This window comes from Musa acuminata, chromosome BXJ3-4 (genome assembly GCF_036884655.1).
Source record: "Musa acuminata AAA Group cultivar baxijiao chromosome BXJ3-4, Cavendish_Baxijiao_AAA, whole genome shotgun sequence".
In the NCBI taxonomy this organism is placed as follows: domain Eukaryota; kingdom Viridiplantae; phylum Streptophyta; class Magnoliopsida; order Zingiberales; family Musaceae; genus Musa; species Musa acuminata.
The window spans coordinates 6,215,880-6,352,152 of record NC_088352.1 but is presented as its reverse complement, the minus strand read 5'-3'; the positions used below and the strand labels follow the sequence as shown (position 1 = coordinate 6,352,152).

The window sequence follows — 136,273 nt, the reverse complement described above, 5'->3', positions numbered from 1 at the left end:
AAGAACCAATCTACACAATCTTCTATCAGACAATAGATGTCAATAGAGAGACGCAGCACCATTATCAAAGCACAGCGAAGCCAACGAAGGCCACAAACAACAATGAGAAAGTTAGCAGCAGGCAACGAAGAAGAAGAAGAAGAAGAGGAATTCTGCTACAATCGATCAAAGGAGGAACTGCGTCTTAATGAGTTATCTAACAGCGCAGGCAACCGCATGAGCCCATGACTTGAGGTGCTGCTTCATGGCCAGGCCATCAGCAAGAGGAGGCATACCGCAACGACGAAGCCTGACATTCCCATCACAGTGCGCGAATCCACCGCAGCTCCGGCTCGCCGTAAGCACTCCACCATTCGACCTCAGTCCACGCAACCACACTTCCAGCTCTTCCAAATCCTTGACCTGCTCCTTCTCCTTGCAGCAAAATCTCTGATTTCTTCTCTTCTTCCCCTGCTTCCTCCTGTGTTCCGTGGTGTTGTAGGCTCCTGCTTCGCTGGTCCCTGCTTGTCCGGTAGTTCCTGCTTCTGATTCTTGGCATTTATCTGCTGCGGGAGTACAGTCTTTCTCTTGCTGCACACATGGGTAAGATATATCTGCGCTCTTGGGAACGGGAGAGGGAGGCGAAAGCATGTTGGCGAAGAACCAAAGAGAGTCCCAGGTGTGGAAGACCGCCTCGTCACCCTCGACCATGGTGGAGTCTCCACAGGAAGCTGCGGCAACGACGAGGAGATGAAGGACCCGAGGAGGGAGGCGGAGGCCACCCGCGGTTTGAATCGAGCGACTGCTTCTTCTTCGAAGCCACAACGGTTCAATTGCCACGTGACTCCAACCACAAAGTAAAGGTCGCATTATGTTTCGTGTACTCAGAATCTCTCCCCAAAACCTTATGATCCCATGTGGCCCCCGCAGTAGGTTACGTGTGAGCCACAAGTAACAGGAAGTTATTCGGGTAGAGTTCGGAGTAGATGTTTTTTGGACTCCGAAAGGTCGGTCCTACGCTCTGCTCTGTAGCCATCGCATTATTTGAATATAACAAGGAAAAATAACGACCGACATATGTATCGAATGTTAACTGTTATAATGTATGGATAGAAATACTCGCGTAGATGAGATATAATGACAAAATTAAAATAATAATTCGTTCCTTTTATTTCATGCGTAGCACAAGTTGAGCAACTTGGAAACGTGTATAGTTATTTTCCGGCGTTGCATACTTTGAATGACTTGTAACAACATGTTTTCTAACCCATCCGATGGGTTTTAGTCAATCCATGCGTGCATGAGAAATCTCGAGCAAGTCAATCTATGGGTGTCGACATCGGAACGGTAGAGAGCGACCAATTGAGGAAAATATTAACGAGAAGAACATTGGATCGACGTAGAATAGACTTGTGGGGTCTCCAGTATTTGCCCTTTTCCTTCTCGGAAAAGTAGAAGCATGACGACGACGAAACGTGTTTAACGCGACGAGGCGGCCATTTGGTAGAGATTGCTATCGCGCGTGTGGGATGCTCCTCATCTCGTGTCGGCCCAATGAAGTGGGAATTAGGATATGCGTGTACGATTAAAGCCATGTTTGGGTAGGATTTACTTTCCAAGGTATTGGCGGAAACCACCTCAAAAAGTGGAAGTGATACGATTAGACTTGACGACCGATCAGAGAGATTGAGGTCATACGGTGCCTTCCATCAGCCATCGATCTGATTCTTCCCACTCATTGAATAGAATCTAAGTGGCTCTTTAGCACCGGCGGTTGCGTTGACTTTCCGCTTGACAATACCAAATGTCGCTTTTGTCAAATAGATACAGCGCTGGCCACGTTGGCATAATAATAATAATAATAATAATAATAATAATAATAATAATAATAATAATAATAATAATAATAATAATAATAATACGGCCGGGAGCGGGAATGAGCCGCTTGATTTATAATTAAACCCATCGCTGACGTGAAGAAGAAAGAAAAAAAAGGCCAAGTTTCTTATGCACCAAGGCAAATGGCAAGGAAGATTTGCGTACCTGTGTGAGCTCAGACAGGGTCCAGACTCCAGGCTTTCTAGATGAAGGTGACTCGAGGGCGATGGATTCACCGGGTCCCACGGCATCCCGACTCACCAATAGCAGATGGGGAACTTATCCTCAAGACGAAATAGCTGTGAAAAGAGAAGATGATTAGCAAAAGCAAGTTGCCATCGTGAAGCTCGCCTCCCTCATGTTCCGGATCTCATCGCTTCAATAATAGAAGGGCATGGCTGGGGCTGCTACCACTAATATATTGGCATGATGGTGGGGACGGGCCTCTTGCAGTAGTTTAGGTGGAGTTATGTGCCCCCACATCGCTTCATCCTCTTCCTCTCCCCGTGCAGTCATGGCGAGCAACTCGTAGACAAAGTCTAGCCCAGGCGACCCGGCCATTATGTGCTTTTTTAATAGCTTGGATGTGCGCCTGCGATGACTACTAGAACTGCATCCTGTCCCCATCTGCTCCTCCACCCAACACCCTTCACCTCTCCCCGTTTCTCTTCTTCCTCTATCCATTCCCCAAGAAAGCTCTTTTGTGCCATGTTGGTGCAAAGCTCTCTTGTCCGGTTCGAGCAAAGTGAGTGATTGAGTGCTTGCCTTGGAGGATCAGCTGCGGAGCATATAGTTGGTACAGCTTTAATTATTTTGCTTCTTCGTGGATCGTAATGACCGGGAGCTGCAGCAACGAGCCCGGCGCATCCGAGGCGGACGAGGTCGGGGACGCATCCGAGGCCAACGATGGGAGGCCGGTGTCAGCTGGATCGACCGACGACTCGCAGCCCGTCCGGTCTTCGGCTCCATGTCCCAAGAGATGGTGGATCCTTCTTCTCCTTCGACAGCTATTCGATTCTTGTTCCGTGCCCTTCTTAGTGTTCTTGATTTACTGGCATTAAACTGGGATCGTGGATGAACAGCCGGCGGGCGGTGCAGAAGCGGGTGGTGACGATGCCGATCAGCGAGGCGAAGGGCGGCGGCGAGGGGGCTCCGCCACCGGATTCGTGGACCTGGAGGAAGTACGGCCAGAAGCCTATTAAAGGTTCACCTTATCCCAGGTTTGTACGTATTTTTTATTTTTTTATTTTACAGCTATATGGCACTAGAAAGAAGCACAAGGGAGATGGAGAAGAAGATGAAACCGATCTGGTGATTTTGATGGGACGTGCAGGGGTTACTACAGGTGCAGCAGCTCCAAGGGGTGCCCGGCGAGGAAGCAGGTGGAGCGGAGCCGCGTCGACCCAGCCGTGATCGTGGTTACCTACTCCTTCGAGCACAACCACACCTGGCCGGTCCCCAGGAACCACCACCACAAGCACGCCGCGGCACGACCCGAGGAGCAGCTGGGCCAATCCGGCACGCCGGACTCCGCGGAGCGCGACGAGAAATTCTCCGATCCGATCGCAGAGGAGGAGTCGGCGCTCACGGTCGACGCGCGTGGCGGCTTCCCGTGGTTTGCCGACGTCTGCTTCACGCCCTCGGCCTCCCCCTCCGTCGATAACTCCCACGAGCTGCTCTACGGGTCGGTCATCTTCGCCGGGGCCGCGGCCGCGCTGCCCGAGGAACTGGAGGAGCAGGCCGCGGGGGGAGGCGGGGGGGGCGAGGAGGACTCGCTGTTCGCCGGGCTCGGAGAACTGCCGGAGTATTCGGTGGTGCTCCGCCGGGGGCTGGTGCCGGCGTCGTGGCTGGGGACCACCGGGTGACGGTCACCCCCGCCGTCGATCCGATCGAGAAGAGCAGCCGTGCGGCGTACGATTGGCGGATCTTCCTTCCTTTGTAGTTGACGTACATAGATCGTCCTCTTCTTGATTTCTTTTCCCCTTTTCCGGCTTCTTCCCTCTTTATCTTTTTTACCTACACGTTGTTGGCTCCAATAATGAATTCCTGTTATACATATGCTTATTTTGGAATCGTCCATGGGAAAGGTGATGTATAAAAATAATAGAAAATTAATTAGAGAAGAAGGAAATAATTGAACATTTGGACCCATCAATCTACGAGTGTTAGGATCAACCTTTCAGGTTTCAGTAGCCACTGCGTGGAGACCCTTTTTGCTCTCCCATTATAATTGTTTGCTTGTTCACAAGCACTTCCTTATCCACTGCTACAGTCAGGAGCACTCGGACTTTTCCCATGGGCGGCAACGAACATCTCGAAGCTGAGCTGTATGATTCCCTGAGCCTAATCAAACCATCAAGGTTCAGCTGGAAAAGGTGTCACCATGGGCGTCAGCATAGGATAGATTATTGATGAAAGCTGGTAGAACAACACTTGTTTATGCTAACGAGGTCATCCATGTGCTTATACTAAATAATAATGGGATGTAGCTTGAGGCGCAGGGCAAAGGCATGACGATTCAAAAGCAAACAAATGAAGCACGTACAGTGACAGGAGGTGAGAAGATAACACCAAAGAAATGGTACCCGATTAGATAAACATCCTTGTCTCCGTCACTTCAGCTGCATTTGTGAGATGCATTCTTGGACAGCGGACGCAAGGTGGATGCTGCCATCTCACCATCCCAACTTAAATCACGTGGGGCCCTGCATGGTGCCCTAACGCGTGGGCAGTGCTGATGTGGTGCGACCTCATTGGGTTTCCTGTGAGAGCCCAACAAGCAATATAATATTTTGCTGCACGACATAAAATCTCACTTTCCTATCCAATAATTAAACTCTGCTTGAACTCAAACTTCTGGAAAAAACTGAGGTACCTGAAATCGACTTTAAGTCTATCTGTCTGCCATTCTTCTGTACTAGATGAACTCCGTAGAAGCAGGAGCAGATGAAATCTCTTCCCTAAGAGAGGCAGCAGCCTTGTAGGAAGGGGAGGAAACAAAAGCTACCGGAAGAAGACAAAGAGTGTCTCCACTAAGGACCATTTAATTTCCTCCAGCTGCTACGAAAGGACAAATGTGGAGTGCCATTCCATCCTTGACAAAGAGTGGGCATCTCCCAGCTCAGACTCCATTCAAACGCTGCTACTAGTCTCATCTCCGTTCAAGTTTCATGCTCAGGCCTAATGTAAATCTGGATGTTCAGCATGTCTTGATCTTAAGGGCATAGTCGTAGTCATTACCTTCCGGTGATGGTAATTTTCCTGCCTGTTCTTCAAATCAACCATGACCAAACCTCAACAATCACGACCGAGTCTGAACAAACTTATTTTTGCCATATCCATGTCAACCAATATCACGAGAAAGCACACTTTGACATAAAGAATCCAGCCAAGGAAAATTCTGTATCACCAAACGGATCCAGAAATGGCTAATGAACAGGTTGTTGATATTTTCATGACGATTCCTTGGCTCATCAGGTCTTTATCATGAGCGAGATGCTGCTCCATGGTAGGGCTCTTTGCCAAATAGCTCTGAAAACATAAACATGATAACATTTTGCACCTGCAAAACTACCCCATCATGTTTCAATCAGAACCACATTTTGAAAGGGCAAGAATTCAACTCCCACTCTCATCAAACAAAAGAATTTATTTTTCAAAGGAACAAATATGAAACATCAAATACCAAATTCACCTGTAACAGTATCCTATATTGAGAATTTTCTAATGAAAAATCTTGCTAGATGATCTGATACTTGGTTCCATTTCTGCCCCTAATTTATACATTTTTGAGATTTTGACCTCATGGTACTGCTATAATCTACAGCATATACAAGACAGGTGATTGTACAGGAAACAAAGCATATTTCGATAAAAAGAATCCTTACAGCATGTAGATTCTAGCTGATAATACAACAAAAAAGTTGAAAGTTAATGAACAATCAATCCAGATTTTAAATTCAATCTATGGACAGCTTATGCATAAAGATCACTAGTCTCGTTGATTTTTCATAGTTTGTTTTTATAGAGTGACTTTTGTGGAAAATGAATGATACAGACTTACAAATCAGCAATTCGTTCTTCACTGCACAAAACATTCCAATGCTACTCCATGGACCATAAGTTCATGCTTGTGATTTTTAGCATTCTATGACAGCCTATTTGTTAAAATTTACATAAAAATTGATCTCTTTCCTAATAGCTTAACCTAAATCAAGTAAAAGTTTATCATGATATTAGTGCAGAAGGTAGTATGTCTGTCTCCAAGCCATGCAACACAATATCTTTCCTATTTAATTCAAGTTCTACATGTTAGGCTTGGCCTAATGTTTCCAAAACTGTTATGTCTATAAATCAGAACATCCTGCCTCATCTACTAAGTTGAGCTTGCACCATTAACTTACACTTGGGTTTACATGTTAAGCCTAATCTGGCTTGCATATCAGCATGGATGTTAAATTTTAAATATAAAATGGTCTATCTTCTAACAGCTTAAGCTTTTGTAAGCCTTAAATCAATAGATCCTGTCTCATTTGTTTACTTTAACTTGCACTTGGATCAACGCATCAACCTAATCCAGCTTGCACATGAGAGAGGATGATGTGGCTTAAACATAAATCGGTCTCGTACCCAACTGCATAGTTGGAAAGCCAACTAAAGATTTATCATTATTTTCTTACAGAATACTTTGTTAGCCCTTGCCACCATATTGAAAGAAAAACTTCAGATTTAAATAGCAAAAATGCATAATTACGGAATGATCGATAGTATCCAACTTCTACGATATCTCAAGATCTATATAAGAAAACATTTTCAGTTTTTATGATCTAGTGTTGATATGCACTTTGCGCAAATTCAACCTCAAATCCACCCAACAATTTCATCACTACTGCAAAATACTGTGTTCAGCACTTCTAACTGCAATATTCACATATCCCACCAAAGTCCTTAAGAGAAACACTGAGAGAAATTGTTATGTATAGCACAAATTAATGCACTACAGCTTACCATCTAATGTCATGTAACTTCGTGTTCACAAATGACACTAATTAGTGTTGTCAAATCCATGATTTCCAAGAAGCTACAATGAGAAACCATATGTTTAGCAAATTTGCAAAGTATTGTAAGTTCCTTAGTTTATCATGAACTATATACAACATGCTAAGTTAGCGACTTTAGCTGGAATTGTCAGGGAAAGGATTTGATGTTGATTTTCAATAAAAGGTATTAAGGTAATTCAAAATAAAGAGTTTAAATAAAAGAAACAAAGGCATTCTAGTGTTGTATGGAAAAGTGCACAGGCATCAAAAGCACAACTTAAGCAATCACAATTAACCATCACCTAACTTGAGCAGCAGCCAACTTATTTTACCGGAGAAACATCATGTTTCACTTTTATCCTCTCTCCTTTACTAGGATTGCAGATGATGCATCATCACATGCCTTAACTGCCTTCTTGCTCACACAATATGGTAAATTTGAGTCCAAGCCTCTGAAATGCATTATGCACATTCATTTCTTCTGGTGCAGAAGTTTCCATGAAACGCAAAGATTCCCTCTCTGAATAAGCCATGTCATTTTCAGTAGAAAAGAAACAAGGTGATGGAACTATGACTTGTTTGTGATGAGCATCACAACTATATTTGGATCTGTGCCTAAGTCAGCTCAATGTTTCCAAGTGTAGCACATCTTGTTACATCATAGACTAGCAATGCACCTACAGCTAAGCGCAGGTGAGTGGTGACAGCACGATACCTGCAATTACATGTAGGATTATGCACAGATTAGCATTTTACACTCTGTCCAACTTGTGCTGGACAGTTGCATGTTTCATGGTAATGTTGTGAGCTGAAGAGGAACTGAACAAGGGTAAAAATGAGGACCTTGCTGCATGGTCTCAAAACATATAGGCACTAGAAAAATTATGCATTACTTCCCTCATGGGCACTTTGTGTTACCTATTGCTCTATCAAAGACTATGTTGTAGGTCAACACCATTATGTGGTTCTGTATCAACAGAAATTTCTGTAAGTCACCATCACATGATACCATGATGTGGGTCCAAATCCAATACGCCAATCTATTTGTTTATTCCAGAAAAATGATGAACATTCTAAATTTTTAAAATGTAATGTCTACATGAGATTTAAACATAATTCACACACAACTTTCTCTAATTTTCTCCCATGTATTCATCCTAAAGCAATAACAAGTATTAAAAGAATACCAAATTATTAAGCAACTGACCTGCTGAAAGGACGAGGACAAATAATATAGAACTAAAGAGTTCTCATCAATGGACTCACATTTAAGCTAAGATCAGACAACAATTTTCAGAAGAAAGCAGATCAATAGTAAGAACCTTGATTGAAGTGAAAAACTAGACCTACGACTGGCAAATGAATCATGTATATTCTTGCCCCTGCACAACCCTCTCACTGCATCCAAATGGATCCAAATTTGAAACTAAAATAATTTAGGGAAAGATAAACAAGATATGCCATTTGAGTTAAAATGTACTCTCGTGAAGGAGCCTCAGCATTATAGATACAGGTTGTGCTACAGCCTTATATTAAACAAGTATAGGAAGTAAACAATAGTCATCACATTTTCAAAGATTAGACAGATCATAAGGACCTTCACATGTAAAAAACCAGTGCACAAATGGCAAACAAAAGATATTATTTTCATCCATGTAAGCAACCCATTTACAAACTCACTGGTTCTACATTAGTCCAAATTCAAGTATACATATATTGATTGGATAAAATTTTACAAATTTAAGTTAAAAACTATTTTCTTGAGGTAACCCACAATATTCTACTCTATAGAAGGATCACATTAGTTACATTGTCTAAACAAGGCAAGGAAATAACAAAAAGAAATGGGAGTACAGGATTTCGATGTCCAAGAAATGCTAAAAAATAGTGTGTCAACTGAAATGAAGAAGATTGAACCTTAGGCCAGTTCCTTCATATGGGAGTAGACTTTGCTAGCATCGGGAGATTCCATACAGTCATTTCTATATTATGTGCGCATCTTATAGTTATAAAAATTTCATACCAACCATAAGTGAAGGTTTTCAGTTCCTCTCCTCAAGTGGGTGCATCTTCGGTGAGCCTTAGAAGTTCTGCGACTTGTTCTCCAGGAACTGATGCAGCATGATGACTGATATCTAGCCTTAAAAGCCTTCCCCAACTTTAAATCCATCCACTTCCTTGAGAAGAAAAATCAAGCACGACAGCCTGACATCCGCAGATACAATCATGCATCAGCGTCGCACTAACCTTGTATTCCACATTTGCTAGTTCCATACGACGCAAAGAACAGGTTAGAATCAGAAGTCAGTGATAGCAGGAACGTGTTTCTTCGATGTCCCTCGCAAGTCAAAAAGAGAAGGAGAAACTAGACCCACGGAATCTGATCATGCTCCCTTCTGTGGCATCGGTCGCATGTCCGACGCTACGATTTAAATCTAACAAGAGTTCTCCTAATTTGACCGAATGACGAGATGTGAGCACCACATCGGCGCCCATACTTGGAAGATTTGCGTGAAATCTTACTTCAAGCACGAAAAAATCCCATCTAAGAGCCCGGAAACCCTACCTAAAAGCAGAACGGAAATCAGGTAAACAGACCTCAACGATGGAGAGGAAGTGAAGGATAGAGGACCTCTCCTGGCCAGCGGTGTCCCGAATCCGGGCCTTGATGACCTTGAGACACCGACGAACAAGCTGCGGTGACGGGCGAGCAGGTTAGCATTGCGCACTCCGAGAGTCGCCGACGAGGCGGACATAGTTGAAGACGCTCTCTGGCGCGGGCCAGTGATTTTTTTGGCGCTGCGTTTTGGTGAGAATATTTATTTATTTATTTAAACAGGGAATTGAAATGGATTATAAAATAAAATAAGACTTTATAATAATTTTAAATAGGTTTTACACTAATATTTTTATTATGATGGTCAAAATACTATAATGAGCAAGAAACTTTTTGATGGATAATCTGAATATTTTTTTGAGCTGGGAGAGCTATTTTCAGAAAAATAAAAATTATTATTATTATTATTATTATTATATATATATATATATATATATAATAATAATAAGCTATTAGTATACTACTCCTACTCCTTTATCCTATAAAATTAAAATTAAATTAAGTACTTATTAATACCCAGAGCTAGCTTGAATTAAAAATATATAGCACAAATATTTGACATATTAAAAGTCAAGAATAAAATATATGAATATGATCAAATCGGCTTTTGACATCTGTTCTGCATAATCGCTATCTACTAATTAACATCAATTTATTCTAATCAAATATTAGAGACTACCATAGGAGGATTCCGATATACTACTATACAAATATATTACCATAATACGAATATATGGCTATTCGATGTACTATTTACATGTAAAAGAGTTAAATATTTTATTTATATGATAACCTTTCAACGATCCGTTGTAGTCTAGTTGGTTAGGATACTCGGCTCTCACCCGAGAGACCCGGGTTCGAGTCCCGGCAACGGAATTCTCTTTTATGGTTTTATTCGTGTTTTTGTGGTTTGTTATTTCTTTTCGTGCAACATCCAACCTTTTTTGTTTCAGTTTTTTATTTAACTTTTCATTTATCTGTGTTTTGTTTTCCGCTATCTGTTTTTTTTTGTAATGAACATTTTTTTATTTTATCCCCGATTATTTTTTTTAAATATATTTTTTTATTATTTTCTATTTTATCTATTCGTGGTATGTTAGGGAAAAAAAAAAAATTGATGATGTCTAAGTTACGATGATGTCTAAATTAGCTGCACGTGATTTGGATATGTACGTATGAAGCGTTTGTCTTCGAACGGTCACTTATATAATCACATGTCCAGCAATCATTGTTAGGTCATGTATAATTAAATATGTTAAATCATTATTTTGATTAGTCAAAATTAAAATGATATAATTAAAATAAAATTATTTTGCTAAAAGGAGGAAGAGATTTTCGGACGAGTATAAATTAGTGGATATTTATTTAAGGATGATTTTTGAGAAAATATTAGTATTTCTCAATCGACACCTTTATTTTTTTTATATAAATAGGACTCTTAATTTAAAATAAATACCTAAATTGTTTCTCAAAAACTTTTCTACTTATTATGGTGTCCTGAATTGTTATAATATTTTTGACGCATTACAATATTTAAGTCACAACAATAAAAACACTGTAAAATATATTTAAAAATATTATAAATAATTTAAATATATTTTTAACCTCAATTAGATGAATTAAAAGCTTAAAAAATATGATATTGTAATTATCTATGAGCAATGACAATAAAAAAGGTAAGTCATTTATAATATTTTTGTAATAATATTTATAATATTTTAGCATAATAATAAAATATTATAAATATTATTGAAAAATATTATAAATGAGTCAAATAAAAATAGTGTAACGGTTGAAAATTGATTTTAAAATAGATACAAAAATTTGAGGGGTACTTTGGGTTTTCCAAATTAATGGTATTGTTAAAAAAAAAGAGGAATATGAGAAATACTCAAAATATTAGTATTTTCTAAAAAATAACTTTTATTTAACTAATTAATATGGAAAGGGGAGAAAAGTTAGAAGAAAAAAAGAGGCAATAGATGGATATTTATTGAATTATTTAGTGATTAAAAATTTTATTTTAGTTTGAAGGACGATCTACGTGTTTAATTAATCTTATATTTAAATATAATTATATTTTTTGTTAATTATTATAAAATAATTATACGAAGTGTTGTCATAAAATTGATATGCGGCACTGGTCATATACGAATATGCATCAACATTTGTTCTTTCATGTAAACATCATTATTTTGACACTATAACTCCTTACAACGTATAGACGTTGTCATAATATCTCAATAAAACTATGCTTATATTTATATAGACCATAAGGCTCCATCATTGATGAAATTATTTTCACTATAGATTAATTTTATAATTATAATAAATATAAAATTAAATCTTTGTTGAGAGATCTAAAATAATGCATGCTATTACGAGCTACATCTAATATTAGTATCATAGTTACTTTAATTTATCGATTATTATAGTCACTTATGTATAATAATCTGGCATTCATTCCTAAAAGGAGTCTTGAGTTTCTTTTTCTCCCATCCTCCTCTTCGAGGGGATTGTTTGATCAATCCCTCACACACCAATTTTTTATATTTGTCTCGTGCCTCGATCTTTAAGAATCAAACGTATGATCTAAATTTCTCCAACATCAACATATGTGACTAAATCAATGGGATCATAAAAGCATAAAGGTTAATCATATTGAATATGATTCGGAGGATTCCATTTATAGAGAAAGTCTATTCGAAAATAAATTAAGAAAAAAATATTAAATAGGATTAGTTAAAACTATCAATATTATTAATGTGATAGCATTATAAGCATACCACATGCCATCAAGATTGTGAAATGAGCTGATGCTCTGTCCCGATGAGGCCTACCATTTATGGACGTGTCGAGGAGCGGAGTTGAAGGGCACAACCGGTCTCTTTCTGGGCTCCAAATCCCGCGCCTAGTCCGAGGCGCCAACCAGGGAGTATCATCTTCCCGAATGGCCAAGCTACGGGGCCCACGGTCTCTACCAATGGAAAGGACGAGGTCTTGGATCGAAGCCGCCCACCCCCCCGTGAGCGTGGCCTGCCGTGGCGGTTCATCCGCAATTATTGGGCAGCTGCGGGCCTGCGGCTGCCGCCTCTTCGTCGTCGTCACCGGTTATATAGCCTTCTCCGCTTCCCCTCCTCCTCTTGTGATACTATGGATGCCCTGGGAAACGGGGGAGGATTCTGGTGGTGGCAGTTTTCCCCGCGCGACCGCAAGCACCGTCCCCGGAGGAGGCCCAATTCCTCCTCCTCTTCCTCGGAGTCGATCGATCTCGGCGAGCGTGGGTGGTTTCTCGCCGACTTCCCCCTCAAGCAAGCTTCCATCGCCGCCTCCCTCACCCTCACCGGTGACACCGTGGCACAGCTGAGGGACCGCTTCCTCGTCCACGCCCGCCGCCCGTCCGATTCCGATGACAAGGTCAGCTCCCGGCACTGATGATGAATGTTTAATTAGGTATGGTCTAGAAACCCTAGTTTCCTCCTCTTGTTTACTGTCAGTTTCTTGCGCTTGCTACGTGGTGCGGGTAGCATTCGATGAAATGGCTGTCTTTGGTATCTAGGTATATTTGCTGCTTACGCTACGTGTTCTGGACCTCCTTTCAAGCAGAATGTAAATTGAGTGTATTTGTCATCCATCAAATGCCCATTTGGGGCGACTTAAATATCAGACGACGAGGGCTGTATTGGCTTTCCGAGGCCCCCGCTCGTTTTGTGGCTTGTATGAAAGGATTTGCACCACAGATCCTGTTGTTACCTTAGTAGATCAATACCTTTTTATGCACTATGAATGTTCTCCTGCAGCAGTCTCCGTAAACTAAACTTTGTGATGCACATAAGTTTGTTGATGAAATGTCCATTGGACTTAAAATTCGTATGCTTCCGAACTTCACCTATAAATGCAAGCATACACCAATTTTCTTCAGTTGAGATGAAAGGCTTGGGTAACAACTTTTGTTTATCTCGTTAAAATTCATTTCTTATAATACCATTTCTAGACACATTTTTGTGTGCATATGGAGAGCTCTATTATTTTTATATCTTTGTTTTTTTACCTCTTTGATACTCTAAAGTTCATGGATTACTATAACTCATTGCCAATTTTGACGATTCTTCAATTTTAGTTCTCCTTCATCCATGTCTTCCTTGGTCCTTCAAGCAACTCCTTGCCTTGAAGGTTTATTTTTGAAGTGTTCCTGTAGAGTTGTTCAGTTGAATCGCTCTATAATGCAGCCTTTGGTTGCTCATCAGGTTCTCTTGGATTGTACATCTTTGAAAAAGTTTGTGTAGCTTCTATTATCTCTGAATTAGGTGGGATTTTGATCCTCTCAATCTTCTTTGTTTTGTTACAAGATCAGGATTCAATAATAGTGGCATATATTCTTTATATATTGCAAGTGAAACCTATTCAGATAAATCATATCGCCCTTAGCATGATGATCCATTTATTCTCCTGCTTTCTCTGAATCTGATCCACTAAATATTTAGCTAGCTCCTCATGGTGATACAAGTTAATATAAATAGCAGTTATTACTAGAAAATTCTATATGCATATGCATGGACACTAGCTGGTGATCAATGTTCCTTTCTTTAATAGTATAAGACCTATGAATGCTTGGAGATTGATACTTATTGGGGTGTATGCCTTGTACTTCTTCAGTTGTCCCCAGTTAGTGATTTATTAGTGATTTATTAGTGATTTCTCTTCCACTGAATTTGCTCAATATATGCATATTTTTTGTAGAAAGGGCAAACATCCTTACCTCTGGAATTGAGACATTTACAGGGAGTTGCTTTATTAGCTGCTGCACCACTGCATGCCACTGAATCTGCAGCACCATTCCCTTCATGACAAATATGCATGCAGTGCAGATGAATCCTCCTACAACATCATAGATGAATAGAAAGACAATAATCTCCTTTCATAATCATTGATTCAACAAACTTCTCTGTATATTGAAATGATGATTCATATGGTGCCATGCCTTGTATATCATAAAATTTTTCAGACAGTGCTATGCAACTGCGCTTTAATATGCCTGTTTGTGATGAATATTTTTCTTAATTGAATATTATATTCTTGGTTATTTGTTTGAATTTACATTATTTATATCTTAGAACTGACACATAATTTGTTTTTATAATATAATATCAGCACTTTTCTTGTAGGAAATAGTTTCAGCACTTTTTTCAAATCATGATTGGCTTCGTGCACTGCGCATGGCTTCCTACGGGTTTCTTCTTTATGGTCCAGGTTCTTATGCTTGGTATCAGTTTCTTGATCATTGTATGCCCAAGCCAACTTTTGTGAACCTGTCAATGAAGGTAACTTTTTGTTTGACTATTGAACGAGTAACATCACGGTCAACTTTCTAGATCACTTGATTTTTAAGTGGATTTTCATTTAGTTGCTTCATCCTGTGTTAGGTCATATTGAACCAGATTGTACTTGGTCCATGTGTTATTGCTGTGATTTTTGCTTGGAACAATTTGTGGCTTGGGAAATTAGCAGAGTTACCATCCAAGTATCAAAAAGATGCCCTTCCTACACTTCTCTATGGTGATTGTCTTCTTCCAATTTTTTTGAATTGCTCCTTGTTTCTATTGGCAGATATATCATGATAACTCAACTAATTTAATGTTTATGTTATCTCAATGCAGGTTTTAGGTTTTGGATTCCTGTCACTATAGTTAATTTCACGTGAGTTACGTTGCCTATTGCTCGAGAATATCTTCTACAGTAGAAATCATGGTGCTTATCTGTATATGTTAAAAGTTGGTTTACAAAATTTTAATGTTTTATCAAATAAATGCACTAATAATTGAGTCCATACAGCTCTTCTTTTTGCTTACTGTGGAAAGTCATGCAAAAATTTGGATAAACTTGCTTGTATTATTAGAGCAGCCATCTTACGCTCTTCACTTGATTTAAAACCGTATAATTTACCTTGGTCAGATTGAACATCCTTGTCACAATGACCACAGCATGTATAATGTGGTGTTGAGCCTTGCCATGTCGTGAAGAAGATTAGAAGTTATGCAATCTTGTCACTACTTCACCTGAATATGTATGTATTCCAACATAATATTCATGTTGACAAGGGTTGCCTTTGTTTAAACCATTACTTGTTAAAGCCTCTAATGCCAATGAAAACTGCATATTGCTTTTGTTTAACCTTCAATTTGTTCATGATGCCTGCAAGTTCTTTTTTGGCTTAAGGAAGTCCATTTGCTCGATAGAATCGTTATCTGCATCGGTTCGGTCATTGATAATCATAGTAACTATAACACCATGCTTTATTTTTCAGGGCCATCCCTCTATCCGCCCGTGTTGCATTCATGTCTACATGCTCCATATTCTGGAACTTCTATTTGTCAACAACCATGAGCAAGTAATCGGATAAAGCCCTTGGGCAGCAAATGGCGATGCTTGCTTCCGTAATTCGTGGAGTTAAATGGCTTCTGTGTACTGCATCTCCAGCTTTTGGTTGAGCTTCGTTTCTGAGTTGCACAAGGGTTGTCATGCATCACACCTTCAGAATTTCCAGACAACTATGAAGAGTTTCGAGGTTATTCTAATCCGTTATCGTAGTTTCATCAAGAACAAAGAACATTCTTTTTCTGATGTTCATTTCTTTCTGGTAATTTGGGGAGTTTTAGTTTGTAGTTCTCAGTTTTCGGACAATAGCGTTATGTATCTCGCTGTCTATCAGTTCCTTTGTCCTTGTAAGCTCACACCTCCTTAATCGTGTCCGTGTTCGTTTGTTTTATAAATATAGCCAGTATTGATTGCATAGTGTAGACATCAGACCAATAAATTACTAAAGAATAAGGTATGAATTGATACATCAGACCAATAAAATTCGAGAATGCTGCATAGACAAGCTTTGAAATATAGTTTCTTCTTTTATTAATTGCATGCCGAAGAGACGCGGTGACCAGAGACGAGGCATTTCACGTTCTCTTCGCCAAGCTGCCACGTCGACCCCTTTGCCCTTTCCTCACCGGACACAGTTTCCGCTTCCCCCCTTCTCATACGTTAGTTGACCCTAACAGCAAAAGGGCCGACCACTTTCTTCTCCATTTACCCTTAACCCTAACGATCCACCTGCCGTAGCGAACGATCTCGCGGTCACCCTCACCCCTTCTCTGCCACCGCCGTCATGAACGCCTTCCGGTTCGCCGGCGACATGTCCCACCTCTTAAGCGTCCTCCTCCTCCTCCTCAAGATCTATGCCACCAAGTCTTGCTCAGGTTATCCCCCGGCCTCGAATCTCCTCTAAGTCGTTCCTGTGAGAAAAACTCCCATCTTTGGCCGTTTTGGTGCTAGGGATCTCGCTGAGGACGCAGGAGCTGTACGCGCTGGTGTTCTTGACCCGCTACCTGGATCTCTTCACATACGTCGTGTCGGTGTACAACACGTTGATGAAGATCGTCTTCATTTCTAGCTCCATCGCCATCGTCTGGTGCATGACGTTTCACCCCGTGGTGCGGCGGACATACGACAAGGAGCAGGACACATTTCGGCATTACCTCCTCGTTGGTGTCAGTTTGGTCCTCGCGCTGCTTTTCCACGAACGATTCACGATCCGCGAGGTGCGTCTACGTGATCCCTTCTTCGATTCAGTTCATGTTATATTTCTGTTCCCAAGCTTCAATATTTTGGAAACGGCACCGCCTTATATTGATATCCCAATAGTCAATTAGAGGTAATTTACCACATAACTTGGGATGATGGCGGACTAGTGTGGAACACAACTATTCATCGTTATTCTTAATAATGGAGCTTTTGAGATGGCTTGAATGATGACTATATTAGCAATGGCCAATTACCGCAACAAAGAAATGAGATGTTCACAAAAATACATGTCTAGACATTCTGAATTGGTGCAAAGAGCAATATTTCAGGGGTGTATGAATCTTGGTGGGCTCTGTTTAGGAGATTTATAATTTGCACTTGGGATGTAATCAAGGTATCTCATGGAGACTACATGAAATTCTTGCTAAATAATACGATAAGCAATTCATCATGTGCCATTTAGTGGTTTGTTTTTAAAAAGCACATAGAAGAATAGAAGAGAAGACAAGAGACAGGAGAATTAAAGAACAGAGGGCAAAGATGAGGAAATCTGGATGAGGAAATTAGACCTGCAGAATGTTCAAACTGAAAACCTTTATTTTCTTAATTCTCCAACTAAATGTATTATAGCACAATTCCCCTAAGCAAACGGTCATTTCATTATCATCTTGTCACCACCCTTTACTTGACTTGTACTCGTATTAGGTGTGGCCTGCATAAATTAATTAGTCAATGCCATTGACAGCCTCTTTCCCACTTGTTCTAGTTGCATTGACACCTAAGACATTTTGAGTAGGTATAAGACTCCATCATGTGATAACTAAAATCAACTGGATTGGGAGAAAGATAAGAATAGCTGACCATGTACCTTTCCTTTTTTGGATTCTTTCTAGTGCAGTTGACATTTTCAGATTAAGAGCAGAAACTGAATTCTATTGAATTGTAATCAGATGATGTGAAAAAGAATATATACGACTGAGTAGAAGCAGCTCAAATGGAACTATACCATAAAGTGATTAAAGTTGAGACTTAAACCTGATGGATCTGTTGGGCATCTAATTTTCCTTGACAGATCTGAACTGGCCTTCTACTTTTTGCCTTATTTGACTGCATGATTCAACTTGCCAGCTCCTTATCTGCACATCCAATTTTATTATTGAACAAGAAGATTGGCAATTCTTGAACTTTTAGATGCTAGTTAGGTCGTTTTGTCTATTCTTAACTTAGTACTTACCTCAATTTCTGAATCCTAATCCTTCCTTTTTATCCTAAAATGATATACATAGTCTATCTCCATGACTGTATTGCCATGACGTTGGACATGCCATTACCTTGGTTAACTTACAAAACTCTGCTTTGTATTATTGCAACTAGACCAAGTTGGTTTATGTAAGAGCCTGTTTAATGCCAGCTGATCACTCACTTATCAAGTATTAGAACTCTTTCCTTGGACAAATATAATCATGGCAAGAGGGCTATTCTTCGTCTCGGATGAGTTGTATATTTCTGCTGCATTAGTTCTTGAATAATAGTCCAGATAATGGCCACTTTGGATAGATATAATAACAACATTGATGGTTTTATTTTTCACTTGTCATCAATTATTACATTGCCTTTTGGGTGTACATAAAGCCTAGGAGAAATGCCTTAAGGACTTGGTAATCAATTTTTAAAAACATATAACTTAACATGCTTATGTAAAATTTCTCTTAAGTGATAGTATGACCTTGTTTTATTAGATGACATTCTTCAGTGGAGTAGTCAAATGTACATTTGGTTGCATAGGAAGTTTGTGGAAAATTGTTTAATCTCATTTTTCTTTTTTGATGCTTGTTTAATAGAAAATAAAATATTTGGATAATTGACTTCCAGATTTCCGATAGTTGATTATTTATTTTCCAGATTTTGTTTGATAGAAAACGAGAAGTTCTTCAAAATACTGCTAGTTGTTAGTCAACTATTTTCCCTAAAGATACTAGTATTCTTTTTTCTATGCTCCAACTACAATTGAGGGTAAACAGAAACCATTTTTTTTCCCTTTCTTCAGTTCAAGCAATCTTTTTATGTTCCTTCTGGGGAAATGAATTGATCTTCAAACTTTAGGCCCTGTAATGCTTGTTTACTTGTTTTCTGATGGCTCTTGTTTCTGCCTAATTTCCATGTATAACATTATTACTCTTTTAATTCTTTTACTGGTCCATTTGTAGGTATTTTGGGTGTTTTCCATATTTTTAGAAGCGGTTGCAATTCTTCCTCAATTGATTTTGCTTCAAAGAAGCAGAAATGTGGATAATTTGACTAGCCAATATGTCTTATTCCTGGGGTACTAATACTTATCTTCATCGATACTTATTCAAGTTCCACTGTTCTCATAATCTTTCTTTGTTTAGTGAAAAAGTTATGTGTTTGACTCTTCTCAGTCTTTTCCTGTTCTTTCCTGACTAGCTTGCAACTTAATACCTGTTACCTACTTACGTGTTTCCTTAGATTTTGTTCCTTTTCCTCAGGGCTTATCGTGCATTTTATATTCTCAACTGGATTTATCGCTATGTCACAGAAGACGATTACAGTGCCTGGATTGGTATAGTTACATCATGGATATTTGATATGGATTTGTCGTTAAAAGTATATTTCTCTCTCTGAATCCATTGCTTTTTGCAGCTTGGATTGCTGGTGTTGTCCAGACAGGTCTCTATGCCGATTTCTTCTACTATTATTTCATAAGGTAGAGATATGATTGAATGTTAAAATTATGTGCACCATATTATCAAAGCATTCATGAAATCAGTCACTTATTGGTATTGTGTTGGATTCGCAGCTGGAAAAACAATGCGAAGCTTCAACTCCCTGCTTGAACCCGGTGCGGAAGCAGATTATACAATCTTCAACATAGTAAATATTTTAGATCTGAGTTTACTTACAAAATACTTGAAGCTTGAAGATCTGCCATCAGACGTCGAAAATTTTGGACCATGGTCCATTATCAAACTGTCATACTGATGCCACTAGAGATTGTAAAGCTCTTGTTATTTTACTGTTTTTGTCATTTGTCGAAGCATAGTGCTCAAAAGCTAACAGATCACTGATTGATATGCCTAGTTCAGTGATTTCTGTACCTATGGCTGTTGTCATCAGAAAGAGTTACGACAGCAGATTCTAATACAAATTAGCATGGTATGATCACTTCTGTTCTTCTGAATCTAGTTTTTGATGATGCAAAGTGTTATAAATGGACCTTCAGATGATTAAACCAAGTGTTCTGAGAACTTTCATGACTTATATTTATGTGCTGCCTTTCAACTCTCAAACTGCTAAATGCAGAATACGCAATGGTCAAACCTGTGGAGCAGATATTAATGCGACTTGGTGTGTGTGCTGTCGACCGATTCGAGCAATCAAAATGATCGAGGAAAGTTCATCTTGGAATTCAATCTGCTGAGTTATATCCCAAACAATAATAACATGCAACACTGTTATGAATAATTGATGCAAGCATGAAATGTTGGAAGCAAGAAGAAATATATTTTGATTGGCAACAAAGCGATAATTACATATTATCCTTGTAATTAGTTATTTTTAATATATTTAATATTTTAATATTTTATATTTTTAAAAATTATATTAAAATTTTTATATTTATGAAAGTAAATTATTTAATTTAATTTTTTTTACATCGTCAATTCTGTTAACGAAAATACCATACATATCGGTGATAAATCAAATTGAGGTAAAATTAATAAATATTATGATATTTTTGTTAATAGAGTCGACAATAATAAGAAGTGAAAAAAATATTAAATATATAAAAATTCAAATACTAAAGACGTAACCAAGGTCGATGTGAATAAATTATGCAGAGAGAACTATTCTTTGAATGTGTGAAAATATGCATGAAATTGTTGACACGTGAATTAATACTACTATTATCATTAGTTGCCGTCGTAAGAGTCACTGTGATTAACTTCCATCTACTTATATCTATCGAACCCCAACATCGCCTCTTCTCCGTTCGACTTGCCTTTGGATCCTTCTGGAGGAGTCCATGGAGAGAGTGATGGAGCTCCGCAAGACTTCGCCTGGCACTCTTCTCCTTGTGGGCGTCTTAATGGGGCTGATGGCCTCATCTGGGGCTTACGATTTCTACGTTGGTGGAAGAGATGGCTGGGTTTCCAACCCTTCCGAGAGCTACGACAAATGGGCAGGGAGGAACAGATTCCAAGTTAATGACACCCTCGGTATGCATCGCCGTGTGTCATAGCTGTTCTCGTTGTTTCTTTCTGATGCTTTGATCGAGTCTTCTGTGCAGTGTTTAGATACAGGAAGGAGGTGGACTCCGTCCTGGTGGTGACGAAGCAGGACTACGACGCATGCAACGCGAGCAATCCGATCCAGAAGCTGGAGGGAGGCGACTCGACGTTCAAGTTCGATCGGTCGGGGCCGTTCTACTTCATCAGCGGCGTGCCGGAGAGCTGCCGGAAGGAGCAGAAGCTGACGGTGGTGGTGTTGGCTATCAGGAACCAGAACCCGAGTCCACCGCCTCCATCATCTCCACCTTCCCTCACTCCATCGCCATCTCCCTCTTCCTCTGCTTCCCCCTCCTCATCTCCGTCCCCATCACCCACGTCGCCCGTTCACGCCCCGACGCCAAGTCCAACTCCGTCACCTTCTCCTTCCACCACCACCACCACGCCTCCAGCCCAGCCACCCGCCTCAGCTGGATCTTCGACTGGTTCCAATCTGTCACCAACGCCGCCTCCCTCGAGTCCCTCCTCTGTCCCGAGTGCATCAAGGATCGCTCTTGGGCTGGCCGCTACAGTTCTTGGTGGGGCACTTCTCCTCTAATAAGCCTGTACTAGTTGAATTCTCATGTATATGATTGCATTCTTGTGGATCTCGTTTCAAGAACCAGTGAGTGGTTCTCTGTAAGAATAAAACCGTAGAAGTAATGTAATCTTACAGAAATGGGGGAATAAATAAGAACGCTGTCAGTTCTTCATCTATCTACACGTTGATCCTCTCGAGCTCTGATTCAAATGTGACGTTGATCTTTCCGACTTGGAAAAATAATATGGCTAATGGAATTCGAATATGATCGATCGCGATGACAATCGATCTCGCATTCGTATATTTATCATCAGCTTCGTTGTGATCTGCCACGAGACGCTTTCAGTGAGGAGGATGAAGACGACAAGACCGACAGCCTCGATTATTAGTCGGGCCGACAAGAAAGAAACGTGAAGCTGCTTCTTTATTATATTATTATATATTTATATCTATATTATTGATGTCATTATCGTCCTCATGGGAAAAAGAAAAGAACAAAAAAAGGAAGAAAAATAGCACATCATCCCCTTCAGACCTCACTGTAATAAGGGAATAAATACATAAAATAAAAGAAAAAAAGAATTGAGGAAACCTCGTCGCATTCAATCATAATTGAATGTTTATTCCAAGGAAAAGATATGACGAGAGTGCGTAGAGATGGCACCAAAAAATAGAGGAGGAAAAATCACATCACCATTAAATGAGAAAAATAAAGGACGGATTGAAGAGGGACGGAGAGAGGCCTCAGAAAGAACGTAGCGATTTGGCGTTGTCAAATCATTACACGCAGAAGCGAATCATTGCAACCGTTGCAGATTCCTCATCACAGGCCTTCGTTGATACGCTTCATCGATGTCATTTACCAAAACTATGAGAACAAACAAACCAAGGAGAGGAGGAACTAAGAACGTAAGAAGGTCGCCCGCCGTTCATGGATGCGCAGTCTTTCCTGCGTCACCCTCTTTATAGACCGAGAATAGAGAACAGAGAACCCACGAAACCCTAGATTCCAACCTGGGCTTTAATCTGTGCTTTTTGGGGCCCGAACGGAGGACTTCCGTGGGCTTTTCAGTTCTACGTAGGCTAGTAATCGCCGCAAGTCGGCCTAATAGAATGGCCGACGAAGTCTAATTAAGAGTCACGATCAGCGCTCTTGCCTGCAGCAGCCTCGGAGATCCTCCGAAAGGACTGCTCCATGCAGGAGACGAGGAGTCCGGCATCTATGAACCCCTTCTCGGTGCCCATGGCCACCTTCAGCTTCCCCATGTAGCTGACCACCGATACGGTGAGGCTCTGCCATAGAGATCATCAGTTCAGCAGAGTAGCGTCAGCTAAAGCTCTTCCTTGCTCGAAGGACTTGTCGGGTTTGTTGGTACGTACCTGAGGGCTGCCCACCGTCATGAAGTAGAAGCTCCCGATTGGATGACCTGCTATGATCATCTGCTCCATTGGTCCAGACAGGTTTGATATGGTCATGCTCGTGTTTCTCAGGGTGGAATGTATGTATCGAGCAGCAGTCTACAATCAAATCAAAGGTAGAAGAAAACTCCTCAAGTTCACGACATGCAGTACGATATCTCTGCAAGTTTAGATAGTCTACTACCTCGGCACCTCTGAGCTTTCGGATAGTTTCGAGCAGTCTGCCATTGAGGTGGACAGCAAGGGAGCTTTTCTTTGCCTTGATGATCTGCCTTGCCTTGAGAACGAAGCTGAGTGGATCAGAGGCGTCTGGATTACCGGAAACGGGGACTGGGACGTGAAGAAAGCCGAAGCGGTTGCCCCATGGGTTGGTGGCGTCGGGTCCGGTCATCTCCTTTAGAGATCGGTAGCTTGCAATCATCCTCGTGTTGAGCAACACCAGTGCTGTCACTCGAGCCTCTTTCGAGCCTGGAGCTGTGGCTTGGAAGTAGAGCTGCGTGCCGTAGAATATTGTACCGGAGATGACATCGTTCACCGTCTTTGGATGAGCTCCAAACAAATTGCGGCAGGGGTTGTTAATTCAGTGACTGTGCTAAGAAAAGAGAAGAGAAAGAGGAGGAAGAATACTCTGTCCCCAGTCTTTCATCTAGGATTCACTACTATGCTTACCCCTCCAAGCTTCGCCTTGACGTGCCTAACTTCGTCGAGCGACAAGGTGACAGTGGAGATCTCCATCGGTCGGAACTCCACTCCAGCCTCCTCCGACCGCACCGGAGTCCAGTCATCTGCAAGATAGTTGGTCTTCAGCAAGCTCCACCCGAAATCACGTACGGTGTTCATGCAAACCGAGAGGGCGCGCGGCACGTTCCGCCATGCGCGCCACCAGGCGCCGCTGCCTTGCACAGGCTTAGTGGCTCGGGAAGAAGGGAAGGTGAGGGGCAGAGAAGGGTCGTCAGCTCTCCGGAAGCAAGAGAAGAGGGCGCTCATCAGGGAGAAGCCATCGCCCAGTGCGTGGTGGATCCGGAACACCATGGTCCCTGCTGCACTCTTGGTTGTGTACTTGAGGATGTGGAGATCCCAGAGCGGTCTGCTCTGTGAGAACTCCGCCACTGCAATGTCGGAGATGTAACCACGTATGTAGTCGTCGTAGGTCTCTAAGCCCGCGGGGAAGACGGGAACGTTCACGTGGTCCTCCAGCTTCAGTGCGACCCTCTTCCATCGTCGGACGCCATGGTCGTCCTTCACCTGACCACGCAAAGACCGCAGTAGAGTAAATGCGACAGAAGCCAACGACGCATGGCTAGAATTAGAACAACACATGGATCGTAGCGACTCCTCCTAACGATTAATGAAGACTTCTTCGGGGTTGAGGTTTTCAGCATACACTGTTCATCAAACTGTGTCTCGATTGCATTGTGGAGCTAATGCCATTCTCATATTCCATATATCCATTAAATCCATTAATATATCTTGCAGAAACACATTCTCATTATAAAGCTGATGAATGAATAGTTCTTCACTCCTGAAACAGAGTGCTCTGATGACCAATTAATGCGAAGGAGCAGATCTGCACTACATGGTTTTGACTTTGGTTGACTAGTTCTTCCACCTACATGGATGTTGCAGGTGCATACTGCCTAAGCTTGGTGGTCTAATAAGCATGCACTTGAAGTATTGCATTAGGAAGCAGGAAGATGACATACCAAGTTACTTCCCATGCATAATCTAATCCTGGTTTGTCTGATGCATGCAAACGAGAAATCATCATCGTCTTTTGAATCATGATCCTAAACAGCCTAAAGAGGTGAATGAGGAAAAAAACAGAGCACGACTTGACACTGGCTTGAAACATTACATGACTAAGAGAGAGAGAGAGGGTATGTACCATGACGGAGGAGAATCGAGGATGGATGGGCAAGAAGAGGTTCTCCAGCGTCGACATCGTTGGGGAATCGTCAATGGCGACATCCGACTCGAAGATTGCGAGAATACCTATCGACAGCACAGAACTGTTGAAGTATTGGCCGGTCGGGCTCACCGGATCGTCGACAACCGTCTCCTCTACCTCGACCTTCGTCTTGACGGCATCACACGCCATGGCAGACAAGAGACTTCCTCCTCCCCACTGTGTTGGTTTGAGCTGCTGCATATTAAAAGGCTGCACATGGGAGGAGACAGTGATGTATGGATAGTAAAACAGCAGTGTAGAAATAGAAATTTCTGTGGATACAGCAAAATTAATGTTTCCCATCTGAAAGAAAACTTGCAGTCATCAATGAGGAAGAAGAAACGTTAACCCAAGAGGTGAAAGTTCATTGATTCATCACAAACTCTGCTTTGCACCATAGAATCGATCAGAAGATTACTTCCTTTTTTAGGTCTAGATTGGAGGTAGATTTAATCCATATACATGCATAACGCTGGTGAAGGATGAGTACTTTCAATTCATGGCACTGACAAAGGACTGTGGAGTGCACAGTGATGAGTAACTCCGCATATATCGCCACTTCAAGCAAGCATTCAATAAGGAATTAAAACTCCGGACATCGAGCAGTCTTTCACGCTATTGAATTGCTACAGATGACCTAAAACCTTAAAATCCTAAATACTAAACTCAAAACTCTTGTTATCATGATCTCTAATCTTAATAAACCATCGTCTAAAACCATTAGATTTCTTATACTAATTTGGAAATCTTTATAGTTCTGAGAAAATGGAAGTAATGAAACCACTCGACAATCTTCCAAGGATTAGGTTTACGGTCTTTAAAGGAAGAAGCTGATGATCTTGAAACTGTTCATTTGTCTGTCTTAGTTACAGAAAAAGGGCAATGGTTATTGCTAAACAAGGTTACAGTAAGTCCACCTTCTTTACATTTGACTTTTGTTCATGGATCACTGCTTGTTTGACTTTTGTTCATGGATCACTGTTTAGGCTTTGTTTCCACACAATTTGTTAATATCGTCTTGACATTTGACCTTTTTGTCCCCAGAAGTTGATAATGTGATTATGGATCAAAAGGATAAACTTAATCCAGGTGATTAGAGAGGCAATATTAACTGTCATGACAAGGACATCCATGCAGACATTGCCACATGCCATGCGACATCCGTGCTGTAAGACTCTGTCCTACGCTGCACAAACACATTATTGGATCCATCCCATCACACATCTTTAGCCCTTTCTTTCTATCTTCGACTCTTGAATTCTCGACAACATGACCTTTTCATAGCCATCCATTGGCTCCCTTACAGTAAATTGGGTTGGCGTCAATGCACAGCTGTGAGCATTATTTAGTGATGAGTGGATAAGGATGATGAGTTCAAATCACTAAAAATGTCACTTTTCCTTTGGGTGGAGTCCAGCCTCAGAATCATCATCACAGGAGATATGTCCCTCCTTTAGGCTTGCAAGTTCATGCCAACAATTCCAACATCTTAAATCACATAATTTCACTTCAAAAATAAAAATAAATCTTAGAAAATATATATATATATATATTATTTTCTAACTCAAATCTTGATTATCCTAATTGAATAGACAATCATATTATAACTCAAGTCTTACATTATATCATAATTACAAATCCTCCAGTCTGAATCCAAAAGTAAATTTGATCATATTATTTATTGGTTCTCATCTTTCAAGTGAACAAAGCACTGGCATCCACCAGGTGTAGTGCATGTCAAACCCTAAAGAATTGGTTGACAGGTGAGACTGATTTGTCTTACAGATAATGACTTCAAGCGGCTATACCTTCCATTGTCCATAGATAATGACTTCCATTGTGTCCTCTAATCCTCCCCTTCAATGGCTGACTTAAATTACCTTATCTTTTCCTTGATGAGCTTTCCCTTCCTTAATAGATTCTTTGAACATTAGAGTGAAATTAACACATCTAATTAAAACAGATTGAACCATTAATCCCATTGTTAGATAAAAAGAAAAAAAAAATCCAACAGTAAAAGGTGGAAAAGAGAACATAAAAAGCACAGATACTTTTCTTCCATTGTCAAACTGTCATGTATTCCCCCATGAAAACCCAAACCTTCTTTTGCCCTCATTCCACTACTTAACCTCTCTCTCTCTCTCTCTGCATTCTTCCTCTTATTCCACTTCTCCTCACCCCTTTAATATATACATATATATATATATATATATATTATAATACCAAAAAGAGAAAAATCCAACCTCAACCCCAAAACAAATAAGGAGGAGGAAGAAGCAAACATTTTTATTTCCTCTTTGAAATAAATATAAATAAAGACAATAAATAATATCTATATATAGGAGCGCTCGTCGCGGGGGTAATGGCTTAGCTCTTGAGAGAGAGGGAGAGAGAGGGAGAGGATCCATGGGGGACTCCAAGAAGGAGTCCAACGGATGGATATCCGCCGCCATGACCGCCGCCGTCGCCGATCTCCCATCCCCCTTGGGGCAGCTGGGCGTCGCGCTCTCGGACGCGGAGCTCCGGGAGAGCGCCTACGAGATCTTCGTCGCAGCCTGCCGCGCCACCGGCAGCAAGCCCCTCACCTACACCCCCCAGTCCGAGCGCACCATCGAACGGTCGACGTCCCTCCCGCCGTCGCTACAGCGGTCGCTGACCTCCGCGGCCGCCAGCAAGATGAAGAAGGCCCTCGGGATCAGGTCCCCGTCGAATAAGGGCATCCCCGGGAATGCGTCCTCCAAGAAGCCGGTGTCGGCTGGCGAGCTGATGAGGGTGCAGATGGGGATATCCGAGCAACTGGACGCGCGGATCCGAAGGGGTTTGCTGCGAATTGCAGCCGCAAATGTGAGTCCTCGATTCCACGATTCTTGATTTGGTTCTTCCGCATATAAAACGCTCTTTGATCCGTAAACTATAATTTCTTGTTAGGGCTATTGAATCCTCTAGAATGCCCACTGTTCGATTGACCTTCTTTCTATATGATTCAGTGGGACATCAATTTGGTAGCACGCTCATCATCAAACACATACTAGCTCAACTGTAGTTTGATATTGTCCATCTTTTACGGTCACGATTAATCGCTTATGGCAAAGGGACTTCTACAGAGAAAGGTTTTTGGTGTCCGGCTGCTCTTTAGCGGATAAAATTGCAGATATCTCTTCGGGTTAGTGAAGTGTCGTTATCAAATTAGGATTCCTCATCGCAATAAAGATGTTGGTTGAGTTGTCTGTGACCACCGACTCTAATGAAAAGCATTCGCTCTTCTATCGGTGATGGGTTGCATGAGTGTTCTCTGGCTCACCGATGATCAACTATTAACATTAAGGACTCGAGAAGAACGTGTTGAGCAAAAATCCTTGACAGTAGTTGAAGTTATATTCTTGAGTTCAAGCCCTTACTATATGGTTTGTACTTGTTTGGGCTGGAGTCGCTGACCTTCTTTCATTCAAGATGAAAGTAAAAAAAATTGGGTGCTTCATAGACTAATCCCATGTTGTCAAAGTTATTTTTCAGTCTAATTGTTGGGGATCATATTGAGGATATATGGCTGATGATTGAATTTAGGAAAGTGTTCTATATCTCTTTTGTTTCTTTGTGAATATATAGGACCTGTATGTTCTGTCAGTTTCTTGATAACCGGCGAGTTCACCCCGCACCAAACTCTATGACATTGATTTTTGGGCTTTAGTTCTATGTATTTGCACAAAAGATTCTACAAATGATTGTCATTCAGTCAATTATGTCTTCTTGCAAGAATTTGATTCATCAGAGTTATGCATCCCGACATTCAAATGTCAATGAGATCAATAGGAGATAGTCATGACCTATATCCTACAGTTATCCTACATATATTTGTTCAATTATGAGAAACTTCTGCTTCCAATTGTAGGGTTGCTACGAAGGTACGAAAGTCCCTTCTGTTGCTAATTCAACACAATTTCTGTGATGAAATTTGTCTTCTTTTACATCCAAATTATATAACCACAGATTGATTCTGATTCTTCTATAAAATCAAAGAAGAAAACAAAGCCTTAAATTCTTTAGTTCTTTTGCTCTAATGAAATGTCATGTCTTGATTAGATAATGTTATTTCTATTGTTTTGACTGTTACAAAAGAAAGATGCTTTAGATTGCTTTTACGTTGTCCAGTTGAAGATAACGTTTTGATCTTTTCTCCCTTCATCCCCGCTAACAGCTTGGGAAGCGTATGGAGTCTATGGTTCTGCCTCTAGAGTTGCTGCAGCAGTTCAAATCTTCAGATTTTCCTGATCAACAAGAATATATATGCTGGCAAACTAGAAATTTGAAGGTTCTTGATGCTGGACTACTCCGCCATCCTTATCTTCCGTTAGACAAGTCAGATGCTGCATCACAAAGGCTTCGACAAATTTTGCATGAAGCTTCAAAGACACCTATTGAGACCGGGAAAAATTCAGAAGCAATGCAGGTTCTACGAAATGCTGCGATGTCACTTGCCTACAGATCTTTTAACGGATTTGGTTCAGATACATGCCACTGGGCAGATGGTTTTCCGCTTAATCTCTATCTGTACCAAATGCTATTAGAAGCTTGTTTTAACAACAGTAGTGAGGAAGCATCAATAATCGATGAAATTGATGAGGTTTTAGAGTTGATAAAGAAAACATGGGTCTTCCTAGGAATAAATGAGATGTTTCATAATCTCTGCTTTGCTTGGATTTTGTTTCACAGATTTGTCACTACTGGACAAGTTGAAACTGATCTGCTAATTGCAGCTGATAAACAATTAACTGAAGTTGCAAAGGATGCAAAAGCAACACAAGACCCAACCTATTCAAAATATTTGAAGTCAATATTGAGCTCTATAATGAGTTGGACAGAGAAAAGACTTCTTGCTTACCATGATATGTTCAGCTCTAGTAACATCGAGTCAATGCAAATCATTGTCTCATTGGGAGTCACAGGTGCAAAGATACCAGTTGAAGATATTTCTAATGGATATCGCCGTAGGAGGAAAGAAGAAACTGATGTAGCTTGTAGCAGAATTGATGCCTATATTCGATCATCACTTCGCACTGCTTTTGCTCAGGTAGGTTCTTTGAAATGTCAGATTGAACTAATGAGCCTGCTTATACCTTTTCCCATTTACCTTCCAAATACTTTTCTTTGAAACATTGATACCATTTTTCTGATTTGGTTAATTTCTTTTCAAAGTTAATACTTTTTTGCAAATCTAATTGGTTCTTCCATTTTGCTGATTACTCACATCTCAGCTGTCAAACTCAATGTAACATCTGAACCAGTGGTTGCATTGATGCAGAAAATGGAACATATAGCGTCAAGCAGGAGACCATCAAGAAAACAAAGTACTCCAGTTCTTTGCATTCTTGCTCAGGAAATTGGCAATTTGGCAAGCAAAGAGCAAGAGATGTTTAGTCCAATATTGAAGAAATGGCATCCACTTGCTGCTGGCGTTGCTGTTGCAACTCTTCATTCTTGTTACGGAAATGAACTAAAGCAATTTATATCTAGTGTCACAGAGCTAACACCAGATGTGGTACAAGTTCTTAGAGCTGCTGACAAGTTAGAGAAACAACTTGTCAACATTGCTGTTGAAGATTCTGTAGATAGTGATGATGGGGGTAAGTCATTAATCAGAGAAATGCCACCTTATGAAGCTGAATCCGCCATTGCCAATCTTGTAAGAGCATGGATAAGAACTAGGGCGGACGGGCTAAAGGAGTGGGTTGACCGGAACTTGCAGCAAGAGGTTTGATTCTTTTACATCACTTTTCTTCTTAGTTTTATACATGCACTAAAGGCCTAGTTGTATGTGAACTTGTATCTTTTCTGACTTTTCTTTTGCTTGATTCAACCATTTAAATTATCGATTTGAACTATAGACATTCGTGTTAGTTGCTTCAATTTTCTTGTACTCATCATGATACATCAGCTAATCTGACCATGTTAATTGATTGGTTTTTGCCATTTGCAATTATCTTCTGATGTGTTAAAAAGATAAAATTGTCAATCTAACATTATAGATCTGATATTAAGATCACTATTATTCTGTTACCCTTACAAACTATTGCTGGATCATATGTTCTTTATATCTTGATATTACTTGGCTACCATTAGATGGTATCTCTAAAACCTTGTATTGGGTCCATCTTTGCCATGCTTCTATCAATGAACACTACTTTTAAATATTGTTACCCATGTCGCTAGTGTTCCTATAGGCATGCTAGACTCCCTCATATCCAAGGGTCCAAGGTTGTTACTAAAATGAGATTACTGTGCATCAGATTTATGTGTTTTGCATACTATGCTTAATCGTTATGGTTGCATAATCTGATTAAAATTGGATTTACTTTCTGTTGCCTGATGAATCTCTGTCGCAGACAGATGTTGACATGACATTGTGGTTATAAGGTGCTTTCATTTTCCAGTCATTCCAAAGAAACTGTGATCCTGTTACATGAGTACAACTTTTCTGTATCTGATCACCAGTAATAATATGTTATTAATTTCACTAGGTTTGGATCCCAAGGGCAACCAAGGAAAGTTATGCTCCTTCTTCAGTCGAGGTGCTACGGATAATTGACGAGACTTTAGATGCTTACTTCCGACTGCCCATACCCATGCACCCTGCCTTGCTTCCTGACTTGCTAATAGGACTTGATCGGAATCTGCAACATTATGCATCTAAGGCAAAAGCAGGATGTGGTAGGTTTCATCAGTTTATGTGCTGGATTGTTAATTCTACGACTAATAAATCTTCATTTTCAGGTAGCCGGAACAATTTTATGCCTACATTGCCCGCGTTAACTAGATGTAAAGTTGGTTCTAAATTATGGAAGAAAAAGGATAAGTCACAAAACTTAACAAAAAGGAGATCACAAGTTGGGTCGACAAACGGAGATGGTTCTTTGAGTTTGTCACAGCTGTGTGTACGCATCAATTCACTTTATCATATCCGCAAAGAGTTGGAGAACTTGGAGAAGAAAATAAAGACCTGTTTAAGGAATACTGAATCAGCTCAAGCAGATGTATTAAATGGTATGCGGACCAGTTTTGAGCTTTCTTTGGCTGCTTGTCAAGAAGGAATTCTGCAAGTTTGTGAGACGATAGCCTACAAGGTAATCTTTCATGACCTGAGTCACATTTTATGGGATGCTTTATTTGTTGGTGAGACTGCTGCTTCAAGAATACATCCTTTTCTAAAAGAACTCGACCCTACTTTGGAGATGGTATCAAGCACAGTGCACAACAGAGTACGATACCGAGTAATAACTGCACTAATGAAAGCTTCGTTTGATGGGTTCTTGCTTGTGCTTCTTGCTGGTGGCCCGTCACGTGGTTTCTCTTGCCAAGATTCTCATATTATAGAGGATGATTTCAAATCTCTTAAAGATTTATACTTGGCTGACGGAGATGGGTTGCCTGAAGAGTTGGTCGAGAAGGCTGCAAGAGAAGTGAACAATGTGCTACCCCTATTTCGCACCGACACAGAGAGCCTCATTGAACGGTTCAAACGGATGGTTGTAGAGACAAATGATTCTGCAGCCAAATCCAAATATCCATTACCTCCAAATCCAGGGCACTGGAGCCCGACCGAGCCCAACACAGTTCTACATGTTTTATGCCATAGGAATGATGATGCTGCAACAAAATTCCTAAAGAAAACTTACAACTTGCCCAAAAAGCTGTAGCTTGTTGGCCCACTGTGGGAAACTCAGTGCACAATTGGTTCCGCGAGGAGGACTTAATGTCTATATTTCCAGCCTTGATTATGCAAATATTCCCGGTCCTGCCTTTTGAAATATAAAACTGTTTCTCAAGCTGTCTGGTGGAGTTGAACTGTGAAAGATGTGAGATAAGGAATTGGTCTAATGCTGTTCAATGGAGTTTGGGACATTAGAAGGGGTTGTATGATCAACAGTCTGATATTGATTCCATGAGCCAAGAGAAAAGGTGGTGAGCATCTTGTCTTCATCATTCTTCTGGATATAAACAGGTATCTAGAGGTTGAAGTGGTTAACCCACCGTTTAGAAGCATTCTTCTTCAGTTCACTGGCAGTCTCTTAGGGTAACTTAACTAAACTATTTTTTTTTTCCCTCCATGATGTTGTGACAAAAGCTAGAGAACTGTTGGTTGACAATTTGCAGCTAGCGTGTTAGTTGTATAATATAACAAATCTAACATGATATATGTGCCCTTCAATAATATCATCCTCTTTTGTTTAATTATGCTACAGACTGGATTATGCCTAGAATTTTGTATGAGGGTTTGGATTACCTTGAGGCCCTACAGTTTTGAGTAGGGGAAGTTGCTGTGTATTGGTGGTTTCTGTTGCGCCATACTTTGATATTTGTCCAGCGAAAGCCAATTCTGCAACAAAAAGTAGCATTTAGTTTCGAGACGCCATTTTCATTCAACAAACATTTCTTGATTCACTGTGACCACGATGACCTGTAAGTACTGCACGGTGCCAACGTACTAGAATTATTTACTGATAGTTTCAGCTCGTCACATAGCAGATATTGAATGACAACTAAACAATGAGTTTCCTCGTCTGAAAACGCCTGCATAGATCAAATAGTTCATAGATCAAATTCATGTCGCGAGTGCAATCGACAATCCAAGGAGAATGCTACAAAAGGCTATGAGGATCGAACCCAACTCTCACCTCCACCATCTGGTCAGATCACCGTTTCTTCCACCTCCTCGGATGCCTGAAGAGGCCAGTCAATACCTAAATCCCCACCTCCTTCGCTCGCCGTCGCCTCATCCGAAACCCATCACAGCCCTCCAAGCTCATCGATCGATCGGGTCGTTTGGCAAGTAGGATGCAGTTGAGGAGACGGGGGGTCGGCTACCGATAGCAGAACCGACGAATAGGAAGAAGAGAGGACGAATTGATGCGGTGTATAGCCGATGAGCGCAGAGCTGCAAAACTCGAAAGGGGAACGGCGAGGTAGAAGGGAGGAAGACGGAGACCAACACAAGCGCAAGTTGTTAGGATGCAACCATTTCGGTTATTATATACGTCTTCTCCTTCATCTTAACCCTTCATCTGAGTCGGATATCTAATCCCGCCCGTCCAAACCTTGATTGGACGGTGACGAGCAATTCTGCCATTACTCTTCGCAACCACTTACGAGTTTTCCTAATATCTCTTCACTTATTCGCTCACCGGACGTAGTTTCTGTACAGAACATTATACGTCGTACAATAAATCCATGAGCATTTCACACATGTAGTTTTATTCATTCTGAAACAAGTGCACAAGTAGAAGAAGATGTTGTTGGTTCTTATAACATCAATACTTGGACAACCACAGTACATCTAATACAGCAGAGATAGCTAGAAAGAGGCAGCTGAGGAAAGCTAAGCTTATGGAGATGGCCATGTGGTTGCAGAAGCTATGCAAGGGCTTACAGAAGTCAGGAATCAGTGCATGCCGGATCCCTGTGCGGTTCAGATTGGTCACTCCGGCGGCAGCAGAACCCGCACTCATCATCGCATATGCAAACACCTGTTAACGACAACAATAAAACCGTAAGTCCCAACTTTTTGTGGTCAGCTACATAGATTGTTTGCTGTCATTGGAATATGTAAAAAGTCATGTTTAGTTAAATTCAGAATACTTAAATTTTTATTTATAATTTCTATTAAATTTTTTTTATGTCTTCGTATACCTCTTCTCGCACCACTAACATTAATCGTTTCGTCTCTTCTAACTACCGCATTCGGAGGTCTCCTAAGCATATGCTCGTACCTAGTTGTACGCAAACACTAGCCATTTACGATTAATGATCAGTGCCATTATGTTGTATGGCAAGTTTGTCGTTGACGACGACGATATATCAAGAAAGAAAATGCATATAATGTGCAACTAAGATGCATTTCCATCGAAAATAAGTAAAACAAGTATAGGTCTTATCGAACAATGAATTGATGGAAAACCATTTCGTATAGGGTTTTAGCAGTGGCGTACTTTGTGACTGGTCCACTGGCACGGTGTGGTCGGCAAGCTTAAACATGCTTGCCAATGTCAATTTACATACTAAAATTCATTGGAGCAGCACCATTAGAGTTATGACCAAATTCAAAAAAATAATTTTCCTAAAAGCTTACAATTTCATATCACTAACCTATCTTTACAAACGAAATGGAGCAAAAGAATTGCTCTGTGGAGAAAAAGAATTGCTCTGCTGAGCTTGTGATGTGCTTCATAACTCATTTTATTATGTTGATCAACAAATGTGTAAAATACTAATAACTTGACCACACAACATACGAAGTAGTCTCTAGATCAAGATATATGATCAAGAAAAACCAGCAACCATACATGCGGAATTTTTCATAAGTATGACATTGCACACATTAAGGTATATTAGTTCAAGATTTTTAAATATCATTAGGTTTCACAGAACATATCTACACAACACAAAGAAGGATTACATGCTTTCCACAGAAACTTGATTTAATTGAACCCCCAAAAAAATAAAGAAATTCACTGTCCTTATTCAACTTTGTATTTGGACTAACCAGAGGAGGATGAGTCTTTTTAACACAGCACCAAGAACAAGCACCAGCTATTGCTGGTCAATCTTGTGTCAATATAAACAGCAAACATGCTTGAATAAAACAAAATAATAGCAAAATAGCATCCTTATAGTGAAAGCTTTAGATACATGCATGGTAGTAATATGAAATTCTCTGACTAATTAAGTTGGCTAACACGTGGATACCAAACCTACAGGAAGCATGAAACTAAAATTGGAAGAAAACCAAACCCAAGTTCCATAGACCCTTAATGATAAACTTATCTTTAATTTTCATGTTGCTCCTCCACCTAAATATACTATTGTAGTTTCTCAACATTAAACAAATTCTTCGACTACAAAATGATAGAAACAAATTGATTTTAATTATCTCTGATGTGAGAAAGTACTATCAACCCAAAGAGTTTACTTTGAGACTATTTCTTTTGTCATAGAAGAATAATTTGACCATCCATCAACCACTCCACTCAGTGAATAATAAAGGCACAACATTTCCCTCAGTCATAAAACAAGACAGTCTTCTTCAAATTTTATTTTCTGGAATTTGAACTCTGAAAAACCAAATCCCTGACTGGTCTTTGAATTTATAAAAATGCAACAGAGCATCATTGAATTCATAATAAAATTACTCATAAATAAAAGGATCAGAAGAAAAGCTTGATAAAAGCCACTGAGAACTAACTTTAGACAAAACAGAAGAGACGAGTGCAGACAACGAGGAAAAGAGGAAGTGATGGGATTCATAGAGTACCTGATCACCTGCGAAAATGATCCACGCATGGCTGTGGGAGGGGATCACAGGCAACCCCTGCGCCAGCTTCCTCAAGCTCAACAGAAGCTGCAGCAGCGAATGCGCCGCCACGGCCGCCAAGATCCCCACCAAATACCTGCAAACGATGGCAACCATCTCCTCACTTAGCTCCTATGTCCCTTTACAGTAAGCTTAGGGACTGGTTCGGAGGGCTTACTCGAAAGAGTCGGAGAAGGACCACTTGGAGTAGAGCGGGATTTGGATGCCGAAGACCGAGAGGCTCCCGCGCTGCTCCGCCGTCACCATTATGCTAAGTGACAGCAGCGACGACAAGACCGTGGCCAGCCGTACGCCCACAGCCACCGTGTCCCACCCCATCGCGGCGGCCGCCCGGTGGTCTTTTCCCCCTGTCACAGGCACCAGGGGCCCGCTCATTGTCCCGGAGTCGGCGGCCACTGCCGACGCCTTCGCCGCCTCCGGCATTTGTATCCCCACCTCCGCCGCCGCCGACTTCCTCACCGCCCCTGTCACATCCATCTCCACCAACCTCTCTACCTCTCTTCTTCCTCCTCCTAAGTTCACCAGCAGAGAAAGATGGCGGGGCAGCGAAGCGAGGAAGCGACATCGCTGAGAACACCGAGGTCTGGTACAAAGGGGCACGTGGCGAGAGAACCGGGTGTGGCGGGTGTCCGACCCGTGATCGCGACAATGGGCGGGCTCCGTCAGCCGTCTGGATTTTCTCCAACCGCCCCTTACTGCACCGCCTAAGTGCTAAATAGTTCTAAATCATAGCCGCTCGTCGATGTGGGTCCCCTCGATAAATTGCCTGATCCAAGCACGAACAGCACAAGAGTTGGAGAGGATCCGTAATACTGGAAATGATGTATGTATGCGCTGAGTAGTTATCACCGTCGGATATGAGATCCAACGCATCTGATCAGCCAACGTACGTCGTCTCAACGGGAAGCCATCTTGCATTGAGATGCGTGCCATTTCAAACTCAACGGTGGATGCTTTGATTTTTTGAGAAAAGTACGAGCATTGTACACTGGAAGGTACGGCGATCTTTTACGATACATAGACAAGCACTAAGCACAAGCATGAACGGAACAAGCTAATTGTTTTAGCATCTCTCCAGATGGCCTTTAGAGGACCGCTACTTCATCCATCAAATAATTAAACATTGCTGGTATTACCTTCAATTCAGGTCCGTGACAGTATATTCATATAGAAGTCAGATGTGTCCAATACTGCTTCTTTTTAAGTGCTAACAACATTCATGTGAATGCACGAGAGATATAGTTGGGTTTTATCAGCTCATTTGGTCTCTACAAGCAGACGAAAAGAGCGACCATGTTAGTTGAAGTCTAGCAAAAAAATAAACCAACATGCAAGAAGGGATGAAGCAGGAAGAACATGGACTGATCAATGAAGGGGGCAAAAAAAGGACAAAGGCCACCGCCTTGCCCTCACGAGATATACTTTAGGCATCGGTTTATATATTTACATATATACAGAGAGAGAAGTACCTCAGCTTGTGAACCGATCCTTCTACAACAGACGCTGAAAATACTGAAAGAATGTTAACAACAGAGCAAAAAGAACCTAAAGAGAGACTTGTAATCCATGTATAAAAATATTGGTGCAACTCCGATTCAAATGCCAAATATCAAGTCCATGACTTTAGACAAAGCTGATGTTGCTGGAGTCGCAATAGACTGTTGATGATGGGCGCGAGTGAGGACTGTTGATGGAGTACCAGTCGATGAGCTATTTAAAGTAGTTGACTTGGAGGGTAATGAAACCATGAAACTTCCGCGATTGAGTCTGTCAGATGTTTCATCCAGATGATGACGATGCATTGGATCTATACGCTTCACCGCAATTATCAACAGACTGTTTAGCTGCATACCATTTTTCTTAAGAGCCATTTGAGCTTCAGAGGGATTCTGCAAAGTGAAAGAGCATGTTAAGACACATTCAGAACGGGTGCAAGCTTCTCCAGAGAAAGTAGGCGACAAACATATCAAAATTATTCTGGAATAGATGACTTTCGACAATTATACTACACAAAAAAGACAATTGCAAATGGGTGTCTGGTTGCAGAGTCTCTGATTCAGGTTAAATGTGGGTTCAGTGCATGAGGACAACATAAGTACAAGGGACAGACTACCATGTGATGATAGACAACTCTTTGACATGCATACTTGATAACAACTTTGCCAATCTCATAATGACCAATATATCAATAAACACTGGACATGAACAAACATCATTTATCTCTTGTGCTGCTACAATAAAAAAAATCTACAATTGTCATTAAAATGAAAACAAGACCAAATTGAAGGAAGGAAACTCAGAGTAACAAGAACATTGGAATGATCAACCATGCAGCAGTTTGCATAACGTATAATGAATAGCCAATTGCTCTCCACAGTGGGGAATTAGATCAAAGAGACTTATTATCTTCAGCAAGTTGAAAGATATAAAATGAGCACAAAACAATTACCTGATACAAAATGTGTATCCAATTAGCATTGCTTGGTCCATGTACATGCTTTGATATGACACCACATTTTTCAAACTCTCGTAACACCATATTGGTATCACTAGGGGGAAATCTGATGAAAAAAAAGATTTATAACTCAACCATTAGATGTACAAAGTCTGCATATAAAACATTGTAAGTGTTTCTCAACTAGATATGCCAAAAAAATTTCTTGAACATGTAAATCTAGCTATGGTTATTTCTTCTGATTGAACCCACACGTTGATATTTCCACTTTAATATGTCTAGTGAAATTTTCCACAGTATGCAAAACTCTTTATTCAACCCAAGATGCAAGCAACAATAAGAACATTTAGGACAACATAAGGAGGAGATGGATGTACCCTTAAGCTAATCACATTACCTAAATGTTTCAGGCTTGCAATATCAGATTTTAAATCAGTAAAGACAAATGGATGACACTGTTAAAGAAAAAAAGATTTGAGAAGCAAGAAATGTTTAACAACGCACAAATGGAAGTAAATTTCACACGAGATATATTTTTTCAAATGCAGGACAAACAGGTAATCCATTTGAAGAAAGAAAGATAGGGATTGGTTATAATAAATTTTACATATACTACTGTTAAATAAAAACTCATTCATTTACAGTAAAATGTACCTCATGTGGAAAAATCACAGGTATATTTTCAGAGGTTATATCCAAGGAAAACACTGAACATCTAAGATTGATTTATATACAATGTGAAATTTTCAACATTGGTCTAAATACATATAATCAATACAATAGACTAAATAGAGCATCAAAAGCACCTAAACTGAAGATTTTAAACCCACCTCCAACACCTCAGAAAACTTTGCTTGCACAACACCCCATCTCACTCAAGATCCCTATACAAGCTAATAAGCTTCTTTTTCGGCAAGAAAAATTTTATCGCTTAGCAAATTATGCAACTGCACAGTATATACAGATCAACACTGATATGACAAAAAATGGCAGACCCAGCACAGCCGGACGAGACAGAAGCAGGTAACGGTTGAAGCTCGCCCATACCCTGCGATCCCTCGGTCTCCCACGCAGCCCCAGTGGCAATGTCAGACGCCACCAAAGGTACAGTCCTGCCCTACAGACAGCTACGTCGGGTAACATCAAACCTCCTCTATAAATACCCCGAAGCCCTGAACAAAAGGGGGAGGACACACTCAACACACGGAGATTTCTCCTCCTCCTAAACCCCCTCCACGTTGCTAACTTGATCATCGGAGGGGTCGGGCCGAGCTCCCGGCCCGACCTGTGTGCAGGTGCGAGACGGTGTTGCCTCTTCCCGGTGCTGCGGCGGAGCTGCCTCCCGACCCGAGCTGCCGACCCGAACCACCGTGCTCGGCCGCCAGGAGACCCCGAGGAGCGCCCCCACGGAGATCACCGCCATTCGGACCCCGAACCAAGCCGTGACGGCCCCGACGCCATGGCTAAACAGTTACTTACCGTAACAGAATGGCGCTAGAGGAAGGGCCCGAATGTCAAGGGATCCTCAAACTGATCCCGACGAACTCCCTATCGAGGGATCGTTCTTAGCAGGGGCGCAGACCGTGCGTGACGGGCCGCGGGCTGACGACCTCCCCGCAACCTCGAAACGCTACTGGGGTTCATTCGACAACCCGAACCTGCTTCCGCCCGAGGGCGCTCCGAGCGTCCCCTCGCCGATGTCATCCGAGGCCTTTCACGACCTCGCTCGTCAAGTCCGAGCTCTGACGGATATGGTGCAAACCATCATCTCGCGCGTCTCCCAACCGACATCCCCGCTCATGACTCAACCGCTACGGCAACAGGAGCCGCCCCCCTGGGCCCACGTGATGCTTCCGGAGCCTCCCGCTTCGCCTCGGGTCCGACCGACCCCACTTGGGGATCTAGTGATGGCAGACCTGAGCGGCCGCCCGGAGCCCGAGGTATTACCTCCGGAGTCAACAGACTCCCTGCGAGCCCAGCTACGCTTTCTTAGTCAGCGGCTCGACGAACTAGAGAAGGAGTTTTGCAGCTCAGAGGGAGAGCTCGGGATAAACGCAAACTTGGGATCTCCGTTCGCACCAGAGATACGAGATCACGCGGTTCCCCCGAACTTCCAGCTCCCTTCTTTGGATACATACTATGGCTCCACTGACCCAGCGGACCATGTCGCCGCTTTCCGTGCCCAACTAGCATTGTATGGAACGTCAGACACTTTAATGTGCAGGGCATTTCCCACGACCCTGAGGGGTCTGGCCCGCACATGGTATAGCGGCCTGAAGACCGGAACGATCACCTCCTTTGGCCAGCTCGCCAAGGAATTCGAGCTCCACTTCATAGCCCATGCCCGGCCAAAGCCCTCCGCGGCGCTGCTCCTCGGACTCAAACAAAGGGAGGATGAGCCCCTCCCACATTTTGTGGATCGCTTTGCCACGCAAATCCGGTGCTTACCGGACACTCACCCCTCTCTGTTTGTGCAGGCGTTTATGATAGGCTTGCGACCCTCCAGATTCCTCTGGTCCCTCGCAGAGCGACCTCCCACGGCGGTGCCGGAGATGCTCCAGCGGGCTAACCGATACATCGCAGCGGAGACCTGGGCGGCCACGAGAAGAAGGGACGACCTCCGACCGCGGGCTCCATAAGAGAGGCCCAGCATCCGCGATGGCTACCCGATGTACTCGTGAAAAGAAATCTAAGCCCCTGCCCCAGTCTCTTCCAAGGGAAGGCTTCATGTTTACCTAACTGTCTCTTGACTCACGGTTAGCTTCGGCCTAACCCCCCCTTTTTTTTTGCATTCGCACGGCTCAGTCGTAGACGGCCCGAGCCCACCACAGCGCGGCCTGCCCGTCTGAGTGGTGTCCCTCGGTCGTAGCTTGCATGCACCGAGCACCTCGGCCGATCACTGCCGAGATCTACCTCGGTGCGGCCTATCCGCCTCCGACGCATGGTACCCGAGACCACGTCCTCGCGTCCTGCCCGCCTAGTCGTGCTACTCGGTCGCATGGCCCTCGCGACCACGCCTGCGCGGTCTGCCCGCCTGCGTCGTGCTCCTTGGCTCCATGTTCCCGAGACAGACCAGCGCCGCCAGTACGCCTGCGTCGTGCCCCTCGGCTCCATACTTCCCGAGACCACGCCTGCGCGGTTACCCCGCCTGCGTTGTGCTCCTCGGTCCTCGGCTTTACGCCTCCCGAGACCACACCTGCGCGGTCACCCCGCCTGCGTTGTGCTCCTCGGTCCTCGGCTTTACGCCTCCCGAGACCCGCCCGAGACGTGCTCCTCGGCCGCATGTGCCCGAGACCACCTCCTCGGCGCGGCTAGCCCGCCCGAGACGTGCTCCTCGGCCGCATGTCCCCGAGACCACCTCCTCGGCGCGGCCAGCCCGCCCGAGACATGCTCCTCGACCGCATGCCCCTGAGACCACCTCCTCGGCGCGGCCAGCCCGCCCGAGACGTGCTCCTCGGCCGCATGTGCCCGAGACCACCTCCTCGGCGCGGCTAGCCCGCCCGAGACGTGCTCCTCGGCCGCATGTCCCCGAGACCACCTCCTCGGCACGGCCAGCCCGCCCGAGACGTGCTCCTCGAACGCATGTCCCCGAGACCACCTCCTCGGCGCGGCTAGCCCGCCCGAGACGTGCTCCTCGGCCGCATGCCCCCGAGACCACCTCCTCGGCGCGGCCAGCCCGCCCGAGACGTGCTCCTCGGCCGCATGTGCCCGAGACCACCTCCTCGGCGCGGCCAGCCCGCCCGAGACGTGCTCCTCGGACGCATGTCCCCGAGACCACCTCCTCGGCGCGGCCAGCCCGCCCGAGACGTGCTCCTCGACCTCATGCCACCCAAAGCGCCTCTGCGGCGCGGCCTATTCGCCCCAGACATGTGTCTCAATCATGAACCGCGGAGAGACCCGCCACTTAAAGATCAAAGCCACGCCTCGAATCCCCTCCATCCAAAGCCGAGCCATGGCTTCCTTTGGGGGGGGGGAATATGATATGACAAAAAATGGCAGACCCAGCACAGCCGGACGAGACAGAAGCAGGTAACGGTTGAAGCTCGCCCATACCCTGCGATCCCCCGGTCTCCCACGCAGCCCCAGTGGCAATGTCAGACGCCACCAAAGGTACAGTCCTGCCCTACAGACAGCTACGTCGAGTAACATCAAACCTCCTCTATAAATACCCCGAAGCCCTGAACAAAAGGGGGAGGACACACTCAACACACGGAGATTTCTCCTCCTCCTAAACCCCCTCCACGTTGCTAACTTGATCATCGGAGGGGTCGGGCCGAGCTCCCGGCCCGACCTGTGTGCAGGTGCGAGACGGTGTTGCCTCTTCCCGGTGCTGCGACGGAGCTGCCTCTCGACCCGAGCTACCGACCCGACCCGCCGACCCGAGCTGCCGACCCGAACCACCGTGCTCGGCCGCCAGGAGACCCCGAGGAGCGCCCCCACGGAGATCACCGCCATTCGGACCCCGAACCAAGCCGCGACGGCCCCGACGCCACGGCTAAACAGTTACTTACCGTAACAAACACACTTCACCATAACAGCCTGTTTAATTAATTTATGTGTTCTGTATTTATAATTAATAATCTTGTTCTTAAACAACCTGCTATTCCTTTTCATCCAAACTTTACACACTGCAGCCTTTCTCAACTCAAAAGGATCAGAGTTTCCTGCACACTTCCTCAAAGAAAAAACAGGATACTTCCTGTTGAAATCCATAGTCTTCCTTCTCATGCTGCACCAGCTCAACATCATTTCCCATATGCTACTTGTGACAACTGACCAACATTTTCTAATTCTGATAATAGAAGATGCTGCAAGATCGTTACACAATTCATTTCCTTGCTTAGCACGTTTCTCGATATGTTAATCTGTCACGCACAGCTAACTAGTTCATATGCATGATTCGGAATCCTGTCTTATACCAGACCCATTAAACCAATCATCTTCCTATGTTGTTTCATCTACATACTATGTATTATTGCCTATAGGTAACCAAACAGGTCGTTCATCACTTTTGAGTTCAATCTAGTCAAACTTATCTTATTGATGCCTTATATACAACTAAATTAAAAGAAGGCATAAAGGACCTAGCAGCAATCGTGGGAAATAGGAAAGCAAAAGAAACAGACAAGAAGCAGAACTGAAAGAATAGGAGAAGCAAGAGTGTGAGGCTATACCCATAAACAGTAACCCACCCATCCGCACCAAGCCCTCCGTTCTGCATGCTACATCCTTGCGAGCCCGGCTTCACAATCTCTCTCGGCCGCGGAGGCGGCGGAGTGATCAACGCCCCTGGCTCGATTAACCCATCTATCGGCGAGCCGCGGCCCGTCTCTCTCTCCTCTCCATCAACCTCGGCAGCGCGAGAACCGCTCATCTCGGCCCTGGTTCTCCGGACGAAGGAAGAGGAAGAGGAGGACGTGGAAGGGGAGAGAGATCCTGTCCGATCCGACGGCGGGGACGGCAGATCGCCGATGCCGAAGAATCTGATGCGGTCATCAAGGGTGAAGACCGGAGGTGCAGGGAGGTCAGCCGAGATGCCGGTGTCTCGCCAGAGGGCGGAGGCGGTGGCGGCCTGACTCGCGTTGGCGAAGCGAGAGGCGGTGCCGCGGTCGGGGAAGATCGGCATGCCGAGGTCACAGCACAAAGGCGAAAGACGCGCGGACTCGGTGCTCCGCGCCGTCGGGGAGCTCAGGGTCTCCTATTCGATGGCGATCCCTCCTCTTCTTCCGGAGCCTAAACATTAATAATCGAACGAAAGAACGGCGCGCGGGTGCGGCCGTTTCGAACAACGGCAAAACCGTCGAACTCCAGAGTCGGTTTGGAAAATTACCGAGCATGCCAAAAGAACGGCGGGTTTGGAAATAATTACAAGCTCCCGAGTGGAACAAAATTGAAATTCCTTATTTATCCTTGCGATGTTCACAAATAACATCTTTGTCATTAAAGAATTATTATTTAAATATAGCATGTCACTCTAAAAAGGCTACAACAAGTAATAATATATCAAACTTAGTTACCATTGATGGTTTCCAAACTTTATTTCTTTTAAAACTATTAAATACTTGATAAATACTTTTGTGGACTCACGGAAGGTCATAAATCATTTTCGTCTTCATCACTTATCATTTTATTAAAAAATTATTATTAATACCCATCTATCAAAAATTCTCCTTAATCATGATTATTAACAGTTTCTTCAACTGAGATTACTCTTAATAACATAACAATCAAATGATAACCATGAAAACAAACTACATGAATACTCATATAAGGTTTTTTTTGGCTTTCAGGGATATGCATACAAACATATATATATATGTGTGTGTGTGTGTGTGTGTGTGGTGTCTAAGTTATGTCAATTATCTATGCTTCAAGCATTTTTTTTCTAGAAACAAAAAAAAAAAGAAAAAAAAAATCACCAAATCAAGTGGCCACCTCAATTGCACCCTCTACATCTAAAAATATAAGCCTTCTTACCAAGTCAAGTTATATGCCACCAAATGCTCTTCCACATTGTTCTGCTGCTGCAAAAAAGGTTAACGCAGAGGATTATTGCTGCTTCCTAAAGATAGATTCCCATACCACTCCAACATAGAACACAGATGCATGAAACCAGATGACTTGCAAGTGCTGATGTCCCAACAAAAATGACAAGGAATAGAAATTAAAAACGAAAATAGTAACCAAAGCTACATCAATTGGGGAAAGAAAACCGTCTAAAGTGAATAACACAAAGTCACATACTAAAGTGAAATTCTTAATTAAAATGATGTGCCAATTTGCAATTCCTTAATTGTCATAAGTAAATGATGAATGATGGTTGTTATCTCGACTGAGGAACTTGCAGTTGAGCAATTCAGCACAACTGACTCCATAGCCTTCATGAGATCGGAAATTCCATGTCGTTGGTTCAGTGCCATTTGCAGTCTCAGAGCATTTTCCAAGAATTTCTGAACTTACAGCAAAGACATGGGAACATTTCTTCTGCCATTTAAGATGTATCTGCCAAAATTTCTGTACATAAAAGTAACCACTTTCATGGTAAATAAGCATCTAGTTAAATGGAATACTGGCTAATGCAGCAAACATGGTTTTGGGCCTAATTACCATGTAGACGATTGATCAGTAACACTACAAAGAATGTTTGATGTAAAAACTAGAATCAATTTTATTAGCTTCCCATATTTGGTACAAAGCCACCTCAAATTTTATCAACAAGTATCTGCCCTTAGACCCAATGCTGTCTGAATGGCAAAGCCAACACTGCTAACTGATGATTTGAATGCAAGATGTAACAGCATACTCTACCTAAACCCCCATAACCAGCGTGCAAGAGGTGCCATTCAATTGTCACAAATTCAATTGTATTATCCAATCCTTTATGATGCAAAGCATCAAGGAAAAGTTCTTATAATTACATACGTCCTGCTGATTTTTTCTACAATAATATTACTAAAACGACAGTTCATGCCACACTATATCATGCATTAAAATATCTGGCTACATCATAGTTACACAAAACTGTATAGCCTTTTAGCAAAATGTCAGGCAATTCCTTTGCAAAGGTTCCATTTTATTCATTTGTAATGCAAACTGATGGGTGAAACATTCACAATCAAACTATGTCAGATGCATTATGGTTTTTCAAACTCAGATAACTGGTAGCTTCACTGGTGTATTGTCTGCACTTAGGTTGCATGCCCTAGGATATGATAGTTAATGTGCTAAGACAAATACATATTAAAACAAATTGGCACATATGACCAGAATGTCAAGGGCTACGTTAACCATCAAATTTCTAATCAATAATTTTGAGAAACTTAGTGGTTATTTATCAGCCCTCATTTTTATAATTTAAGGACAAAACTTCATACTCAGTGAAGCTTTTTCAAACATTTGTGCTATACTACCATCATGTTCTCTATGCTTTTCATCTCCCAATTTGAGTTTTGCAAGGTTTGAAATCATTTAGGCACTAGATCCTCCATGAACTTCTCTTGCAATCATTATTGCATATCATTAGCTGATTGTATTTGTCTGAACTTTCATTGTGGCAGATTGTAGAACAGGGTCAGTGAAACCAAAAGCAGTATACAGAATGGATGAATTCTTTGTATGATTATAAAAATCTTACATCAGCAGAGAAAGAAAAAAAATTGTATAATGTACAGCATATAAGAACTTGCAAGAAATACTCATAAATATATGCATAGATGAAAGAGAACCAAGTGGCCTGCTGCACCTACCATCATGGGTGCCCACATTGTTACAGCAGATGCAGTTTCCCAGTTACAGAATCAATGTCTGCCTTCCTCCCTAATGAAAGCATCTTATAAATGTTGCTCTTTGGAAAAATTATAAGCATGTAATACTTCCAAAAAGCTAATATTTTAGTGTTATGTATACACAAAAAGGGATGCTGATTTCCCCCACCCACCCCAGGAAGAAGGGAATCAGGGGATATGGAAATTATTATGTTGTGTGACAGTATAGACCAAAAATAAACATAATATTAATTTAAAAAGTTAAATGAGAATTGAACCTGGTCCAATGGCAAGAACTGTCCTTGATCCAGCCAGAACCTGTGAAAGAGAGACCATTTAAAAATTAAACGCAGTGATGATGCAGAAAAAACAAATCTAGATAAACTATGTTACAAAAATCATTCATGTGATTATGCTGCATATTTCACTAAAGATTAGGGAAAAGAAAAAGTATAGGGAAAAAGGGGGGGTTGCAGAGTTGGAAAGTCAGAACTATTTACTGCACGACATTATAATCTCATTTTTTGATGAGGATACATATTGAGATGGCATAGCAACTAACTAATACAATACACTAAATGATCTTGAACACACACACACACGCATGCGCACACACACATGTATATATATATATATATATATATATATATATGCACTTACAAAATCATTTTTTGATGAGGATACAACATATTGGCATGCCATAGCAACTAACTAATACAATACACTAAATGATCTTGAACACACACGCATGCGCACACACACATGTATTTATGTGTGTGTGTGTGTGTGTAAATCAGTTTCAGAAGCTTTTGTTGTTTTTGCATGTGAACCATTATCGATTTATGCTCTCACGATCATGATTATTAATGTGTGGTGTTATAGTTAAATGGGTGCTACTTCACATTGATTAGAAGTAGAAGCTTCCCATGCGAGGTTCAAGTGTTAACCATCCACTATCTATAGGCCACCATATCCAAAACATGTTAACTACGAAATAGAAAATAGACGACCCATAAAAATTATTTAAAAAAGACCCTTCCCATGTGTTCGGCAATTATCAGGGAAATTAAATGGCCCATCTCAACAATTAGTCTCAACTCTTGCTTCATGTAAAAGGGGAGTCAAGCATCACCTTGTGGGTATCAAGACTCCTGTTCCACTGGGTGTTGGACATGGGTGTCCAAGTATTTGGCATGGAAAAAGTGGTCATTGGCCTTGTGGACTGGTCACTGTCCTGGACAAGTTCTTTTGTGCTGGCTCATAAACAGTTCAGACCATGGATGCATGACCAGCAATAGCAACAGGAGCTTTGAAAAGTTAAGGTTCTTGATTGATGAAAAGGTACACTACCATGTAACTACTCTTCACCAAATGTCAAAGAATTTTACAATATATCGAGTCAATCAGAATGGAGGTTTAAGCAAGTTTTATCATCATCATCACTTTGCCAGTCATATCTTTAATTATCTAGCATGAATGAGAAAACCCAGAAGTGAACCTGTGTACGCCCTGCATCAGCAACCACAAAAGTTGGAAGGCCACAATGGTCTGCTGCTTCCTTCAGCTTATTCCTAGAAAGGTGCAGTTAAAAAGGTTACAGATGATGCACATTTAATAGAAAGAAGAATCAAAGAGAAACTCGTACGTACATCTCTTGCTGATTCTTGCATGATAAAACTATTTTAGCTTGCCCATATTGCTCCCATTGTCTCAAAAGAGAGCGATGGCTGCAAGAAAGAGGAGCTAGTGAGCCTTCAGATTTCTTCTAGGATGCTTGTGACCATGGAATAATGGCTAACAAATGTGATCAAATTGAGCAATAACAACAATGCAGGTAATAGAAGCAAAATACCCATAGATACAAACCAGCATAGCAACCCTTGATAATGCAAGAGAAGTACTTGTTGCATAGCTTTCTTTTTCATATAGTATGCAAGCTCTTAGAAGGTTCGAACATATTTAATACATCTAAGCAGTTTGAGACTTTGAGTAATACCATCATGAAAGAGTACATACTGTACAGACTACAAAATAAGCCAAAATACATGCCCCAAGTTAGTATCTGCTTTAGCACTCATCATGATATGTAGATTTTCATTGACAGAAAAAAGTAGCCTGCCTCACATTTCTTGCTAAATGTCTTATTGGGTACTTAAAAGCACATATAGCCAAGTTACTACTCAGCTTTTATGTGATTGCTTTGCCTTCATAGATAAGCATTGAGATAAAAATTATCCAGTACAAACACATTAAAAGTCTAGATGTTTGATTTAAACCATCAAATTCACTGGTACCCGCGAAGAAGAGTGAACCATCAAACAAGCAATGGCCCCAGCAGCAAAGAGAATTATATTTGAGTTAAGGAAACAATTAAGTTGATAAAGTATGTAAAGTAATGAAACAACCAACATTCTTCAAGGATAATTCAGATGATAAATTATTTAAAAATACATTGGCACCTTTGAAGCAACTCTGCATACATGCCAGTCGCTGCATCTGTCATTTCAGAAGATGGCATAATTAGTTGGAAATAAGGGAAAAAGGAAAATAAAACTTGTACAGGTGTGACAATCCAGATAAACTGAGTTTTGTATATCAGAGTTGCTATCCAGAGAAAAAATAGGCTGCAGTAAATGTTTCCAATTAATGTTTCATTCATCAGGGTCTGCAATTATTAAAGATGGATGCTTAGATACAATAAATCCTTATAAATAAAATTGTGCATACAATTCCATTTAAGCGGAAAACTTGACAAGTGTCAGAAAATCATAAATTATTAGAAACAAGACTAAAGCAACATTAAAAAGTTTATACAAACGTGGCAATTGAGATGTAACTTATCTTAAAAGGTTATATGATTGCCAAAAGTGGAAATAAAAATATTTTCATTTCATGTTTCATTAATCAAACTCTACTAATCGTTAATGATGGCCTTCAGATGTAACAATCTCTCATTCACATGAAATACCAAACAAATTGAAAAAGTTCGTCAAGTGATGAAATAACTAATAAAAAATTAAGTGCTCATATAATAAAACAAAACCATCTACTCACGGGCACATTGAGAGGCAATTTTTCCGGCTCCCATCTTCAGGTCTTGTCGAACAATTAGAACCTGCACATGGAAGGTACCATTTGTCATCCACGCTTGGCCACATGACAGCTCACATGCTAGGTTATGACAGCTTACTGTCAACAATTGCATGGGCCAACCAAAGATATACATAGATTAAAAAGAATCAAGGTTAGATTCAGCTTCACCGCACACACATTGTTTCTTTTAAGAACTATGAACAAGGATTTCTTTGTTATTTTATTCTACTAGCGTAAGATACAACAGAGCAAGAAGAAAATATCTGAATAAGTTTTGATGGAAAATTGCAATAAGAAGTAAAATCTTCCTCTCACAAAAAAGAGTGAACTGACATATCCACTTTATGAAACCAACAAAAGATATAAATCTATCAATAAACTACTTTGATAAAAGCACCCACTAGAATAGATCGTTAATACATCACAAGGTAATCATTAGACATATTATTGTCCTAGGAACAACCTGGAGTTGAGAACTATGATTTTGAACATCCTCTCTTGCAAGTGATGAATAGTTATTGTGCTTATCTTGAGATGCAACAAGCAAACTTAAGCTTCTTTTCTTTAAACTCTGTAACTTGAATAGAGAGGGACAAACAAGAAAAAAAGACCACGCATAATTCATCAACCCTGAATACACATTAGCTCCAAAGGATAAAATATAACTAACTTACCAAACGTTGAGAATTCGAAACCCCATCCGACATATCTACACCTTAAACATTGGTTTCGTGATGATGTACCAAACTATCTTACCAAAGGTTGAGGATTTGAAACCTCATCCTACATATTTTATACCTTAAGCAATAGCCTGATGGTGGTGTACCAAACTAATTTACCAAAGGTTGAGGGTTCGAAACCTCATTTGACATATTTTGAATGTGCCAGTTGGCCTAGTTGGTATAGACTTTGACAGATCCTTGCAAAGTCCTAGGCTTGAATACCGTCTTTGTCACTTATCCTTTGCAAAAAATATGACATAATAATAAGTTTTGCAATAAGCAAGATACACAAATCATCTACCTTAGAACTAAAGTTAGACAAAGGATCTAGAATACCAACGTTTTACTCTTCGAATTTTTTTTTTTCATACTCCAAGTTCCAAATACTCAACCACTTCTTCTCTTTTAGACACGATATACTAAAAAAAAGGGATCAGTGTTAGAACCCTAACAAATTCTAAGCTTGGGGTTTATCTCTTTAGGGGACCGGCCTCCTTGGAACTCCATAGGGGTTCCCTCCTCCAAGTTGCCGCTCAAAGGCTGCTAAAAAGATTCATCTGTTGCTTGTCAAAAGAGGATGATTACATGACTATTTATAGGGCTTCTAAACCCTAACTCATAATAGGACTCCTACTCAAGACTCCTTCTAACCAACTCCTAATAAAACTCCTACTCTAAGAAACAACCTCCCAACTAACCCTAACCCTAGCCAGCCTCTTCACCTCTTTAATAGGGGTCGGCTGGGTAGGTTTTACATGAATGTCTCTTTTAATAAAATTCAATTAGGACTCTCCTAGCTAGAGTCCTAACAAACCCGCCCTCTTCAAATCAGCCTTGTCCTCGAGGCTGACGATCCATGAATTCTGGGAATTTGATCTTCAAGTCGTCATAGTTCTCCCAAGTGACATCTTCTGCTGGTAGATTCGCCCACTGTATTAGCACTTCAGTAGTGGGTCGTTGTCGTCGAGTCACGATCCGTCGATCAATAATGGCACTCGGTTGGGTCTGAAGTTCTCCTTGGGCAGTCATATTGGTAGATGGCTTTGGGTTGTCTTGTTTTGTCCCAGCTTGAGCTTTAAACACGACACATGGAAGATTGGATGGATTCGAGAGCTAGCGGGTAAGTCCAATCTGTATACTACCGCTTTGATGCACTCCAAACTTTGGTAGGGTCTATAGAACCAAGGTGAAATCTTTATAGATGCTCTGGTCTGAATTAATGTTTGTTTGTATGGCTGGAGTCGTAGGAAGACTCGATCTCCTACTGAAAATTCTCTTTCGCCTTTGTGTTGACCATATTGTTGTTTCATCCTTACTTGGGCTGCAATGAGTTTATATTTTAGTAACTTCAACACTTTGTCTCTGTCCTGTAGTTCTTTGTCTACTTGTTCTATTTTAGAGGTGCCCAACACATATTTTGGGATCATAGGGGGAGGTCGGCCATACATAGCCTCGTAGGGAGTACATTTTGTGGATGAATGATAAGTTGTATTATACCACCACTCGGCCCAGGGAAGCCACTTTGTCCACTCTTTTGGTCGGTCACTAGTGAAGCATCTGAGGTATGTCTCCAAGCACCTGTTCACCACTTCAGTCTGGCCGTCGGTTTATGGGTGATATATCGTACTCATTTTCAATTTAATGTCATGCATTTGGAATAACTCTGTCCAAAATTTGCTTGTGAAAACCCTATCACGATCACTTACAATAGATCTCGGCATCCCATGCAATTTTACAATATTCTCTTTCCCCTTTTTGTCAGTTATTTCATAATCATATCCAAGAAGCTTTGTTACCCATTTTTGCTGCTCGGGGGAAGATATCTTTTGCTCCAAGAAATATTTTAGGCTTTTATGGTCGGTCTTGATTTGAAAGCGTCGCTCGATCAAGTACGGTCTCTATTTGGTCACCGCATGCACAATCGCGAACATCTCTTTGTCGTAAATAGTCATCTTGAGATGGGAAGGAGATAATGCCTTACTGGTATAAGCGAGCGGGCGGCCATCTTGTATTAGTACAACACCAATTCCGACTTCGAAGGCATCGACTTCATTAACAAAAGTCTTGTCTAAGTCGGGTAGCGCTAGTACGGGCGTTGTCATCATTGCGACTTTAAATTCGTCGAAGGCAATGGTGGCTTTGTCCGACGATTGGAAAGCATATTTTTTCAGCAAAGAAGTAAGGGGTACACTGATCTTTCCATAGTTTTTCATAAACTTGCGGTAGTAGCCTGTTAAACCAAGAAAATCGCGTAGCGATTTTATGTTCCTCGGGGTAGGCTAGTTTTGCATTCCTTCAATTTTGAAGGGGTCTACTGCCACACCTTCCTCTGATATGATATGCCTAAGATATTTCACATTTTGTTGAAGAAAGCTGCACTTCGATTTTTTGACAAAAAGAACATGTTCTCGCAAAATCGTCAAAATAAGTCGTAAGTCCTGAAAATGACATTCAAGAGAATGGCTGTAAATAAGGATATCGTCGAAGAAAACCCGCACAAACTTACGAAGATAATTCCAGAAAATGTCATTCACAAGGCTCTGAAAGGTGGAGGGAGCATTGGTGAGACCAAAGGGTATTACCAAAAATTCGTAGTGACCATTGTGTGTTCGAAAGACGGTTTTCGGTGTGTCTTCTTCGCACACTCGTATTTGATGATACCTAGATCGAAGGTCCAGCTTTGTGAAGACTCGTGCTCCCTTTAATTCATCAAGCAATTCATCTACTACTGGAATAGGGTATTTTTCCTTGATGGTTATGTCGTTGAGAGATCGGTAATCAACGCACATTCGCCATGTTCCGTCCTTCTTTCGTACGAGGAGCACCGGTGAAAAGTAGGGGCTGCAACTTGACCGAATAACTCTTGTTTCGAGCATCTCTTTTACAATCCTATCTATTTCATCCTTCTGAAGATGTGGATATCGATATGGCCCAGTATTTGCTGGAGGTTTGCCCAGAAGAATCGATATACAATGATCATGCCGACAGGTAGGAGGTAGGTTGCGCAGTTCGTCAAATATATCTGAAAATTCAGCAAGCAAAAGAAGTAGGTTTGGATCTTCAAATTCTGTTGGCTCTCCCTTAGTTTGCTGCTAAAGTTGTACCAAAAAGCCACTCACTGCATGCTTTGTGCAAAACTTCTCCATTCGTCGTGTGCAAATCGTCGTTATGTCGCCCCCACGTTTTCCATGCAGTATCACATGTTTCCCCTTACTATAAAATTTCATAATTAGTTTCATAAAATTCTAGGAAACATCACCTAATGTCGTCAGTCATTCGATGCCGAGCACGACCTCGTAATCACCAAGAGGGAGGAGGAATAAATCTACAATTATCTCTTGATCCTACAACAACAGTTTCGTCCGTCGGCGACCTTAACGTCAAACCAGCTGCAATTCTTGATAGGTAAGGCCATCTGGATAGCAACCTTATTGTTCATAAAATTATTAGTGCTCTCGGTGTCAATAAGAACAGTGATAGGTTGTTGCTTCAGAAGTCCTCCCACTTTTATCGTTTGTGGGTTCGCGTAACCGACAAGGGCATGCATCGTAATATCGACCGGCAGTTGTTCTTCGTCCGCGACCTCTTCCTCATGCTCCTAGACCTCCTCCTCCATGTCTTCAAACAAACCGTGCTTATGTGGCTAGAATTCTGCGGTGCATCTAGCAGTTTGGACATAAAAGATTAGTGGTTTATATTGAATTTTTTTTTAATGAAACAGTTTGGACGTAAAAGATCAATGGTTTATATTGAGAATTTTTTGACAAAACCAAAGGGAAATCCGTTGTTATGAAGTATCAAAGCTATTGTAAAAATTTCGTAGAGATTTGGATAGAAAAAACGCAGTAGCAAGATCAAACAAACTGTGTTATGCGGTTGGAATTTTGCAATGCATCTTTCGTCGTAGAGATAAAAACTTTACGACGAAAAGTTTATGCAGCAATATAAAAACGATTTTTTTAGATTTTTGAACAAGGATAACTAAATTACAACAACAGTAAAGTAGGAAACCAGAACCTGTTGCAATTCACGGGGAGATCAAAGGATGATCCGCAATGGTGGAAATGACGGCGGAATTCGACGACGATCTTTTAAGCAATTGTGGGAATTGCTTTGGGCAAGTGTGGAGGGCTGATGAATGGCTGGATTTTTTAATAAGGATAACTAAATTGCAGCAGCAGTAAGATAGGAAACCAAAACCTGTTGCAATTCACGGGATGATCGAAGGATGATCCGCGGTGGTGGAGATGACGGCGGAATTCGACGATGATATTTTAAGCAATTTTGGGAATTGCTTTGGGCGGCTGTGGAGGGCTGATGGATGGCTGATGGATGGTTGTGGAAGGGCAGCGAGATGCCAAGAACGCTGCTCTGATACTAATTGTTAGAACTCTAGTAGATTCTAAGCTTGGGGTTTATCTCTTTAGGGGATCGGTCTCCTTGGAACTCTGTAGGGGTTCCTTTCTTCAAGTTGCTCCTCAAAGGCTGCTAAGAAGATTCATCTATTGCTTATCAAAAGAGGATAAATACATGATTATTTATAGGGCTTCTAAACCCCAACTCCTAATAGGATTCCTACTCAAGACTCCTACTTCTAACCAACTCCTAATAAGACTCCTACTCTAAGAAGCAACCTCCCAACCAACCCTAACCCTAGCCGGCCTCTTCACCTCTTAATAGGGGTCGGTTAGGTAAGTTTTACATAAATACCCCTTTTAATAAAATTTAATTATGACTCTCGTTGAATTGGCGATCAAATTTGACCATATCAAATGCAAAGGCCTATGATAACCTGCACTATAACCATTACATTCAATCTTGTCTCAGCTACCTAAATTGATTTAATGAATGGCTACCGGCATAGCATATACATGTATCAATATGCAGTTTCCTGATTCTGAAACTTCTTCAAATCTTTTCTCTTTCTACATCCTTGACATCAAAATCAAGTGGATAAGTTCCTGCTTAAAGAACATCACTAGTCACTTTCCTAGTACGACAGAGAGGTCTCATATCTCTTGAGCTAAAAATGTAATGTTAAAGCCAAAAGCATTTTAAAAGAATTAACTCCAGATCTTCTCACAGAAGATCGCGTTTTTCTGTCGGGAAAATACTCTATGTTAAGAAATTGAAGTCCGTGGTAAATGTTCTCCACACTCGTCCTCCGAGAATGAACCCTAACCAACAGTAGGGATTCCTCCTCCATCTTTTCTAGACGAGAAAATTAAGAACTAGGAGAGAAATCAAGGAAACAATTATTGGAAGGTATCCTGACCAAGGAATAGGGCAACAAAGCCAACAGTTTCACGCTCTTCTCCAAAACTTCAGCGAGAGAAAAGAACTGTACCATTTTGAGCTCTTCGGAGGTGCCGCGGGGAGAAGAAGAAGAAGCGGCTGCCGACATCGACTGGTGTTTGCCGGGACGAGAGGACGACTTGCCCCTGGGATCCCTGACTCTGCGCGTGGCCGAGAGATCCAGAAACAACCCCAAAAGGAAGCCGATGATCATTCCTGGGAGGTAATTCTCCGGCTTCAAACACTGGGCGAGCCATGGCTCCTCCTCTTTCTGCACAAAGAGCGAGAGGAGAATCCACACGGATCAAGGAGAGTCGGAAGGAGCGGAAGACATGAAGGAGAGAAGGGTATTACGTTATTCGAAGAGTGAGGCGGGTTTCGCCCAAACGGAAACATCTTCGCCGCTGCGATCGGTACTCGAGTCGAGAGGGAGGGGACGGCACGGCACGGGCTCGTAGTGTTGTTATCTACCACGTTTGATACTGGGCCGAATTGGGCCTTCCACTGATAACAGTGTTGCTCGGCCCGTAGGGCTTATGGTAATCTGGCATGGCTGGGCGAGCCATGTTGCCTGCGCATGACTGACGTGGACAGCCATGCGATGTCTAACCTTCTTAGTCGGAAGGAGACCTACGTAGAGATTTAAACTCTATTTATCCGATGTGGCATGTGGGCACACGAAAAGTTTAAACTCTATTTATCCGATGTGGCATGTGGGCACACGAAAAGGACAACTCGTTTTCATATCAAATAATGGATATTTGATCATGCATTTTAAGTGGATGTATATATTAATTTTAAAGTGAACAAAATTATATTAAACATAAAAGACAAGTCTTAACAAAGTTTTTGGCCACCTCATATGTATAGTGTTTGGAAGTGATTTAGGAGTGATCTTATAAATATCATGTTAAAGGTGATAAGTACTTCTTAGTATAATTTGACCATAATGTATTTAGGGAATACTTTGGTTAGATTTGATTGGACAATAAGTCATCCTTAAATTCAGTTACATGATAATTATGAGATATTTTATGATCAAATTTAATTGTATCATCATCGAGCAATACTTTACGGATAAATTCAATCGTATCTTAATTATCAAATGCATCACAATCGAATTGTGTCTTCATCCAATGGTTAGATTATATCATTTTATTACTATAGGATATTTTATATACTGATTTGATTGTGTCATCATTAAACGATGGTTTATGATTAGATTTGATAGCATCATTATTAGGAAAAGTTTCACTTTGGAATTTGATCATGTCATCATCTAGTGATGTTTCATGATAAGATTTGACTGGATCATAGTTAAGGATATTTCATGATTAGATTTGACTATGTTGCCATCGAGCTATGCTTAATGGTATGATTCGACCACATTATAATTAGGAACGCTTCAAGATCGGATTTGATTGCATCGTTATCGAGCGATGCTTTATGGTTGAATTTGATCGCATCATAATTCTGTTACACATGCCTCATCATTCTATGAGTTGTTTGTATTTATCGTTTTAGATTCCAGCTAGTTAGTGTAACGAGAACTATGACGATTCAAATCCACTCATGTAATCCATTGTTGTCACCTCAATTCTTTACGAGCATAATTGCTATGAATTACCTTTGATTATAATATCTTTGATTTGGTTCTTGATGATTCATGACAATTGATGGATAATTGATTTTTCAGAAGCCAATCAGAGAGCTCCATCTTGATTACAATTTTGCTGATCTATCTATCTCCCATGGCTATCACGCTATCCTTTAAGTCGAACCACATGGCAAATAAAAGGATTGGCACCAAACACTAAGAATCATATGGCTTCGGGATTCTATTCCATTAGTACTTTCTCATGAACTTTGAGCTTAGACTTACTTTTGTGCTTTAAGACCCTTGTTAAACTCCTTAACTGATTTTTTTCTCTAAGATATCTTCCTCTTCCTCGTAGCCCTCTTTGGGTTTGGATTGGTCATTGATCATTGATCATTTCCCCTCTGTTTCTTACTTATCTTACTTCCTTCTCGTCCGAAGAGGTGAGAGTTATTAGAGAGAAAAGGTTCTCCTCGTGAGATACTCCTTCGGATAATAGAATCTATACTCTTGACTATTTTCTCTCTCCTATATTAGTGCTGAAAACTCATATCACCATCGGTATTTGTTTCATTTTGTATGAGAATTCAAGCTTATAGCAAAGCAACTCAGCTTGATGACATATACACATCAAATAATTATTTTTTTATTTACATGGATGCACTAGAGGGTAAGACTTCAGTTCTCACCTATACTCTTTTTTTGTTGAGGTATTATCGTAATGGTAGATCTCTCGTGGTTAGATGGCACTAGAACTAAATTTTATTTAAATATTATATTATTTTTAAATAAATATTTGATTTAAATGGTAAAATAAAATTATTAAAACTTTTTCTTTTTTGGATATAAATTATTAAAAAAATTATTATTTTATTATTTTCTCGATTAGCATCTCTTTTTTTTAGTATCCTTTGTTTTTTTAAAGATCAAATTACATTCCCTTAGCATCTGTCTCGTTGTCGGACTCCGCCCACTTACTTTCTTATACCAGATCACGTTTACTGTATAGATTTAATTCAACATTGCATAATGACATGGTGACGATAAAGATTGAGAGCAAGCTCGAGGATAAGAACTACGTTAAGTCATCCGTAATCAGCATCCGTTGAAGCATAAGTGATAATAGTCATAAGAATTTACTTTAGACTTCCGAAAATGTTAACGAGGATGAGACTATGCAAAAGAGCACGCGAGTGAGGGGCAACAATTGTCGATGACAAAAGAAAAAACAAGGGTAGAAGTGCAGAAGTTAATATAATTTTATCTTTCAAAAAATAAGAAGAACTCTACATAAATAAATGAAAAAAAAAGAAGCCATGATGAGATAAGAGAAAAGAGAAAAAAGAAAAATAAAAAGATTATTTTGAAAATTTTACTCCAAATTTTTATTTAAAATAAAAAAGTAAATCAAATATAACGCCCACCGTGGGGCTCGAACCCACGACCACAAGGTTAAGAGCCTTGCGCTCTACCAACTGAGCTAGACGGGCTTTGAGACAATCGCACGATATTAATTTTAAAACGTAAAAAAGTGATCCCGGTCGACCCTTTTCTTACACGACTCTTTCGACCACTAAAGGATATTTATTTCCGCTTAAGAGTTGTTCTTGCCGTGCGCCCCACTTCCAAGTTCTCCCTTCCTTTTCCAGGTCTCCTCGGAGTTGTCGCCGAGTGTGCAGCTGTTAGGTCAGAAGGATCGGCCGTGTCATACGAGGCAGGTTTTGTCTACCTACGTTCTCGTACTCCCCTCCAAAGTCAATCTCCTGTAGGCGTGGTGTCAAAGAAAACTAGAGTGTTCGATTGAGAGTAGTCAGGTCAACGACTGCTTAAGATAACCTCGGCCGGTATTCATCAGATGAGGGTTACACGAGGACATGAGCACTGCTTGAAATCACTCGAACAGGCTTGAGCGAGGCCTACCGTAGCTCACTGATGCCATCAAGCTTACCTATGTATGTGAATCTGACCAGATGTATAAGATAAGAATACCCATGAAGATGGCATGCTTCGATCGATGTATAAGGTCTGGTCCAGCAAATTGTGTCCTGATGTAGTAGATATTATTTCTTCTGCACCATTGCAGGCGAAGTCTTGTCAAACGATGGCATAGATGTTATCAGCATGAACATTGTCGGACATGTGTTTTTTAGTTGAAACACTCTTATTATTACGCTCCTTTGGATGGACAAAACGGAGGTGCTCAAAAGATCGATGTCTTCCTTGTCCTTGTACAGTGACAATCGTAAAGCAATCAACACAGCAAACAAATGTACAGAGAACACAAACATGCGTTAGATCATCACTTGGCAAGAAGGAAAAGCTTCCTTATTCATGGAAGCCTCAAAGGCTATTATACTCTTGCTGGTCTGGGCAGAGCTCGCTCCTTAGCTTCTGCGAGAACGACTGACACGCATCCATGCTAAGATCGATGGCCGCTGACAACGCTATGAAAAGCGCGACGTCGGCCATGCACGATACGTGTTGCAACCCAACTTGAACTGTTGGCTTACTGGCCTTCCCTTGGCCTTCCACCGCTGCCGCCATGACGAAACCTCCGACGAAGGGCCACGAGCCCGGCATGACGGCCCCCGCGACGACGGTTGGGTCGATGCAGAACTCGCCGCCTTTGCGGACGCTGAGGGACGACTCGGCAATGGGGAGTCCGCTGTTGGGTCCGGCGTCCGTCACCAGCTCGAACCTGAGGCCCAGGGCGTCGGCCGGGCCTCTCTCGCGCCAGGCCTCCAGCCGTCCCCACGGCTTCCAGTTGGTCGTGGAGGGGCCGATGGCATGGAGGATGAGCCATGCGCCGGGGTTCGACCGAGAGACGCGGTCCGAGCCGGGGGAGGGGACGAAGGGGGTAACGATCGACGCGGCAGCCACTGGGGATCCAGAGAGGTCGTGAATCGTCACAGTCCAGCCCTTGCGTTGCTCCCACCTGATCTCGTGGTCTCTTTCTCCGCCGAAGGATAAGCATCTTTTGAAGCTTCTTTTGGTTGGCAGTGAGCTGTGAATAGTATTATTCATGGTACAGTTTAGTTTCTGTTGTGCTATCAACGATGGTTTCAGAGGCTTTGCAAACATAATGAATTGATGTCAAAATAAGATGAGATGCTCATAATACAAGGCTTCTTGCATTTCTCTGATGTGTCACAAGATCAAGTGCAAACATTCGTGAATTCCATGGATGCTATGTACTCCGAACCAAAGGAAGGCAAGCTATTCATTCATGTTGCTCATGGCACTCACCGGGATATGGTGGTCCGCCGGCGGTCGGCGGTGAAGCGGCAACTGAACACCGGCTGGCGAACACACCCACTCTGGCCGCTGGCACACTTTCCTTGGATCTGGTACACCACCGGGCTGCACTCCGGCTCGCCTCCGAACTGGAACACGAACCTCGGATCTGGCTCCGTCCGCACCACCAGGTGGAGCCGCGCCGCCGACGTCTGGCTTCCCATGCTGACCCACCCGCTCTGCACGACCGCCGCCCGCGTGGCCGCCGTCTCGAGGTCCACCGCCACCCTGACTCGGCCGAGCAACCGGCCGGAGCTAAACCCGCACGTGCTCCCAGTCCGGCCCACGTACACGGACACTTCCAAGCTTGCCCGCTTGCCCGATGACCGCTGCCACGCGGCTGGTTCGACACTAATGATGACCGGAGAGGAGGATGAGGAGGAGGTTGGTGCATCTATTAAGTTGGTGCTCGAGGTGGGATCGACGGCGAGAGGGAGAGGGACCGAGCAGTAGGAGGAAGGGCGGTCTTGGAGTTGGACGGTGCAGAAGCATGGGGTGGCGGAGGGGTGGACGCCGGGCCCAACCGGCTTCGCCATCGTCGGCAACTTTAACGCAAGAGATTCCACGATCAGCCGAACGAACGGGCAGGGATCCATCTCCAAATCCTCCGCCCCCCTGCTCCCTCTGACTCTCTCCCCTGCTCTCTCTCTCTCTCTCTCTCTCTGCTACCGACTAATAAAAAGCTATGTTTAGTACATTTGTTGATGGCACGGCTAAATAAAAACTGGGTTTGGTTGATGTTTACATGTCCATGTACCTGAAATTTGTTTATGTGTATACTTCTAATACTCTGTTTGGTATGCAAAACCTTGTTGGATACACTCATCACGCATCACCCATTATCCAAGTGCATATGTCAATGATTACAGATTGTCCAATTATATGAAACATGAACCTTAGTTTTGGCTACCGGTGAGAGAAGGGGTACACCCACCAAGTAGCTCAACTGGCCCATGGTCATCACAAACAAGGATTTCGCCATACTCATTAACTAAGGAGGAACTTTATGAAGCACTAGCGGTTTAGGGCTCAGAGGAGGCACAATAAATAAATTGAAGTACAGAGGGAAGAAGATGAAGAGGAGGAGGATAGACTGGGATTGGTTGGGGTGATGCTGTCAATTGGACGGACGAGGTGGGGACGGGTACAGCTGGAAATGGGCTGTGCGCAACATGAGATGGTTGGTTACCTGTAGGTGCCGAAACATTTATTGGTTGAACACACAATTATAATAATTGCTAGCTTCTCTGGCGTCGCTTGGGATCCTTCCACTGCTTCTCTAGCCGAAGACCTCGAGGAATTGGATGATGAATTCAAATTGCTCTACTCATCGGATCCTGGAGAACACGCTTAGTAAGGAAAGCTTGTATAGTTGGCAAGAAAAGTGTTGCAGAAAATACCTTCTTATCTGTTGAAAGATAGATTCCCCACAGCGTCCAATTAAGTTCGATGAAGAACACAGCGGTGAGCTTTTCTGTTTCCAACATGACAACGCCTATGAGAATGCGACTGACAACACAAAGCAGCAGATATACACGGAACAAGGTGACTGCGAGACAGCAGATATAGCTTGTAAAGCTGCGCACACAAAAAGGCTTCGCACAACAAGACCCAACAAGAATAACCTACTTTTCGTGCAGTAAAGTGAATTGAAGTATGAGTTCCCATACCTTCCACTGCAATGGACCCAACATGATCGGGCCTTCTTGATTGCACATATTTCAAAAGTATACTCCACCTGAAATTTTAGTTGGTCATAGACAAGTCTTTTAAATTAATAATCTTTATTCCATGCTTACAAACAACTAAATAAGTTTAAGAAATAATTTTGGTCCTTCGTCCCCATCCAGCTTTGCAGTGAACATATGTAGTTTTCCCACAGGATGCATTCCCTACACAAGGTTGAAACTTTGTTTTATTCTCTATATAGAAGCTTAGCTTTTAATAATGACCGTAAAGGGGAACATCATACACAACTAATGAATTTTTAATCTAGCAAATGAAAAATATGTATTCTGGAAAAGCAAATTTAGTATAAGAAGAAAGGGAGTAGTTATTCTGGACTAATTGTATTTATTAAAGGTATTGTCATCTGGCCTGCAATGTCTAAATTTTCTCAAACCTTGTTCAGATTTGGTTACCAGCTAGTAACATTATGAAACATAATAAGATCTATTTGTTGAATTTAGCATGTCATGGTAATCTATTTAAGGTGAAAAAGAAAACCATCATTCAGATTGTGCATACCATACTAAACAATTCACATGTTAGAAAACAGCAACCTAAATAAGTTTGTACCAGTAACATCCTACTGTACAAATCGACACATGATGATAAGCTTGTGTCACATCTCATCATCTTATGCAGTGTGGATGCCTATGCAAGGATCACTAATAAGTGTTTAGCTTGTGGATGAGGATCTGTAGGGCCTCATGGTTACAAACACCAGACTGACTCAAGTAGCGCTGTCACTCTACCAGCTTAGCCCCCCAATATATCATAACTCAATACACATCACCAAAGAACCATTACGCCAACAGTGATTTTAATAGCATAGCAGTAAACACTCCCCAAATTAGATTAAATATATGAATTTTAAATCAGTATTCTCGCCATAGACTAATTTATTTCCAAATATAATTTTATTCTTGTTGACAGAAGGTTTAAATAAAGGAATGGACAAATGCATCAACGAATGAGCAATTGAATGAACGAACGAACATTTGAAGTATTGAATAAATGGACAATTCGACGAATGAACTAAGGCAATATACAGAAGGCTGAGGGAGACATAAATTTCATGGAAAGAATAAAGATTTTTACTAGGAAACCAAGGTCAAAGCAATCATTCTAAATTGGAACAGCACCGAGCAGTATAAACTGAAAGTTCAAAGAGTTGCGAGTACCAGCAAACAAATTCTTTCATTTCATCTAATTATTTGTCATCTCAGCAACAATTAATTCACCATTCAACGATGACATATACCATTGTTTCCAGGAAACATGCTGATGCTAGCAATAGGCGTCCGTAAATGTCAGCACCACAGAACAGAGTTATTGCGGTAATGGAAACTCAAGAAAGGAACAGTAACGAAAGAATAACTGATCAACTTCGTCTTACCAATGGAATTCATGATAACATTATAAACAAAGGGTCGAGTCGAGAAGACTTCGAGCTCCGGCGCCAATCTCGCCACAGCGGGAATCGACGATCCCCATGTTAGCTTATCAAAATATTTATCACTGCTCGATTCCTCCTCTTAGATCACGGCACCAACGGCGCAAAACCAGAGCTGATCAATTTGCAGCACTCGTCGATCGTTCTAATCGTTCCAATAGAAGGTCGGAAGAGAAACACGATGAATGAGGACATGGAGGAGGAAACCTGAACGGAATGGGGGAAAGAGTACCTCATTGGGAGCGCGGCCAGGGAGAGCGGATCCAGAATTGGTGAGAGTCTCAACGAGTTTCGCCGCAGATCCTTTGGTTCCTAGGTGGAGCCGCTTCGATTTCGGGATTGGATGAGGGCAACAAAGAAGAACAAGCGGACTCTTACCACTAGGGTGGGCGAGATCGCTCTGAAGGCTGTTGGTGTCGTCCCCGCTTCAAATAAACCCCACCCCATTGGGTCGGATACAGACCTTGGCGGGAAGATGCGAAGGAAGCGCACGGGTCCCAGCGTCCGGTGGGCCCCACAGGGTAACTTGTTTTAAGCAGAAGCCACGTCAGTATGTCGATCTTTATAATTTAAAAAATAGTATTAGTATTTTTACACTTATCAAATAAAATATTTAATCCTAATTCTCTTCGATTTAAAAATAATAATTTTATTATATATTAAATTATTTAATTTTAAATAATCATTTTTCTCCTCTTCGTCGTCGAAGATAAACCGATGAAGAGGTAGCAGCTTGATGAGTTCATGAGTTCGAGAATGCACAACCCGAGGTCCTTTAACCACGGACCAAAATGTTTAAGCGAAAATTAACGTAGTACACTCATCAGACCCATATAAGTCAATCATACACATTGTCCACTTCCAATGTGGGACTAATGTGAGGTTACAAAACCTGTTAAAGCGAAATAATTATTTTCCTTCTTTGTGTATCAAAATGGATTCCTCGTCAAAATACTAACTTAATATTAAAAGCACTTATGAACTAGAACAGCATAAACAGTAGAGAGATAAATCAATCACATAGTAAAACTAAATTTTTAACATGAACTATCCAATGCAAAAAAAAATCATGAAATCGTAGTTCATCTCAAAATATTTCGGAGAAAGTAATACAATCAACATGTTAGGATTGTAAAATTTGTAAGGACTCTTGACGTAAAATTTGGACAGATAACATACATGCGTCTTGCGTCAACTGGGCCGTGTGATGATTAGAAACGAGATATCGGTCCCGGTGGGGCCCGCGTGGTGGGTGAGTCTTCGATGATGACGTCGGGAATTCGTCGGACATGAGAAATGTCTCGACTATGATCATTGTGTCAGATGCATCATGGCCTTTATCCGATCATGACATGTCATACAAACACTTTGGCTCGGAAGGATTCCTTTGGGTGTGTCAATCGTAGGTTGTGTCGGGTGTGCTACGTACTCTTGCCATTCAGGTGGAGTTGAATGCAGGAAGATGCTTAGGCTGTGAAGACTGCGTCGGTGTCTGCTTAGGATACATCAAGCAAGAGAAGACGCTTGAAGACACTTTGACCTTGAAACCGAATTGGATGTATCATATATTTCGCTCGGTCAAGACGCGTTAGGCATAGGGAAAGCTTCAATCGTGTTAGGCTCATCGGACACTTTATGTAGTCACGACTCAATAAGCGTGAGAAGATGTTGTCGAGTATAGTCACCACTTAGAATGGTTCATCGGAATCTTAGAAGTGTGTCTCTGATAAGAACGAATCACACCCAAGTCACCTCAGATTGGTGATTGGACTTGAAAGATATAATAATAGAGAATATACGACGGATGAAATGCCATCGACAATCATGAGAGGGGCTAGTCTCGTTAGGTTGGGTAAGGGGTCCACTTGCCCAAGTTGGAGCAGAGAAAACCTATCTAAGTCGGCAAGAGCTAATTTTAGTTAGTCATTCTGATTATCTAGATTTAACGTGAAAATTAGTAAAAAAATTAGTAAACCATACTTGAATGGCTTCGAGGCTAATATTGTATAATAAAAATAATTTAATAAATATTTTTTGTTTAATTTAACTCAACACGGTAAGTATAATAAAAATAATGTGCCATTGATCCAAAAACATTATTAGTATCAAGAACTATATTAATTTGATTATAATAGCTCATATGTGAGTTCAAATTATATGATTGAGCGATTAAACTTCGTTGGTTTTGGTCCAAATTTTATGTAAAGAATTATTACAATAAATTCTACAATCTTGATAGTACTGATTTACAGTTTATTCTCTTTAAGGTACTTTCCTACGATACTCATTTTGTGAGATCTAAAATTATTTTATAAAATTTATTTTTAATTATAAAAATATGTTAATGTCGAGTGAAATTTTTTTTTTGTAAACCTATTATTATTATTAGTGATAGTGAAAGTTGAAAGTGAATTAGATACCGTAGTTTTTTTAGTATTGAGTTTTTGATATAAAAATTATGTTTGATTTATTATTTTATGTTCTCATTAAATTTATATTTTGATGAGAAATCTATTTTATAATAAATAAAAAGGAAAAAAATTATTCAGTTATACTAATTTTTCTTAATAATTCTTTAATCTAAAATTTAATTTAATATTTCAAGAACGTTCTGTCCTTAATCGCAGCACGAAACCAAATGCTCTTTTACAACTCTCTTCGCAGGTAGCAGTGCTGGTCCAGAGCGTCAACCCGGCAGCCCATCTGCAGAACAAAACCATCGAACCGGTGCGGCGTCTGTGTGCTAAGCCGCCGGGTTGAACTAAACCTACTGTGCAACTGTTAACCGTCTTCCCGATGCAATCGCTTCCCATTCTCAAGAGAGATCAAAACGACGTTCCTACGACGACGACGACGCAAGCAAACAGAATCGATACCATCAAATATGATTTCTTAGACTATAAGACATGTATCATCCTAAGAGATTGGTGGTGAAGTGTCGACCCATTAGACGTACAACACATGATTAGATCAGATAAACAAGTTCTTAGCAGATAATTAAATTTATTAGAGCATCCTAACATCATGGCAGATTCTTCCAGGAGAAACAATCATTCCTATTATTATTATTATTATTATTATTATTATTATTATTATTATTATTATTATCAGATAACGATTTAACATTATTGTATTAATAATACTGTTCGAGATTGTCTGCTTCGTATCTTCCGTCGTGGTCCTATCCCGACTCTCACTCGTAGTGCGTAGTGCCCGACCACGGTTTTGGGCGCCCGCGGTACGCCGAAACAGCCCATGAACATTCTGGACACCCCGTGCTATGGAATCGGTTCCTGTTTCTTTCTTCCCTCTTGTTCCTGACAAATCGTTGCAGCTGATCGAAGCTCTCGGTCAATTGCGTTTCCTATCTTCCTTCTTTCGTTCCTCTCCGCCTATAAATGAATACCATGGCCTCAGTCCTCTCCTTTCTGCGAGTTGTCTTACCACTCGATGAGCACCGAGGCTGTTGAGTCCCAGCAAGTTGTCGTGGAATCGGACTACGATTCCCCCACCTGGCGGCAGCTCAGCGATTTCAGTGTTACGGTCACCGGCAACAACTTCCCGTCGCACGCCAGCTACGCGGATCTGAGGCTGAGTTCCGTGAGGGATATGGGAAGCGTTGCGCGAGCTGACAGGAAGGTCGTCCAAGGGGAGTTCGGCTACGTTCTTGAAGACGTGCCCCATTTCACCGACTACCTCCCTGATGTGCCGGTGAGTCTTGGCTGATCGACCCGTTTCCTGTTGTTTGCCTCCGATGTGGCCGTCTGGATCATCTGTTCGCCTGCTGATTAGTTTAGATTTTGTGGTGGTAGTAGCCGACCGGATTTGTGGACTGGTCTGTGGTGTTAGTCCATGCTTGCACAAATATGTTGAGATATCTTGTGACCTTGTTGTCGGTTCAACCAGAGATGTTAGAGGTTGAAACTTGTGGATAATCTTGCTTTTTTATTCTGTCGATGATTCAAAGGCATGCCCTTGATCTTGAATTGGTGGGTGCTTTCTACGTTATGGAAATAAGATCAAGAGAAGAGCTAGATCGATTTATTTCATGCACCAGATAATGGTTTTTTTACATGTCTGCATGATTTGAGTCCTGCTCGTTTAGTAAGTCCTGCTATGACAAGTGATAGAACCTTAATTCGACAGGAGCTTACAGAAGAAACCACTGGAATGCTTGCGGTTCTTTGAGGGTTTATAATCACAGATGCTTCAACGGAACGTAGTTTACATCAACATCATAATGGTAGAGACAGAATAGGAGGAGCAAGAACCTGGTGCACTTTGCACAATTGCAGCTAAATAGCTTATGTAAAAAAAAATGATAAGTAGTTATTAAAAGAGTAATTGTAGAGAAGCAAATCAGTTGAATTCACATTGTACAATGGTCAATAACATAAAATGGAGCCTTATGCTATAATGAATTTGAAGTCAGTGCATCCTTTGTTGTACTCTTTATGATAAGATTGTTAGCTCGAAATAGGTATGCATAATGACATGTCCATTGCTTTGAATTTTAATTGTTGGAAATTGTCTTGAATGATACCTTTGTTACAGACATACCCAAATCCACTGCAAGATAATCCAGCCTATTCAGTCGTCAAGTATGTTGGTTACTATTTCTTGGTTTGAATGACAACTACCATTTGTTTTATCATACAATAACTTGTGAAGCATGTTTCCCTTTTACAGGAAGTATTTTGTTAATGAGGATGATACCGTTCCACAAAAGGTGAGTATTTTTTGCGTTCATCATAGTCTAGAAAGTGCTGATTTTTATTTGAATTTAAAAGTCAGATGTTTCACATTTTCTTATCAAGGGTCTGTTTTTTGTATAGGATATATGATATTCTAAATTGTGTATCTTCTGTGTGTAGATTGTGGTTCAGAAAAACAGCCCAAGGGGAATCCATTTTCGACGAGCTGGGCCTCGTCAGAGGGTATGCTACTTGATATATTTGCCTGTGGATGCTGAGCAGTCGAGTGCTTTGGAAAACCTCAATTAACAGAATATTTTGACTCTTGTTTAAGGTATACTTTGAACCAGAAGATGTTTATGCATGCATTGTAACATGTGGAGGCCTTTGCCCTGGGCTTAATACAGTGATCAGGGAGATTGTATGTGGGTTGTCCTACATGTATGGTGTCAAGAAAATTGTTGGTATACAGGTGATTATTATCTACCTTGGATTCACATGTCATAGAATAGTTTCTTTGGAACCCTTATATTCAAGCCAGTACTGTTGCTTTTGCTTATGTTTTATGATCTTCGATTGCACGCCTGTTGGCATGGTCAATTCCACGTCCATTTATGTCTTCAGTTCTTTATACATGGATGACATGTTGTTGCATGAGTTCTTTGTCAATTTTATGCCATGTTTGTTTCTTGTTGACAGATAAAGGAATGGGCATCATTAGTAATTTCTTTTATAATCAATGTTAGACTTGTAGAACATTTCCTATATGACCATAGCTCTCAGTGAGTCTATAAATTGCAGGTTTTAGGGTAGGAAATATCCTGTTTAGATTGCCATCTATAATGTATATTTAGGTAGCCTTTTATTAGGGGGTTATTTGATTATTTTGTTTCCCTTCTCGTGCGCAAGCCACTTAAAGGGTGTTACCAAATTTTAAAAAAAACTGCCATAGAAAATGATCCCTTTTTCTGTTGTACTATCGTGGAAATAAAGCAGAAAGTTATCTTAGTATATGCTCTTCCAAGGTGTGTTCAGGCTTATAAGAGATAATAGGCACTCAGGCTGCCTCAGAATGCGATCAAAGTAATAGTTTCCTGGAACATTAGAAACTTTGATTACTTTCATGTTGTTATTTAACGTTGTAAAAAACCAACTTCAGCATCATCCAAATCTCCTATTTGGGTCAATTTGGGTGCCCTGTGTCCTGCAATGTTTACATGCATGCATTTTGTTGATGCAAAGACTGAATAGTTCTTCCAGAGGAAAACATTTGTTTTATCAAGTGCAAACAGAAGATGTCTAGGCTGACAATTCCAGATGTATGGTTACCAGTGTCGTACTATCTATGTGATGTAGAGTGAACCTTTTTTTTTTTTGGTTTTTTTTAATGCTAGATGTATTTTGCTCTTTAGATAGGAAAGACAATGTGACAGCATATTTAAGAAAACATCAACATAAATGCATGTAGATTTTTCTGTGATGACAGAGTAATATATTCTTTTCTATGAATTCTATTGCTATTGGGACTTGGGCACTCAATAGATGGTCACTTCTTCAAGCTCCATATCTCATTACTGAAAATTGATTACTGTTCATTTTTTGCTCAAGTGGTTATCTTGTTTACTTAACCGTGGCTGGTCTGTTTTCATGACTGCTTATCAGTCGCTGCTTCAATTAGCATCAATAGTGCTTTGCTATGATCTATATGTTTCCTAGGATTTAAGTTCCCAAATTCAAATTAAAGTGCATTAAAGACCTGCATATGTTGTGCTGCATATCTCTTTCTTACGTTGGTCATGCTACCACTGAGCTTTGTAATTAGTATAAGGGTTGTAGAAACAAATACAAGTACTGATTTAAGGGCTAGATTTTAAATTACAACATGCACTCAAATGGCCCCTAAATGAATATATTCCACTTCAAAGTGTTTTGACAAACTATAATTTTCACAAAGATTTTTAGCAATGATTTCTTTTGCAGAATTTAATAAAGTTCCTCCTTCTGTGTTCACCGTCGATGCTTCTTTGTACAACCAATTATTGTTTTGTACTTACATTAACTTGGTCATTCCCATCCATAGGGCGGATATAGGGGATTCTATTCTCGGAACACTATACCTTTGACGCCAAAGAGCGTCAATGACATTCACAAACGGGGTGGCACAATACTTGGCACATCACGAGGTGGTCATGATGCTATAAAGATAGTTGACAACATTCAGGATCGTGGTATTAATCAGGTGATGCATCTTGGTCTTTTATTCTATTTTTTATATTATATAATTTATGGCTGAAGGATTTACAATCTTCTATATTTTAGAATTTGATCCACTGATAAGTGCTCTTTCTCCAGGTTTATATTATTGGAGGCGATGGGACCCAAAAGGGAGCTTCTGTGATTTTTGAGGTAATTTGACCAGTAAGGAGAAATTATCACGACCGTTAGGAACTGTAAATTATTGCAGTAGTTCTGCACTTATAGAACCTCACTTGTATGCTAAGTTCTCATGACCCATTGTTTTGTAATTTGTCTCGTTAGTGTTGACCTGCCATAGTCTATGGCACTTGAGAATTGGGAATATGTTGCATTCTTTAAAAACCTTTATCATTTTGTTTGGTGTCCAGAATCTGCTTCCTCTAGAATTGTAAAAAGTGATAGACTTAGCTTGTGGGACTGCTACTGAGAGAACTTGAGACACTTACATTCTGAACTATGTATTGTCTCTTCTTGAACTAATAAGATACGCAAGCATAAACCTTCTATGTTCCCTTTGTTTGTTGTCTAGGAAATTCAAAGACGTGGCCTCGAAGTTGCTGTTGCTGGGATTCCTAAGACAATAGACAATGACATTGCGGTACTTTTGCTTGCTTCTACCTTCATGCAATTGTATGATACCACATTCTTTCCATTGTATAAGCATTTTGTTACTTGATTGTTATTCTCTTTTGTACAGGTTATTGACAAATCCTTTGGTTTTGATACTGCTGTTGAAGAGGCTCAGCGTGCCATCAATGCTGCACATGTAGAATCTGAAAGTGTCGAGAATGGTATTGGTGTTGTGAAGCTAATGGGCCGCTTCAGTGGTAAAGCTCATTTCTTGGTAAAATAACTTTGTTGTACAGTGATTATATAGTTTGTACTCCATAACTAAAATAGGTAAATGCTATATCTACTTGTAATTTCGCAGCTTAACTCTTTATCTATTGCGAGGAGCAGATAAAAAAACACTGGAAGATATTCAACAAAAAAGTTTGATTATCTTATCATACAAAACTAATTTTAATTCAGCTGTTTGTTTTAAGTTTTTTGTATCATGTCTGAATGACTTATAAGCAGCAGAGAGGGGCTGTATGAATCTCTTTTCTGTATATGAAGAGTCAGCATTATTCAACAAGCATGCTCTTCAAATTTTCTGTGATAATATGGATTTAACAACTACTGCCTTCTTATACTTTATCAGAACTAAGATCTAATGGGGTCTCCTACTGCAGGGTTCATTGCAATGTATGCTACCCTTGCTAGCAGAGATGTGGTATGTCTGAACTTTTGGGTTATCGTAGTTTGTGGCACTGTGAACCTTTGATTGGGAGATTTGATAATAAGTTTCATCTTGGAATGCTCACTTAATGTTCATTTATCATCTTTCTCATGTCTTCTCATGTTCCATTTTGTCCAGGACTGCTGCTTAATTCCAGAGTCACCATTTTATTTGGAAGGCAGAGGTGGACTATTCGAATATATAGAAAAGCGGCTTAAAGACAACGGGCACATGGTTATTGTTGTTGCTGAGGGTGCTGGCCAAGAACTTATTGCTGATAGTGTTCGGTCCATGGGACACGAGGATGCTTCTGGAAACAAGCTGCTTCTTGATGTAGGACTTTGGTTATCTCAGAAGATAAAGGTGAGATCCACAACATTGTCGCATGATGGTTTTTTTTTCTTGTACTATTTCAATATAGGCTTTGATTTTCTTTCCATGTCAAATGCAAGCAGTCAAGGCTCAAGTACTTTCCAAAGAGATCTCATGGTAACGATAAATATACCAAAAACTATGAGATATTCTTGTGCGCTAAGTGTCACGACTACTTTAGCGATAAGCATTTAGATGTCTATTCTTCCATTACATTGCAAAATATATTATCCCAGTTAAATTTTTGTGAAGAATGAAGCATCCTTGTAACTTTGAACCCAAAATTGCGTAAACTGAAATGTTTTTTTCCTTTCATCATGTAGAATTACTTTACGAGCAGGCAAAGGATGACAATTAATCTTAAATATATTGGTATGTCACTAGACTTGGGCATCTACACCTTTAGTTTTTGTAAATAATTGGATCTAACCTGCAGCTTGAATTGCAGATCCTACATACATGATCCGTGCAATTCCAAGTAATGCCTCCGACAATGTCTACTGCACACTTTTGGCACAAAATGCTGTTCACGGGGCCATGGCAGGATACACAGGTTTCACTATCGGGGTAGTTAATGGCCGGCACACTTACATCCCATTTTATGTAAGTATTTTTCTCTTTTTCAATTCAGTTATAACACTAAGGTAGATTAACAGTTAACAAATGAACGCTTACCTCTGAAAACATTGCTTCTTCCAGTTTTGTACTTCTTATTGTGGTTTCAGTTACCATCTTTCCCTTTTCTTCTCTTCTCAATATCACTATACTTCCTCCAGCACATAATCGTCATCAGTGATAGCCTATCAAGTAATTAAACCACCGGTTTTGGTTTTCATGGAAGCTTTATGTTCCTAGCTTTTTGTCAATCTCTAGTCATCTTGATTTGCAAATGTTTCTATAATTGCAGAGGGTAACAGAAAAGCGAAACAAGGTCATCATAACTGACAGAATGTGGGCGAGGCTTCTATCTTCCACCAATCAACCAAGCTTTTTGAGCGCTGAATACATTGAAGAAATAAAAACACCAAGAGAGCCACCAAAATAGGTTCTTATGAAGAGAAATCTCGGGCGACTTTTATCAGACCTGTATTGCAATTTCAGATTTTAATTTTGATCATCAGCCTTTCTACATCCAATAAGTTCCTCTACTTTGGTCCATGTAAACATAATTTTGAATTGTGCTTTACCACTGTAGACATCTGTTGATATTATGGAAGGGACTGGTCTGGCTTTTGGGCGTTCTACATATATGTATATATTTATTCTGATCTTGTTATTAACTGATACATTTATTACATTCTCTTCAATCTAGTTTTCAATTACAGACGTCGACATCTTGACATCTGCAATCTACTAAGTCGTCTCCAAGAACAATTTCAGTGGGTGACTGCCTTTCTGGTAATTACAGAAGAAACTGACCAAGTCGTCATGTCATTTTCTGTGGCTCGACAAATGATTTAGTCACTTTCTGGAAACGCCATTGAAGTTTCTAAAAGCTTTTCCCATGCCTTTTCTTGACTTATATTTTCTCGTGATCATAACAAATCCATCTTTGTGCTGCATGGGTGGGGTCACAGATGCTGCTTGTTCCATTCTTCTCGTTAGCCTGTATTAGAATGGCTACTAAGATCAGTAGTCCGTCCCGATCACCCCAAGGAGAGAAGTGGAAACAAGTCCAATCTTATTCATTCCCAGACAAACCGAGATCGTACGTTGGATGGATCGACGATAGCTAACAAGTAGCCAACCAAGAAAAAGGATTCCTAGATATTATAAGCCACGCTACTGTGGATAGAATCATTCACCTAACTTCCAGCATTAGCAACTCGATGAAAACTCCTCTCTTGTAGCTCGATAATTGTGGTTTAATTATTCATTTAAATAGATAACATACAGCACGCGATACATGGACCGGCCATTACTAGGATGCCTTAAACAAGACTACAGCCCTAACGGAGGCTACAGTGGTAGCACCAGAAGTAGCTTTATTCATCCCCGACGCAACTTTACGGTGTCTTACTACTGCCATCGCCATTCACCATCTCAGCTTTTCCGGGAAGTACTGCATTCGTAGATATCAACGAGTCAGTCATTAATGATCAACGATGCACCGTCTCACGAGTCGTTCGCTTACCTTCCCAATAAGAGACAGATAGTATGGTTTCACTTCCTCCAGATCTATCTTCACCTTGCTCTTGCTGTAGAGATCGTACTTGCTGCTCATTCCATACGTCAACAGTCTCTTAGTCCACATACATAAAACAGAATGAGGTAGAGAGGACGTACTTGAAGACCAGAAGCCACTTGAGCATCTCTCGGTCATCCTCGTTCATGAGGTAGGTGTAGGCAACAGAATGGTGCAAGGCATAGAAGGAGTGGAAGCGCACGATGAAGAGTGCTGCAGGGGGAAGCTTCGTCTCATTCCCCTTCATCACCTGTTGCATTCATATGTAGCAGAAAACAAGAGGATTCCATGCAGAGGGTGTGTCATAAACAAAAAATAAGATGGAGACCAACCAGGTACATGTACTCATCGTGGCCCCAAGACATGGTGACCTTGTCGAGCCCGCAGTTCTCTGTGTACACTCCCAATCTCGTGCGGAACAGTGAGTTGTTGTAATCTGGGTTCTCCTTAAAATACTGCACGTCAACGAGTTAGCAAAAGAAGGCGTGGTTGCATAGCATTCAGTGTGGAGTGAGTCGAATGCTTACCCGATGGTGAACGATGGATTCGTCGAATGCACAGCCCAAGGGAAACGTATCCCCTGTCAGATGCACCGACACAGACTACCGTCAACAAATGAGGACAGATGACAGCTACCGTGAACATATATGAGCGAGAGACGAAGAGCCGCTTACCAACCACACACCATTGGGGCTCTCCACCAAAAGTAGGGTGCAGCAGTACTTTGCCCAGATCTACCACAAAACAAAGGAATTATTCTATGGAACAGCTGCAGCTGTTACTGCTCTGAAACAGTCATTGTACGACCGGAGAACGATGGATACCATGGATGAGAGCGGTGAGGTGAAGCCAGTCTTGATCTGGGTAGTCTCGGCGGATGGCCTCGGCGGATTGAAGAAGGTGTTCGATCTGGGGCTCATCAAGGTCTGGATCGCTCTCGTCGACGAACTCATTGAGAAGCTCCACGCATTCCCATATGCTCATCTCCCCCTTCTGCAGCTTCCCATACTCTTCCTTCTTCCTCTTGGCCTTTGCGCACCGATCAACCACAGTAACGTAACAATCAATCTCAAATGTTTCGATAAAGAAGAGTCATGGCGTGCAACATCAAAGGAATACGACCGATCCAGTGAGAGTCTGACACACAGACTGCGTAGCAAGTACGTTAACCGTATTCAGTGGATGTTTTGCTGTCAAAGCAGCGTATGTGACCAACGCGTGCATGTCATGTCATTGAAAATTAGGCGGCCTATCTATATACAATTCAACAAAGATTACGTCTTTGATGAACTGGGATCACACAGATATACTAAATGAGGATTTATCGGTCTATTTTGGTACTGGGAAAGATAATCTTTTAACAAATTCCCCAAAGAAATCGACAATATAAAGCAACAGCTCACGAAATCGTATGTTTGGTAGATGTGGTTGACACGGTAGAACTCCTCCACTGTTGCTCTTCTTGCGGTCTCTTTCTCATAGTTCCTGCACCACCAACAAAACAGCAGCTGGTATAGGGAAAGGCACTCACATCTACCGCAAACCACTCAAGAAAAATAATCTGTACCAACTTGTCATCGAAGATAAAAGCTATCCCATGAACACGGCGACAAAATGATCGGAAGAACGAAACAAAGAACTGATGGAGTTGTAAGGGGGAGATGGAAGGTCACATATACCTGAAGGAGTGACCAAAAGCGTTGCTGCCGGGCACTACAAATTCTCCTTCGAGATCCAAAGCTCCGCCATCCTTTTGCTGTTCTTCCACCGAGTTGTGGTTCTCCTCATGAACCGGCTCTATAGCAAGTCAACATGAAGCCAACTCTAAGGGCCCGACTCTCACGAAACACAAACGACGACGGGAGAGGAGCGTACCGGGGACGATGACCGTCATGATCTCCAAGGAGCGGCAGAGAGAGAGAGAGAGAGAGAGAGCGTCAGCGAGGTGACAGATGTGGGGAGAGGGTGAGAGAGAGAGAGAGAGAGAGGGAGGCCTTTTATAGCCTCATTCTGTTCAATGCCCCGACGAAGTAACCCTGCTGATCGTTGAAAACTCCGGGATTGCCACAGAGCCCCCACTTCCATGTGTTGCTTTTGCACACCGCTACTGCATCTATCATCTGCGTCACGTGGCGAAGTAATACTGCACTGCGCAGGGTGGTCGGTGTTTTCGCGAATAGAGTGTAACGGAGGGCAGCGAGGGAAATTAAGTGAGAGGAGACGGTGGAGCGGATAAAGACAACTACGGGGCTTCTGGATTACATGTCAGTGATGGGAATTTCTAGGATTCCAATTACTCCCCTGGGATTGTTATTATCAAGAAGGCCATTGAGTTAATCTGGGGTCCACGAACTACTGAGGGGGTGAAAATTGAGCGGGTGGGTGGAATGGGAGTGCGAGTAAGGATCTGCGTGGAAGAAAGGCCCAGATCTGACGTGGCAGTCAGCGGGTTACCGGTGAGGTGTCAAATATCGCCCATGCAAAATCTCCCCCTTTTTTTCGGGGTGGAAAATATCTGCTTTTAATTTATTTTTGAACGGGAATTTTTCATGTCTTGTTCTGTTTTTATTTATAAAATGTAATAGCATAATTTTCTTTGGAGATATCAATTATACCCATGGATGGATATGGTACTTGCTCGGAGTGAAAATAAGGAAGAAATAAGGATAGATAGAATAATCTTTGTCTCATTATTGTATTCGTACCTTTCATTAATATATGAGTTGAGATGTTAGGCTCTGGAATCTTTGTCTCATTATTGTATTCGTATCTTTCATTAATATATGAGTTAAGATGTTAGGCTCGGATGAATCAATCGTCCACCTAATTAAAATTAGATTGTATCAAGACTTGATTGAGTTGATTACACACTAATTAGTTTGATTGAATTAGATGACATAATATTAATAAATATTATTATTTATAATTAGATAAATTTATATTTAATTTTTATTATGATATATAAAATTTATAATTATTATTATTTAAAAAAATTAGTATTATTAATTAGTATTGATAATAATTTTATTTTTTTAAAATTAAAATTAATAGAATATAGAGTACTTAAGTATGGAGATTTTCTATCTTCATTCCCACTCTATTTAAATGAGAGAATGAAGTAAGGGTAGGGATGAAAGAATATAGGAAAATACTCATCATCTTGTCTCTTTTCGTTAACATCTATAGTTTTATTGAATATATTTATTATTTTATTGATAAAAATAGGAGTTTTTTTTTTATATAGAAGTTAATCTCATAGTTTGATTTTATCACCGTGACTCCTAATGCTTAGCTTGGAAACTATAAATGAGCTACTAAGTGTGTGTTCGAGATGATGAGAAGAGAAGCCAATTGCGAAAACAATGCATATTTTGTGATGAGAACACCAAATCAAATTTCCTCCATTGTAATTTTCTTGTTACAAAGAAATCCAATGATGACGAATGATCATGAGGCGCTTCTCTCGAGGCATATGACTGGTACAGTGGCCGAGACACGAAGCTCGTTTCTTGTGGTCTTTTTAAAATAAAGATCAATTGCATGGTCTATCCTCGTCCTACACATATTAGATATATTAGATTATATAATTTTATCTAATATTTTTAGATTATGATCATGAATTTTTTAAAAAATATTATTGATGAAAGAGACTTTTTTAATTAATTATCGTAAATTCTTTGATCTCGTCTCCTTATAAATCGATATCGTTATAGCTTTCGGATTCGATGATATTACACATGCAGATTAGATAAAATTTTTATAAATAATATCAAAAGATATGTATCATAAATTTGATCTATCAATATTTGATTTTAATTTTTGATATTAAATTTTTTATTATAATAATATATTATAATTTTTATGATTATAAAACTGATGAAGTAGGATAATAATAATGTCAAAGAGGCGAGAGCGGCTCTTCTTCTTGTGTAGCCGAGAGTGACTGGCCACTTGGGTTGGGGTCCTTGTAGTGACGAAGAACTGCGGGAGATGCCTCGCCAATCCCCCTTCCCAAGTTTCTTGAGTCCAGCCAAGAACAAGCTGTGCTCTTCCTCGGTCCATCCATGGAACTCCAAAGAATCATGGCACAGTCATGATATGAGTTGAGAATTGGCTTAACCTGTCTTCCTTTCTTGAGTTCTGGAGTGCATCATATCGGAGAGAGAACCATGGGAAGTGGTTTCTGTGAAGGTGATGATGAAGCCGACGAAGAAGGAACAGCAGCAGGACGAGCGCGGGACAGGCATTCCGTGCTAAAGCTCTTCATCATAGGGGAAGGCGTATGAAGTTGCACCCCAAAGGGCCTCAACCCGTTACCTCCCACCATTACTTTTGGGCTGGTGCAAGACCTCGAGTTGAGGCCGCTGCAGTCACAGCGAGAACACCTCCTCACCATCCTCAGCCTTCACAAACAGAAGCCCACGGATTTGGAAGGAGAGGCGATGTACTAGTAGCGTATTCCCTACAATGACATGATTTACTCTCATACTTACGTGCAGGCAATTATGTTGGAAGCATGTCATACACATGTAGGTGATACCTGATACCAGTTATAGATTTTTTCTAAGTGCGTGAGAAAAATTCTTCCTCTTAATTTGTATAAATAGAGAGTATGTATTAAACATAATACATTGATGTTGATTAGACAGGAAATTTTGATGATACAATATTTACGTTAGGGTATATTATATTTCTTGAAGCTAATTCAATCAGTTAGAGTTCTAAAAAGTAAAAGACAATTACACGATGTAAAGCTGAATATCATATCATTGTCATTGTTACTGTAGAACTTAATTGGATCATGAATATGCTCCAAGAACTTGACATCAATTCCACCTCAACTCTTAAAATATATTGTGATAATGTCAAATCTACTTATCTATGCATCAATCCATTGTTTTACTCACGCATGAAAAAAATTATCATCGACTTTCATTCATGCAAGATCAAGTTGTCAAACATTAACTCTGTATTTCTCACGTGCATATAACTAATTAACTAGCAAACTCACTCATGAAACTTTTCGCATGTAAATTATTTTCATCACATAGGTCCAACATCGGTATATTTGACAGAGCACCATTTTACAGAAGCATGATAGCAACTAAGATTTTTCCAATTATACGAGGAAATCTCATTACACTGTTAAGAAAATTTTTTCCTCCTAACATTTATAAATAGAGAGCATTTATATGATTTGGATGGAAATATGCATGATATATGGAAGTGGTATAGTAGCTACATTTAGTGAGTATTGTGTGGAGGAGGATGTGATGGTGGGATGTTAGCTAGGCTATTTTCCTACGGAAACTCAACTTGGCCCTGTCAAATCCTAAGATGGGGAAGAAGACAAGGACGTCTGAGCTGTGGATAATTATATCTACGGAAATAATTCTCTGGTAGTTGACTTCGAAACGAAGATAAAGTACTGCTAAGAAAAAGATTAATTTTCATATGGAATAAAGATGTGAATAGGTACAAATGATTTAGAGAAGACATAGCTTAACTCTATCGAAAAGATTTAAGAGAACTCAGATAAAGATCTTAACATCTTATGAATTACGACTTATAGTGATCAAATCAAATCAAACAAATGCAGTTGGGAGCTCTTGTCGTTTCTTTTACTAGCACAAGACCCAATCGCTTCATGGTGCTTATCATATGCAAGATTTCTTTTGTCGGTTGCCCTTTAAGAACCTTTCTTTCTAAGATGATAAGATGGAGGTTGTGGCTGAGGAATTTTATATGTTTGACTTTGTGCTTTGAGTTATGGCATCCATTTTTATGCCTAACTCTCAACACTATTTCTTGTCATCTTCCTTAATAACTCCTTCCATGTATTGTCGGCATTCGAAGAAAATTGACAAGCTATGGTGGCTCAAGTGGACACTCATGACATCTTACATGATCTCAAATGATGGTTTATGTTTCCTTTCAATAGAATAAGCAACTTAATGCTCAAAAGCATCAAAAAGAGGAGGAAAAAATCTTAATGTTCAAAATACGACATACTTCATTAAAAAAAAATGGAAATAATGTAATTTGATAGGCAATTATTAATGGAGAATTACTACAACAAAGATATCTTACGCTATCTAAGAAAAATCATCTATTACTATGATTTAAAAATCATCTATCTTTACTTAGAGTTGTCAAAATCACAGTTATATATTATCTTCAACCATAGGTGTAGAACTTGTTTCGATTTAAATCGCAGGGATATATAGGAATAAGCCGCATCGATCTTGTTGTTACTTCAAGTGTCTTATAAAGCTTTGTCCATGGTTGTTGGTGATGGTTTAGTTAGGTGGATAGGATTTAGCTGTAGATGCATACTTGAATGTGGATGCAATGATCATGAGATGAGATGCGTAAAGCAAGTTTTCACCATGGCCTGTGCGGAGAGCTTAAAGGTGAAGTCGTGTGATCTTACTCGACAACACATCGAACGCGGACGTCGTGGATGTACATCTCAGCAACGAGGTCAACGTTTGACGAAGGACATTAGTCGAACACAAATATATGTTTATCACGATCCCTCCGAACAAATCGAGGGCTAATTACATATATTTGTATTTGGATTATATTAGTATCTTAACTTTTTACTTAAAAAATATATTAAAATCTTAATAATTTAGAAAGTGAAATAAATCATCTCATTTATCTTGACATAGTTGACTGCAACACAACTAAAAGCCGTGACACTGTACTTGATCGACACGGAAATGATAAATAAAAAAATATTTTTTTATTTTTATTTTATTTAAATTAATATATCTTAATCGATTATAAAATTAAATAAAAACTTATAATTAGAATTTACAAGTGGACTTAAATGAGTGTTATGTTGATCTCTTCGCCTGCCAACTTGGTTCTATTTTTGGAACACCCTACTCATCCTCGTAGTAAAACCAAAATAAATGAAAGAGAGAGATATATATATATATATATATATATATATATATATATATATATATATATATATATATATATATATATATATGATGGTTCCCAAATGCCAACGTTTTGAAAGGTTTTCTTCACTTCTCACTCGTCACCTCCGATCCCTTCTCTTAGCCACCCTCCTTGGTGTAACTAATCATGTTTATGATCACTATTTGTACTATTCCCTCGAGTGCAACCACCCGTGGTCCCATCGTCTCTTGCCCAATGAGGTGACAACTATTGAAATTCACTAATTCAAAGAGGGCCATCATGGATGACGAGCACATTGATGTCCATAATCACCATCACACCTTGACTACAGAACCCATCGTTACACTAAAGCATATTGCCTCACGAAGGCTATTCCTTTAGCATGGCAAGGGAAACGAGGAGAGATGAGGGAATAAAAACACATGAATGAGGTTGTTATCGTTAGCTCTTATCTTGGTTGCTACCATACTCTTAGGTAATACACGTATGTTCCATGAGAATGAAGGACTTGGTGTTACAAATTGACAATATATATGACAAATCATCGAGTTAGACATAGGAGAACATAATTAGGACAAAGAGAAGGCCAAATCCTTTGATATTCCAATTATGCTATCATATTTACAAGTTTTCAATTAATTTTACGATCGACTAAGATATTTAAGATATTTTAATTTAGATAAAATAAGAAAAAGAGATTAAAATTATCATTTCGTCCATTAATTTTATATGGATCTTGATGTCATGTGTTATATTTTTTGTGATTGTAATTACAATCGATGATATTAGGATAAATGAAGTCATTTGTTTCGCTTTCAAAATTATAGAAGTTTTAATATAATTTTTTTAGATAAAAATTATAATTTTAACAGAATCATATATATATATATATATTTATTTATTTATATGGTCCAAATGAAGATGCATCGTCACACCTCGATAAAGCTGACTCCGTACTTTCACAACCTATTAACCTCGGTCTTCACGCCGAAGACAAAAATCACATGAAGTTGATCCATCATCATCATCTACAACATATTAATCGCCATTTTCATATTGCTGGTTTTTCAGGCGGTGTATACTTTAACGTCGTGTTACATTTTAGCACACGATTTGTCACATTCCATTTGACAGCGGTGTCATGATTCCTTCGACCCACTTCGATATATCACTCTAATATATACACACACACACACGCTGTCAATGGATAATACAAGAATACAGATATTTTAAGGGCATACATGTGATCAAAATGCAATCAGACAATTGCGATCATTGATGCGACCCGCCGTGAGCGGGGAACCACCAAACCGATCGTTGCCAGATACACGATCGCGGCTCTAAACGTATTTGATCCGCACGATCTTAATTTAACGGTCTAGATTTTTCTTCTGGCACCATGACCAAACCAGAAAAATGCCACGGGCGTCGCCCGGAGGAAGCGAACTATTTTACCCAAACACCCGTACTTATCCTCTCGTACAACGCATAAACTTCCTAAATAAAGACATCTAACGAGGGTAGTTTAGTCATTTGGTTACCGAACGAATAGGGATTTAAACCCGAAGGGGTTGGTCGGAGTCCCGTGAAGCCGTGGCGGCTAGGGTTTCTGCATCGCTCGTCGCCTCCTTCTACGCCGCCGTCGTTCAAAACCCTACCTTTATCGTCCCGATCGAGGCGTCTCATGGAGATCGTCGAGTTGGTGTTGTTCTAGTTCGAGGTTTCTCTCGAGCCCCTCCGACCCCGGCTCTTGGGGCTTCTTTTGCGGAGATGGCCACCGTCAATCCCTTCGATCTCCTCGTAGATGACGACAGCGAGGACCCGTCGCAGCTCATCGCTGCCCACCAGCAGAAGATCGCCTCCAAGAAGCCCGCTGCGACCGCTGCACCTCAGGCGCCGGCGAAACTTCCGACCAAGCCGCTTCCTCCTGCTCAAGCCGGTCAGTTCCGCTGCGCTGGTTCAATTCCTCGTTAAGTGTTATTGGGATGAAAGTAAAAGATTTCTTTTTGATAGTTTTATCCTTCCAAATCTCGATTTTGTTTGTTGGGATTGGCCTCCAAAGTTGGGTCTTTTTCCCGTGCTAGTCGAAGTGATCGAAAGGCTTCATTGTTTTCCCCTTCTCTTGTTCTTATCTGATTCGAGTTTATTTGTTCTTGCAGTGCGAGAGTCAAGGGAGGTGAGGAACACTACCGGGGTACGTGGCGGGGCTGGCCGAGGTGGGCCTGGTCGTGGTAGGGGTGGACGAGGAGGTTCGATGAGTCAAAATCGTGATTTTGGAAATGGGTACATCGGTGGAGCTTCACGAGTGTCTGAGGGTGCTGATGGTACCGGAGGAGGCGAAGATGGTAGACTTCAGGAGAGGGAACGCCCTCCACGTCAGCCATTCAGTGGTGGCCGTCGTGGTGGATTTGGTGGCCGTGGTGGATATGGGAATGAGGAGGCTGGAGGTGACTCTGAACGTCCTCCACGGAGGTTCTACGAACGGCGGAGTGGCACAGGCCGTGGATACGAGATGAAACGCAATGGAGCAGGCCGTGGGAACTGGGGATCTGCCACTGATGAGTCTATTCTGCAGTAAGACTCGATTCTTTATTATTATGATGTGTTTGTAAAGGAACTATGTGTGGGTAGCTTATCATTGGTTTCAATAATGTTTAGTTTTAAATAGTCATTATGTTTGTGTCGGCAGAGAAAACGAAGAAATTATTACTGCGGGCGACAAGACTGTTGCAACTGAGAAGCAGGTGGAACCGGAAGAAGTGCCATCATCTGATGTGAACAAGGAAAACAAAGAGGGTGCAGCAAATGATGCAGAAGAGAAGGAAGAGGATAAGGTGAGTCATATTTCTTCTGGATGACCATGATAAGCACAAAAGACATGTAAGGGCTTGCATCGATGCTTCTGTTTCCCAGAGAAGCATCTAAAGAAAGCATAGTTTCTATAAAACTGAGTAAATTAAAAGCAAGTCCATAGTCTGCACGTTTGATTGCTATCTATTTTTTAAAATAAGTTTTTGCAATAATCTTTTCTTGTGGCTACATGATGCAGATCGATATGCATAGAAAAATGACAAAATGTAATAAGGGGTATTGACAAAAGGATAAGCCACCACATCCATTTGTCGAATTTCATAATTTATTTTTGAAATAAAATCTGTTTGGTGAAATGAGAGATAAACATTATTAACTAGGCAAAAGATAGTTAGTTGGAGTCTAGCATATATATCTTGTTAAATATGAAATCAACTATGTAGGCCAATTGAGAAACCGAGACACCTGTTTTTTATGCATTGTTCAACAAGATAAGTCTCTACATCATACTCTGACAGTTCAAATGGAGGGTTTTTTTTTTGTTAAGGACAATTCTGGTATGCATCTGTTCATGCAGGTGTTTCTCTTCTTCAACATAGGTTTTCATTACAAACACTTCATGCTCATCTTGAGGCTTCCAAATTACTCATAAGTGAACCTTGCTAGATATAGGTTTCATCGAGAAATTACTCATAAGTGAACCTTTCTAGATATGGGTTTCATTGACAAATTGCAGTTCTGAGGAATGTTTATTTTCTAAATCAGAGAAGATTAGCAACATCATGACAATAGAACAAATTTTTCATCACTTGAAGCAGAATATACTTCTATGACCTGTGAAGCAGAATATACTTTGCTGAAACATGATTTGCCATCGTCTGTTCCCCACTCCTGTTGTTAACATTTATGCTTGGCAAGTCCATCTTAATGGGACAAGTCTGTCTATTTGTTTTAGGTCCATTAAGTTGGTTACATCTCCTTTTTGTTCTATGGTCTTCCTTATCTTGTAGAAGCTTATAACATTTAAGGAATGATGATATTTTGTAATTTCCATTTAAGATGATCTCGCATCCTTTCTTCTGCTGTTCGTTCAGCCTTTTTTGGCACAACTGATGTTTGGATTTTGGACACCCTGGTGCTTTAAGATAAGGTCTTGCCACTGTTGATGCTTCTCAAACCACTACATTGACAATGATATATTTTGACTTAATTGAATAGGAGATGACATTGGAGGAGTATGAGAAAGTGAGGGAGGAGAAAAGAAAAGCCTTAGCAGCAATGAAGAGTGAGGAGAGAAAGGTTGAAATTGACAAGGAATTGCAGTCCATGAAGCAACTCTCATTGAAGAAAGAAAATGATGACATCTTCGTTAAGCTTGTAAGTGCGGGGTGACCTTTTACCTTTTTATTTTTATCAATATATGTGGCATCTATTTAACGAAAAGCTGATTGGTGTAACCCCAATCTCGAAGGGTTCTGACAAGGACACAGGAAAGAAGAAAGAAAATACTGATCGGGATGAAAGAAACAAAAAAGTATGAAGCCACTTTTTTTTTCTTTGCACTAGCAGCATTTTCTTGTCTGTTTGACTGATGAACAATTTCCTTGGTAGCCCATGAGCATCAACGAGTTTTTAAAGCCATCTGAAGGAGAAAGATACTATAACTCGGGTGGTCGTGGCCGCGGAAGAGGGCGAGGTGGTCGTGGACAATTCAGAGGTGGTTTCATGGGTGGGGTTTCAACTTTCACAACTGATGCTCCATCGATCGAGGATCCTGGACAGTTCCCCACGCTCGGGGGGAAGTGAGAGGGATCTCAATGAAACCGGGCCCATTTTCATACCACCATCCTTTCAAATCCATGGCTTGTGTGTGATTTCGGAGCAATAACGATGCGTCCTGTTCTTCGTTTTACTTTCTCTGTGTTGCTGCCATGTATATCTGAGCATGTGTTAGCAAGTTATTATTGCTGGTGATGTTGTAGGACTCTATTTTGTTATGCTTTGCTCGTTTCTTCGATTTTGTCATTCTTGAACTCTCACATTTCAATGACTAAGTTGGTATCGACGTGATCTTTCTTTCGAGTTGTCATATATACATTCTTTCCTTCGAACGGTGGATCATTAATATACTATATAGGATGCCTTTACTCCAAATCCTTAGGGCCAATACACTATAGAAGATGCCTTTTACTCCAAGTAGAAGAACATTCTCTCTCAAACTCTACCCAAAGGTGATGAAGCACAACAAAGTATGCCTTGATTTTAACTAGTTAATATAATTAATATTTTTGGTTAATCGAGAGTCAATATCTACTATCAATCCAAGATGATGAAGCCTATCAAAGTATCAAGCATGCGCTTTAGATGCTCACAAACCTGTACTAATTTGATTTTCAGATAGATTTTGTTGAACAATTTTGATGTAATTTTATTTTTTTAAGAAAGTGAGATATGATATACAATATTGAAGAGGTTTTGTCAGACAAATCTGATCTTTTGTAGGAAGTGGAACAAGAGATATGATTGTCTTGAAGATTTTTCCTTTGTCAAAGTGGTGAATACTTAATAATTCTATTCTTTCACATGAGACAATCCTAAATACTATTATCTTACGTTAACCTTATCTGATTCAACCCAACCAATCGACACCCTAAATAAATCATGAAATTATAATATAAAAGAAATAATTATTTAAAAATCATCGGTTTCTCACAAAACTTGACGTTTCATGTGTTAAGAGTGATATCTTGTAATAACTAAAATTTTTGAGTCACTAGTCACTTAATTAAAATGAAAGATGGAACAATATAGAGTTTTCTCTTTTAGAATATTTAGTTTTTTTTTGTTTTGGCAAAGAGAGATATGATATATAATATCTTTTGTTTTCAAACTAAATGGGGTCAAGGGGTGGGGTATCTTCAAGATTCTTCCTTTGTCCATACTTAATAACTCTACTCTTTCATATGATAATTTTGAATACTACTATCTTATGTTAACATTATCTGATTCAATCTCACCAAACTATTATTACAAAACTACTATCTTATGTTGACACCCTAAATACATCATGGAAATGTAAAAATAATTATTACAAAACTCACTGATTTCCCCCCAAACTTGATTTTTCGTGTGTTAATAGTGCTATATTGTAATAACTAAAAATTTTGAATTACTAGTCACTTAATTAAGATGAAAGAGGCGAACAATATAGAGTTTTTACTTTTAGCATACTTAGTTTTATTTAATATCATTTCATGTTAAAAAATTTTGAATCATTATTTTTCTAGTAAATTATATAGAATATGATTGAATTATGTAATAGTAGCATTAGGCTTAGTTAACTCATACTGTACCGATTTGTTATGTGTACCACGTATGAGTACATACGTTATGGGTTAAGGCTTGACCTATTGGTTGGGTGTAGTCTGGTTGAACCTAGCCTGTTAACTAAACATAGTGTATGGGCTACGATATGATTAATAATCAATTCTCTTAATTTCAAAAATATGACATTAAGATATTATAATCAATATATTTATTCATTAACATTGAATCATTAAAGCAAAATAAACAACAGATAAAAGTGCATAGGGAAGAAATAGTATTTATAATAAAGTATTATGTAAATCTAACAAATTAAATATCATACATCTAAGATAAAATTTTTAAAAATTGTGTATAACATGAATAATTATAATATGTTTAATTTTAAAATAAAATTTTAAACTTTTAAAAGGATAAATTTTTTTTAGAAACTTCATGTGACATAAATAATTATAACATGTTTTTTCCTCCAACATTAAAGTTTTAGACATTTTAAGAAATAAAAATATTTTAGAATGATATATAACATGAATAATTATAATATATTTTAATCCAAAAAATAAAAAAAGACAAATATTTAAAAATCAAAGAAAAGTTTTAGTTTTCAAGAGAGATAGGAGAACATATCTCTCCTCAACAGAATATAATTTCTTCTTTTCATTGCTAGACTTGTTCGGTGAGAAATGAATAAGAATAATCTAGGAGGACATAAGCTCTTATATTTTTTAAATTTCATTAGGAAGAAAGTAAATAAAAAATTATATCTAAATTTTGGATTTGATTATTTTTTTATTTTCTAAAAAAATTTAGTCCTTAAATTTAGCTTACTTCAATAAATAGATAAGTATATTGCTCTCCCATATCCTTTTTGATTTCTCATATTACTTCAATAAATTTAGTCTTTTTTTTTCTTCTAAATTTGAATGATACTACGAATGAATCTTTACCAAGAGTATAACTTTATTTCTCAGAACATATTCTTTCCTTTTTAAGATCTGGATTAGTTGCTCTCCAAAATTAGTATTATCTTTTAACAATAGATGTTGGTAAGATATGATATGAGATAAATCCTTAATATATTTCTAGAGCATAGAGGCGTACAATATATTATGGATGTCAACTAAAGTAAGGGGCAATACTAAATTGTATAGTATAGGTCCAATTTTCTATAAGATCTCAAATGAGCAAATGAATTTAAGGGCTAACTTTCCTCTTAGCTAAATCTCATGACTTATCTAACCAGTGATACATTCAATAAAATATGATCAAACTTTGAAATCCAAATCTCTTGGCCTTCAATTTGTATAACTATTCTAATGACTTTACACTATTAATAATCTCTAACATATAATTCAAATATCATCAACATCTTTTTGAATTAATTGAGGTCCCAAAAGTATTTGTTCTCCCACCTCATCTTAGTACATAAGTAATCTATTCTTATTTCTATAAAGAGCTTCAAATAAGATCATATATATATACACTATACGATAGTTATTATTGTACTAATGCATATCTCAACTTACACCAAAGTGCAAGACACAAGTTCTTAAGAGGTTTTTCAAAGTTTATATTGTTCTCTCAAATTTATCGTCCCATTTAAGAGCGAAAAGCTACTAAACTTTAATTGCATGCCGAAGTTTTTCTATAACTTCCTAAAACTTAGAGTTGAATCATGGATCTCTATCAAAAATAATACTAATTGGAATCTTATGATATCGAATGATCTCCTTAATGTATATACTTGTGAAGAATGAAAAAGAGAGATCATTCCCCGAGGAGATGAGCCCTCGATATAAGGTAAATTTTTTTAATTTTATATTTATTTTATGTTTATTTTTGTTTAATTTATTGATAAAAATAACATCAAAAATAACATAATATCACCCTTTTTTTTATTAGAAATAAAAAATAAAAAAATTATACCTACATTAAAGATTTGATTATAATTACAATCTCCAAGATTGCCCCAATGGTGATTTTACTCATGACTAATTTTTTAATTATATTTATGGATAGTTTTTTTCTTTTTTGAGTCTTCTCATTGTACCCAAATACTATGTATGACCTGCATTTTTTATTAGCTAATTAACTTATCAACTTTGTTTAATTTAAATCATTGATCAAAATACTTAGATAAAAACTAATAATAATATATCCTTATAAATTAATCTTAATTTTATTCAAATCCTATATATATATATATATATATATATATATATATAATGAGAAAGAAATGAGTCTCGTTCATACTCATTTTTCATTTGAATTCGTATCAGATACTTAATTATTATTTAGATATTAAATCTAAACATCCGAGTGGATTTTATAAGCGCTTATTTAGATATTAAAGAAAAGAAGAGCATCTATAGCTTTCCATCTCCCTTTTCTTTTCTTTTCTTTTTTTCTGAGAGCCATAGGTTTTTTTGTCACGGAGGAATGAGAACATATACCTAATACAATTTGTAAAACTCTCATGATATGCCCATATGATTCTCCCACAAAAAGCATACGGAACGTTGAAACACGAGAGGAATTGGACATGGACAATTATTAATTTAGGGTTCAAAATCTTATTGGTATAACTATTTGTTTGATATGACTCACTTCTATCAATTCATTTAATTAGTAAAGACTCTATTAAATTATTGTAAAATTCTATTTATTCCCATGTGATGGGGCACAAATTATAAATTCTCTGTTGAGTAGATGTGGGATATATTCCATCTAAAGTGATCCTTTTGTTCAAGTAATGGATGTGACCTTCTAAGCACCCCATATCGGCATATAAATTATCAGTCACATCCAATCAAGAATGATGCACTAATTACCTCTACAATATTTTTCTAATAATGCAAGAAGCCTTTTGATTATTTGTACATATTTCTTCTTTCATGGAATCATATTTTCAAAATTAATAATGGAAATCTGACGCCAACTTCAATAATGCTAATCGGTGGATACTAAAAATTCAGTGAATTCGTGTGTAATAATCATCTAATCAATTTAGACTAAAAAAGTTTAATGTACGACCTCAATTTTGATTTCTACTTTATGCAAAGGGTAAATGATAAAGACGAATTTTGAACTAATATTATGATATATAAATTAACATTTCGACAACCAACAAGTTTAGAGCTCTTATGTATGAAATAATTTGAAATCATTTAAGTACTAGTCGCATGCTCGTATGCATCAATTTAAATCGTACCTATGTAATCTCGCCATAATACTAAGAGCATAATTATTCTCCCATTTCATACTCGTTAGGATTTACTTATACAAGTGAAAAATCACTATTGTTGGTCGCCATGTTACAAAATAAATACTTTATGCCAAATAACTTATTAAATTTATTTTTTTTAATTAAAATTTATTTTTATAAATACATATTGAGTTTGAAGGTTTTGATAAGAATAAATATTTCTAAAAAGGATGGAAAGAAATATTCTTTGAGCAATATAAAAAGGGGATAGTAGTTGAACGGGGACAATGTATGTATATATATTTATATGTATATGTATATATATATATATATATATATATATATATAAAATTTATTTATTTATATCAAAGATGCTCGGTGGCCTAAAAATGCTCGGAGGTGCAGAGGAGAAGGGCGAGGCGAAGGAGAGAGAGCGAGGGGTCGGCGTAAGCGGAATCAAGGTATCAATCTTTCTTGACGGTGTTCTTCGTACCTCTTCTCATATCCACCTTCGTTTCGCTCAGATGAGGAATTGATCACGAGATTTTCTTGTTCTGCAATCTTCGTCACGTACGTCGCCGCTTCCTTTGGCTTTCACCCCCTTCACTTCGATGGATGAAACCCTGATTCTTTTTGTTGCGTTTGCATCAAGAACTAGTCTTTTTCTTTCACAGGCTTTTGTGTTCTTGTTCGAAGTTAAATCAAGCTTTGTTATTCCATGACCCGTATCATATGTGCCTTCATTAGATCACAGAGTCCATGTGGTCGTCTTCCTCGTTGCATGCAGCGCACACATGATTCTTCCTTTCAGGCGTGCAGTACCTGCTCAACCTGCAACTCGGCTACTGAAGACCGGTGCCTTTTCGCATCCTGGCTTTTGCTGGCTAGCTTTACTCATGGGGGGCTGTGTTCCTTCGAGACGTATGGAGAAGCACACACTCGCACATGGAGATCTGATTATTCTTGCTTCTGAAACATCTTGTCAGTATCAAATACTTCTTGCTCGGACAGATTCCCTTCGTTTTGGTTCCAACCACTTTGATAATCCGGCAATTGGTTTCATTTCAGTGAAAAACGCCACCCTTTTCTCATATGTATGTGTCTATGATTTATGAACGTACTTAACATTCTTCGCAGTTACGGTGACCGAAATAGCAGCATTGTATGAGCTGTTTAAGAAGTTGAGCTGTTTGATCATTAAAGACAGGCTAATTCACAGGGTATCAAACGCTTTGGGTTGAGTTCTTCTTATCTTAATATTTCTGTAGAGTTTCTGAACACTCTCTTTCATCAGGAAGAGTTCCAACTCGCTTTGTTCAGGAATAGCAACAAGCAGAATGTCTTTGCAGACAGGGTTAGACTTGTGAATTTGCCTGCTACATTTCTAAACTTGATTACAAAGTGTTGAGAATCTCTCTGCAGATATTTGACTTGTTTGATGCCAATCACAATGGAGTGATTGACTTTGGCGAGTTTGTGAGGTCACTCAGCATCTTTCACCCAAATGCTCCAAAAGAAGAGAAGATTGCATGTACAGATCTCATCGGCTACGCTCAACCTCAATGTTTTAATTTAAGTTGTATGGCTGCATGTACAGAAGTACTGCACACGTGAACTTTTCTTTCCTGTGCAGTTGCATTTAGATTGTATGATCTAAGGAGTACTGGCTACATCGAACGCGAGGAGGTGAATGCCATTACTATTATTATTTTCTATGGATTTGGTTGTATCATGTCATATATATGATTTAACCTAAGACAGGCCATGCATGAAGTTATGGTTTCAGCTTTGTATCTTTGCAATGCATGCCTTTACACTACTGATTCATGGTGTAATTCCCAGCAGTGATATGCTTTGGATATCATCTAACAAAGAGTGTTCTTGTCATTCCTTACAAACTCTAACAGTTGAGGGAGATGGTGGTAGCTCTTTTGGATGAATCAGATCTGTCTCTCTCGGATGATATTATTGAAACAATTGTTGATAAGGCGAGTGAAATATTGAATCATCCTCACATGGTTTATACATTTGTATCTTCCAAAAATTTGAAGTCTAATAATCTCTTCTTTCTTTCTATTCTTTGCACTATCAGACGTTTGCTCAAGCAGATTCAAAAAGTGATGGGAAGATAGACACAGATGAGTGGAAGGACTTTGTTCAACTAAACCCTTCGTTGCTAAGAAACATGACTCTTCCATACTTGAAGTGAGTCTTCTCTCAGCCATTACTCTCAATATGCTTTTCTTTTCTTTTATTTACCTCTCTAGAATTAGCATAAATCATTAGAGTATGCTTCTTGTTGGAAATATTCATGTGTGAAATAAAAATAAAAATAATTATTATTATTATAACTCTTAAAGGTGGAATTATAGCTGTATATTCTTTTGACAGCATCATGCTTGCAAAGTTGAGTAGCTGTCATCAGCACATATAAGGCTGTTTCCAGCTTTTTAAGATACACTCACACGGTATTAATTTCTCAGGGATTTAACCATGTCCTTTCCCAGTTTTGTCATGAACTCGGAAACGGATGATGAACGCATGACCTCAAATAGTTGAGACGGCTCACATTGTGCATGCTAAGGCCAATGACTCCAGCTGACATACTGCACTGTCAAATGCAAGTTATACAATACATGAAGCATCGGATACCAGCAAGAAGCTCGTGTATTTTTGTTTCCACTGCACAAACAACGCTGTTGTATAATTATCGTATATGTTAGAAAATATTTATGTGTAATAGAGATTAAAAAAACAAAAGAATAGTCTCAAGAATTTAAAGAATAAACATCATTATGTTTCTGGATTGAATTGATATCTAACCCTAAATAGTTTGATGCAGACTCTTGATTTATGGATTTTAATATGGTATCTTACAAAATGTGCATAGTGTGCTTTTTATTAGAATATTTTTGAGAAAATATAAAAAAATATTTCCATTTTAGAAAGGATAAAATAAAAAAAGGAATTTTCTCTTTAGAAAGAGGAAAAGACCCTTACATTAGACCGAGCGGTGACTTTGAGTTGTAATCCTTTCTTGGACTTTGAACAACGATTAGACCGTTCGCCCACGAGGAATCCGGAAGCGTGGTATGTATGACCCTTACATTAGACACGTTAGCTTTCCTACGCGGTTTTGTCTCACGGCATGAATTCATTAGTGCCGACTGTGGGTCCTACTGGGACCCGTTGGAAACCGTCGCCGCTGCCTCCTATTACAACGTGGGTGAGACCAGTGGAAATTAAATGGGTGACTGGTTAAGGATAGATATCCTTCTCGAATGCCAAGCTGGGAAAGACTTCGTTGGCAGCTTCTTCACTTGCACGCACTGTTCTCCGCGACTGCTAGTCCATGGATCCGAACTCCAAGGACGGGACGGTGCTCAGGAAGAGGCCTCTCTCGATGAGGACCGGGAGAAAGAGCGGGGCGCATGGATCTGCGGAGGAGAAAGCAGGAGGAGCGTTGAACAGCGAGATAATGGTGGTGGAGGACGAGCCGGTGAGCCCGTTGACGCGGCTGTTCCACCAGCCGTGCCTCGACTGCGAAGCCCTTGGACGTCTACGTCGTCAAGTCGAGCTTGGAGCCACGCTCGTCCGCCACCCCGGCTTCTCCATCGTCCTGTTGGGTCCACCCATACGTGTACAGTGCGGCGACAGACAGAGAAAGTAAGGTTTGAGTTTTCTATTTAACGATCGGTACTCAAACGTTATCAGTTTTGGTCCAAATTTTATATAGAGAATTCTTACAATAAACTCTATAATTCTAACGGTGTTGATCTATAACGATCGGTACTCAAACGTTATCAGTTTTGGTCCAAATTTTATATAGAGAATTCTTGCAGTAAGCTCTATAATCCTAACGGTGTTGATCTACATTTTACCCTCTCTGGGGTATTTTTCTACTATATCTACTTTATGAGACCTAGAATTTTCTTACGAGGAGATTCATTCTATCCTATGAAGATATGCTATTCTTGAGCCAAAATATATGATCTTGATGTTATTATGATCCTTTGATTATTCTAGAGAAGACCTATTATAAACCTATTATCATTACTATTGATAGTGGAAGTTTGAGGTGGACTACGGTCTTGTGGTTTTTCACACATTGGGTTTTTCACGTTAAAAAATTTAGTCACACTGTGTGATTGATTTTTTGCTCTATTGTTTATGCTGTGCTAATTGATATTTTCATTTAGATATCAAGTTGATACTTTGAGGAGGAACCAATTTTGATACATAAAGAAGGAAAAGAATATTCCGCTTTAACAGGTTTTTTCCCAACAAGTGGTATCAGAGCAACAGGTTGTTTGGTGCTAGTTTTTTTTGTGTGATTGAAATGGAGCAGTCATATGGTATGATTAAATTGAACTCATCAAATAATTCCACTTGGAGGCATCTGATGGAAAATTATTGCAGGTTCCATGGTATCAGGCTTGAGAAAACAATTCTTAAAACTCCTCAACAGAACGGTGTGGTAGAAAGGATGAACAGAACCATTGAAGAAAGGATTAGGTGTTTGTTTTCTAATGCCAAGTTACCGAAGTCATTTTGGGGGAGGCTATGAGAACTACAATTGATCTGATAAATCTTTCTCCACCAGTTCCTCTGAAAGATGATGTTCCAGAGAGAGTATGGAGAGGAAAAGATATTTCTTATAATTACTTAGGAGTCTTTGGGTGTAAAGCATTTGTTCATATTCCCAAAGATGAGAGGTCTAAGCTTGATAGTAAAGCAAAAGAATGTATCTTATTGGGATATGGTCATAAAAAGTTTGGGTACAGATTATGGGATCCAATGAACAAGAAGATTATTAGAAGTAGAGATGTTGTGTTTCTTGAAGACCAATTGTTTGATGATTGTGATAATATTGAGAAGCTAGAAACCTCTATTTATATTCCTTGGAGTTTGGGTCCAGTTCCTTCACCTGTAGTTCATGATGATCATAGGGGAGATGAACAAGAAGATTGTAGTGAGAATACCAGTGATGATATACATACAGTTGATGATGTTGAACCAGCTGAACAAGCACCTCTACCACCAGTTGATATTCCATTGAGAAGATCCATTAGAGAGTGACAACCATCTACCAAATATCCTCCACATCAGTATGTTATGCTTACTGATGGGGGAGAGCCAGAAACCTACCAAGAAGTTATTCTACATGAGATAAAAATGAGTGGGTTAAAGCCATGCAAGAAAAGATGAGATCCTTGCTTGAGAACCACACCCATGACTTGGTAAAATTGCCTAAAGAGAAGAAAGCTCTCAAGAATAAGTGGGTTTATAAATTGAAGACTGAAAACAATAGCTCACAACAAAGATATAAGGCACGACTAGTTGTGAAAGGATTCAATCAGAAAAAAGGTATTGACTTTGAAGAAATATTTTCTCTAGTTGTGAAAATGTCCTCTATCCGAGTTGTTCTTGGTTTGGCTGCTTACTTGAATTTAGAAGTTGAGCAACTTGATGTGAAAACAACATTTCTTCATGGTGACTTAGAAGAAGAAATTTACATGAAGCAACCAGAAGGTTTTAAAGTCAAGGGAAAAGAAAATATGGTGTGTAAGCTTAGGAAAAGCTTATATGGACTCAAACGGGCACCTAGACAGTGGTATAAGAAGTTTGATTCCTTTATGATGAGCCAAGGGTATGATAAAACCATATCTGATCATTGTGTGTTTATGAAGAAATTTTCAGATGATGATTTTATTATTTTACTACTATATGTGGATGATATGCTGATTGTTGGTCATGATGCTGGTAAAATTGAAAAGCTTAAAAGAGAGCTAAGTAAGTCTTTTGCCATGAAAGTCTTGGGATCGGTGAAACAAATACTTTGCATGAATATTCTTCGTGATAGGAAGAAAAGAAAGATTTGGCTATCCAAGAGACTTATATTGAAAAGGTTCTTGAAAGATTCAACATGAGTAAAGTCAAAGCAGCTTGTTCTCCACTTGTAGGTCATTTCAAGCTTAATTCGAAACAATGTCCTATAAGTGAGACAGAAAATAAAGAAATGTCCAGAGTACCTTACTCATCTGCAGTAGGCAATTTGATGTATGCTATGGTTTGTACTAGGCCAGATATAGCTCATGTAGTTGGAGTTGTGAGTCGATTTCTCTCAAATCCTGGAAAGGAACATTGGGCAGTAATGAATTGAATATTAAGATATCTAAGAGGTACTTCCAAGTTATGTTTATGTTTTGGTAATGATGAACCTGTGTTAAAAGGGTACGCAGATGCAGACATGGCAAGTGATACTGATTCCAAGAAGTCCACTTCGGGATTCTTGATGACATTTGCAGGAGGAGCAGTCTCTTGGTAGTCTAAGTTACAGAAGTGTGTTGCTCTATTAACCACAGAATCAGAATACATAGCAATTACTGAAGCCTGCAAGGAAGTTTTATGGATGAAAAAGTTTCTACAGGAATTGGGTTTGAAACAAGAAGGATATACTATTTACTGTGACAGTCAGAGTGCCATTCACCTCTCTAAGAATTCAACATACTATTTTAGATCCAAGCATATTGATGTGAGATATTACTGGATTCGTGATGTGTTTGAGATGAAAGAATTACAATTAGAAAAAGTACATACAAATGATAATGTTTCAGATATATTGACAAAGTCTTTGTCTAAGGAGAAGCTTAAAACATATAGGCGAAGAGCGGGCTTAGTACAGTCTACCATATGAGCTGGATGGGGAGAATTGTTGGGTTCAGCCTGTGGGCTTAGATAATTGGGCCTATTGAGCCCAAATCACTAATTGAAGACAGAAATTAAAAAGAGAGAGAGAATAGGGTTGGGGGCATTGTGCGTGTGCACAGAAAAGTGTGCGGCAGTGTGCGTACGGTACAACAACATGGAGAGAGAGAAATTTAGAGAGAAAATAAGGTTTGAGTTTTTTTGCTTGACGATGTTGAGAAAAGTGTGCGTACGATCGGTGCTCAAACATTGTCAGTTTTGGTCCAAATTTTATGTGGAGAATCCTTGCAGTAAGTTCTATAATTCTAACGGTGTTGATCTATATTTTACCCTCTCTGGGATATTTTCCTACTATATTCACTTTATGAGACCTAGAATTTTCTTACGAGGAGATTCATCGAAGATATGTTATTCTTGAGCCAAGATCTATGATCTTGATGTTATTATAATCCTCTAATTATTCTAGAGAAGACCTATTGTAAACCTATTATCATTTATTATTGATAGTGGAAGTTTGAGGTGGACTACGGTCCCGTGGTGGACCGTGATTTTTCTCACATTAGGTTTTTCATGTCAAAAGATTTGATCTCACCGTGTGATTGATTTTTTGCTCTATTATTTATGCTATACTGATTGATATTTTCATTTAGATATCAAGTTGGTATTTTAACGAGAAACTTATTTTGATACAGAGAGAAAAAAAAAAATTCGTTTTAACATGTTTTCCCCGATATGCTCACCCACATTAAAAGCAAAATATTCCGTTTTAACATGTTTTTTTCCCCGATATGATCACCCACATTAAAAGCACGTTTGTGCGCGTCAGGATTTGTTCGCCTTAAGGTCTGGGAAGTGTGTGTATTCTCGAAAGGGCATACTTGAGAGATTATGCTGCACTTCTTTTTCTTCACTTTTTCCTTCTTCATTTATGATCCTTCAATAATATCTGCAACTCCAATGGAAGAAGTCAGGTGTTGGGACCATGATGTATGTCTCCAGAAGTTCGGGCAATAGGGATTTCTTTTCCTTTTCTTAGCTCCTTTCTGGTCGCTTCACGGATCGTTTACTTTAGATGCTACGCACCCTACTATTCTAACACGATATAAATTGATTTTCTAGAATATTTTATCCGATATCTAATATTCTCCACTTCAGCTATGCTAGTTGTCTTGCCAGTTCCAATGGCATATACATCCCACCGGAGAAAAGTAGACCCACCATTGATGATCTCCATATTCATTCCAAGTCATTCGATCCCAAGAAGTCATGTGTATTTATTCCAACAAAATGGGATGTCATGTGGATTCTCTTCTTCAATGTTCTAGTACATGCAAAGCTCTATCAAGAACAAACATCATCGTGTTATGTCTGCAAGAAGCCATTTAAGTCAATGGAGATATTGTAGCTCCTACTTGTTACTTTGCAACTCGGTCAGTAGCAGATGAGGTCAACAGTTGATAGTCTGGATTGATCATACCGAGTACTACTAGGATAACGCTTGCGTCTAGGCTTCGTTTAGACGGGTGTGGCCGAAACGCAAGGGGAAGTGAGGCGCAGACGTGATGAGGTTTGTTTTCTTCACTTTTCCTTTGTTTCGTCTTCACATTAGCTTCCATGATAGGCACGGAAAGAAATACGCCATGGAGAATAGGAAGATAAGTAATGTGAAGTGACAACACGACTTCTGTAGCGCAAACAGACAATGGAATGTTGGCCGTGAATACGAACGACTGGTTTAACCATTCACTGAAAGAAAAGTCAACCCCACATGTCATTGACGAGGCAGGAGGGAAGAAGTAGAAATGGGTGCGGACCGAGGTGGTGGTGGAGAACCACATCGTGATCCCGAACCTGGAGGACGCAGGCCGGAAACCTCCCCGGACCAGCTGGTGGAGGACTACGTAGCCTCCATCACTTGCAACCCCATGGGCCACTGCCGCCCCCTCTGGGATCTCCACATCCTCAACATCCCCACCTCCGATGCCGCCGCCGTTTCAGTGCTCCGCCTCCACCACTCCCTCGGCGACGGCACCTCCCTCATGTTCCTCTTCCTCGCCTGCATCTGCAACGCCTCCGACCCCGATTTTTCCCTTCCCACAATCCCCAAACACTACCTCCGGCTGCCGCCCGCCTCCAAGATGCTCCATGCGGGTGCTTTTACGGGCCTCTTGTGGCTGTCGACATCAAGGACGTCAAGAACGCCATGCATTGTGTAGGCCTTTCTCCGTTTCCTGCCGCTCGTTAATATAGCCCGTCGATGTCTAACGTGAACTAACGCTTCACATGTTGTTGCAGACGGTAAACGATGTCCTGGTGGGAGTCACATCTGCGGGGTTGTCTCGTTACCTTATCAGGAGATATGTAAGGACCTGTCTGTAGGACTGTCACAAAGGGTTTCCTGCATGCACTACTGATGTCTTAGCTGGTCTGTCTTCACAAGAACAATAACTCTGACTCTTAGGTCACACTGACGACGATGATAGCGAGAAGAATCAGCTCCCCTCAAACATTCGACTCCGTTCAACGCTGCTCGTTAACATTAGACCGATACCCGGAATCCATGCAAATCAACCTCCTCTGTTCTTACGGTTTTCGGATCAATTACTTCTAGTTTTGGATATCGACGAGTTTTTCCTGTTACTGTTAGGCTTTGGCTGAGCTGACGGAGGGCAGAGATGGTGAAACCAAGTGGGGGAATTTTATTGGTTATATCATCCTACCCTCCTCAATCATGAGGTGCAAGAACCCCCTGGACTACATTCGCAGAGCCAAAGCGACTGCAGACAGAAAGAACTCCCTGGAGGCCATCTTCACGTACAAAGGTGCAGAGCTCATCGTCAAATGTTTCGGCATCAAGGTAATTCATGGCCTTCTAATGCATTATGGAAAAGCAGAAGAAAGATTACTGCTTACGCCTTATTTTGTATGAATTAACTGAGGACTTCCTTCAAAAGCTTTCCAAAGCTGCAAGTCTCGACTATTCTTCGAGTCAAAGTTTTCTCATGGTTCTCTTACTCGTGAAATCAACAGGCAGCAGCCGCATTGTGCCGCAGAGTGCTGTCGAACACGGCGTTGTCAATCTCAAACATGATCGGGCCTGTCGAAGAGATTGTGTTCTATGACCATCCACTCGTCTACCTCGCTCTTAGTGTATTTGGGCATCCACAAGTTCAGAACAACATTTCATTTCATAGTTAGATATTCGTCAGCATTTACCTGATTGCTTTGGCTGGGAATTCTACAGGCCCTCACGGTTCATTTCCAGAGTTACGTGAACACGATGAAGATAGTTCTGACAGTGGATGAAGCGGTGATACCGGATCCTTACTTACTTCTGGATGGTCTCGCGGAATCCCTCCGACTCATCACGACGGCCATTCCTGCAACATCGTAACGCATGAGATGAATCTTCGCCTACGGTGGCTGCAGAAAATAAGACAATCGAGGCATATGAATAAATATAAATAAATATATTCCGAATTATCATGTTGTAATTCTTAGTTGGATATAAATTTATCCAACTGTGAATTGGACTCTTTCTTGCTACCACATTTATAACGGTTTGGAGACCGTGGTAACAGTTACAGTGAACCTTAAAAACCATGGTGTGTCAGAGATCCACAGCGAATGACATCCGGCGGCGTGGCATGTTGTGGCCCGTACGATGTACGGAAGTAGCAGCAAATCCGCCGTTCCTCAGCTCCCGACTGTCTCATTGGCCTTTTCCTTTGGTCAACGCCAAAGCCAGATAAATGAGTGCCGCACGAAGCAGGTCAGAGGCCTTGCGTCGATCGTCTTCCCAGATCCCCTCTGCCTCTTCTCTCATCGAATCGTTCATGGACTCCAAGGATGGAGCAGCGCCCAGGATGAGGCATCTGTCGATAAGAACGGCAAGACAGAGTGACCCGGCCGATGGATCTGCCGGGGAGGAGGTGGTGGAGGGAGGAAGGGGAGGAGCAATGAAAGAAGGAAGGCGTCTTGAGGAGGAACCAGTGAGCCCGGGCGGACGGCTATTCCACCAGCGAGGCTTCGACTGCTATATCGTGGCGATCATGGGGTACGCGAAGCCCATCGACGTCGGCGTCGTGAAGTCCGGCTTGGAGAAGACCCTCGCCCGCCACCCCCGGTTCTGCAGTATTCCGGTAAGCGTACCTCCCTCCCTCTAGGAACAGGCCATCTATTTCCTCGTGCAAGAAGCACGATAGATGTAAACGTTATCTACCATGACCAATAGGCTTACCGCCGTGCTTCTGATGACATCTCGATGCTTCCGGTGTGTGAGACCCAAAAATGACAAGATTTAATGGTCTGGATTTATGTTATTCGCCGTTGTGTGTGTACGGCTCACCTATCTGAATCTATTCCTCGAGCAGGTTTTGTTGATGAACAATTAGTTGTCCCGAGAGCACCATATACTTAATTAGAACAGATGTAACGTAGCAAACTAACGTTGTGTAGACAGAAAATATCAATCGACTTGAAAGCAACTTAATTTAATTGCATATCTTTCGGACGGCTTTTCCCGCAATCTTTCGTTAATGTTTTGATTGAATGGATTCGGCAACTTTTATGCTGTTTAAAAGAGGTATTATTCCACAATCCTCGCGATGGCCACACTTTGACTCTCCAATGGCCTGCTTTGCCCGATACGTTCGGTGAGGCAGAGCGGATAAACGGAACACTGCTCCTCCGTCGAACGGCACGCACGCCTCGAGCGTTTGGCCTTCCGGCAAGCCACGGAGTCAGAGTTTCTCGATGGACGACTTCGTCACTTGCTTTGCTTTGGTTGGTGGCCGTCCCTCTGGAAGACCGAAGCAGATAGCTGTAGGACAAAGCATCTGATTTATTTGCGCGCATAGATTGACCAAACTTTTCTTTGGCTGGCGCATCGAGTCGCTGACCGGATTTTTTTCATGTCAAAGCACGCGTGGATTTGATGCACATTGTTTTCTATTCACTCATCTGTCAGTGTCCAGGAGAGTCGTTTTGCCATCCGCTCGCTTAATTGGAATTGAGAAGATCTCTTTGTATCAGCTTGAGATCAGACAGTGCTAAAAGTCAACTCTGAAACGTACAGGTGGTTTTGGACGAGACCGGAGGGACGAAGTCAACATGGGTGCCGGCGAAGGTGGTGGTGGACGACCACATCGTGGTCCCGGACCTGGCGGACCCACGTCGCATCACCACCTCCCCGGACCAGCTAGTGGAGGACTACATCGCCTCCCTCACCTGCATCCCCATGGACCACTCCCGCCCCCTATGGGAGCTCCACGTCCTCAACTTCCCCACCTCCGACGCCGCCGCCGTCGCAGTGCTCCGCCTCCACCACTCCCTCGGCGACGGCGTCTCCCTCATGTCCCTCCTCCTCGCCTGCACCCGCAAGGCCTCCCACCCCGACTCCCTCCCCACCGTCCCCAGCCACTACTCCCGCCGGCCGCCCGCTCCCAAGAGGCTTCATGCGCGTGTTTTCACGCTCCTCCTGTGGCTCTGGGCCTTTCTGATCCTGACGTGGAACACGCTCGTCGACGTCGTCTGCTTCACGGCTACGTCCATCTTCTTGAAGGACACCCCGACGCCGCTCATGGGGTCCCAGGGCGTGGAGCAGCGTCCCAAACGGATCGTGCACCGGTCGGTGAGCCTCGATGACATCAAGGACGTTAAGAACGCCATGCATTGCGTAGGCTCTTCTCCTTTCTGCCTATCATTAATTGAGGACGCTGTTGTCTAGCACGAGCTAACACTTCAGAGTGCGTTGCAGACAATAAACGATGTACTGGTGGGTGTCACGTCCGCGGGGTTGTCTCGTTACCTTAGTAGGAGACAAGAGCAGAGTAAGCTATTTATGTCTGCAGCAAAGATTTCCTCTTAGGCTGTTTTGTTTCTTACAAAGAAGTTACTCTCTGATGCCTAGATTCCAATGACGATGATAAGAACAAGAAGAAGAAGAAGAAGGAACTCCCATCGAACTTACGTCTCAGATCAACCCTGCTCGTTAACATCAGGCCGGCTCCGGGGATCCATGTATGTATGCATCTCTCTCCGCATAAGATTTTTGGAGCCACTGCTTCTATCTATGTTAATGACTGAGTTGACTATAATCAGGCTTTGGCTGAGCTGATGGAGGGCAGGGATGATGGCACCAAGTGGGGGAATTTGATTGGTTACATCATCCTTCCCTTCGAAATCTTCAACCATAAGGACCCTTTGGATTACGTTCGCAGAGGGAAGGCGATTGCGGACAGGAAGAAGAACTCATTGGAAGCCATCTTCACGTATAAAAGTGCAGAGCTCATTGTCAAATGTTTGGGCATCAAGGTAATCGCTTTCCTATAGTCTTTGGAAATGCATATTACTTCAAAGGAAAGCAGATGCTATCAAAACGTAGTTGAACTATCCACATCCTAACTTAATTAGATTCCTCAAAGGATTCTGCCAAGATCGATTGATCACCTCCGGAAACTGTTGATGAGTGGTGATGCCACACACACACATCAGGCTCCTGAGAGACCACCTAAACAGCATCATTCTTCATGAAAACAACATGGCTATTCTTGTGATTACTGTCGTGTTTGTGTATGTTACAGGCAGCAGCTAAGCTGTGTCATAGAATGCTCACCCACACGACGTTGTCATTCTCAAACATGGTCGGGCCGGTTGAGGAAATCGAATTTTTCGGTCACCCACTAGTCTACCTTGCTCCCAGTGCATATGGACATCCACAAGTACGTCCTCGGGATCTCTGGTTCATATTATTACACATGAATTGGTTCTATTTGCTATTTGGTATAGGCTTCAAATGTCTGATTCTTCAGCTGATGAGACTTCTCAACAATGAAACAGGCGCTCACCATTCATTTTCAGAGTTACATGAACACGATGAAGATAGTTCTAGCAGTCGATGACAAGGTGATATCAGACCCTCACCAGCTTCTGGTTGACTTTGCTGAATCCCTAAAGATCATCAGGGAAGCAATTCCAGCCAGATCATAGGAAGACACAAGATCTCGTGCTAATTGATTGGGGCACAGACACCCAAAAGAAGACATGAAGAACTATATATATATTTGTTTTCTCTGAATTATCTGTTTGCAATTTCACCGCTTGTGCGGTGGTGTGAGGGAAGAAATCAAAGACACTGTATGGTCCCGCATCGAAGCCTGGGTGCACGATTCACTTTCCCATGCTTGCGCCCCCGATAGCTCCTAAGAAAAGGGTTTCTTCCATGATACTTGCTTGTACTCACCCGACGATATGCTCTATACTCATCGACGATGGCATCGGACTGGCCAATGTCGCATACACCTAAGTACATTCTCCCGGGAAAACACACACACCGTACGAGAATGTTGGGGCGCTCATGTAACGATGGATTCGGATACCGGCAAAGATTCACTGTCAAATCCCCAAACAATAGATATGTGAGATCGCAGGATTGCTCTTGCACCAATAGATTTCCAGAACACACATCATGGGGTCGATAAATTAATAGTACTCGTCATTATCCACCGACAACAGCAGATGGTTCAACCCACAGCTCGTAGCCAGCAAAGCAGGGTGAATCCTTGGTAGATGCTGTCCGCATCCACTCCATAACCCCAGTGGCAATAAAATCTAAGGATAAAGATGGTGAAGAAACGCAAATCAAGCAGTGAGTCAATGGATTAAGAGTAAAGCCAAATTGATCGTCTTTAATTCATATAAATCGTCAGAATATATACATAGATTACATGCTTCGCCTTAATCAATCAATAATTATCTTCCGCATGGATGAGGAGTTCCCACGATTCCATCGGCGTTCGAAGCCCTTTCACCACCCAGCGATTCCCAAGAAGCTGACACCGTAGTACATGGCAGGCGTACACACAAACACCTCATCAGCAGAAAGATCTACACAGGCTTGGAGAAGAGAGGGGTGGAGGAAGGAGATACCTGAGGGGTCGGGCGGTGAGGCGATGGGAGAGGGCGCGGAAGAAGAAGTTGGCGCCGTGGATGAAGACCACCACGCCGGTGCACCCCAGGACGAACAGCTCGAACATCTCCGCGATCACTTTCCTCTCTCTTTCTCTCTCTCTCTCTCCTCCAGCCCACGGTTTTCGGCGCACGATAAGAGACAAACACGAACGGGCCACGGAAATATTTCTCTGAAGGGGCGGTGATCTTATCAGCTAGGGTGGGAAGTCGGGCACTTTTATTGTTTCTTGTTGCGGCCTTACCAAACTGCTTACCTTCAGAAGAAGCGAAGTTTATCGGGTGTGCCCCACGTGGGACCCTTGATGCGTTGCCTACCGTGTGTGTGGGTGTAAGCCAACGGGGTTGGTGTCATAGGAATAGGTATTGCGTGTGTGAGCGCGTGCATTCGCATGTGTAGGTGGATGGATAAGCAACGACATAATGCACGCTCACCTCCCACGTGCTGGTAGGCCCCACTCGAGACCAACGTCAACAACGCAATGTTGTGGGCGTAGTCAGGTGAGCTCGGACTCGGGTACGACAGGGGCGTACACGTAATTTTGGTCCCACCAGGCCACGATGACATGCGGCGAGGCGATGACCACCGCCGGAGCCCAACATGATGGCGGGACCCACCCGGCCACCCGCCCGGAAGAGCGTGCTCACCTAAACCCCCGCGAAGCGGGCGCTGCCAGCCGTCCAATCTCCATCGTACGTCTCCTGAGACGCCATCATCCTCTGCCAATCCGACCACCCTTCCCCATGTGGGCGCGCTTCGCCACCATCATTATCATCCTTACCTTCTGCCCTCCAGCTGTCCAACTTGGCCTCTCTTCTTCCTCCTACAGTCAACACCTCCGTGTCCGATCCCCCGCTATACGCACCCCTTCCTTCCCATACCTGCACTCCGTCCTCCACCCCCGCTTGAATGGAAGCTCTAACCCACACTCCATCCGAATTCGCCTCATCGTTATCAACGCTGACAGTTCCCCTGTTTCAAGGCATCCCACCGTTCCTTGCGATACAGCGAGATGACAGGCTGCGTGTCAAAAGCACAGTTTCGGTGGACAGACGAGGCCGCGTTTCTTGCCGCTGCCACACACGGGGGACCGTGGTCACCGTTGCTGTACTTGGTAAAAGGGACATGACCTTGTTGATCGTATTATGCATATAGTTCATCTTATACTTGTTACCGTTGATGTACTACAAGGATCCCTACTATACCTCACAATTTCTCCTGTCAAACCATGGAGGCATCAAGAACAGCATCACCCAATAGCATTGTGGGTGCTATTATCACCATTATTACAAACTTAGGAATAACATGATATCATTATTTTCCCCCCCTTTAATTTTCTAATATCAGAGTTGCTAGCTAGCTATCACCAACTGCATCAATTATTATTCCTCTGTCTTCCCTGTGTGTCATGAAGTTCCATAGCCTTCTTCCATGTGCCCAGAGGCTCAATCCTCTATTTTCCAATCATATCAATTAGGACTCCAGCTATTCGTACATTACAGATATTAATCAACCACAAGTTACCACACTATTCTCTCTTCTGATGCCATCAGAGCCCTTACCACGTCAATCACTCTCCCACTGGTTTATCCTTTTGCACGGAGTGAGGAGAACAAAAGACCCGGTGACAGTAGCACACGCAAGTTTCATCACACAATAGCATGCCAATTTTGCCCTGCTGTTATAGGATATAGAGGCTTGTTCGCGGAAGGAAAAGGCTTTGGTCTCGTTCGCTGCCACTGTTAGCCGAAGGCGCTCAGGACCCAATGCCTGCACCACTTCTCCTCCTGCTCCTCCTCGTCCTCTGCTGTAATGTCGCTGCCGCTGCCAAAGCGCACTCAGATTCCCTCCATCTCGAGCTCGTTCGCCGCCCGCCGTCTCCCTCCGCCACCACCCGGCTCGACCTCCTCCGCGAGCTCTACCGCAGCGACCAGCTCCGGCAGCGGATGATCTCCCAGAGCATGGGGCAGCGTCGCCACGGGCGGCGGCCGCTCCAGGCCCCCGCGGCCTCGCAGAACGCCTCTCTGCCGGCGCCGGCGCCGGCGGAGGAGTCGTTCGCGTTGCCGCTCACGTCGGGGGCGTACACGGGCACGGGGCAGTACTTCGTGCGGTTCCTGCTGGGCACGCCGGCGCAGAAGTTCCTGCTGGTGGCGGACACGGGGAGCGACCTGACGTGGGTGAAGTGCCGTCGACCGCGCGCGTGCCGCCGGTGCGGGCGCGGGAGGTTCTTCCGGCCCCAGGCATCGACGACGTACGACCCGATCCGGTGCTCGTCGGACATGTGTAAGTCTGCGCTGCCGTTCGCGCTGGCCACGTGTCCGACACCGGCGAGCCCATGTGCTTACAATTACGGGTAACGTGGCATTGGATCGCATCCCCATCTCCCTACTCATTTTTCGTCCTGCTTTCCGCTAAATTACTAAATATCACTTTCTTTTTATTTCTTTAGCTACATAGTTAACATAAAAATCCATATAAAACTTTGCATAAAATTGTTCTACAAGGTAAATTAGATGTAGGCAGCATCGCAGTCTCGACAGGCATAGGCTGTGATTGTATGCTGGGACTGTTTAATGTGGTGTTTGAAAGAGGAATGAACGATCCGAAGATGCCATGGCCTACCCGGTGGTCGTGAGTGCTCACGATGTAACATGATGCTTGGCATTTACGTACGTGCACACATTGATTTCGTCCTGTACTGCATTCCCATTCCTAAATCCCAAAAGTTAATTTATAATCGATTAGTGCATGCCGGTCCATATTGTTTAACGTTTCCCTGCGGTAAAATCTTCCTTGGATTCCGTCCAAAGCTTAATTGTAACCGTCGCAGGTACTCCGATGGATCGATGGCGAAGGGGGTATTCGCGCAGGAGTCGGCGACGATAACGCTTTCGAGAGGCGCTCGTCGCAGGAAGCTGGGTGGGCTGGTGGTGGGTTGCACGACCTCATCCGTCGGATCCAGCTTCCGCGCATCGGACGGCGTCCTTGGCCTCGGCTACAGCGCGGTGTCGTTCGCCGCCCGCGCCGCTGCCGGATTCGGCGGCCGCTTCTCCTACTGCCTCGTGGACCATCTCAGCCCCCGGAATGCCTCCAGCCGCCTCACCTTCGGACCCACCCCGGCCCTCTCTCACCCGGCATTGCCGCCCCCTCGCGCCACCGAGCTCGTCCTCGACGCCCGCCTCCAGCCCTTCTACGCCGTCCGCATCGACGGCGTCTCCGTCGACGGCGAGCTACTTCCGATCCCCTCGAGTGTGTGGGATGCCGCCCGCGGCGGCGGCGCCATCCTCGACTCCGGGACGAGCCTGACCGTGCTGGCGGAGCCGGCGTACAGGGCTGTGGCGTCGGCGCTGAGCCGGCGACTGGGCGGGGTCCCGAGTGTGAGCGTGGACCCCTTCGACCACTGCTACAACTGGACGGCGGCGGGGCCGGCGGCGGAAGTGCCGAAGCTGGTGCTGCACCTGGCGGGGACGGCGCGGCTGGAGCCGCCGGCGAAGAGCTACGTGATCGACGTGGCGGAGGGGGTGAAGTGCATCGGTATCACGTCGGCGCCGTGGCCGGGCGTGTCCACCATCGGCAACATCCTGCAGCAGGAGCACGTGTGGGAGTTCGATCTCAAGAATCGACGGCTGAGATTTCGGCGATCCACCTGTCGTTCCATCTGATCATCGTGATGAGGAGGAAGAGGAGGAGAGGAGGAAGAGGAGGAGGGAGGTTGGACGTCCCTGATTCTTTCTCCAAATTGTATGGCCGATTATTATTATTATTATTATTATTATCATTATTATTACTTTTTTTCTTTCCCCTCTTTTATCCGTCTGGTGTAATCATAGTGATGATATATGTGTTATGAGATTCTCCTAATAAACAATTAGTCTGATTTGTTGTGAATAAATCACCGAAGATAAGAGATCTGTTGATGATTGCAGACAATCGCGGGGAACCTAATAATTGGATGTTTCAAGCTCAAGCTATATATATATATATATATATATATATATATATATATATATATATATATATATATATATATATATATATATATATATATATATATATATATTGTAAGGTCTTATCTTAGAAGCTTTTTCGTCACACACAATGTATCACTCTAGGACAGAGGTGATGTAGGATATTATTTGATTGCGAAGCAGCATCCACGTCAAACAACGATGTTTGACGATATGAATTAACATAATCCAAATCAACTAACCTTTACTGCGGTGGAAGAAGAGATCAACCGACTTCTATCATCAATATGAACGACATGACAGATATAAAGATACGCCTTTATTATTGGTGTCGAATGATTACCTATGTTATGGCATACAGAGATTGGTAGACCGAATGGCCCATTCTTGCTCCCCATGAAAACCTATCATTTTGCAGCGGGGGAAAGTGCTCATCGAGGTTAAAATTATGGGCTTGGCAGAGCAGCTTTTGTACTGTATGTCATCTAATCTATTTTCCACATGACTAATTCAGAGATCTGAAGCTTCTACAAGACTAGTGTTGGAGTCATATACCTAATAAGGGTCTGAATTTGGCCGATACGAGAAAAAGATAGTCGTTCTATAAGAAAGAACTCGCGCTTTGCTTCTGATAGTATATAATCCAGAAAAGTTTATTGAAGAATATTTCTTTGCGCTATTTGGCATTGAATTAGCATATGAGCTTATTGATTTTGATATGGTTCGATTGATATAGGAACCACATGTTCGTTGTGTGATCGACATAAAATATCCAACATAGTTAAGTAAATACTATCATATTTATTTTTATGATTAATATCTAAAATATTGACGTACCAAACCTACTTACTAAATATTAAAGATACATTTATTTAACATATTTAAATATAAAATATTGATTTGATAATTATATACTATTTGATATTCAAGCTATTCCAAATCAGTTGTATCCATCACATCATCATGAGGTGCAAATAAAAATTAATTAATTTTTTTTTTTACAAAGTTCGCTTTACCACTCTATGAGTTGAAAGTATAATTCATGATTCGTAAATATGAACTAATCTGTGATTGTAATATGAACTAATTAGATATTAGTTTCTGTAATTAGTAATCTTTAACATCTCAATCTTTATTTTTTAAATTATATTAAAATTCTTATATTTAAAAAAATAAAATATTTAATCTTATTTCTTTTATGATAATTTTCCTGATGACTTTAATAATAAATCGAAGTGAGATAAGACGACGTAAAAAAAACGAGATTAAATGTTTCAGATACAAGAATCTCAATAATATGATTTTTAAAAATATAAAACTGAGATGCTAAAAATAATTAACTATAAGGATAATTTATAATTAGCTCTCGTAACATAAGCAATTCATAACATCCAACCCACTCAAAAAATATCTTTTGAAAAATGATCAGATTCGCTCAACTCTATGATGGCGTAGATGGACGATCAAATTAGACACTAATACATTGATATTAGAAATATCAAGGAGCCTTGAAGCCAAGCAAAAGAAATCCACATCGACGGATGAGATGCCCCGTCCGACGTTGTTTTCGCTTGATGCCAATCGATACACAAATAAACCAAATGAAACGTAAAGACATTTGATTATTGGCTCTCTGATTCGATTTCCTAAGCTTTTATATATTGTATACGAGAGATAACATGATTCGTAGAAAATAATAGATGACCACTCAGACGTCATAGTATCACCAGCTCGACACACATGTAACGATCACTCAATATGTCGAACAGAACCACGAAATTACTCGTATGAATTAACTCCGTGATTTTTAGAGTCGATCATGAAACATCTTAAGCTCATAATGAATTCTCTGAAACTTACATCATACTAATTCGGTTCGTGAAAGAAGTCAAGCACACTAATGTTCTAATTCATCGAAATTAGCCTAACACAAGCATCAATTTTGAGAATTACCGAAATGTATGCAGGTTACTTGCGACTCATCGCATGCGAAGATGAAAGCACATGAAACACGATTGGCGCAAAGCATTCGACTCATCCGTTTAAGCAACAGATATAAAATGTCATTCGATCCATGATCAAATCAGTTTCATCCTCCGATGAACCAAAATGAGGCTAAAATCCTCATAGAACGCTATAGATCTCGACAGACGATGATGGAAGTAGTAGAAATATTACTGGTAGATAGATCTAAGAAAAGCGGGCTAGAAGAGATTAGAACCTAAGCTTGGTGAAGAACCACCGGTTCTTGCCGGTCTTGAAGCGTTCCTCGAGGCGGGCCTTGGTCTCCTTGCAGGCGGTGACCTTCTTGTCGCGGGACTGAAGGGAATCGGCGGTGACGACGTCCTTGAGATCGACGTCGAGGGTGTAGCGGGTGGGCATGATATGGCTATAATTGACCAGCTTCAGGAACGCCTTCACCCGCGACTTCTTGGCCGTCTTCTTCGCCGAGTCCTTGCGGATGACCTTCTTCGGGTACTTGGCGACGCCGGCCACCAGGCAGTGCCCGTAGGGCCGCTCCCGAGTACCGTCGTCGAAGGCCCGCACGATCACTGCCTTCCTCCCAGCGAATCGCCCTTGAAGGATGATCACCGCCTTGTTCGGCTTCAGAAACTTCACCATCTTGTCCTGTTTTCCCGATCGATCCGAGTTGCTCACCCTTCCCCTTCGCCGCCACTTGAAGTGGAAACCCTAGGCAATGGTGTCTTGTAGCGAGCGCGATCGGAGTTAGGCCGTGGTTGAACTGGGTCCAATGGACACTTCCTGCGACTTTGGGCCGGGCCGGGCCTGGGCAATGAACCCCACAAAGCCTATCCTAATGGTATTTATAAACCACGTCATTAAGAGAACAGAAGAAATGAAAAATATCTGTTAATTTGTGATGATGTGAAGTAACTTGACAGTTTATGGTAAATGCTATGCTCGAATCCTACATTCGATCATTTATCCTTTACAATATTTTATAATGCTGTCTTACAAGACCTATGTTTCATTATTTTGATACAGAATCATGTTGCAGAGTACATAATATATATCATCTCATAATAAAAGCAGATTAGTAAAAAAGCTATTTTGCTAGACATGCCACCAAATAAAACAGGTTACATTCTCCCTGAGTTTGACTTCATGATGATTCATTCATCGCTTACTTCATTTTTATAGGATCAAAATTAGACTATTTAGATCCTTCACAAGATACGATGATATCAAGCAAATGATTTAGCCCATGTTTGAAGCCAATCAAAAAAATGAAGAGGTGAATTGTTTAGATGCAGTTAGCCACCGGATCTTCTCCTTGCTTCTTTCTCCCGATTTCCACGAGCATGGTTAGCAGAGCTTCACACATATCACTAGCATCAGCCTCGAGCTGGTCCTTCTTCTGAGAGGGGTACACCATCCACGCGTGGTCCAGCTTCCGTTCTAATCTCACCACTACTGATCCAGGAACCTCTGCGTCGCGCCTTGTTACTAATCCATCACTTGCCTCTCCATATCGCAACTTCAGGTGCAGTGCACAGACCGCCATTGCAGCAGCTACCGGGATGACAACAGGAACCTTCCGACCAGATATTATCCCTGAAGCAAACTCATCGCCCACGTACAAGAAACGAGGTAGGGGGAGCCATGGCAGCTCAGCATGCGCAATATGAGACATCGTAGCAATGACACCAGGAGCCACTCGAGCTTCTGTGTGGAATGAAACCAATGGGACTTGTTCTACAGGAAGCCTGTGCTTTGAGATGAATTCCCTTCTCTTTTCATATGTGAGATCCTCTAGAGACCTCATATCACCCTATGAAAATAAAAGACTGCCGTTGTGATCCATGACCCATTGCCAACTTGAAAGCATAATTCATGTTGTCCAGAGGGGAAAAAATTTACCTTTATTATTTTGCAGATTATGAATTCCATAATCCTTCGGGCCTCCTTGTAGGCAACTTGGCCTTCTCGGAGGATATCGGAAACAATGGGGCTACCACCATATGGGCTCTGAACCAGTGCTAGGCCAGCAACCTTGTCCTTCAGGTCTGACCAGTACATTGAAAGCGCTGCAGCTGCATCGACACCACCTTTGCTATGTCCGAGAAGCATCACACGCTTTCTGGATCCCCAGTACAGCTCCTCAATGTATTGTTTGAGTTCCCACGAATTTCTCTCCACCGAGGCCTACAGGAATCATGGTAAGAAACCAGTTATCTGCTTAACTATTCTTAAAAGCTCATCAATATGAAAAGCTGGATCAGTTGATTAGTCTCTGACAATGATAATTCCTCCAGAATTCCATGCTGAAACAAAAAACTTATACTCCTGTTTTACAGCATACTCTGAGCATGAAAAAAATCAATTCCATGTGCGTATCTTTCTCAGAATACTTCATTTATTGATTCTGAGGATCTAAAAGTTCAGCCAAGGAGTCAAATTCACAGAAAGAGAAATTTCTAAATCACAACATCGAGTGTTGCAATGGGCAACTCTAAAATTTAAAAAGCAATCATCGAAAGGGAATTGGACGATTAAGATAGAATTAAGACATAATGCAGGAGTAATTTTCATGCAATTTTCCTTGACTTAAATGACAAACACATCGAGATGTAGGGTCCCATTTAGTTGTGTTCACTGCATCGTCTACTACCATTAAGCTCTGTGTAGGGAAATATCCTTGGTAAAACAAAGAGAGCCAGGGATGAAACTAGAAATATATGGGACAAGCATCAAAATTGAATTAGACTATTTTAGTAAACATTTGTATCATACATTGATATTTAGGTGCAGAAGATGATGAATGATTTTGAGATAAGCACACTGTGTTGCACTGTCAGTGTACTTATATGCCATCATCTGAGGTTTACAAGCATAAAATCTACCAAAAACTAAGCTTGCAATGATTCTAGAAAGACTATGATGCGGAATTGGACATATTCTAATCATTTATATTGCTCTAGTAGTGGAAATAGATAAAACTAGTAAGTATGACTTGTATAAGAGTGATGAAGGTTCTAAACCATATATCATTTGATGAGACTTGAGACATTCTGCAAAAGCTTTCTTTGAGATTGAGATAAAGCAAGATGAAATTAGTGTTCATGCTTCATATAAATTAGTGAACTTTGCTGTCTATACAAGAGATGTTGGAGACTATTTAGTTTGCATAAACAACCTAAGCTGGCTTTCCGATGCTCAACGTTACCTCACTATGAATCTTGGCAATATGACAAGTAAGACCCATCTTGGAAAAACATTGTTTGGTGTTCACGAAATACAACGGACCGTGGTTGCTAAAAAGACCTGCAATTTAACATTTTCAGATAACATATTAACCTATGGAATCAAACGTATTTGTGTCAAGACCATATCAGCGAAGAGATACCTCACCAGGAATCAACAAATAAACCAGAGTGTTGGGAAGACGATGAATGCCATTTCTGAAAATGAGAAGATGGAGACTAACATCATTATTTATTATGACAAACAATGTCTAACAATGCCTCTTGTACTATGGCTACTCTAAAAGTTGTATCCTTATTGTAACAATTATACCCATACCTACATGTGAAAACACCAAACAAACCACCACCATACAATTCCCAAGTTTCAGACTAAGAAAATACTCACTAATGGACAAAGCTATGCCCATCCAATCTACCAAAATACAAATGAGAATGGATGGTTGTGATCACCATCTGACCAATATGCTTCATGCACTTCATGTAGTTTGATAACTCTGCACTCTGATATCTAAATTCCACTTTTTTCTGATTATCTCACCACTTAAAAATAACATAAACCAACAGGATAGTAATTGTTGATGAGGAAGTCTAAGGTAATAGGGCTACAAACCCATGATGATAATTCATTTTATATCAGTTAAACAGCTATTTGAAGACTGTCTTAGCTGCTACACAAATGGACATGAAAATTCCCTGGTAATTTGTTGAGTAACTGCAGCAATAATAGATTTACTTTCCTTCAAAAAACATGTACCATTTTACCACATTGACGCCAACAAGAGGGTGAAAGCAAAGCTACTGCCAGCCAATACATTGGTACCTATTTATTCAAAAGCTTCATCATTGTGACAGAAGCTCTTGAAATTTGTAATGTGAAGAACTTAGATATGCAGAAAGAGGACGAGATACAAAAAAGCAAGGATCTTTGTGTCAAGGACAGGTGGCGATAGTGTTGAAGCATATTGTTGGAACACTGAATTAAAAGCAAATATTTTCTAGCAAAGACCAAAAAATCCCACATATTGACAATTTAGACATGAAAATTAGTATACAGATTGACAAAACATCTATATCATTGAACTATAAAGTCCACAATTTAATCAACAATATAAGTCCATGAACCAGAACAAATCACAGGCATGAGAGATACAAGATTGAACAAATTTTGACTGTCTTGTGGCAGAAACAACGTGCCTGACATCATGAAGCAGCTCCATGAAATGGGTTGTACCATCCTCCATGGGAGGAAATTGTTCAGACCTCTGCAACCACCCAATATCATCAGAAGACCCCTGCAACATTCTTTTCACACGGGATATGAACCTATAACACGAAAGGCAAGAAAAAAGAAGAGTGAGCTCAATGCACTTGACAGCCATATTTGTCACCATAATTGCTGGTAACCAGACCATGGTTGGCTGCCAGCTGCCTTGATCAGTTCAAAGCAAGAATAAATTTAAATTTAATGCTGATAATAAAATGACTCAAATAAAAAAAATGCAAATATAAATAAAGCAATTCTATTACCCCCGAGCTTCTATGCAAATTTGTCTGAGATACATATAAAAGCATCTTGAACAAGTGGACATAACTCGACCTCCTACTCTTAGACCACATAGTGAGAACAATATCCTGCATCCAAATTCAATATCATGCAGTAAAGAACACAATAAACAAAGCATGAAAGAATCATGAGATGATCATTTTCTTCTATGACACTGATGAGATATTTGTCCAGAGAGTGTATCAACTTGATTATTTCTGGATCAATTAGAATAACTCATAAATTTTAATCTTAGCTGTTATAATTTAAGGATAATACAATTTGAAGCAACAGATTCAACTTGCTGCCTAGCTGGGTAACTATGTTATAATGACAAGCCATTTGGCAGTTGCCATGTTTAACACCTAATATTTTCTCAAGCAAAATTCCATTACAAGATGTTGGAAACAGACCTGTTCCTAACCCTTGACCCACGACAACATGATACAATAGAAACAAGTATAATACACAGATGAATCAGAAGAGAAGAAAGCATAATTCGACGTATACTGATGTTAATACTATGGGGTCCAATGCTTACTTTTAACAGAGTCATCAATGAGATAATAGTACATCAATATATATGTATATTCCTATTTGCAAATTGGAGCCAATCTTGGATTAGCATCTAAAAAGAGCAGTAGAGCACTATACGTATCACAGAGTAACAGACTATTCCTCATGACCAACATTAGCAGATATCATAATGAAGCATACATACACTTGATGTATGAAATATGAGTTTTGCCTAGACCCAATAATTCCATAATTCCTTTGGCGGTTAATAAGCCGCCTTTCAGATTCTAGATGGTATATATTTGCTGAAGTTTTGTATGAAACTGAGAGATCTCCTTGAGAGGACCAATTACTGTTATTTAAGCACTTCTCATGACATCCAGAGACTGAAGCTTCAGAATCTTGTGAGAATCTTTCAATATCGCTGAACAAGATATCTGCAAAGAATTGGATCAGAACATATTCGTTGAGGAAAACTTCGAAGGGTTTAATTGAGTACAAGTAGTACATGTGCTAACAAAACCACAAGATACAGAAAATTATTTGTATGCTCCATAATGGATGTAAACCTATGTTCTGCTTATTTTAATTAGCAAAATGAAATTTCAGAGTGCATTATAAGAATGTAACATTTAGATGCAGAGACAGTAAAACATCACATAACATAGGTTATGCAAACGGAACAAACCTAATTACCTCATGCAGACTCACAAATTACTTGTTGAAATTACAACTTAGAATCAAAAAAGGAAAGAAAGAAATGATCAGAACAAGAAGCTAAGACAAAAAGGTGGCTTTAGATTCCTAAATTTACTCATGATTTGTACAAAAACTAACAAAGATTACACCAGAAAAATGTATACAATGAAAGTTGTCTAACTAGTGTGATCTCCCAACACAATGACCACTTCAGAAACATAAAGCAAAAGATCATTTTGATTGGCCATCGACTTCAATAAGACTTGTCACAGTATAAAACTGAAAAAGTATGCCACTTTCCAAACGACTTATCAATGGTAAAAATCAAATGACATATATTAAAACAAAAAAAAGAAAGACAGAAAGATAGTCCACAAAAACTCACCAATGAATTGAATTAGACGGTGACTCAAATATGAAGCCAATTCCAGGATACGAACAAAATAATCATCCATAGCTATTCCAACTGTAAAGAATGGAGGAGGAATTCTTTTGCTCCGTGTTGTACCATGATGAAGCAAACAACACTAAATATAAAGCCTGCCACCTGTAAACCATAACATGAAATTATAGATAACTACATCAATCCATTGAGAACTGGGGAGAAGAAATTATACTTTTCATCAAGCATAGCTCCAGAATATATGTGCATATTTGTTATTATTGATATCATCAAAACCTTTCACGAAAAATATAAGGCAAGCTATAGAGCATCACCAAAAGTAGAGAGCTCTTCATGAGAAATTTGGTAGAACTTTAGGTTGCTGTTAATTCCTCAACAAGGCAAAATTAGGTAAGATAGAAATTAATCCAAAAACCTAGACAGCGAATAAGAGGTCTACCTTATGTTACAGTTCAAGCTCATGCAAAGCATACTTCATAATCCCAACGAGAACAACCCAAGGGGAAGAAACATGATGAGCTATTCTTTAGGGTGCAACATTACCTTAAAAGCAGAAATGCAGCAATTATTCAATGAAGAAGCTGTTCTATAGGGTGCAACATTATCTTAAAAGCAGAAATGCACCAATTATTCAATGAAGCAAACCCCAAAGCTTATATTTTTTTTGTATCTGACCAAAAAAAAAACATACACTACATGATGAAAATAAAGACAGGAAAGACTTGGCAAGGTTATCGATTGGGTGAGATAATAAAGAACTCTGATCTGAAGGATCACATCAGCTAAGAATGTCATAAAGAACTCTGATTCTAAGAATGTTATAAAGAACTCTGATTCGAAGGACTGCATCATTCTAGTTTTGAAAATTCAGGGGCCAAAACTGAAAGGCAAGCCAACGCTAAGAACCTTAAATCTTACTGTTATATCACATGTTTGTAGTAGTAGTAGTTGTGGGTATCCACCTGTAGGTAAAGCGGCACACTTTTGAAAATTCACCAACATGAGAGGATCATGCCACTTCATAATTCCATTAGGGCTTGCCCCACCATGGCCAAGCCTTGGCCCACAACCAAACGGTCCTAAGCCTGAGGACCGTCAGGGCGCATGAGACTAACGAAATCTAATCTCATGGCCCTTGACTTGTCCTTCCCAAACATCAGTCTTGCCAAAGGCCACTGTGAGGTCTCAGATGCTAGACCACCACCTTCTGGCTAGAGATGGTTGGAAGCTTGCCCCTACAATCAGGACAGACCTTTCACATCTGGAAGTATAGCCCCTTTCCAAGGGCATCCATCACTAGCCTCACTTGAATATCAAAGGAGATACCGCTGAAGGCAACTTAGGTCCCCCCCATCTAGCAATATCAGTCTTGCAAGTCCCCCACCTAGATGACCTAGCCTCCTCCTATCAGACAACCTAGAATGACCAGGTGATCCAGCCATCCAACATCACAGCTGCCTAATCGTCCAGTTTTCGGAGCAGAGACACCAGATTATAGTTTGATGCATTATGTGTTCTCCTCCAAGAAAACTGATTGCCATATCCACAAATTTTACATATAAAAAGCAAGTATATAGAAATTAGAAACAGACTTCTAACAAAAACTTGAGTATAGAGTAATAATTTAATACGAAAATGAAGTCAGCAATTAATAAAAGCCACTAAAAAATAGATTTTGAAGGTAACGTTTAACTAAATATTCATGGGAAACTTGTTTAATTTGACAAATTATCATCTCTAAAACTCCAGAGTATCTAGAACAGTTCCATGTCTCACTATGCAAATAAGGTTTTTGGACATAGAACTAAAACTAAAGGCTCATCTGAAGCATTCATCAATGTGAAGCATGAACTTTGTGATCAGTAGTAATTCACAGGAGGAATCCAATGAGAACAACAGTTTTTTTGTTGGTATATATGTGCAGTTTGATATTGAATGCCTTCTCGCCTACCAAAAACCAGAGACTTCTTCGTAGAAAGTTTGTCAGGTCAGGTTTTTGAGTGGATATAGATTGAGAAACAAGGTTCTATAGTATAAACGCTGCAACAAGGGCAGTCTGGCTATTCTTATAAAGCTAAAAAGTGCCAAATCTGTTTATTGAAATAGACTTAGCAAGATCAACGGAGACTAAATAAAAAAGATTTCTGCAATCTATAATACGAGACACCTAATTATCCTTCACCAATGCATACATTATTCCCGAGAACAATTGATCCCGGAAACAGCAGTTAACCAATGTTCTCGATAACGAAGTCCTTACCCAAAAGAAGAGAAGCGATTCTATTCATCACTTATCGAAGAGTATAAAGTGGAAATCCCTGACGGTACTCGAAACATTAGTCACAGAGTCAAATCGACAAATAACTAATTGACAAAACAAGCAATCAACGTATAAACATAAATCAAACAGAAAACAAAAGAGTCGATCAACAATAAATGCAACTAAATGAAAACAAACACCAACCTTACAGTTGATTGCCGAGAAACAGGGTGGGATTGCGAACAGCACTCTCAGTTCGCAGTAACCCTCATGTTACATCCAACCTATCCAGTGATTCCCAAAAACATATCGCACTCAAGATTCGACTGCGGCTATACCTTTGGGAGAGTTAGCGATCTCATGCGGCGTCACGCAGCAAGCCTCAACGAGAGGGGAAGAGATCATCCACGAGGAGGTCAAAAGAGCGTCCGCGGAGCCGCCGGGTAGAGGAACACTTGGTGGTGGTGGCGTCGAGAAAGAGTGAGGTTAAACCGAGGAAACGGGAGGAAATAAACGATCGTTATCCAGTCGCCACGGCGTAACAGGGCCACGTCGAAAGCGAGTGGATTCTGCACGGCAGACCGCGCGACCGGGTCGAGTGGGGGAGCGCGATGTTGGGGGTGGAGATGAAAGGGGGTTGCAACTCTCGTGTACCCTTCAGAATACCAAACAGGAAATACCCTCCTATTATTGGTTCTAATGTCGAGCCCATCAAACTACACGAAGTGCCAACCGAAGGGAGATGTTGTTCCCGCTCGGCCAAGTCAGCTGATCAGGATGGGGGGGGCGGGGGGAACGGTCGAGCTCGGCAATCGAGCTCTATGGGGCGTTTGAATACTGACAGGATTGTCTCCTTGTGCGCGGACAGGGTAGTATTTTATGAGAGGAAGAAATGGAAATGTTGGAGAGCCGTGGAAGGCAAGCATCGCTAGTAGAAATTATTGCAGGTAGATAGACTGATTTAATATTTTGTAAAATATTTATCTAAAAAAATTAAATTAATCCACATTAATTATGATCTATATTTGTTATATTTGGGGTTAATATATGATATTATTGAGACAGATTATAGTGGCATGATCTGAAAGATAATTCGGGTTTGATCATGATTTTTTTTCGAGAATATCATAGGTGGATATGTCCTCCAATTAAGTTTAATATAATATTAAATCCAAAGAAAGCTCGGATCAATGATAAATAGTTTATGAAGATTGGATAAGTAAATGTTAGAATTGAGTAAGAGATTTAAGGTGACAATGTGGGTTATCCGATTATTACTGTACATATAATTATACATTGAATCCAGACTTCTTGAGTCATTTAATATTTTTTATTAATTAATAATATCCTCCCTTGATATGATGCTAAGGTGTCGATTTGTCTATAGTGTATCATTTTATTATGTTAGATATAATATTAAAATGTTAAATATATTTTTATAAATCATAATATATTTTCTTGTGCACTGATAAGTATGCAAGGATAAAGATACGACATGGACACAAACCTTAGGATGATAAAGAAACATCGATTGGGACCATCAATTGTAACTTTTGTTCATCTGGATTTTTGTGCTTCTATGTTCTCCGATGGACTGCCCATCACCGATGGCTCAATTTGCAATGGGGCAACCGATCATAGATGGCTCATCCTCTTTGATTGACATTCGGTAACAACAGACAAAGATCAATGGACGGAAGATTACAATAATTCTAAAGATATCCAAGAAATGCTTCAAAGTTGATTAATACAAGGGCAAATTTTGATCCAATTTTGACCACTAACATGAAATAATGAATACATAATTCACTTCTTTTAATCATAACAATTCATGACCGGTTGTTGAGTTGGATGGGAAAATAATTTGGAGCTGAAAAATATCCAATCCAATCCAAGCTGAGAAAGATGTGGATTTTTAGTATATAATGTAGGAAAATTGAATATCCAATCCAAGCTGGGATCAAGGATGATGAACTGGATCTGGATTTATTTTGATCAACTTGGAGCTGAAAATTTAGATATAAGAAGATTCTATCTCCTAAACTAGATGGTTTGATTCCGTGTTAATGTTTCGATAGATCTTGTCACACATAGTTTTCTGTGTTTAGTTGATACCTTTAGATTAGGGGACCATAAGTAGTCAAACCTCATGAACTATTCCTATATGTACCCTTTGGGATTGCAGCAGTATTATCCCTTGCAATTATGGTCGGGTACCTGACCCCATTAATGGATTATAATTCTATTAGTAAGGTGGCAATGGCCCACTTTGTCTGTTCTGTTTATGTAGTTCTCTTAATCATGTCATTACACCTAATTATTAAATCGGTAAATAGATAATAAAATTAACTTTTAATACCTGTTCCTCTTCACGTTCAACATAGTGTAATTAAATTCGAGTCAGCTCACGGAGAGAATCTTTTGTTTTCTTAGGGTTTTTGTATCCCAAGCATTTCCTCGAAACCACACCAAAGATTCAAAGTCAAAGCCTCTATCAGCCACCCTCCTTCCATATTCTAGTCGGGACATTTAGCAGCAGCATTATGCTTTCATCTCTGCAGTACACCATATAATAATGTCCATTTCTCATGCTTTCACATCAGCATTCTTCTCTCCTCTCCGTTGGATTTCTGTCAGCCACGACGTTGTTGACTCCCGATTGCTTCAATCTTCGTTTACTGGCAATCTTAATCTGATACGTCGAGCAAGTTTCACCCATGGTTCTTTATTTCTACACACGAGAGAAGCAGTGCGGATGCAATGAGCTTAGAACCAAAGACAACTAAGAACACAGCATATGATCTCATTCCCAGCACGACAGAGCCGTATATAAATTGAGAGGCACATCGTTTGGTACAAAGCTATGAATGTGCTCGGAATTCCATTGTTATGCCTTCTCTCGATAACACTCCGTTTTCTCTTCGTTTCGTCTTCTTCTTGGTGTTGTTGGTCCCCGCCACCGTCGCCAGCGCACAGCACGCCGATGCGGAGTACTTGCCGTCGGAGACCGCGAAGGTCTCGTTCGGCCCGAGCGTGGCAATCGCGATCGGCGTCTTCGCTACCATGTTATCGCTCACCGTCCTCCTGCTCGTGTACGTGAAGTGCCGTTGGTCGATGCCCTCGGAAAGCATCATCCCTGCACCCACCCGCCAAACCCGGCATCAGTTGTCAGGCATCGACAGGACCGTCGTTGAGTCGATCCCCTTCTTCCGCTTCGCGTCGCTCCGCGGCGTCCGCGACGGCCTCGAATGCGCCGTCTGCATATCCAAATTCGACGGCGATGAGGTCCTCCGCCTGCTGCCTAAGTGCAAGCACGCGTTCCACATCGACTGTGTCGATCGCTGGCTCGAGGGCCACTCCAGCTGCCCGCTGTGCCGGTGCAAGGTCACCGCCGTGGACGTCGCCCGGTTCGCGAACTCCACCAGCTCCAGGTTCTTGTTTGCCTCCGGTCAGCACGAGACCAGCGGACGTGAACTCGAGCTGTTCGTCGAGCGCGAGCGCGAGCGCAACCATGACGCCGAACACCGCGGGTCATCAAGATTCGGGATCGGAAGTAGCTTCCGGAACATGGACAGGAGCACGAAGGAGAAGGAAAAGCTGCCAATTCTAGAAGAAGCGACTGGTGGAGATCAATTCTTACACAAGTTCAAGCACAGGATTGTGGTCTCCGACAACGTGTTCAAAGGCCGGTGGAGCGCCCTGAACTCATCGGATTTAGCGTCATTGACCTCCGATCTGCTAAGCATTACGTTGAACGAACGGTTTGCGCTTCTCGGTCTGAACGAGCAGACAACTGGAGAAGAGAAGATCTTCGTCGATGGTAAGGAGACGACGGACGAGAAGAGTCTGCTTGAAGCCAAAGCAAACCAGATCGGTGCACTTTCGTCAGCTGCGAATCCAAACATTCCCTCACCCTCGAATGCCAACGAGAATTTGATCAGCCCTGCATCGAGAGCTTCGATTTCCTCGGCAAACAGATCGATGTCTGATATCACAAACCTGTCTAGATCAAGACAAGAACGAGATCCAGGTAACAGCACGTCGAGCAGAGACGAAGATGAGAAGCTGAGGCGGCTTTGGCTGCCCATTGCGAGGCGGACGGTGCAGTGCTTCGCTGGAAGAAGCGATCGCAGACTCAGTACAGCAACGGAGATTTCAAATGTTTGACTCAGAATCTTTATTCACAAATGTTGATCTACAAATGGTTTCCACCAAAGATTAATGGAAGTCACACACAGCCTGTTGTCCTGCACAAGCAGCGTAGATTCCCAAATTTGAAGTCAAAAGGTAGGCGTGATCTGCGTATATGATGTAACCAAAATGTAAAAGGAGGGCAGATCACTATGATTTGGCTCGGTTCATAAGAATCGATTTTATTGGATCGAATTGAATTGAAATCAGATTAGATCAAAACGTTGATGCTTTTGGTTGATAAGCGTTAATGTCTTGACAGTGGGTCGTTCGATTAACTGAACCAAATGGGCTTAGTAGTTTGCCGGTTTAGAACGAACCCAAATCGGGTTTGGGGGTGATTCCCGTTCCAACTATATAGAATCAATCAAATTATAAAAAAATATATTAAATTAAAAATTATGCACTGATCGAAATTTTATCTTATAGTTGTATGAACAAACTTCCACTCTTCAAATGGAACTTTGACCAAAATTCTGAAATAAAATTATGACTTTTTTGTTGCTTTAAATTATTTTTATTAAATTTTAAAAAAAATAAAAAATAGAACCAGAATCGAAATTATCGAAATCGGATGCGGAACCACTCGAATCAAAGTGATTAGCCGCAGCAGGAATTCCTGGAAGACTCTCAGCACCCTCAATGAAACCGACAAGACAATTCATTACATTAACAATACGCGGCAAATGAGCATGCGATCAACGTCATCGGTGCGACGCACGGATATGTGCGTACGCAAGTAGTTCGTAGGTGTGGGGAAACGGACATGTCGCGTCCACCCAAATGACATTTGGGCGTGCGCCACGAAATCTAATTAGGCCAAACAGTTATACGAACATGGACCACATTCACATTTATTTCGACGCGCGGATTGCAACGGATGGAACCGAGTCTCTAGCACACAGTTAACCAAGTGTCTTACTTCTTTCGTAAAGAACATAATAAACTGGTCACAATAAGTTAATAGCTGACGCTTAAAGCACTAAAACCGTGGTCCAATGGTACCCCACACCATCTTTGCTCCGTGGGAAGCCATAAATGTACTAACCTACCCATTAATACCGTCACGCACGATTGACCTGCCTTGTGATTGGAGATCAGCGGAATGAACCAACAGTGGGCCTTATACTGGGGCCCGCCAGTCTCCAATGATAATGAAGGTAAGTGTAGAATCGCTACACAACGCACCAAGCCTCGGGTCGCGGCGTCTCACGTTCCCGCAACACCCAGTCCAACTCCCGCTCTTCGAATTCGCCCAGGGTTTCTTCCTCTCGCCCCAGCTTGGCTGACGTGACCGTTAAGAAACACTCTCAGCTAGACGTGTCTCCTTCAGAAGGCTGAAGTGTGTTCATCTGTCCTACCACTCGCGCACTCAGCTCTAGAAACCCGCGGGCGCCGCTCACTGGAACGCACGACGCTCGGAGCGGCGCACGATAAGGCCAGAAAGGGGATGGAGGGTGCTAACATGCCCCCGCGTCGGATGTTTAACTACCCTCGCGAGGCACCCGTCCATCAACTCCTCGCATTCTTCGTCTCTTTCCCATGGCATCCCAGAACCCAATCGCCCCCTCGCCAGCCGCCGGGATTTATGGCGGATCCGTTTTTGCCAACGTCGTCCAGGCACCGGAGGACCCGATCCTTGGCGTAATTCCTTCTCCTGCTCGTTCCTCAACCTTGATCGGAATATTTTGATAGCTTTGGGATCGGAATGTTACGGAACGGTTTCCTTCGTATGATCTGGCTTTCTTGGATCAGAAGTAGCAGTTTCGCGAGTCGTGATCGGTTTTACCTGTTCTGTGAGCTTGAGAATGATTCTTCCGTATCTTGTATGTACAGATGGTGTTCGCTGTAGGGGTTTTATGATATATTTTGAAGTTTTTGGGTTCTCAGACGATTTTTGGTAATGGATCAATGATTGATGCTTTTGGTGTTAAACTTTGGGAATGAATCATTAGGTCACGGTTGCATATAACAAGGATCCAAGTCCAGTTAAGGTGAACCTGGGAGTTGGAGCCTATCGAACTGAGGTATAATGAATGACACTATCTGATATCTCTTGGTCATCGTTGTTGCAACTCCTATACCTGTTTTCTTTTCTGATAGGAAGGAAAGCCGCTTGTGCTGAATGTGGTGAGGCGAGCAGAGCAGCTGCTAGTCAACGATCCGTATGATCATTAAACTCATCTTTAGCTTAATTTTTGGATCATAAATCACTTGAAAGTTGAAGATGTCGAATGCATGTGTCATTTAGAGTAGCCGGGTGCATGGTAGAATTAGCATGGTTGCAGAGAAAAAATAATACATAGTAGACCAAATGGAAATTTGTAAAACTTACTGGTTTAGCTTTTGTTTAGGTGTTCCCTTGTTGATGCTTTTATTGTTTTCTGAAGAAACATATCCTTATTATTACTTGCTACTGAAACGGTCAGTGATATTTTTCACTACAATAACATAACAATATATTACATTTTCTATGTCTATAAATTTGTAAAATTGAAAAGATAGTTCTCTACTAAAAAAAATTCCCATTGTCAATTATAAAAAATGTTAAACACACAGAATTTCTTGTTTATTAGTCTTTCTTTTATATATTTTTTGTCATTTCAAAAGAGACGATACACATGAGAATTGCTAATGATGCAGTATATCTACGTACTTTTCTACATGATATGTATTAGATCTCAAGTGAAGGAGTACCTCCCCATTACTGGGTTGGCAGATTTCAACAAACTAAGCGCTAAATTGATCTTTGGAGCTGACAGGTGCGTAGTTCTTAGTAGTTTTTAATCATGATTGTAACATTATTGTGGTGATCATCACTTGTTTAAATGTGATTATATTTTGTTTCATGGTTGATGATTTGGATGCTCTGGTTCTCAGTGCAAAACATAAAAACTGTTATCATGATACTGTTATGCGAAAAAATTTTAATGCAAAAATATGAAATCAATTAACAATAGATTAAATTTAGGATGCATATCTCTCGATTTCATTTAGAATGTCTTTCTTTTGATTTGCAAACGCATCGTCCTTCGATTCGAAGGAAGATGCATGGAGAACTGGACTCGTCTTCTTTTCTTTTCCTATCCTTCATAGGATCATTATAAGCAATGGAATAGAGACTAAGGAGAGATAGAGAGTAGATATGTAATCTTTTCTATTTATTTATAGTCCATAGGAGACCTTATTTGTTTATACAGAGGTTCAAGGCAAGCAATTTGGAGTCCCTCTAATCAAGGTCATCCCCTGTGAAGATTCTCATCATAATTGATTTTTTTTTTCTATTGCTTGATAATTGTAATCAGACTCTAATCAAATTTGTAATATATTTTATTCAATTAAATAGGGCTACATAATCTAATATTCTATCACTTGACCCATTAATTAGTAAGATAAAACAGAATTCAATATCATAATAAATAAAATAAAAAATAATTTAAAAATAATTTATAATTAGATTTTAAAATTTTTTAAAAATATTTTATACCTAGTCACAAATTTTATAAAATAGGCCAATAAGTTCAATAAATATAATAATATTATATTAAGTTTGTTTATTAATATGAGTCATTACAATTGTATGTCATAAATGTCATACTTTCTTTTATGTACCACGACACTATTAGTTTTTTTTAATATAGTCCATAATGACTTGTGTAATTTATCTTGTCAATACAATCCTATTATCATATTTAACGATGTAGTCCATAATGATCCATGTAATATATCTTGTTAAGATAATTTTGTTATCACATTCAATGATAATATGTATATACATAAATGTAAACATGATAGTGGAAAGAAATAACTTTAATTACATAAGCAAAAATATTAATTTTGATGTCTATGAGCCCAATCATAAGAATATATTCTTTAAATACCTTAGGTTGTAAGACTTTAGTAAATAGATTAGTAATCAATATAGTGGAACTCAAGCTCTCAATTAACATTAATTATTTTTGGATTCTTTCTCTAACTATCAAGTATTTTATACAATAATGCATAAAATTATTTACTTGTGATTCTTAGAAAAAATTTCTATTGTCAAAATTAAGCTAGAGATCATATTCTTAGAGAATTTTGACTAAATTAGGTCTAAATTTGGTTGCGATCAAAATCCAGTCAAGTTATAGTCAAAATCAAATCCGGTCATAAATTGAGATTGATCGAGGTTAAAATTGAACTTCCCCAAATTAAGTCAATATCGGGGTTGATCGAGTCAAAATCCATAGGATTGATTTGAGGTCAAAATTAAATTTTATCTAAGTTAAAATTAAGGTTGGGTCAAAATTATATTTAGGGTAAGATTTGGTCAAAATTGATTTTGACCACACTCTCTTAGCATCCTCGTTCAATTTTGACCACACTCTCTTAGCATCCTTGTTCCTTGTGGTTGGTTCTTCCCCGCGACATGGATTGCGGCATCCTCACTGCCTTTGCCAGCAATGATGCGCCATTGATTGTGCTTCGCTGTGCGTCCTTGTCCATCGTACATCGAACCATCCAAATTGTTGTCGTTCGTCGCTGAACAAGAATCTGTCATTTGCTTTACATCGCAGTGCCTCGCTAGTCACCTTTGGTGTCGTCGTTGGGAGCAATACCTAAATCACCACTGCCCAAGAAGACCTTCGAGGTCACCTGAGGCGCTACAACATCTATCACTTGTGCCTAACCAGCATCGTGCACAACCATCTTATCGTGGGTTCTTTGTAGTGCAATCGTTGTGTGACCTCGGTCTTTCGGCCAAAGGCTGTGCTACTGTCCACTAGTAGCACCTAGGCCATTGTCATGCGCCTCATGGCCTTCGATTGTGCACCTTATCCGCAATGCTCGGATTTGTCTCTGATTGCTATCAAGTCGGTGTTGATGATCACCATCATGATGCATTGTCTGCGACAACACTTTTGTATTGTGACTCCTCTTATCTTGTCACGACATCCAATGGCCTCAGACAACGCTTCAATCGCCAAATCCCATCATTGTGATGACACCCAACAGCAATCGTTCTGGTCATAACGTGCCACGACCTGGTGTGACCGTCGCCCTCAACAGCGTTGTTGCACCACCACCGATACCCAGGTCTCCGTTAACACTTTGCGGTGTAAACCTGTGACAGTCATGAGACTCATCATAGCGCCCGATGTCGCGATGCCACCATCACCCTCGGCCATCGGTAGAACCAGTGTACATCAGCGCTAGCAGCTGGAGTCCCATTGCCACGACTCCCTACAACATCGTAGACAGTTGTCCGCTACCCGTAACAAGGTCAATGAGAAAGCAGGCCGTTGTCTTATGTTGTATAGTCGCGTACAGCAAGCTGTCTGGCGATACAGGTGATCGTAGACCGATGGCCACCTATCATTAACACTCAACATCGTTGCCCTCCTATGCCACTGCACGTAGCGTTGTTGTGGCTTATGCAGTTGTAGCATGCAACGTTGTCGCCTACAAAGTTGTGGCTTGCGATAAGAGCCAATGACCAAGGCAGGTCGTTGACCTTCATGGCATCGTTGACAACAACATACTAACGGTGTAGCTCATCGATCAAGATCAGGCAACAACCTTCCGTCCATAATTCCACTCCCGTGGGCGAGAAACCTTCATTGCCTACAAGCAGGAAACTACGAGATAATCAAAATAGATCGGATCATCCTCCACAAGCAAAGGGCGAAAACACAAAATAGAACTAATACAAAATCAGGTTTAATGCTTTTATAATCTAGGGTATTTAATTTTTAAATAGACTCTTATACCAATTGTAATCATAAAAACTGCATGCTACTATTATATGGAAAAACTTTAATATCAGAATTTGAAATTAAATAATAATATATTAAATTTAGGATGCATACCTCTCAATGCCATTCAAAATACCTTTCTTCTGATGTGCCAATGCACTGCCATCCGATCTGAAGGAAGCAATTTGTAAGGAGAACTAGATTCATCTTTTTCTCTTTTTCTATCATTCATAGGACCAATATAAGTGATGGAATAGGGGCTAAGGAGAGATGAGCGTATATCTATAATCTCTTGTATTTATATATAGTTCCTAGAAGGTTCTGTTGATCTATAAGCAAGAGCAGAGAGTCTAGGATAAGAAATTAGGAAAGTCCCTCTCATCAAAGTCATCCTCAATAAGGAATCTTATTATAATTGGACTTCCTTTCTATTGGTTGACAACCCTAATCAAAATTCAGTCAGAACTGTAATATACCTTATCCAATTAAATAGGACAACATAATCTAACACTCAGAAAATTATCTTGTATATTTTTAAAATGTCTCGTTATAACTTGCACATAGAAGCTCTATTCGATTGTTGTTTTACATGGAATAATGGTTCACCTTGGATTTTGCAAAATAAACCTTTAGGGGCAAGGCTGAAAGTGTTTTGACTTAATTTTCAAATTGCTTTATTTTGTATTAGTGCTAGTGGGAAAATTGTGCAGACTTGATATGCCAAGAAGAATGGTTTTTTTAGAAATGTTGCATCTGCTCCATGTGCTAGTTAGCCTTTTGTCCTTTATCATCATATTAATACAGTGACATGTTTCAGAGTTCTGAGATTTTAAACCAAATGGCTGATAAGAAGAATGGATATCAACACTGATAAGCTTGTCTTGTTGATACAATAAAATTCATGAAACAAAGCAGATGGTTAAGAGAAAAGAAAAAGAGCTTTTCAAATGTATCTGTTATGGACATATAATATACCTTGACATTATTAGGCCTTTTAGCAAATATGTAGTTGCAAATGAAGAAGAATGATCACAGTAAGTTAGGAAGCATTTTTTATTATCATTGAACAGGGACTTGCTTTTCACACTATAATGTTTCAGAGAGGTATAAGAGTTGACAGAACGTAACAAAAGAAGAAACTTCTGGTCAATTATTTTTGTCATTGATCATCAAAAATCTAGTGAATGATGATTAGTTTTGCTAATTTTGTTTTCTTCTTCAGTGAGCGATGACATGTTTCTCTCTTTCCAACAGTCCTGCTATTCAGGAAATTAGGGTGGCTACTGTGCAATGCTTGTCGGGCACGGGCTCATTAAGGGTTGGAGGCGAGTTTCTGGCAAGGCATTACCATGAAGTATGGTGTCATCTCTTAGTTCTTATTTCATATTATGGCAGTTTAAGCAAGTAGTTTTGAGATTCAGATTGCTACTTGTCCAGCGTACAATTTACATTCCACAGCCAACATGGGGAAACCATCCAAAAGTATTTACATTAGCAGGTCTATCAGTGAAGACTTACCGCTACTATGATCCGACAACACGAGGGCTAAACTTTGAAGGTATGAAACATACCCTTTTCTGCCTTAGAATCCAGTTATACTTATTTTTTATTTTATTTATTTATTTATATTGACCATTATAACCATTCTGTTTTTAAATTAATATTCCTGGTGATCGGGAAAAACCTGGTGATAACAGGTCTGCTAGCAGATTTAAGTGCCGCTCCTCCTGGAGCAATAGTGCTTCTACATGCATGTGCACATAATCCTACTGGTGTGGATCCAACTCTCGATCAATGGGAGCAGATCAGGCTGCTGATGAGATCAAAAGGCTTGCTACCTTTCTTTGACAGTGCTTATCAGGTAACCATCTGGAAGAACCTGTTCTTTGGTTACCAGCTATACGGTGGACATGCAGGGTAAATGATTCTTCTGGTGCTTTGTTTTCGCAGCAGTCTATGCTAGTGATGGTATAAAATGTGACCATAATGCTTGTAGCAAACTTGTGTACACACATCCTATTTTTTTAATCTACCTAAATATACACAAAGAAACTCCATGTGGTTTTAGGTATTACTTATCATAAATAGTTCTTCGCTAAGCATTTTGCTTCCATGGACCCATAGCGTGTATCTTTATATATTTGAGTTTATTTTGCATCATCTCATTGTAGGGGTTTGCAAGCGGAAATCTGGATGCTGATGCACAATCTGTCAGGATGTTTGTTGCTGATGGTGGTGAATGCCTCACAGCTCAAAGCTATGCGAAGAACATGGGTTTATACGGGGAGCGTGTTGGTGCACTAAGTATTGTAAGAGGCTTCCATTACGTTTAAAACTTCTTAGATGCTTTTCTTGGTTAGATTTTAAGTGATCTACCTTGCAGTCGTTTTGATGATTATATGATTATTTTGATTCCTTCATTATAACTGTTCTTTTTTCTGTTAAGGTATGGTTGATGAAATCAACACTTTCACATGTATCACTTTCCTCTGAGGTGTCACTTTCATAGTGTTAGGTACTCTATTACCATTTCAGACTGAACACTAAACTGACTTGTAAGATGATAATATTTGGTTTTACCACTTTAATTGTTTTTTATTACTCACATGACCAGTTGGCTAGAGGAACTGATCTCCTCATTGCATGAAGTTCTCTAACTTTTGGTTTTCACCCTAAACATCTCTGTTTATGTCATGTGCAGTTGTTTGTTTATAATGAGCAATCAGCCTGTAGTCGATTTTTGTATAACTTTCTGTTAACGACAATCAGTGTTCTTTAAGAGAAGCTAGTACTTTGTAGTTGGTTGCACCCATCAATCTCTGGTTTCCTATGATCCAACCATACAGTAAATAAATTACTGGATGAACCACAATAGTGTGTTTCCAAGTGATAGAATGAGCCTACTTCTCATTTTTATCAAAGATCTCTCAAGTCTCATCACAAAATGTTAAATATACAATGCAAGGTTTGAGGAGTGATTTCAACAACTTGCATTTGGAGTTCAATTTTCTTTAGTCCGAGTCCTAACAATTAGGAGAGTTCGTCCTTTTAGCCACTATATTAAATTTGAATATGCTTACATGCCACATAATTTTCTTATGGTTCGCTTTTTACAACAGATCACACAGCCATGATGCACTAGATACCAGTCTTAAGATGTTTTAATGGTTATTGTAATTAGTTTGATACTTTGAGATAGATTCTTGGTATTTCTGTTTGGTCATAGATTGCTTTGTTGCTAAATTGGCATTCTAGCTAATTATCCAAAACCACTTTTAAGTCAATTTAGTAGTAGTTTGCAGCTACCTCATCTGTAATTAATGACAACTGCATCAATGTTCTTGACTTAATAGTTTTTGGTTTCTGCTCTTTCTTAGATTTTACCTTTGATTTCCACTTCAAATTTATAGGTCTGCAAATCTGCTGATGTTGCAACCACGGTTGAAAGCCAGCTGAAGCTTGTCATTAGGCCCATGTACTCTAATCCTCCTATTCATGGTGCTTCCATTGTGGCTACAATTCTAAAAGACAGGTATTTCATTATTCTAGTCTGCTAAAATCATTCTCTTAATCATATTGGTCATTAAACTTTAGATGGAGATTTATGAAAACTTCTATGGTCATTGTTTTATTACAATGTTCATCATATTTGTAATCCTCTTTCTTTTTCAAGTTCATCATATTTGTTATCATGTTTTCACCCGATCCTGCATTTTAGAGAGTTGTACCATGAATGGACTATTGAGTTGAAAGCCATGGCGGATCGAATAATCAACATGCGTCAGCAGCTTTTCGATGCATTACGTGCTAGAGGTATGTGAATTCTCCAACTGTCATCTCAGAGTAGTTTTTCTTTCAATGTTCAGTCTCATGCATAATTTTTCTTATTTATAGCATATGCTAAGTGACTACTACCTTAAATGTTTCACATCTATTACATTGTTACACATCCAATGTGGAGATCAAACAAGAGCTTATTAGGTTACATTCATTGTGAACCAATAAATCGATCTGCATTGGCTATGTTTTTCTCTTATATCACTGTATGAAATGTGCAACATGTATGGTCTATTTAGAGAAGTTGTATTTACAGTTTTGAGCTACACAAGTGGAAATTGTGGTCACTATCAATGAACTGAGAAGCTTCTTTTCGGGACATACAGGGACGCCTGGTGACTGGAGTCACATTATCAAGCAGATTGGAATGTTTACTTTCACAGGGCTTAATACCGAGCAAGTGACCTTCATGACCAAAGAGTATCATATTTACATGACCTCTGATGGGTAACCTTCCTTGTCTCTCTTGCCTTTAGGGTTCCCCTGATGTAGTTCAAGCTTTCATATTATCTATCTCGAGTATAAATCGTCTTTTCTCTTTTCAAGTTTTTGTTATTTTGCATCTTTTGAGTATTCTGCTGACATCTTTCTCGTACTGTTTAGTTCCATTAGTCTATTTCCGATAATTATAATTTGCATTTTGTAGTGTGATAAACAATTAACTTGATACTTTGTCTCCTTGGTAATACACTAGTTTTGTCTAGAGGTTTTTCTGATAAGCAAACGTTGGTTGCAGGAGGATCAGCATGGCCGGTTTGAGCTCGAAAACAGTTCCTCATCTTGTTGATGCCATTCATGCTGCAGTTACTCGCATGAAGTGACAAATGAAGATCTTGATCCAGATTCCACTGTTGTCACAGCACCTTTTGGAACAGTTAGTCTGTTAGGTTCATCAATTTTGCCATCTTCTGTTTCTATTTCTGCAATGACAAGTCCAATAAGATGTGGACAAAAATCCTTCCATAACTATGCCTTTGCTAGACATAGTTGTATGGATTCTAACATTAAACTCATATGATATTTATGCAGTATTATCTATGATTTCCATTGTTCAGGTTTTTCCTACTGTTCATCATCATCTATATTTAAATAGGATATCCAGATCTGTGACCTTGCAGACATACTTGTAAAATTTTACCAGTAAACTCATATGGGATTTATGCATTGGTATCCATATCTTTTATTGTATAGGTTTCTGCAACTATTGTGTCCGATTTACCAATTTAACAAAGTATGAGTGAGTATTTTCCTCAGCAGAACCTGTGACAATGTTCCATAGCTGTACTGATACTAGTTCTATTAACTGGTGAAGTGATGTCCCATGGAGCAATTCAAAGAGGTGGAAATATGTAATTGTGTTAGTCTTTTGGTTTCGTGTGAGAGAAGAATAGGATGAAGAAATGGGAAGAGGAGGTAAAAAAGAAAAAATAAAGGAAGGGAAGAATAGGAGGCGGCGGCATACCAGATAGGAGTCACAGGCAGTAGCGTCATCGGGGGCGGAACAGGAGAGTGAAGACGGAAGAATGAGATGAAGAGGCATACGAGTCATTAATTTGGATTTTGATATGTTTAAAGAATATTGTATATATTTATCTTATAAATTAGTAAC

The 136,273-nt window shown here is 40.7% G+C and overlaps 20 protein-coding genes, 2 long non-coding RNA genes and 2 other non-coding genes across 33 annotated transcripts; 14 read left to right on the top strand and 10 right to left on the bottom strand.

Annotated features, from left to right (window-relative positions):
- Positions 1-35: 35 nt before the first annotated feature.
- LOC103980934 (uncharacterized) lies at positions 36-4,353 on the bottom strand. Of its 2 annotated transcripts, none has more exons than XR_010496165.1 (2): positions 4,034-4,353; positions 36-3,903 (listed from the first exon to the last, which is right to left on the bottom strand). It is a non-coding gene; the product is annotated as an uncharacterized LOC103980934 (long non-coding RNA). The 2 variants fall into 2 exon arrangements; XR_010496164.1 differs by having other exon boundaries at positions 36-3,873.
- Positions 2,691-3,913, top strand: LOC135637146 (probable WRKY transcription factor 65). Its single transcript, XM_065149618.1, has 3 exons — positions 2,691-2,839; positions 2,940-3,077; positions 3,191-3,913. Exons 1-3 carry the CDS (start codon positions 2,691-2,693, stop codon positions 3,720-3,722), a joined length of 819 nt encoding a protein of 272 aa, XP_065005690.1. The 3' UTR covers positions 3,723-3,913.
- A 5,963-nt stretch (positions 4,354-10,316) lies between the features above and the next one.
- TRNAE-CUC (transfer RNA glutamic acid (anticodon CUC)) lies at positions 10,317-10,389 on the top strand. The gene has a single exon. It is a non-coding gene; the product is annotated as a tRNA-Glu (tRNA).
- Positions 10,390-12,532: 2,143 nt separating this feature from the next.
- On the top strand, positions 12,533-16,310 carry LOC135636793 (uncharacterized). The gene is made up of 5 exons (XM_065148831.1): positions 12,533-12,930; positions 14,679-14,834; positions 14,937-15,069; positions 15,171-15,210; positions 15,818-16,310. Exons 1-5 carry the CDS (start codon positions 12,667-12,669, stop codon positions 15,903-15,905), a joined length of 681 nt encoding a protein of 226 aa, XP_065004903.1. The 5' UTR covers positions 12,533-12,666; the 3' UTR covers positions 15,906-16,310.
- Positions 16,311-16,460: 150 nt separating this feature from the next.
- LOC135636795 (ER lumen protein-retaining receptor A-like) lies at positions 16,461-20,271 on the top strand. Its single transcript, XM_065148834.1, has 6 exons — positions 16,461-16,763; positions 16,840-17,105; positions 19,296-19,411; positions 19,596-19,669; positions 19,750-19,813; positions 19,907-20,271. The coding sequence occupies exons 1-6, from the start codon at positions 16,673-16,675 to the stop codon at positions 19,941-19,943; spliced, it is 648 nt and encodes a 215-aa protein (XP_065004906.1). The 5' UTR covers positions 16,461-16,672; the 3' UTR covers positions 19,944-20,271.
- An 807-nt stretch (positions 20,272-21,078) lies between these two features.
- LOC135636792 (early nodulin-like protein 3) lies at positions 21,079-22,088 on the top strand. The gene is made up of 2 exons (XM_065148830.1): positions 21,079-21,323; positions 21,395-22,088. Exons 1-2 carry the CDS (start codon positions 21,131-21,133, stop codon positions 21,928-21,930), a joined length of 729 nt encoding a protein of 242 aa, XP_065004902.1. The 5' UTR covers positions 21,079-21,130; the 3' UTR covers positions 21,931-22,088.
- Positions 22,089-22,563: 475 nt separating this feature from the next.
- On the bottom strand, positions 22,564-25,473 carry LOC135636791 (wax ester synthase/diacylglycerol acyltransferase 11-like). The gene is made up of 5 exons (XM_065148829.1): positions 25,217-25,473; positions 24,001-24,576; positions 23,516-23,869; positions 23,293-23,430; positions 22,564-23,205 (listed from the first exon to the last, which is right to left on the bottom strand). The coding sequence occupies exons 1-5, from the start codon at positions 25,427-25,429 to the stop codon at positions 23,044-23,046; spliced, it is 1,443 nt and encodes a 480-aa protein (XP_065004901.1). The 5' UTR covers positions 25,430-25,473; the 3' UTR covers positions 22,564-23,043.
- A 2,149-nt stretch (positions 25,474-27,622) lies between these two features.
- LOC135636789 (protein unc-13 homolog) lies at positions 27,623-33,505 on the top strand. The gene is made up of 5 exons (XM_065148828.1): positions 27,623-28,123; positions 29,475-30,347; positions 30,579-31,028; positions 31,795-31,988; positions 32,052-33,505. Exons 1-5 carry the CDS (start codon positions 27,686-27,688, stop codon positions 32,968-32,970), a joined length of 2,874 nt encoding a protein of 957 aa, XP_065004900.1. The 5' UTR covers positions 27,623-27,685; the 3' UTR covers positions 32,971-33,505.
- Positions 33,506-34,486: 981 nt separating this feature from the next.
- LOC135636794 (CASP-like protein 3A1) lies at positions 34,487-37,254 on the bottom strand. The gene is made up of 3 exons (XM_065148833.1): positions 36,799-37,254; positions 36,582-36,717; positions 34,487-34,797 (listed from the first exon to the last, which is right to left on the bottom strand). The coding sequence occupies exons 1-3, from the start codon at positions 37,116-37,118 to the stop codon at positions 34,582-34,584; spliced, it is 672 nt and encodes a 223-aa protein (XP_065004905.1). The 5' UTR covers positions 37,119-37,254; the 3' UTR covers positions 34,487-34,581.
- A 756-nt stretch (positions 37,255-38,010) lies between these two features.
- On the bottom strand, positions 38,011-56,929 carry LOC103980925 (nuclear pore complex protein NUP35). 4 transcript variants are annotated; one of them, XM_009397459.3, is made up of 9 exons: positions 56,825-56,929; positions 56,523-56,741; positions 50,415-50,475; positions 49,820-49,856; positions 49,010-49,087; positions 48,859-48,931; positions 47,639-47,678; positions 47,343-47,412; positions 45,700-46,110 (listed from the first exon to the last, which is right to left on the bottom strand). In XM_009397459.3, the coding sequence occupies exons 1-8, from the start codon at positions 56,864-56,866 to the stop codon at positions 47,363-47,365; spliced, it is 600 nt and encodes a 199-aa protein (XP_009395734.2). In that variant the 5' UTR covers positions 56,867-56,929; the 3' UTR covers positions 45,700-46,110; positions 47,343-47,362. The 4 variants fall into 4 exon arrangements, with proteins under 4 accessions (XP_065005645.1, XP_065005648.1, XP_065005647.1 ...); XM_065149573.1 differs by lacking the exons at positions 45,700-46,110; positions 49,010-49,087; positions 49,820-49,856; ... (1 more) ...; positions 56,523-56,741; positions 56,825-56,929 and adding exons at positions 38,011-38,530; positions 39,091-39,202; positions 44,271-45,620 and having other exon boundaries at positions 48,859-48,889; XM_065149576.1 differs by lacking the exons at positions 45,700-46,110; positions 49,010-49,087; positions 49,820-49,856; ... (1 more) ...; positions 56,523-56,741; positions 56,825-56,929 and adding exons at positions 38,011-38,530; positions 39,091-39,202; positions 44,289-45,620 and having other exon boundaries at positions 48,859-48,889.
- Positions 56,930-59,484: 2,555 nt separating this feature from the next.
- On the bottom strand, positions 59,485-59,557 carry TRNAK-CUU (transfer RNA lysine (anticodon CUU)). The gene has a single exon. It is a non-coding gene; the product is annotated as a tRNA-Lys (tRNA).
- A 648-nt stretch (positions 59,558-60,205) lies between these two features.
- LOC103980924 (uncharacterized) lies at positions 60,206-62,891 on the bottom strand. The gene is made up of 3 exons (XM_009397458.3): positions 62,762-62,891; positions 61,314-62,698; positions 60,206-61,071 (listed from the first exon to the last, which is right to left on the bottom strand). Exons 2-3 carry the CDS (start codon positions 61,955-61,957, stop codon positions 60,408-60,410), a joined length of 1,308 nt encoding a protein of 435 aa, XP_009395733.3. The 5' UTR covers positions 61,958-62,698; positions 62,762-62,891; the 3' UTR covers positions 60,206-60,407.
- A 4,894-nt stretch (positions 62,892-67,785) lies between these two features.
- On the top strand, positions 67,786-74,387 carry LOC135636220 (ATP-dependent 6-phosphofructokinase 3-like). Of its 2 annotated transcripts, XM_065147850.1 has the most exons (14): positions 67,786-68,250; positions 69,094-69,140; positions 69,229-69,268; positions 69,414-69,476; positions 69,568-69,705; positions 71,314-71,472; positions 71,586-71,639; positions 72,019-72,087; positions 72,187-72,316; positions 72,725-72,765; positions 72,910-73,134; positions 73,467-73,515; positions 73,592-73,746; positions 74,051-74,387. In XM_065147850.1, exons 1-14 carry the CDS (start codon positions 67,990-67,992, stop codon positions 74,186-74,188), a joined length of 1,569 nt encoding a protein of 522 aa, XP_065003922.1. In that variant the 5' UTR covers positions 67,786-67,989; the 3' UTR covers positions 74,189-74,387. The 2 variants fall into 2 exon arrangements, with proteins under 2 accessions (XP_065003922.1, XP_065003923.1); XM_065147851.1 differs by lacking the exon at positions 69,094-69,140 and having other exon boundaries at positions 68,127-68,250.
- Positions 74,388-74,987: 600 nt separating this feature from the next.
- On the bottom strand, positions 74,988-77,352 carry LOC103980922 (inositol oxygenase 1). Its single transcript, XM_009397456.3, has 10 exons — positions 77,204-77,352; positions 77,008-77,125; positions 76,732-76,813; positions 76,153-76,357; positions 76,003-76,062; positions 75,856-75,908; positions 75,661-75,783; positions 75,430-75,578; positions 75,278-75,359; positions 74,988-75,205 (listed from the first exon to the last, which is right to left on the bottom strand). Exons 1-10 carry the CDS (start codon positions 77,220-77,222, stop codon positions 75,179-75,181), a joined length of 918 nt encoding a protein of 305 aa, XP_009395731.2. The 5' UTR covers positions 77,223-77,352; the 3' UTR covers positions 74,988-75,178.
- Positions 77,353-83,845: 6,493 nt separating this feature from the next.
- LOC135636973 (RGG repeats nuclear RNA binding protein A-like) lies at positions 83,846-87,100 on the top strand. The gene is made up of 6 exons (XM_065149235.1): positions 83,846-84,203; positions 84,424-84,838; positions 84,954-85,098; positions 86,294-86,452; positions 86,547-86,609; positions 86,687-87,100. Exons 1-6 carry the CDS (start codon positions 84,035-84,037, stop codon positions 86,879-86,881), a joined length of 1,146 nt encoding a protein of 381 aa, XP_065005307.1. The 5' UTR covers positions 83,846-84,034; the 3' UTR covers positions 86,882-87,100.
- Positions 87,101-91,957: 4,857 nt separating this feature from the next.
- On the top strand, positions 91,958-93,589 carry LOC135635092 (calcineurin B-like protein 7; the record flags this gene model as incomplete). The annotated part of the gene is made up of 7 exons (XM_065145942.1): positions 91,958-92,065; positions 92,352-92,585; positions 92,742-92,824; positions 92,899-92,958; positions 93,027-93,135; positions 93,238-93,290; positions 93,512-93,589. Coding segments are annotated over exons 2-7 (570 nt in total), but the record flags the coding sequence as incomplete, so codon positions are not given.
- A 6,156-nt stretch (positions 93,590-99,745) lies between these two features.
- On the top strand, positions 99,746-101,858 carry LOC135635182 (wax ester synthase/diacylglycerol acyltransferase 11-like). The gene is made up of 6 exons (XM_065146075.1): positions 99,746-100,522; positions 100,608-100,683; positions 100,774-100,874; positions 100,960-101,169; positions 101,343-101,480; positions 101,557-101,858. Exons 1-6 carry the CDS (start codon positions 100,115-100,117, stop codon positions 101,704-101,706), a joined length of 1,083 nt encoding a protein of 360 aa, XP_065002147.1. The 5' UTR covers positions 99,746-100,114; the 3' UTR covers positions 101,707-101,858.
- Positions 101,859-102,080: 222 nt separating this feature from the next.
- LOC135635775 (wax ester synthase/diacylglycerol acyltransferase 11-like) lies at positions 102,081-105,540 on the top strand. Its single transcript, XM_065147097.1, has 7 exons — positions 102,081-102,454; positions 103,390-103,989; positions 104,071-104,143; positions 104,224-104,333; positions 104,415-104,627; positions 104,897-105,034; positions 105,153-105,540. Exons 1-7 carry the CDS (start codon positions 102,149-102,151, stop codon positions 105,300-105,302), a joined length of 1,590 nt encoding a protein of 529 aa, XP_065003169.1. The 5' UTR covers positions 102,081-102,148; the 3' UTR covers positions 105,303-105,540.
- A 183-nt stretch (positions 105,541-105,723) lies between these two features.
- On the bottom strand, positions 105,724-106,559 carry LOC135635776 (uncharacterized). 2 transcript variants are annotated; one of them, XR_010495735.1, is made up of 3 exons: positions 106,242-106,477; positions 106,031-106,144; positions 105,724-105,923 (listed from the first exon to the last, which is right to left on the bottom strand). It is a non-coding gene; the product is annotated as an uncharacterized LOC135635776 (long non-coding RNA). The 2 variants fall into 2 exon arrangements; XR_010495734.1 differs by lacking the exon at positions 105,724-105,923 and having other exon boundaries at positions 105,974-106,144; positions 106,242-106,559.
- Positions 106,560-107,951: 1,392 nt separating this feature from the next.
- LOC135635203 (aspartic proteinase NANA, chloroplast-like) lies at positions 107,952-110,173 on the top strand. Its single transcript, XM_065146128.1, has 2 exons — positions 107,952-108,634; positions 109,112-110,173. Exons 1-2 carry the CDS (start codon positions 108,048-108,050, stop codon positions 109,941-109,943), a joined length of 1,419 nt encoding a protein of 472 aa, XP_065002200.1. The 5' UTR covers positions 107,952-108,047; the 3' UTR covers positions 109,944-110,173.
- A 2,091-nt stretch (positions 110,174-112,264) lies between these two features.
- On the bottom strand, positions 112,265-112,942 carry LOC103980915 (large ribosomal subunit protein eL27-like). The gene has a single exon (XM_009397448.3). The coding sequence runs from the start codon at positions 112,869-112,871 to the stop codon at positions 112,464-112,466; it is 408 nt and encodes a 135-aa protein (XP_009395723.1). The 5' UTR covers positions 112,872-112,942; the 3' UTR covers positions 112,265-112,463.
- Positions 112,943-113,304: 362 nt separating this feature from the next.
- Positions 113,305-121,474, bottom strand: LOC103980914 (uncharacterized). Of its 4 annotated transcripts, none has more exons than XM_065150056.1 (10): positions 121,103-121,474; positions 119,078-119,181; positions 118,621-118,782; positions 117,742-117,973; positions 117,005-117,109; positions 116,672-116,800; positions 115,623-115,672; positions 115,438-115,535; positions 114,132-114,416; positions 113,305-114,042 (listed from the first exon to the last, which is right to left on the bottom strand). In XM_065150056.1, the coding sequence occupies exons 3-10, from the start codon at positions 118,688-118,690 to the stop codon at positions 113,515-113,517; spliced, it is 1,497 nt and encodes a 498-aa protein (XP_065006128.1). In that variant the 5' UTR covers positions 118,691-118,782; positions 119,078-119,181; positions 121,103-121,474; the 3' UTR covers positions 113,305-113,514. The 4 variants fall into 4 exon arrangements, with proteins under 4 accessions (XP_065006128.1, XP_009395719.2, XP_065006127.1 ...); XM_009397444.3 differs by lacking the exon at positions 119,078-119,181 and having other exon boundaries at positions 121,103-121,182; positions 121,237-121,474; XM_065150055.1 differs by lacking the exon at positions 119,078-119,181.
- Positions 121,475-123,776: 2,302 nt separating this feature from the next.
- Positions 123,777-125,264, top strand: LOC103981606 (E3 ubiquitin-protein ligase ATL42-like). Its single transcript, XM_009398355.3, has one exon. It carries the CDS (start codon positions 123,788-123,790, stop codon positions 125,063-125,065), a length of 1,278 nt encoding a protein of 425 aa, XP_009396630.2. The 5' UTR covers positions 123,777-123,787; the 3' UTR covers positions 125,066-125,264.
- Positions 125,265-126,575: 1,311 nt separating this feature from the next.
- Positions 126,576-135,718, top strand: LOC135636989 (aspartate aminotransferase, cytoplasmic-like). The gene is made up of 12 exons (XM_065149262.1): positions 126,576-126,733; positions 127,045-127,116; positions 127,193-127,254; positions 127,768-127,851; positions 132,082-132,181; positions 132,265-132,385; positions 132,525-132,688; positions 132,999-133,136; positions 134,238-134,359; positions 134,546-134,640; positions 134,991-135,111; positions 135,401-135,718. The coding sequence occupies exons 1-12, from the start codon at positions 126,632-126,634 to the stop codon at positions 135,483-135,485; spliced, it is 1,266 nt and encodes a 421-aa protein (XP_065005334.1). The 5' UTR covers positions 126,576-126,631; the 3' UTR covers positions 135,486-135,718.
- The last annotated feature ends 555 nt before the right edge of the window (positions 135,719-136,273 follow it).

Excerpts from the sequence above, each read along its gene's own strand:
- LOC135636793 (XM_065148831.1), top strand. The coding sequence starts at position 12,667 with ATGGATGCCCTGGGAAACGGGGGAGGATTCTGGTGGTGGCAGTTTTCC. Across the intron at positions 12,931-14,678 it reads CGTCCGATTCCGATGACAAG|GAAATAGTTTCAGCACTTTT; the intron begins GTCAGCTCCCGG and ends CTTTTCTTGTAG. Across the intron at positions 15,070-15,170 it reads CCTTCCTACACTTCTCTATG|GTTTTAGGTTTTGGATTCCT; the intron begins GTGATTGTCTTC and ends ATCTCAATGCAG.
- LOC103980925 (XM_065149573.1), bottom strand. The coding sequence starts at position 44,722 with ATGCCGATCTTCCCCGACCGCGGCACCGCCTCTCGCTTCGCCAACGCG. Across the intron at positions 39,203-44,270 it reads GGGTGGGTTACTGTTTATGG|ATTTCCCCCTAGTGATACCA; the intron begins GTATAGCCTCAC and ends TTTTTTCATCAG. Across the intron at positions 38,531-39,090 it reads GGATACACATTTTGTATCAG|AATCCCTCTGAAGCTCAAAT; the intron begins GTAATTGTTTTG and ends TTCACTTTGCAG.
- LOC135636989 (XM_065149262.1), top strand. The coding sequence starts at position 126,632 with ATGGCATCCCAGAACCCAATCGCCCCCTCGCCAGCCGCCGGGATTTAT. Across the intron at positions 132,386-132,524 it reads ACGAGGGCTAAACTTTGAAG|GTCTGCTAGCAGATTTAAGT; the intron begins GTATGAAACATA and ends TGGTGATAACAG. Across the intron at positions 134,360-134,545 it reads GCTACAATTCTAAAAGACAG|AGAGTTGTACCATGAATGGA; the intron begins GTATTTCATTAT and ends CCTGCATTTTAG.
- LOC135635182 (XM_065146075.1), top strand. The coding sequence starts at position 100,115 with ATGGGTGCGGACCGAGGTGGTGGTGGAGAACCACATCGTGATCCCGAA. Across the intron at positions 100,523-100,607 it reads CGTCAAGAACGCCATGCATT|ACGGTAAACGATGTCCTGGT; the intron begins GTGTAGGCCTTT and ends ATGTTGTTGCAG. Across the intron at positions 100,875-100,959 it reads GACCGATACCCGGAATCCAT|GCTTTGGCTGAGCTGACGGA; the intron begins GCAAATCAACCT and ends TGTTACTGTTAG.
- LOC135636795 (XM_065148834.1), top strand. The coding sequence starts at position 16,673 with ATGAACGCCTTCCGGTTCGCCGGCGACATGTCCCACCTCTTAAGCGTC. Across the intron at positions 16,764-16,839 it reads TGCCACCAAGTCTTGCTCAG|GGATCTCGCTGAGGACGCAG; the intron begins GTTATCCCCCGG and ends TTTTGGTGCTAG. Across the intron at positions 19,814-19,906 it reads TTCTACTATTATTTCATAAG|CTGGAAAAACAATGCGAAGC; the intron begins GTAGAGATATGA and ends TTGGATTCGCAG.
- LOC135636794 (XM_065148833.1), bottom strand. The coding sequence starts at position 37,118 with ATGGATGTGACAGGGGCGGTGAGGAAGTCGGCGGCGGCGGAGGTGGGG. Across the intron at positions 36,718-36,798 it reads TCCTTCTCCGACTCTTTCGA|GTATTTGGTGGGGATCTTGG; the intron begins GTAAGCCCTCCG and ends CATCGTTTGCAG. Across the intron at positions 34,798-36,581 it reads TCATTTTCGCAGGTGATCAG|GTGTTTGCATATGCGATGAT; the intron begins GTACTCTATGAA and ends TGTCGTTAACAG.
- LOC135636789 (XM_065148828.1), top strand. The coding sequence starts at position 27,686 with ATGGGGGACTCCAAGAAGGAGTCCAACGGATGGATATCCGCCGCCATG. Across the intron at positions 30,348-30,578 it reads TTCGCACTGCTTTTGCTCAG|AAAATGGAACATATAGCGTC; the intron begins GTAGGTTCTTTG and ends GCATTGATGCAG. Across the intron at positions 31,989-32,051 it reads GCAAAAGCAGGATGTGGTAG|CCGGAACAATTTTATGCCTA; the intron begins GTTTCATCAGTT and ends ATTTTCAGGTAG.
- LOC103981606 (XM_009398355.3), top strand. The coding sequence starts at position 123,788 with ATGCCTTCTCTCGATAACACTCCGTTTTCTCTTCGTTTCGTCTTCTTC.
- LOC135636792 (XM_065148830.1), top strand. The coding sequence starts at position 21,131 with ATGGAGAGAGTGATGGAGCTCCGCAAGACTTCGCCTGGCACTCTTCTC. Across the intron at positions 21,324-21,394 it reads CCAAGTTAATGACACCCTCG|TGTTTAGATACAGGAAGGAG; the intron begins GTATGCATCGCC and ends TCTTCTGTGCAG.
- LOC135637146 (XM_065149618.1), top strand. The coding sequence starts at position 2,691 with ATGACCGGGAGCTGCAGCAACGAGCCCGGCGCATCCGAGGCGGACGAG. Across the intron at positions 2,840-2,939 it reads GCTCCATGTCCCAAGAGATG|CCGGCGGGCGGTGCAGAAGC; the intron begins GTGGATCCTTCT and ends GTGGATGAACAG. Across the intron at positions 3,078-3,190 it reads AAAGGTTCACCTTATCCCAG|GGGTTACTACAGGTGCAGCA; the intron begins GTTTGTACGTAT and ends TGGGACGTGCAG.
- LOC103980914 (XM_065150056.1), bottom strand. The coding sequence starts at position 118,690 with ATGGATGATTATTTTGTTCGTATCCTGGAATTGGCTTCATATTTGAGT. Across the intron at positions 117,974-118,620 it reads CCGTCTAATTCAATTCATTG|ATATCTTGTTCAGCGATATT; the intron begins GTGAGTTTTTGT and ends AATTCTTTGCAG. Across the intron at positions 114,043-114,131 it reads TAATCTGCAAAATAATAAAG|GGTGATATGAGGTCTCTAGA; the intron begins GTAAATTTTTTC and ends TTATTTTCATAG.
- LOC103980922 (XM_009397456.3), bottom strand. Across the intron at positions 76,814-77,007 it reads GCTTTTGGTCACTCCTTCAG|GAACTATGAGAAAGAGACCG; the intron begins GTATATGTGACC and ends TTGGTGGTGCAG. Across the intron at positions 75,579-75,660 it reads ACGATGAGTACATGTACCTG|GTGATGAAGGGGAATGAGAC; the intron begins GTTGGTCTCCAT and ends TGAATGCAACAG.
- LOC135635203 (XM_065146128.1), top strand. The coding sequence starts at position 108,048 with ATGCCTGCACCACTTCTCCTCCTGCTCCTCCTCGTCCTCTGCTGTAAT. Across the intron at positions 108,635-109,111 it reads CCATGTGCTTACAATTACGG|GTACTCCGATGGATCGATGG; the intron begins GTAACGTGGCAT and ends TAACCGTCGCAG.
- LOC135635775 (XM_065147097.1), top strand. The coding sequence starts at position 102,149 with ATGGACTCCAAGGATGGAGCAGCGCCCAGGATGAGGCATCTGTCGATA. Across the intron at positions 102,455-103,389 it reads CCCGGTTCTGCAGTATTCCG|GTGGTTTTGGACGAGACCGG; the intron begins GTAAGCGTACCT and ends TGAAACGTACAG. Across the intron at positions 104,144-104,223 it reads TAGTAGGAGACAAGAGCAGA|ATTCCAATGACGATGATAAG; the intron begins GTAAGCTATTTA and ends TCTGATGCCTAG.
- LOC103980924 (XM_009397458.3), bottom strand. The coding sequence starts at position 61,957 with ATGGATCCCTGCCCGTTCGTTCGGCTGATCGTGGAATCTCTTGCGTTA. Across the intron at positions 61,072-61,313 it reads CGGCGGACCACCATATCCCG|CTCACTGCCAACCAAAAGAA; the intron begins GTGAGTGCCATG and ends TACTATTCACAG.
- LOC135636220 (XM_065147850.1), top strand. The coding sequence starts at position 67,990 with ATGAGCACCGAGGCTGTTGAGTCCCAGCAAGTTGTCGTGGAATCGGAC. Across the intron at positions 69,706-71,313 it reads AGAAAATTGTTGGTATACAG|GGCGGATATAGGGGATTCTA; the intron begins GTGATTATTATC and ends TCCCATCCATAG. Across the intron at positions 71,640-72,018 it reads GAGCTTCTGTGATTTTTGAG|GAAATTCAAAGACGTGGCCT; the intron begins GTAATTTGACCA and ends TTTGTTGTCTAG.
- LOC135636973 (XM_065149235.1), top strand. The coding sequence starts at position 84,035 with ATGGCCACCGTCAATCCCTTCGATCTCCTCGTAGATGACGACAGCGAG. Across the intron at positions 84,839-84,953 it reads ACTGATGAGTCTATTCTGCA|AGAAAACGAAGAAATTATTA; the intron begins GTAAGACTCGAT and ends TTGTGTCGGCAG. Across the intron at positions 86,610-86,686 it reads GGGATGAAAGAAACAAAAAA|CCCATGAGCATCAACGAGTT; the intron begins GTATGAAGCCAC and ends TTTCCTTGGTAG.
- LOC103980915 (XM_009397448.3), bottom strand. The coding sequence starts at position 112,871 with ATGGTGAAGTTTCTGAAGCCGAACAAGGCGGTGATCATCCTTCAAGGG.
- LOC135636791 (XM_065148829.1), bottom strand. The coding sequence starts at position 25,429 with ATGGCGTGTGATGCCGTCAAGACGAAGGTCGAGGTAGAGGAGACGGTT. Across the intron at positions 23,431-23,515 it reads GAAAGCTCAGAGGTGCCGAG|ACTGCTGCTCGATACATACA; the intron begins GTAGTAGACTAT and ends ATTTGATTGTAG. Across the intron at positions 23,206-23,292 it reads TGACGGTGGGCAGCCCTCAG|AGCCTCACCGTATCGGTGGT; the intron begins GTACGTACCAAC and ends TCTCTATGGCAG.